Raw genomic sequence first — 144,179 nt, 5'->3', positions numbered from 1 at the left:
GGTGTTTTCTTAAGTTTTTAGGAGCTTGTTTAATGTGCTTTATTTAGGAGAGACATTATGGAGGATATATTATATTGTTTGAGAGTTAACAGGATTTAAATTATCACTTAATTTTGACTGTTTTCACATGGTTTAACCCTTCTGATGACCAGTGTCAGCTAGTTCAGAGTTCAGTTTTATCCATTAGGCTTAAATGAAATAACAATCCAAGCAGTTTAGCCTATATCCAAGGTGACAAAATGCTTGTATGTTAGATATACATGTAACTTAAATTTATGAGATGTATTATCTATAAATGTCATTGAGTTTGAGCACTTCACTGTGTGAACTTTGACAAGCAGAAGTCCAGTATTGGACAACAGGCAAGATATTATCCACATCTGGCTCATGCTTGGTTGAATCCCAAATACTAATTTTACTGTAGATGGGTTTTGGCTCAGCTGTAGGAAAAATTCTGTGGGCTACTGTGAACAGCACATCAGAAAACACACACTTGTGCTTGATGAAAACCAGGTAGAGCATTGCTGCCCAGTTTTATGAAAATATGCAACAGAAAGTTGCCATATGAACCCCTGTCCTGGCATTATTGTTTGTCTTTGTTAGGGAGGGTGACTGAGATTTTCTCAGAAAACCACAGAGCCTTTCTGTCTGTGACTTCAGTGATGCAATTTTACTGAAGTCAAAGTCAATGTAAAGCACCTCACTGCCTGGCTGAGGCAATAGATGACATTTTCCCTAATTTTTCCAGTCAGTGGGACTGAACTGATACAGGATCAGTATCAAGTAGCCCTAACATCTGCTACCCTTTGGCTCTTAATGTCTTAAAATTAGTGTGTGCTTAATTTAGCAAGAGTTCTTGTTCTCTGTGACAGATGGTTCAAATTATGAGGTTATGTAAACCAGAAAAAAGATGAATGCCATCTTTTCATGTGACATTGAGCAAGCTGGAGAGTTCAAGAACAGAAGGTGGAGGTAAATAGCCCAGGTTTGGTGATGGTTGAATCATTTCGGCCGTCATTTCTGTGTTTTCTTCCTTCCCAAATCCTCTGTTGTTTAGAATGTGAAATGGTTAAAAGTACAGGGAACTTTTGTTTGTGCTTTTTGAAGGAAATGAGGTCAATTAGATGTCTGAATAGAATTGTGGTTTTGAGACACTAAGCCTTGGAAGCTTTTTTGAATAGTTGTGGTTGTGATACCAGTTAGCTTTGGGAAACTTTTCCATAGGCGTGGCTGCTAAGAAAAAAGGCTGAAGCTTGTCCCACTAGATAGCACTTTTTCCTTTGCTGTGCATGGCCCTCTGGCAGTAACTATTCCTTCTCACGAAACTCATTATTTTTGATTGTTGAAATGCTTTTGTCTGACAACACTTGCCATCTGAACTTCTTGCACCTTCTGTTTGTTTTACAAGGATCCACCTTTTCATGTAGCCACTGTGGCCAGTGCTCATCAAAACCATCACAGAATCACCTGGATTGTTCTATAATCCATGCCACGAAAAATTCTATCAACACTGCTGAGCTCAAACAAAACTTGACCTTTGGGGGGAAAAAAATTGTGTCTTTATCCTCTGCCTCCAATCCCAACAGCAATCTGTATACAGCAGCTGGTTCTTGAACTCTTTTATTCTGTGTCTTTTTTTCTTAACTACAACCTTATAATTGTGTCTACAGCTTCTTTTTCTCTTTCCAGAAATGAAGTCTGGCAAATAGAGTTGTATCTTGGCAGCATCTCAAACAGAATACTTCAGTGTGGTTTAATGTTAAAAAAAAACAGAACCAAAGGCTTTGCAGGTCAACAGAAAAAAACCTGTGGGTCTGAAACAACTAAAACATTAATTGCATTTCAGGGACTTGCTTTCAGAGGCATTGAATGAAATTAATTAGGGTTCAGTGTCATTCTGCTCTGCTGCGAAGCAGAACTGTCTTGCTCTAATCCCATACTTGATATTGTGGCTGTGTTTGGGCATGAACCTTTTGCATCTTTGCCCAGATGAGGAGTAGATGTTTTTTGACCACTGACATGAGATCACAGTGAGATTGTTTCATACTTAGGATGATATTTAAATTATTTTTTTGCTTTAGCGATTTATCTTTTTTTGTTTGTTTTTCTAGTAAGTGGGACAAGGACTGTGAAATACTAATCCTTAAGGAATAGCAGCATTTGAGCAGAGTTCTGGAAAAATCTTTCCAATACTGGAATTTTAAGTTTTGTTTACCTAAAGCAAGATTGTTTAGTTCTATTTAGAGCTCTGCTTTGCTTAAATAAGAGCTGTAAGTTTTGGGAGGTGCTGTCTGAATACTGTTTCACTGTACATATACATAGAAGAAAAGACTAATAATAATAATAATAAAATATTATTAATAACAATTACTAGTCCTTTATAGACTTTGAGTAACCCCTGAAAAGGAGGAAGAGAATTTGTTTTTGTTGTCCAGGCAGACTGGCAGACAAAGGCACTACAGTGTGGCTGCTGAAGTGGAGTGACTACAGCCCAAATGTTCTTTAGCTGTTTCCAAGATTCATTGCTGTCATGCTATTTTAAAACTCCCAAAACACGAAAAGTATGATACATTGACTTCTTACAGGCTGAGTTATTTTATCTTTGCAGGAAGTTTGCTTTCAAAGTTGTCATAACTTTTGTCCTTCTCACGTGACTGTTGCTGGCTCTCGCTAATACTGGTTTCTCTTGGCAGAATTTAATGTCGGTCAGTATCGTCGAGATTTGGTGAAAAAGTATAAATCCTTTGAATTCTTCCTGCCTGACAATGAAGAAGGCTTGAAAATCAGGAAGTAAGTTTTGATTGTTGGTACACCATGCTAATAATATTAAAATGATATCCTGTGTAATTTGCTCTTAGAGATGGCTTGAAGTTGCATTTTTGTATGATCAAGAAGACCCTTAAGGGATACTACAGGAAAAGACATTCTAGAGACGGTGGAACAGTGATTTCTTTAGGTTGATTAAAGTCTGGGGCTCTTTTTTTCTTGATTGTTTCATCTCAAGCATCAAAAATGGAGAGAAGTCCTTCTTGATTCCTTTTCATTAGGATGTGACTACTGTTATTCCTGTAGATACTCTAGGACATTTTCACTCAAAAACTATTTTAACAGTTAGTTGGAACTTTTCCTACCTTTTTGTAAGGTATCAGCTAATAGATGTGACTTTCTACTGCATAATTCCTAAAATCCCATTTTAGAGCTTTTGTTTGCTTCATAAAGGAAAAAAAACATGTAAGTGCTTTTCTTTTTGATTTGCATAGTGAAATTGTTCATCTGGAGCACTTTGAATGTATTCATCATTATCTGCTTAAATGAGTGAGAATCAATGTGTTAATTTTCTCTCTGAAACTGTGTTTTTTGCCACCATGCAGGTGCCTCATTCAGTCCATCAATCCACAGCCTCAAAAATTGCCATGTTTTGCTAATGCTGTGAAAAGCAAAAAGAGAATGAGCTTGTGTTCAGATGAAGCATTTGAGTCTCTGCTTTTGCCTGGAAAGAGGCTGTGCTTTAATGTAGGGACAGACCTTGTGAAGAAAGGATAGATGGGGAGAAAGGTCAGAGCAAGAGGCAACTGTTTCTTTGAGAAGATCAAATGAAAAGACCTTTTGATTTTCTTCAACATTCACTGTACTTACTAGTGTGTTCAGGAAAGCACTTAGCACGTGCCATGTGAATTGAGAAGGAAATGAGAAATTTGAGATGGACTGAAATAATATTTATGTAGGCTACTTAGACTATGAGCTGTCTTGTTCTTAATTCAGCTTCCCCTTGCACATCAAAAATGTCTGGACTTTCTTTTGTGACTGTCCCTTGCATTGTCCCCTGTTTCTCTTCTCTTTTTTCCCCCTTAAGCCAAAAGACAGCAGCTTGCATAAGAGCCTCCCAATCCTTGGGGATAAAGAGGTGCATTAGCCTTGCAAGCCACTACCTTTTGCTTACAGGTAGAGCCAAACCTTTTAATGTGCCTCTGTGTCACCTATTAGGCTAAATGGTGAGGGATGTAGCATGAAACGGGGCTGAGTGAGATAATCTGCCTGGTTAGCAATGTGTTAAGAGGGTTTGTATTTATTCAGTGAAGACCTGGGTGATGAATCTCAGCTCCTGACATCTGTTGACTGTGCTAATGTGGAAATACTGTCAGGATCCAAAAGCCTTCATTTCTCTTTCAAAATAAGTCTGTGCTTGCAGAAGATGGTAAATAGAGGAGTTATGAATTTCAGTCTGGAAGTCAAAATTCAGGAGTACTGCAGGGAAGGGCTGTTGAAATGGGCAGGCTTTTATGTTGGTAGTGCAAAGAGGCTGTACTTACTGGGAATAAATGGGGCTTTGTTCTGCTAACAAGTAAATCGTGTACAATGTTGCCCTCCAGCATAAATGACGTGTTAGGAATTATAATGGACTTTGAAGATAATGCTAGTGCTGGGGACACAGTTGCATATTCATATGTTCTTGTCCAGATTTAAGGCAAGTGTAAAGTGTTAGGGTGGGGATTTTTGGTGTTTGTGTCCTCAGTTGTCTCCAGTACTTATTTACACTGGATTGGTGACTGCAGTGGGATGATATTTCACCTCAGTCACCAATACCTGATGTTACCTTTGTTCCGCTCTCTGCTTTAAAAAATTTTTCTTTACATGAGCAGTTTTTGCACAGTAGCTCAAAAGAGAGTGAGTAGATTACTGAAAAAGTTGTCTCTTCACTTCAACTTAGTGCCACAAGATAAACCCCTTAAATTGGTTTATCTTATTTTGTGAATCAAATTAAGAAGCAGTTATGTATGGATAGGTAATTGGGAAAAGCATATGGTTGCAGGGATGTTTCAGTGATGTTATTTTAGATCAGTGAAGTGCATCCTGATCAGCAAAGTTGATGGGCGTTCTGTGGATGTGTAGCTGTGTTAGAGAAGAGCAAGGTGACATGGCCACATTTCCTTAGTGTAGCTTGGCTGACCTCTGTCAGCTTTTCCTTGTGTTTGGAGGCAGGTCTGTGTTTTTGAGATAAATTATCTGATGTTTTCAGGGCACTTGGCTCACAAGTGCATTAACAAAATGCCTTTAACGAGCATTTGACTGTGATTCTTTCCTTCTGAAGACAGTGTGCCTTAGCAGCGCTGAATGACGTCCGGCAGTACCTCAGTGAAGAGAACGGGCACGTGGCTGTAAGTTTCTTGTTGAAGATGCCTTCTTGAGATGCCTCTGCACTGAACACTGTGTGTCTGCTGGATAATACACAGCCTGAGTGATTGCAATAGCTCTCCAGTATACTGGATTTCTTTTCTTTGGCAGTTAGATCTGCCTTGTCGCTGCACTGAACTGAGTGCTGAATTTCAGGGTGATGATGCCATATTGAGCATCATCAATCCTTTGATTGGAGGGGTTAGCTGAGAAGAGGATATAACAGCAAGAAAAAAAGTCCACCTTCTCTCCACATTACTATAGGACACTGGTCCACTATATACCATTAAACACATTTGCCATTTTGCTTGCATGCCTGTTTGATGGTTTAGCGGTCCAAGTGGAAGGTAAAGACTAGCTGAGCAAAAAGTGTCCTCTGTATTTCTTGGCACTTGTTACTGGCATGAAATGTCTGAAGAGAGCAGGAGAAACAGTAAGTTGCAGCATACCTGAGTATTTAATGATGGGATGCAAAACATCAGTGTTTTGATTTGCCATTGCATGTTGAGACTAATTTTTAATTTTTTTTCTTAAGACTACTGACAACAACTCTGGGGTTTTTATTAACTATTCAGGGAAAGCCATTAACTATAAGTTCTGCTGGATACACGAGGTAAATGGTATGCTTTGGCAAACTTCATACTTTAGTAAAAAAATGATGTGTTCAGAGCTAAACTGAGTTCCCAGAAAAATGGCTGTATTGATGGTGTTATTCATGGGCAGGACTTACAACTCTTGCAAGTTTTACACTTGCATTTTGAACAGCCCATTGGACCACAGCATCATTTTTTTGTAGTGTAAGTTCACTAAAAACTTGTGCATTAGTATTTAATACTGATAATGGGCAAGGAGGAAGATTCTCTCCTGTAGTGTGTGCTAGGCTTAAATTCTGATTTCCTTTTCCAAATCGAGAGTTCTGCTAGAATTGATTGCAAAATATTATGAAATTTTAGTATTTAGAAAATAATATGTGTAAAGTAGTAATGTCTTTGTTTTCTTGTTGAGCATGTTGAGATAGAGGGGAAGGGGAAGTGTTTCCATTGCTTTCCTGCACATCGGGGGACTTTAAATCCATATTTTTTTGTTACTAACACAGTGCTTTCCACAGGCTGTGCTGCTTTTTAAATTCCTTTTTCTCTCTCCTTTTAATTGTTCCTAGGTCTTTGATGCTACAAACACAACTCGAGAACGTAGAGAAACTATTTATAAGTTTGGGGAAGAAAATGGATATAAGGTGAGTCAAAGCAAAGCAGTTCTGAGCTATTGCATGGCCAAGTAAGGCAGTGGTAGTTTTGCCCTTATCTGTACTCTTCAGTGGACTAGTACAAGGCACATCCTTCTTGGATGTTTCATCAATAATGTGTTTTGTGTTCCTAAGCATTGTTTGTGATTAGTAGTCATTCAGCCCTCATTTTTGTCATCTTTAGTGTTTGTACTGTTTGGAGCTAAGCTATTTTGTGCTACAGTTTTGTCTTCCTGGACCTGTGGTGATGAGTGCAGTGTCAGAAAGCACATTTAAAGTATGGTTCTTCATGCAGTTCACATCTTTGCTTCAGGAACATGAAGGGGATTCTGTGTTAGTTCTGCACAAACCAAAAACTTTGTGGTTTTCTGCCTTCTGGTTTTACATTTAGCTGTTTTCCAGTCATCTTTTATTTCCTCTAAACTTAATCTTTGTAAGCTTTTGATACAGCAGAACACAAGCCTCTTTATAAGCAAGGTTGCTCCATTAGCTGGGAGGCTTCTAAAATGTTATTTCAGCAATGTTATTACTGCTTGTGGGGCTAACTTGCATCCTCTGCATTTGTTTCTTCCTCTTCCATCCTACGTCTTTTCTACTGTGAGAATTTTCCACTTGCAAACACTGTTGGGGAAAAGAGTACAGGGCATGATGTGTCATGGAATGGTGAGGCAGGAATTTCTGATGAGAGGGTCTGGAGAAGCTTTCTCAGTAAATGGAGGGAAAAAGGCGTTGGTGTGGAAGTGGGTGACATGCTGCTCGTGTATGTTAGTATCCAGAGGTGTTTTCATTCATCTTCCTTCTTCCTCCCTTCTGATCATGTTCATTTGGACTGAAGACTTTTTTTGTGGAGTCTGTGTGTGTCGATCCAGAGGTCATTGCTGCAAACATTGTGGTGAGTAAAGTTTGCTTTAACAGCTTGACATTGGGAGGTTTAAAGTAGCTCAGTAGTTTTAGAAGTACATGATAAGAACTTCCAATAGCAAAACCCCACATTAGCTCTCATTAATGGAAAAAAAAAGTGGGTTTTTTTTTCCCTGTCCATGTGAATGTTACTAGCACAGAAGTTTAATTCTCTGAAGAGTAGGTTGGTTTTTTTTTGCTTTATATGTATTTTAATGAAGTTTCAAAGCTTTTTGTTGTGTTTCCTCACTCCCTATTTCTTTAAACATCCAGGAAGAAGGGAAGGAAACTTAAATACTATTCTTTGGTTTTATTTTAAACAGCAAGTGAAGCTGGGTAGTCCTGACTATGTTGATTGTAGTAATGATGAAGCAACAGAAGACTTCATGAAAAGAATAGAGTGTTACAAGAACTCATATGAAACCTTAGATGAAACTCTGGACAAGTAAGTGATGGAACAGCACTGAGATTATAGCTCGTGATCACAATATTATTAAAAAGTTATTTTAAGCTTTGGGGCATCCTGTACTGGGGATTAGGGCTTTCAAGTCATTATTTTAGTGGCTTGATCTCTCTCTCTCTCTCCTTTGCCAAATTTAGAGAGTGTTGACTCTAGGGGTGTAGCATGGTGACTTCCTTGTTTGAGAAAATTGGCTAGTGAGTCTAGTCTGGGACAATATACTTTTTGATTTTCCCACTTGGAGAATGGTATTTATTCTTCTGGGCTAGAACTGGCATTTAGCAATTATTCCAGACTTTCTACAGTGGTTGGTACTTGTTTTGGTACTTAGAGGAGACATGAGTGATTTGTAAGCATAACTTAATTGGTTGGCATGGTTAAGGTTAATTATGAACACATCAGTCTTAAAATGTGACTTCTGAATTAATTTCTTTGTGCTTGCAAAATTATTCTGCAGATGCAGGGCCGTGAGAAACTGTCTTAGCTACATTATTTATCCTCACACCAAAGCATTCTTCTGGTTTTTATTAACTTTGAACTCTAGAAAATAAGGTAGGGATGAATCACGTGAGGAGGAGCCCCTTTATTCTTGCTGTAGCCCAGGATTTCAGAGTAGGATTTGGAGCTGCAGCCATCCCAGGGTGCTCCTGGTTTGTTCCAGGCCAGAGCTGCTGAGAAGGCTGAGCTGCATTTTAATGTAATTGAGCGTGAGCAGCGTGAAGCCAGTTCAATCGGCTCAGTCCATGCGTGTAATTCCCATGATGGACCTAATGGCTGTGCCTGGCTGGAATGGTAATGATTAACTCCAAGGAACACAGGCAGGAATGAGGGTGCTGATGCCTGTTTCTCACTACCTCAGGTTTTATTATCAGTTTTCTTGTTTTATTGCGGTGTGGTGTCTCAAACGCATCGCTAGAAACTGATAGTGGTTATTTGCAGCTTATGAGACATTTTTCCTTGTGTGAACGAGAGGCTGCTCTAGAATTATAGCTCAGATGATAAAGGATAAGCAGTGAAAATTGAAATTACAAGCTGTCTGATGCTAAGAAAAGGTAGTGGTGGAGTAGATTACAGTACTGTTAACAAAGGGCTGCTCACAGAGCAGTTGAGAAAATGTCTTGTTTCAAACTACTCCCTGGCTCTTCTGCTGCCCTACTTTCTCTGGAGGAATTAATTGAGATGTGTAATTAGTGGCCATTCCTTTTGGCCCCTGGGTGCTATCAGACAAAGACTTGGTGATGGAAAGTGTTTGTAACCTGGGGGAAAAAAACCAACCGGTATTGTAAAATAGATGTATATCTCACTCAACTGTGGAGCTTAAGTGACTCCACTGAATGTCCCTTACAGTGTGTGGGCTGTATTTTTCCAAGAGTAGGATCTAGATTTGGACGAAGTGCAAGTAAAGGAAGCTGAAAAGAAAGTGATGTGAGCAGCCCCACGTGAAGGGAATAGAGTTCATCCTGTGCCTTTGGAGTACTGTATTGTTCCTTAGGACTAATGCATATTCCATGGCTAATGGAGGATTTTTTCATTTCTTTGGCTTGTCGCCCCTTTGTTTTATAATGAGAGAGAGGGTGGAAAAATTGTAGGTACATGCTAATAGCAGCAACGTGGAACCTTACTTTTTTTTTCTAACTTGCTCATGAAAGGGATCTTTCTTACATTAAAATTATGGATGTCGGAAGGAGTTATCTCGTGAACAGAGTGATGGATCACATCCAGAGCCGGATTGTCTACTACCTCATGAATATCCATGTGACTCCTCGGTCAATCTACCTCTGCCGACACGGAGAGAGCGAGCTCAACCTGAAGGGGAGGATAGGAGGAGATCCTGGGCTGTCTGTCAGGGGGAAAGAAGTACGTACGTACCTCCAGCCAGGTGTGACTGTGTTCTGTGTGTTTGTGCTGGGCAGTTGCAGCTTTCCCCCTCTCCAGCCTTTTCCTCTTAACGAGTTTAAAGGACTTCTTTAGTTGTGTGTTTGGGTAGTGGAAACTGGATGGACACTTTGTGTGTTGTGGTTTGTAGTCTTTTATCTGTTTGTCTCTGTTGGCTGAAACTCCTTTTTGTCCTACAGCACAAAACAGTTGGCAAGAGGGCTTTATTTTTTAACTATATTTTTGTGAAGTCCTGACTAGTTGGGTAATTGGGAAAGTGTACACAACTTCAACAAATTTTCCTTTCAGCTTTAAGGAAAGCTACGAACTGCTGAAAACTTCTATTTTCCTTGTACTCCTTTTCTTTCTCCTGTCCCTCTTGGATAATGGAGTAGGTTGTATTTCTTAGCAAAAACTTTGACAGTCTTTTGGAAAAGCTACAGTGAGTTTACAGAGGCTGGAACCCGTGTATTCTCTACTGAACGCCGTGTGTTGGCTCTGAGCCTTCATCTAGTGTCTCTTGTTTTTTTTTCCAGTTTGCCAAAAGCTTGGCACAGTTTATTAATGAGCAAAATATCAAAGATCTGAAAGTTTGGACCAGCCAGATGAAAAGGACAATTCAGACTGCTGAAGCCTTGGGAGTGCCTTATGAGCAGTGGAAAGTTTTAAATGAGATAGATGCAGTAAGTTCTTCTCTTTTAAATGCCTAATAAGTAGCTTTGATTGCTGGGGGTGAAGAAAGTACTTAGTTTTTTAATAATATGTCTTTTGTAGGATAGAAAGTCATTGAAGCTGCTTCTAGAGGCTGGAAATGATTGTGATTCCCTGTAAACAAGGCTAAACGTTTTATTAGATTTTGCCATTGTTAATTTATTTTTCTTTTGTCTTTCCCAGTAAAACATTCCTCTGTAGAAGCATGATGGTACGAAGTTTTGGTTAGTTGGGCTTGGAAAGAATTTTGCTAGCTGGCAATTTCCAGCTCCAGCTGTAAGATATAATAGGAGGTGCAATAGATAAAACATGGCCTTGCTTTGTCCATGGATGTAACTTCACCTCTACAACCACCTCTGAGTCAAGCTGAGTGTCTAGTTTATCATCTGTGACGTTTTTAAGTGACAGAGTAGGAAAATAAACCTGTTAAAGGTTATTTGTATATAGTTTTATTTAAGAGTGATATCTGCTTTTTGCATTACTGGAAATAGATGTTTTTTTAATTGCTTTCGTTACCAACAGGGAGTGTGTGAAGAAATGACATATGAAGAAATACAGGAAAATTATCCGCTTGAATTTGCACTGAGAGACCAAGACAAATACAGATACAGATACCCTAAAGGGGAGGTATGCTATATTTAATTTCTCAGGTTGAAGGGCTTCCTTGTCTTCTTGCATACATGCATGCTGGCTTTAGGAAGGAAAAATATTTTTTTAAATTAATGGAAAGTTTGTTCCTTTCTTTGTGGAAAAGCACATAGGATCCTGCAAGGATTGAGCCCAGATCACTTCATTTGATTAAGGGCTTGAAAACTAAAACCATAAATATAGAAAAACAGTGGAGAGCTTGGATCTTGTGGGCATCATTCCCGTGCTGGTCCTGCAGTGATAAAGCAGGAGGAATTATTGCAGGGCTTCAACTGTTACAAACTTGCTGCTAAGATGCCCTGTTTCTGTTCATCCCTGCTCTTGGTGGTGGCTGTTTTGCAGGCAGCTCTGGTTGAAATGCTGGGGAAATGTCCAGCTATATTATTGAACTCCTTGCCTCCAGGAAAATAAACTTGCTGGTGGTTTTTCTCAAGCAGCCCTACAGTGCAGTGATGGCCAGATGGTCACAGGGCCATTGGTGGGGGCTGAGGGTCTGGGCAGCAGGGAGGAGGGATTGGCCCAGCTGCACCTGCTTGAGTTGTGAGGAAGCAGAGCTCTGCCTTCTTCCTTAGGAGCAATCACTGTGACAAGAGCACTGTCCCTGGTAGCGTGACCCTGGCCTGCTAATGAGGCAGTCATTAAGTTGCAAAGTTCTCCTCATGCATTTGGTCGACTGTGCCTTGTGGGGATGAGTTGGTTTCATTTATCCAAGGCAGTTTTCTGTCTGAGAACAGTGAGGGGTTTGTACAGCTCTCTGGGGCTGGGGGTTTTCTGTTGTCCAGGGCTCAGTCAGCAGTCCCCCCATCTGGGGACCAGGGTGAAGGTTTAGTGCTGTGCTCGGTCCCTGCCCCGCTGGGCAACGTGCTGAGCTCTCCACATGTGCAGTACATGACACATTCTGGACATAAGTGACGCATTTTGGAAGTACTTGGCACATTTTGGAAGCAGAGTCTTTACCCTGGATGTGAAATTCAATCCAGTTGTGCCTATGCAGGAGCCCTGCTGTTCACCTGCAGCAGCAATTCCCTGTGCATCACCAGGCAGGACAGGTCACCAGCAAGTCCTTGTGCTGATGCTTGGTGGGACGGTGGCTGCTGTCACCAGGCCAGTCCAACATGCCCACAGCTTCTTTTGAAAGGGCAGCCTGAACAAGTCAGGCTTTGTGAATTCTTTGCGTGCTGACTGTTGGCTGGGCTTCCTAGATTTGGGCTTGGAAGAGAGATGCTTTTGAAGATGAGCTATGGAAAATAACCTGTAAGACTCATATTTGCAGATGTGAATTAAATCCTAGGGATTTTGTGGAAATTCTTGATCAAAGTGGCTAATTTAATAAAGCTTTTCCATGAGGGAGACTTGTTTTGTTATATGTATAATAAAATGTGTTACATGTATGCTGAGGTCTGAACTGTGTTCTTAGTTTAATGAAAATTATTACTGCAGTATTTGTCTGTACACTAAATAACATTTAGAAGATGACTAATATGAAGTTAAGTTCCCCTCTATATACATAAACAGTTCAAAGAGTTTTCCCTTTTTAATGTGCTCTGTGTTTCTCCTCTCCACCCAGTCTTATGAAGATCTTGTTCAGAGGCTGGAGCCAGTAATTATGGAACTCGAAAGGCAGGAAAATGTGCTTGTCATTTGTCACCAAGCTGTCATGCGCTGTTTGCTCGCATATTTCCTTGACAAGCCCGCAGGTAAGTCTTCCTTGATATATTAGTCTTGTGTTTTTAATAATTTACTGCTTAAGGTTCCAAACAGTAAATTCTAACAGTTTGCTCTATCATCAGAGGCTGGTTTTGCTAGGCAGGTACCCAAGTGTATTTTTTTGTATTTGACCCCCACATGAAACCTGGAGGTTGCTGTTATTGAGCTGCTCCTCGCCTGAAATACTTTTGTTTTTTGCTCTGATTAGCATCTCTGTTGCATGCTAGGAAAACAGATACCTTGTTAGGTAAAAAGTCATTCAAGTAGTTGACCTGAAACATAAGAGAAAATTCTCTTGTAACCTGCATTTCATGTGGAATTTGTGATTTGATTTCTCAGAACAACTGCCCTACCTGAAGTGCCCACTGCATACTGTCTTAAAGCTAACCCCGGTGGCTTATGGTAAGTGCAATCATATATATTTAATATATATGTCTGGCTATACTGTCTCTGTCATCAGGAAAGGTGGTGAAGCATTTAAAACACACTTTATGTTGCTTTAAAATAGTTAGGTTTGACATCGCATGTATGCCTGCAGAGCTTTGCTGGAATAAATGAATCTTGTGGATTACCCTTGCTTTGCCTCGTGCCAGGAAACACATATGTGTTGCTGGAAGGCCTGAAACCACCAGTGGCTCAAACTGCTGGAGGGGACAGTTTTGTGCTCAGTTCATACTCTATTTCACTAATTCTTCTGGCAAACCCATGCATTTACACATATGCTACAGAAAGATATGAGTGTTTATTGATGTACTGAAGGGGTATTGCTTTTCGGAAGATGGGTAAATTTGCTTTTGTGTAGGTTTATCATCTTGCAAAATGTGTTCCCTTAGCTTTTAATAACTTTGTTCTCTTTTCCTGAAGTATTTTTTTTTCCCATGGACTATGAGAATACCCCATGAACTCACCTTGTTTGTTGATTTGGCATTTGTTTGTCAGCAACTGTTGCTGGTGCTTGGCTCAGCGGCTTTCCCTGGTCTCTTTGGGCAGTGTGTGGTGTGAGTTACTGCGTGCCCTGTATGAGCTTTAGGCTGATTGCTGAAGGAGTTTTGTGTGTGTTCCCACCTCAGCTAAATGTGTGCCTGCTGTTCATTTTCCTTAAGTAACAGCTGAATTGTATCTGCTGATATCCCACTTGAGAAGATCATCTCAGGCAGGGAATCATCTGCACAGCTTATTAGGAAAAACATATTGCCCAAAAATGTTGGTGAATTGTAAGCTGTCTTTGATTACCATCTCTGAAAAATAGCTGTCCAGATCTGTACTTCGTTAAGTTTCAAATGAAGTTGAAACAAAACATTATGAAACAAAGTAGCTGCTACACTGGGAAATATATCTAAAGAGATTTTTGTCTTTTGGTTGCAGTGTTGTCCTGCAGGAGGGACAGCCTGTGCTGTGGTGACATCTGGTGTTCCCAGCCTTGCATGACAAGCTGGGGTTTTGAAAATAAAGATTCGCTGCAGTTAAAACTTGGGCTTTTTAAAACGGGATTCTTCTGACCTGCTAGTCTCTGCCTGTTTTCCACAGCAAGGCTTTGTTTTGGGTTCTCTTTGGCTTTTTGGGAGGTTGGGTGACTGCTCATAAATTGTAGGAGGGTGTGGATGTTTGCAGTGTTTGCTCACGCATTAAGAGAGGAAGGAAACAAATTGGTACAGAACACTGTCCTTGCCCTTTTGACTTGAGGGAAAGAAATGCCATTGTCCTTTCTTACGGTGTTTGATATGTGTGTCTGATGAGCACATTTCAGCCAACCTACTTTTTGGAATTGAGCCATCTGAAAACACGAGGAGTGTGTAAATTATTTCTGCAGTACTGATCGATGGCAGTGCTCCAGGCTGATGTGTCACTTGGCTCCAGCCAGGCAGGATGTAGGATCAGACCTGGTGTGTTTGATACCTCCCAGCTAAGCCTGTTCTGGAGAAATGCCTCCCCTGGGGCTTTGCTCTTCCTGGTGTTGGAGAGAAGCATCATTCCCACCTTAAGAGTCTGGTCTGCAGTAGAGGAACATCTGTTACAGCCTGACAGCTGGATCAGGGTGGATGTGACCTTTACCCAGCAGTCCAGGGCAGTGGTGGTCTCTGGAAAGAGAAACTGCAGCTTGCTGTAGGTATGAACTTGCTCATCAGTAATTAAAAATGAGCTTGGAGTATGCATGTAGTAATTACTGTGAAGCAAGGCATGTCCCTTTAGTTGATGTTTGAAGCTTTCCAGATGATGCTCTCTGGATTTTAAACTCAGCTTGTGGCAAGGACTGAGATGTCTCTGAAGTGTCTGCTGTGTAACAGTTCTGGGTAACGGCCAGCAGCAGGGCTCAGACCTTGTCTTGGCTTTGTCTCATCGGTCACAGTGGATCTGTGGACAGAAGGATGAGTAAGGATCCTGCTCCAGTAAGAAATGTGTGCATTTTCTCCTTAAAATCTGTTTTATGTTTCACTGTTTCTCTGAGTTCTGGCCCTCCCACAGTGCTTGCTCACAGTCTTCCTGACAAATGGGCTTTATCAGGACAGGCTTCCGGTAGGGAAGGCAAATACTGGCCTTACTAATTTATTTTTATTTTTTTAAAGTGCAGTGGCTTTCTAAGGAAATCCCCTTTTTCTGTCACGTAGCAATTCGATGGAGTGTGTTACGACTTTAGGGAATAAATGAGGAGAAAAATCTGGAAACCTGCTTGTGATAGAAGATGGACTCTGGTTTGTCAGAGGAAGTGATTATTAATGGATGTTGTGTAGAGTAGTGGTAGCTTATAAAAGTCATGTTTGTGTGAGATAAGCCAGGGTTTAGCAATCAGAGATTGCTTGAAGTGCTGTGGCCATGGTATATCGAGTAATTAGATCATTCTCTAAGTGAATCACTTTATACTACCTGGAAAATAGTTGTTTCTTCTCACTGTTTAATTTTTCTTATGTCACTGGCATTTTGAATTTTTGAATGTAAAGCAGAAGTTCCTGTTCAGGAGTCAGCTTTGAAGTTGTGTTTAGCTTGAGGTTAAAACCGTTTTGCACATATAGAGGGATAGGGGTTGCTGACAACACACTTTACCTTCTTGTAGTTGTTTTTATGTTTAAGAAATGAGAGCAGCTTTTATCTTCTTAGAATTTTACTGTAATACAGAAGTCCAGGGTGTTTAAAACACAAAAAGTTACAAATAAAAGCTTTCTCACTGAACATTTGTGTATGTTTAAAAGAAATAAAGATATTTTTTCAAGGAAAATATTGAAAAAGCTAAGATGAGGAGATTGTTTATTAGACTGACAATAATATTCATCCAGGTGGAACAGAATAATTTCTGTAGCTTTAGCTCTTCAGAATTCAGGAAATTCTGGTATAAATCAGAAAGGGAAAGTGATTAACCTTCACCATGTCAAAATTAGGTTGCATCTTTAGTATAACTTCACTTTCAAAGCAGATGTATCTAAAAATGTGTTTTCTGTCAACAGGATGTAAAGTAGAATCTATATTTCTGAATGTCGAAGCTGTAAACACACACAGAGATAAACCTGAGGTAAGAGTATTTTTCAAATTGGAGAACTTAATGTAATGTACTGACTGAAATGATTTCCGTTGTCCTTGTGGCTAGAATTGATTTGATAACACAGCTTTTATTTTAGTGTATTTTATTTTATATAATAAGCATTGCTGCATAATAACCTTTGCTACTGGTTTACTGTGAGGGGGAGCAAATGATTTTATTGAATTTATCTTCTATGTGAGTTCTAGCTGGAATACTTTGAGAAATGAGGATGTGAAGCAGCGGTGTCAGGCTAAAAACTGTACTAAGTTCTGTCAGGCTTTGTCACTCAGCAGAAGTAGGTGTACACAGTTGTGTTATGAGTACCACGCTTATTCTGGGGAGAGAAATCATCAGCTTTTTCATCACTGTGGTCACTGCTGTACGAAAAAGAGGAATTGATGATGTCACCTGTGTTTTAAGCCAAAGCTGGAGAGGAAGACTAGATCTCAGGAAACAGCAGGACAACCGGGGGAAGGAAATTGAGCGTGTTTGTAAAATGTAAGTGCAGAGATGATGTCAGTCCATGGCAGCTCTGTGCCCTGCCTGCGTCAGGCTCTCTGTGCTCCTCAGTGTCCACCTGAGCTCAGGCTGATTCTGCTGCTTCTGCCAAGCTCTTCCTTTGCTTTATCATCAAAGTTGTGTGAAATGTGTCATGATTAAAGCCCTCTGGTTCCCTTGCAGATCCTCAGGCTCATGCCACCAGGCATGGCACTGATTCTGTGCTGGGGTTAGGAGCAGTGCCGACTGGTGAATTGGAAATCAGTTTGATAACACGAAAAAAAGGGCTGTGTTTGGTGGCTTTCAGAGCAACAGTTTATGGTGAAAAGGAATATAGTGAGAAATGAGGTTTTATGTGTGTATTCAGCAAGACACATGACATAAAGTGCCTTTTATAACTGAGGGCTCACTTTTGTGCAGAATTCATGCTGGAATTCTTTGCTGAATTCTTCTGCAAAGAAGTTTTATTTTAATGGTATTCTAAGTTCTGAAAATACTGCCTTTTGGATGTTTTCAACAGCTACATTGCATTATTTCTTCTCTCCTGCTTTTCCTGTTTTGTCATTCTGCTTTGCCATTTTGCATCTTAGTTTGATTTGACATGTTTAGGAAATCCAGTTTGTGTTTTTGCAGTACCTAAAGCTGGAGAAGCATAGTGAAAATCCCTGAGGGTGTCTTAGGTTATTTGTGTTAAATAATGTAGATAAACATCTTTAGTTTGGTAAAAATATAAGTGCTGAATTTACAGGTTGCTAAAATGTTGCTGAAAATGCCAGTCCTCTGTCTGAAGGGGTTTGTTTCAAGAGGGAAAGCTCTGCCTGAATTGCCAGGTGACTCTCCCCATGTCTAGCAAGTGATGTGGCCATGCTGGCACTGCTGAGAGGTGGCTCTATTCAGGTGCATGTAGAGGATCATGAAGAGACATCCATTGCAGTGAGCTCAAAGATAAAAGACTGATCTGAACAGAAATAAATTGAGTGAATGAATTTTATAAGGAGAAAGAAAAGGAGTAGTGGCATTTTCCTAAAAAAACCTCAAATTCTCTTCTCGCTTTGCCCCAAAGGAAACCCAGCCTGGTGAATATGGATGATTTTACACTGTTCAGGTAGTGGGTCTGAATGAAGGACTCAGTTGGTCCTGTCTGCATTTAATTGCTGCTCAGAGGACTGTGAAACTTTCAAAAGCTTTCATTTATATCACCTACAAAAATGTTAATTACTTCTGTAAAATTAAGTTTTCAAGTAGTCTATTGAAGTCAAAGCATTTAATTAAATACAGTCTCACATAGCAGCATTGTTAAACAATGAAACTATTGGATTGAGAATTGCCCAGTGTGCTGTTCTGTGACCCACCAGTCGCTTGTAGTCTGTGCTCCAGAACAGTGCCCTCCTTTTGGGCTCAGCTGAAAACGTCTCTTGTCACATGGCAGAAATGCAGGCACAGCTCTGGGGTGTTTGTTTGTGGCATGTGTGAACCTCAGAGTACCATGGGGATTTGTCTGGAGCAGATTGAAGCCTTGTGTTTGTCAGCATTGTAGTGGCTGAAGTTGTGACCTTTTCCAATGAAGGAGTCTATAGTCTTTTACAGAAAATAATTCAGGGGAGTTGCTTTAGCTGTTGTTGGGTCCCTTCTTTGGGCCAGAAAACAAGTGCTGGGGTGAAATATCTGCTTTGCTCATCTGGCTTAGTTGCTGAATGACAGAGAGGACATTACTCCTACTAGATCCCATTTTTGATTTTGTTGAGGGGACATGGGGGAGGGAGATGTTTTAGTGCAAGGTGAGCTGGCTTCCCACAGTGCAGAACAGGCAAGACTAATGAAACCCATCAGCGTGAAGTTCGAATAATTGGCAATGGCTTGGCCTAAAATGGATCTTGTAAGGAACTTCAGAGCAGTTTATCATGGTCTGCTCTCGTGGTAGGAGGGAGAATACCAATTGCACAGGATTTGGATTTGCAGGAGGTGGTGCTATAGCAGATGTGATCCCTGATGTGGTTGGCTGCACTGGGGTCTTGGTTTCATTTGGTTTTGAATTTAGTGCTGCATTGTTTTTCTGCAGCCTCTGCAAAAGGAGGTGAGATCTAGTTGGTGTGATCAGCCTTGAATGCTTAAGGTGTCTGAGAACATATTTTTTATTTTGTTAGAGGTGTTATGTTGCCTATGACAGGAACACATGTTAAAAGCCTTCTTCTGGCACAGAAGCATGTGGCATATTCAGCGAAACACTGAAAGTTTCTCAGTGAGATGATGTGTATGTGCTGAAGCACGTGAGAAAGTGGATTCCTGCTTGGGCCTGTAAAAGACTTCCCCCTCAATGTGACTGACTTGAGCTTTGGGTAGTGCTGTCAGCAAGGGAGTTGTATTTCATTGCTCCTCAGAGGACTGTGAAAATTTCAAAAGCTTTTTTTTTTTTTTTTTACTGTAAATACATTTTTGTGCTGTCTCGTTCTGGAACAGTGACTGGCTCTCAGTCTGCTGCATTGTTGGGGCGTGGGGGGCTGAAACCATCTCTGCTTCTCAATCAGCCCAGCTGTGTACTTGTGAAGGGACCTGATTAGTGGTTTTTGTTGGTCTTACTGCTGCATGATAAATATTCTCTGTATTTTTATTATTATACAGAATGTAGACATTTCCAGACCTACCGAGGACGCTCTTGTAACAGTCCCTGCTCATCAGTGAATTCCGTGTGCTGATCAACTGTTGAATTTGGGGTGCTGTTTTCGTCCTGCTACTTCAGAATAAATTGAAAAACTAATCATTCCAATCACTTTGAAATAATAATAAAAAAAAAATAGCCACACCCAAACCAAACTCATAACCCAGAGCAAATGTTTGTACAGCGCTTGACTTGAAAACATCTATCAAATTACAATAAAACTGTTGCACTGGCTAATTTATTGTGGATGAGTTATCAAACCTTGATCGGCTCTCACTGGAATGCTGGTTTTGTAAATTACTGTAATTTAAATATCCTGCAGCATTAAGCTTTACTATAACAGCCAGCAGTCATTTAGTGTTAGTTGCAGTGTATTTATGAAGGCCATGAAACACAACATCCTGTGTGAGATAAGAAAAGTCAAAATTTGTTTTGCTCAGCAGAGCCACCAGTATTATCTGTTTCAGGGCCCTTGGGAGTGATTGGACTGCCATGTAGTGTAAAATAACAACCCATAATTACTGTAAATCCCTAATCCCACTGATCCACAGCACTAGTGTGCTGCATGTGCTAATTAATGATGTGCTGTTGGAGCAGGGTAGCAAGTTTTCACTTAGTTCCAGAACAATTATTCAAAGAACAGCAATAAATGTTTCTAACAGACCACTTTTGTTAACAGCTGTTCTGCATTAACCAGGCCTTAGGATTTGCCTGTGGGCAGAAGGGATTTTAAATTCCCTCTTTTCCTGCTTCTGTGTGGATGTGGGTGATGGACCACTTAAAGCTCTGCCCCAGCTGCTGTGTACCCAGATTTTATGTGGACTCCAATAAGCAGTGCTGACCATTCCAGAACAGGAAATCAGAGTCAGCCAGAGGGGATTGTGTAGCTGGGTAGTGGCTCCAGTAGATGCAGATCTCAAGCCAGCAGGGCATGAATCCCAAACTTTATGATAGGAAAGCCTCTTGCAGGAGGGAGGAGACTGTGGGGTGTGGGAGATGTGGTGCCTTGGTGCCTTTCCCCTGGTGTTCTGTGGGCTCCACAAGGCTGTGGGAAGTACCTGTGCCATGGAGCAGGCAGCATTGAGGCAGGGAAAGGCAGAAAAACATAGAGCCTCAGAACTTGGGAAAGCCCCCAGCTTTCCAAGGGGGTCTTTTAGTAGTGAAAGTAAGCAGGACTGTAGGCTGTGGAAAGCTTTTATCTGTTAGGTTCTTAGGTGGTATGTTTTTCCCAAATCAGGATTTTGGAAGAAAAAAGGTTACAGATCTGCACTTCTAAAATTGTGCTGAAGTTTGCAGAAGTTTATAGCAACTGAGAATGTTTGCCATAACCAGATAACCTTCCATCCAGAGAGCCCCCTGCTGTGGTGCTTGGTGTTTAGTTAAACCACTGTCCCTGGGTGGAAATTGGGAGAACCTGGATCATTTTCCTGTTGTTATCATGACTGTGATGTAGGAGTGGTTGGCCACTTTTCCATGTTCAATTGCTCCAGGGTTTGGGAATGAGCTTTGCTGTGAAAGGGACCCGGGAGGAGCACCTGAACCTGATGTACCCCCTTGCACACAACAGTGAGTCCAGTTGCTCTTACTTGATGCTGAGGCAACATTCCTGAGGGATCACAGGGATGCTGGCCATAGTCAGGTACTGAGGAGCCACATGGAGACAGCTTGGAGTGCTGTCACCCCCACAGGCCACAGCTAAGGAAATACCATCCAAATGAAATGAAATACCTTGCATTTCTGATGGAGTCAAAATCTGTGCAGGTGTCTGCTGTGGAAAAACTGAGTTTTGCTGCTTGAAAAAGAATGGCTGGGGCTGTCAGAGAAACTTGAGGGGTGGGATGACAGGAGCAGGAGCTTGGCCAAGAGAGGAAAGCAAAGTTTGCCTGGCCTGTGGCTGGTGGAGGTTGCAGGGGGACCTGTTGTTTCCCAGCAGCAGGAGCACCCAGGGCCCTCCATTCCTGCCAGCTGCTGCCAGCCAGATTTCCTGGAGCTGTGTCTGCATGTTGTTCTCTGCTGAGCACAGCACTCACTGTGCTGATGTGTGCAAGAGTGAGTGGATATTTGAAAGCAGAATGCTCTAAGGGATCTCTTACAGCAGATTGCTCAACAGCCCTTGCTTTGCCAGTGGAAGGAAGGCCTGATGCTGGATGGGAGGCGTCAGTGGTTTGTGGCACAGCCTGCTGAGGGGAAGCTGCCTGGTAGAGTGCTGGATGTTTATGTTGTGCTATTTCTATGCTTATGCCTGTGCTGGTTCCTGTTTCCAGAGGTTCCTCCTTTTGCCTGTGGGAGCCTTTATGCACTATCTTCCTGTTCTGCTGTGAGGATCACGGGTAGCTGAGTCAAAGCAAAACTGAAAACAGGGTCCACAGCACTTTGCTGGGGGAGGCCCTGTCCTGTAGGAAAAAAATGTACAAAGGCCAGGGCATAATTAGAACAGCAGCAGTAGTATAGGAAGGTTTTTGAGTTATTCTGTGTACTTTGAATCTTTTCAGAGTGAGATGGATTCTGGTGCAAGGCATGGTCAGACTGCTCCTGCCTCAGGGAGCAGGCTCTGGAAGCAGCAAGCTGCTGCTGGGGCTGGCCAAGAAGAGGATGTATGGCTTGGTAGAAACGATATTTGGGAAAACTGTGTGGGTTTTATTCCTCCTTCTGTGTTTCCCAGGCTCTTCAGACCGTGTTGCTGCTGGTGTGGGGCTGTTCTCAGCATGGTTGTTTGTCCAGGGGTGCTTTGGTGCCAGGCAGTTGCAGGGACACCTTATGGTCCCAAAAGTAAGGCTCTGTCACCTTTCTGAGCAGCAGCACTGTCCTTGTTGCATGGCTTTTCCCTCCCAGTGCCCGTGGCTGTTCTGAAAGTGGGTACAGTCCCAGCTGCCATCATCTCATCTAATGGCATTCCTATGAGTAGGAATCCACTTCCAGTTAATGAAGATATTGGTCCCTTTCTAAGCCCCTGTTCATCTGGTCTCACTGCCGGCTGTTGTGTTTGTGCCGTAAAGCCCTTTGGGGTGCTCATCAGAGGTTATCCCAGTTTTTTCTTCTTTCAGTGTGACAGTTCAGCACATTTGGCTTCCACAGCCTCTTTGTGTTTGCTCAAATTCAAGCTTTTTTTGCTTTCAGCTTCCTTGCCTGCTTATCAATATTCCCTTTGGGTCTGTGTTAGTTGTCAGAATGCTGCTTTTATCCAATACCTCTCACTGACTGAAATAAGCTGTGTCTTCTGCCTTGCCTTAATCACCTCATTTCCTTTTAGCTTCATGTTTGAGCTGTCTAGCTCTTGCTGCTTGCGGACTAATTTCCAGTACCTCTGGATTCCTGCATTTTGATGTGCCATTTCATGCTCCATTTAATTTTCTTTGAATCAACATCAGATGTTCAGCTTAAAAGATTTCAGCCTGTATTCTGGGAGTGCCTGTGGAGACCTCTCTGCAGTCCCAGGGAAATTCTGGGTACGTTGCATCAGTTGCTAAGAAAAACACAAACACACCAAATGCCATCGTGTTCCATTGGTTTGTGTTGTTTTGGTTTTTTTCCCTATAACTATGCAGAATATGACTTGTTTTGCTAACTCCTCGTGTTCTTAGCAGATACTGATGCTTTCCCCTTGCTGCAGAAGAGATGTGTCTTTCAGAAAATTCTTTTTGAAACAGGGTTGTTGCTTTGCTTTCTTTCAAAGAGATGTGAGAGTGGGTCAGGCTGTGTGCTGGTGTGTGCAGAGATTTCCAGTACTTGGACAACTCTGTCCAGCAGCATTTTCTGTGTGTTCCCAGAAACCTTGGTGCTCATGGTGGAAAATGGGGATTTACCCAAGGGCTTGAAGGCTGATGCAAAGGAAAGGGCTGATGTGGATTTAAGAGAACTGATAAGGGCAGAGCAATGGTGGCAGAATCCAACCTCCAATGAGAATCTGGTGCTGCTTGTTTATATCCTGCTTTCATAAGAAATGGCTGAAAATCTAGAAATCGGGGTTGGGGAGGGGATTGAATTGCTTTTTGAGTTGATGAGTTTTGACTGATGGAGTTGTGTGTCTGCATGTGCTGAGAGGGCCCCTTGTGGGACTCTCCTTTCCCCAGAGTTGGACTGCAGAGACTTGTTTTGAATGTAAACTCTAATAAATGTGGTTATAAAACCACTGGAGCATTCCCTGATGTCAGTGTGACATCTGCCACATGCCATGTGTATCCCAAAGTGCATTTAAACTTTATGTTACCAGCTCTTCAGGGAACACTTGATGTTACCAGCTCTTCAGGGAGTTATTCAGTGTTCTTCCAGTAATTCCAGTAATCACAGATAGGATCAGGATTGGCTTTATGACTGTTGGTGTTAAGGAATTATTTCCTGGGGTGTGCTTGCAACAAGGAGAGGTGGGCTTCCCTCCCTCAAGATTTTATTGATTCCTGTGTGCTTTATGACCTTTACAGGGTTCTCATTTTCCTTCCACTACATGTATAAAGACTGGGAGAAACAGTAGGTTAGAAAAATGTGGTTTAAACAATGGTTAATGGAAAACAATAGTCTAAAAGCTGTTACACTGAGACCTGCATATAGTGTACGGGGATCAACTGTCCTGCCAGATCTGCTGTGATACAGGTCTGAGGGATGCGTTTCACTGGCAGCAGAGATCCTGCTTTTGGGTGTCTGGGGGGCTCTGTAAAGCTCCTGGCACTGGGACATGGTCCAAGCCTGGTTCTGACTCCTGCCCAGGGGCTGGGACCTTTCCTGCTGTTTTACAGAGCATTTTGAGGAAAGAAGCGTTACAACTTGCTCCCCTTTTGCGTCACGTAACAGCTGCGTGCTGAGCAAAAGCCATGGCTGCCTGTGAGACCTTTGCTTTAAAATGTTATTTTTATTTGTCTTTAAATTTTCAGAATGTAGGTGTGAATAGGTCGAGAGAAGAAGCTTTGAGGACAGTCCCCACCCACCTATAGCTGCAGCTTCTGGGGCGGCAGCCCTTCCTCCAGCAGCTCAGGGCCCGGCGGTGTTGGAGCGGGGCGGGACGGACGCGCCTCCCCTTCCCTTGGAGACATTTCGAATGTGATTCCACTTCTTTGGACAAAACCTGTGCTCGTGGATAACTCAAAAGGTATCAGTGAAAAGATTGTGGGAAGCAGAGCAGAGTTGGTTTTAGATTTTTCTTATGTAAATTTGTGCAGTTTTAGTGGGTTTTTACTGTTTGTCCGTGGATAATGCAAGGTGGTTAATTGCCCGTGTTGATTTTACTGTCAGATTTTAACTAGATTTTATTATCTTTTTTAAGTGTTTTTTCAGAGAGTGCTCTTATTTTTACTGTGAATGATTGCCTAGAATTACATGGAGTTTTTTTGATGGCATATCTAACCTGGGCAAAATTCTGCATTTTGAGCACTGGAGGCTTCATGTTGCAAAGCTGCTTTAAATGGGGAATCCCATCAGCTCTGATAATTGTCCTGTGTTTTAAATTGAACTTTGGTTTGCCAGCCACAACTTCAAATTTTACTGAAATACACAAGGGAGATGTTCCCTTTGTTAAAAATCAAAGCATTAAAGCTGGATTTGCTGCCTGGGAAATTCTGCTGTTTTAGCAAGATTTTAACACTTTCCAGAGAGCAGGTGTATTTTGGAGGGCAGTGGGAGACATGAGTGTGAGTGACAGCTGGGGAATGGATCAAGAGATGGAGAGAGTCACATCCTTTCTGCTGCAGTTATGGGAGGGGATGAGCAGCTTCTCTGAGTCTGGAAGGGAGGGGAAAAGGATTCAGCCTGTGAAGGGCTGGAAAAGCTGCTTGTCTTGCTAGTGTTGTCATATTTTTAGAGAACTTTTGGAATGAATTTCAACATAATAGTATATGTTTCTCTTTTATAGCCACATTTAATACCTACATCAGGAAACAGTACAGAAAGGTTAGGTGAGTTTAACCATTCTAACAGCTCATGCAACAAAAACACCAGGTAAATGCTGAAGTAATTTTTAACATGGCACACTTGCCTTGGGGTTTTTTGTTTTGTTTTTAAGCACCTTCCATCATCCCAATTCTTCGTTGCTCTTTTACACCTAGTGAAACTCCAGTGCTAAAAATGGAATTTTCTGTCTGTCAAGGTCACAACCTTTTAACTGTACTAAATCAAAGTGTATTTTGTCTGTGTGTTACCAGACAACTGAAGTGAGCTGCCAGCACTGCTGCTGGCTCTAGCTCTGAAATGAGGAGAAACTATTCTTTGGTAGCTGGACTGTTTTTTTCTAAAGATTCTCTCCAATTAATTGAGCTTTTACCATGTGAGTTGTTTGGGTTGTTTTGGGTTTTTTTTTTCTTTCCTGAATTCCTGTGTGAAATACCAGGCCCTGGTAACATAGTTTTGCAGGCAAGGGCTAAATTGTCTTTTGTTTGTGCAGGGTTTATACAATAATGTGCTGCTGTTGTGTTTTTTGTTGTTTGTTTTTTTTTAATAAGCTAAATTCAGCAATATATTCAGCTTTGGAAGTAAGCCATAGTGCATTGCTGGGTTCTGTTTCAGAGGAGGAATGTGGAGGGTGCAGAATGACCAGGAACACTTTGCTTCAAGCGCTGCTGTCTAAAGCTTTGTGTGTGTGTGTGTTATGGTAATGCCATTTCAGACCTTTATTAATTCAGCTGTGTCCATAGTTGTGGGGTGAGGAGAGAAGCCTGCCTGGCACTGCTCAGAGAAGTGCATTTATTGAGGTGTGGTTAACAAGGCCACCTTTGTAGCACCACTGAAGGAGCAATTTCCCCTCTCACTGTGGTGTGGGAAAGCAGGGCTGTGCCCCAGGCAGCCCTCGCTCCTCTGCTGGGACTGGAGCGGTGGTTAAACAGTTTTTACACTGAGAATGTCAGGATTTATCTGTAAAAATCCCAGGAGGCTGCATTAGAGAAGTGGATTTTACTGGCAGACTGTGAGCTCAGACCTGGCTGAAGAAATGTGGGCAGAAATGCTTCCCCCAGTGAAAGCTGAGCCCAGGGGCTGCTTCTCTTTGCTGACAAGCACGGCTTGAAGTGTTTCCTCTGCCCCTTTGTTTTACCTCTCTGACCTGTCAGAGGTGCTGTAACATCCTTGAGGCTACATGTTCTATGTACAGTAGGTATTTTTATAGCCTGCTTTCAAATATACTGTGATGAGTGTTTTACTGCAATGGGTGTTCAGTAAAAAGAGTTGTATACAAGTGTAAATAAACTACTGTGCTGATACTTGAAGAGGAAAAAAAAAAAAATAAAAAGTTGTTGGTTCTAGGGTAGGAAGGTACTAAATCAGTGACTGCATCTGATCCTGGCTGGAGAGAGCAGGTGTGGATGATGAATGTAGATTTGAGCTGAATGTAGATTTGGAGTGATGGGTTCTCCCAGGCTGTAATCCTAACTGCTGTTCTGGGAAGGCACAGTTAAGAATTGCCATTAATTGTCACTTTCTAAAAGTGTGTGTCCCCCACTCCTGTCAGAACAGTCACTGCCAGGGGAAGGGAAAACCCTTGTCCTGACCTTTGTGTTTGTACCATTTGACTGCCTGTGTTCTGTGTGTGCCTGGCTCAGATGCAGTCTCTCAAATGGGATTAAACCATCCTTTCTTACATTGTTGGCCTCTGTTGTGATCTTTCAGACAAATGTAATCATTTGACCTTTGATCCAAGTAATAAAGATCAAATGCTACAAGGTGCACTGATGTGTGTTTCTTTCCATGTCCATTTCCAGTGGCTGAAGTGCCAGGTGAGTGTTCCTGAGCCTCAGCAGGGCTCCACAGCTTCCACAAGCTGGGTTTAGGGAGTTTAGATATAAATGTAAGGGCTAAATTAATTCACCCTGTGGTTGCTTTACTGTGACAAATGATTCAAGTAGGAAACTCAATAATGGAGGAAGAAGTTGGAAGATTAAATAAATGCATACCAGGATTGCAGGTGGAGGAGAAAGGTAAGACTTTATTAGCTTTACCTGGTCACTGGGATTAAGATCTGCTCCACCCTCTCAGAACTACATTGTTCTTACATTTTCTTGAACATGCTGCTGGTGTTTGGAAAAGCTGAAAACCAACAGCCAAATGCTGCCTGTCAGTACAAGTTTGTATGCAGAGGGGAGGTGGAGGGCATTAAATTTGCAGGGGTACTTATCCTTCAGAATGACAAGGACAAAATTAATTACTGCTTTGTGCTTTTAGAATTATGTACTCACATTTTCATGTCTTGCTGATTGCAGCCCCTGAGGTGGTAACCACTTGTTTCTTCTCTGCTAGGTGAGGAGTGTTTTCATTATTTTTTAATTCTACTGTGTATTTCTGTTTGGGGAACAGGTAACTTCTTTGTTTGTTTTAGAGTTCTTAGGCTGCTTTCTGACCAAAATCCTGTAATAGCTGAAACTTCCTGTAGTATGAGGATGATCCAGAGCTGATGGGTGAGTGAGCCCAGGTGGTGCTCACAGGTGGCCCTGGGGTCCTAGCAGTCTATTTTGTTTAGAGTCTCTACAAAGTATTACAGCTTTCTGCTGCTCTTGCAGCAGGATTAACAGTCTGAAACTACCCAGAACCTCCAGGGTGCTCCTAAGAGTTCTGTAGCATTCCATAATTCTTGGGTGAACTGACACTTGTACATTTTTTCTGCCTCCTCAGTGTTGAGAAAATCAAATAATTTGTAATTTTTTGCAGAGTGTTACAAGATACAGAAAACCTTGCTTCAGCCTGAATTTTATGAGCTGACTGCAAGGTGAAGGTTTGGGAAGGAGCTTTGCAGCAATTACATTAGTTTTTCTTTATCACTAATGGCTAAAAATCAAAATTCAGAAGTAGGTGTTGCAAGAAAGCAAGATCAGGTTTTGTGTCCTAACAGCAATCAGGAGGAACACAGCTGCTGTGTTACAAACAAGCAAATAAAACTGGAAGGAGGATTTTGTGTTTGGCAGTTAAACAGAATAATTCCTCAGGAAGAGCAGACATGTAACTCTGCAGTCATGACCTGGGCTCTGTCCTGCTGTGATTGTTGTGGCTGTGAGCAGGAAGTGGCATTTAGTGGCAGAACCCCACATTCCCAGGCAGGATCAAGCTGCTCTGGGATGCTGAGGCCTCTTTGTCTCATGCTTGGACTGCCTTGGAATAAATACACAGCATTTTTTCAGCAAAAGCACCCCTGAGCAGTTTCCCACAGCAGCTGCTGTCACACAAGGAATCTCTGCTTTTGCCTGACACTTCCTTTTGTTTAATTCACAAAAACAACAAATATTTTAAGAAAGTGATCAGGGCTGACCAAGCATTATTTTTTACTGTAGTTTAAAGACAACTTGAGTTAAATTGTATATAGTTAAAAATCATAGAGCCATGAATGAAAGTTACATTAAATAAAAGAACCAAAGGGCTCAAATACATTTTAAAAAGACATCTTCTGTTCCCCAATGTCTTCTCTTGAGCAAAATATACAGCACACACACATATATATAACTACATTCAAGTACCAAACAGAATTTACATTTTCCCAAACAGAGAAAATAATGCACATGATTCACATACCTTAAACCCAACCATGCATAGAAACACTGCCAATAAATCAGGAGTTGAACACAATTCATCGCACTACCGTGTATAATTCTGAAGTATCGACGTTGTTGGGATGCATTAACGCTTGGGAGTCTGGGTTTGTAAAGTGTAACCCTTCATTAAAGTCCAGCTGGCCAGAGACTTATTTCTTCAAGATCTGTTCAAATTTGGGGTTAATAAAAGAAAATCCATCAAATGCAGACTGATCCATGGACTCAATCAGGTTTTTGTCGCTGTAAGACAGTTTTGGCTTCTCACTCAGAAATTCTCTGTCAAAGTTGTTGTAGTCACTTGCTGATTTCTGTGTTAGAGAGGGAAGCAGTTTGAGACAAACTTTGTCATTTTCTTTTAGAACAAATTACTTAAGTACAAAATGTTGGGAAGTTAGTCTTTTAGCTCCCTCCCTCCATCCCCTGCTTTAGAGAGAAAAAAAAAAAATCTCATTTCAACCTATTTTAAAAAGACTAAGATTATAACTGGGCACTTTCTTAGTGTTAGTTGGAAACCAACAGAAAAACCAAATGCAAGTTGCTTTGGAGAAGAACCAACTGGATTTGATATTACACTGGGTTACTCAAAGATCATCTCTTGACAAAAGCAATGCTGCATTAATTTACACATCAGACCAACATTTCTTGCTATATTAACCAAAATTTTTTAATTCCTGAGAACATTTTACAAGTAGCACTTGTTCAGAGAATAAAGCAATGCCCTATAGCAGCTGTTTTGTGTTTCATAAATATTCATGTAACTATAAACTGTTTTACACTCTGAACCACCAAAGATTTGTTTATAGGATCCTTTTGTTCCCAGATTTCTCACTTTTCTGAGAACAAGCAACACAAAACCTTGTGTGTTGGAAGGAGACAGCTCTCCTCCACAGAGTACATTTTAAAAAGACTCTTGCCTCCAGACCATTTCACCTGTTCTAGTAAGAGGCTGGAGAAACACTGGTTTGGATTTTTAACCAGGTGAGCTGAAGCAGCAGCATCCACTGTGATACAGACTGAGTTACAGTCTGTGGTGTAGGTGTTTTTTCAGGTAACATCAGGCATGTACATTAATTCCAAGTTCAGTGGCTTAGAGAATGCTGCTGCTTTCCCCCTTGGAGATGCCTGGGTGAGTCTGAAGCAGCAGAGATGTAATGCTTGCAGAGTCCCTGCAGTCAGGGAGCAGCCTGGAGCTACTGCTGCTCCCATGTGGCATTTCAGAAAAGCAAACTGCAAGGAACTGTGAACATTCTGACACAGAGGGGAATGGAGATTAAAGCTTTCTGTTGGTTTTCCTGAACATTCTATTCCTAAAGAAGCTCCTCGAGAGCACTGGGAAGACAGTCTTCACAGGAAGATCTCAGGGCAGTCAAAGGAGTACAGTGCACCTGTGCAGAAGTGAACCATCCAAGAACAGTGGGCTTACAGATAGACAACTTTCTCATGTGTAAAATGTGAGGAGAGAATGGCAGTAGGATCCTTTGTGCAGGCACAGAATTCACCCCTTACCCTGGGCTGCTGTTTGCTAAGAAGAAAGAGCATCCCACATACCACTTTTGGCCTGAAGGGAGGGTCCACCTCCCTCTTCTCTAGCGCTGTCCAGTTAATTGTTTTGAAGAAAGGATGGTCTCTGATATTCCCAGTGACCCCAAGTCGTTTTGCTGGATCCCTTTCAAAGAGCTGCAAGAGAAGACACCCAGCAGAGCGTTAGAAGTGCTCCAAAGGTGCACAGCTGTGGAAGAATTACAGGTTGATGCTAAAACTAAGGGTGCTGACAGCAAACAGAGCATTAGGAATCTGACCTGGCTTTCTCTTTGTAAGAGCAATCTGCTGCTAAACAGCTCCTTTATTAGGAGATTTGTCTCTCCCTGCACAGAGACACGACCCCAAGCTGATCATCAGCCCTACCTTTTCTAATATATCCTTTGATTCCTTGGTAATCCAGCGTGGGTAGTGAGGGGTGTCCACTCGGATCGACTCAAACAGTTCATCTTCATCATCCCCATGGAAAGGGGACTGGCCAATCAGCATTTCATACAGCAGCACCCCAAACGACCACCAGTCCACAGAGAACGTGTAGCGCAAACCCTGCAGGATCTTGGGCCGCACAGGAGGGAATACAGGTAAGAGGTCAGAAGCAGCAATGCATCCCAAAAAACAGGAGAGGTATGTGAAGAGAGAATCTTTAATGACTAGAGCACTTAGGGGAAAAGTAAAAATCCATCTCTCTGAGAAATTGTGGACAGTCAGGCAGAGCTGTGGTTTTACCCTAGGCTGCTGTTGGTGGGAATGTGGCCAGCTCCATGGACAGCTCTTTGCTCTCCTTCAGAAATTTTCTCCCTTAACTTTAAGTAATCATAGACTTAAAAAACATCCTCTCTAGTTTCTTTACAAGATGAAGGGACAAGCAAGTAGTTATGCAAAGTAGATTCATAAAAAAGCCTTTAACATAATTTATAGCTTTAAAATTCAAATACCATAGTATTTGAGCTGCTTTGCAAATGAGATTAAAAAAAAATATAACTGTAACACACAGAATTAAACTCTCTGAGATTCCACTTAAAAGCTCCTCTTGTTTTGAATTCTGGTTGGTTGCACAGGCACAAGTCTGTCCTCCATCTGCAGTGCACATACACAGATTCATTCTGCAGGAACCTCATGGGTGTGCTGGCTACACCTAACCCCTAGCTCTCAAAACACTGACCATTTTAACTTCCCAAACCCATTTCTTTAAACTTACAGAGCATTTTAAAATCTCAAGTACACTCTATAAAAAAGCACAATTTCTTTCTCTGATTTCTACCTCTAATTAGACTGGACTTTTCTGAACTATCAGTCTACAAAGAGGTGATTAATCACAGCAGCTCTTGTTCCATCAGGGCACTAAATCCCTGCCAGCAGTGTCTGTGTGTGCCATACTGACCTCGGGAGCGATGTAGTCGGGGGTCCCACAGAAGGTGCTCGCCTTGTTGTCACCAACAACGTTTTCTTTGCACATTCCAAAATCAGCTATTTTGATGTGGCCTTCTTTATCAAGCATCACATTGTCCAGTTTTAGGTCTCTGCAAGAAGTATTTTAAAAACGTGCTTTAAGTGGTTTTTGTAATTAGATGCACACAGTTTATTCACTGATAAACACCTCTCCAACTGCACATACAGAGGCTTTTCAAGGAAATAATCATCCATCAACACAATTCATCCAAAATGGTACTTTTTTGTGCTTTGAAAGCATGAGGGACAAGGGAAGAATTCTCTCCTGTGAAAGAAAATAAGAGGCTGAGGTGCACATATAGAATGTGACCTTATAATCCTCCACATTTGCTTTCAGATCCAGAAGCACAGCCAGAGCTTCTGTTGCTGCTGGAAGGCAGCGTGAGTTAGTGCCCCAGCAGCTGACACAGCAGTGCTGCACCAGCTCCAGGGCTCAAAAGAAGGATTGTGTTGGGTTCTGAGAGCCTTTGGCAGGAATTTGATTGTCTGAAACTTGCCCAGCTTTAACACTACCTGTGACTTGCTCCTGGTTACAGCCCAAGTTCATGTGGCACGGCCTGTGCGGGGTCCAGTTCATGTCTTTTCTCAGAACAACACTATTCAACCAAGAAAGAGCTTTTTTCCCAGCAGTTTCCAAAAGCTACATTCCCTCCCTTTGACCACACTGCATTTTTTGTCCATCTGGCTGCAAATGCACATACCAAGGAGGGCAGGCTGAAGAGAAACTGAACAGCCCTCTGCTTACCAAGGGCTGAAATAGAGCAGAGAATTTCACATAAGAGCAGGGCACTCCTTTCTCCTGGGCAACTGAAGTTCCCAGTACCAGCAGTGGACCAGGGTCTGGCCCTTGATGCTTCAGCCTGGTGAGGCAGAAGCATCAATGTGGTTTCATCAGAAGGCAAAAGCAGGGAACTTCCACCTTGGTGGTTTGCTCAAGGAGCCTCTCCCTGACCTCCACACTAAATAGGCTCGTGATTGGAAGGCAATGTTTGAAAATAACTGAAACAAGACTTCTTTTGTGTAGCACAAATCCCATTCCATCATTCCAGTTGCCAAGGAAAAAACTACACAAATAGAGATTTATCTCAGGCATGTTAATGGCCTTGGAACTACCTCAGATCTCTGACAGACAGCTTGTGCTTGTTAGATCAGTCAGGAATTCAAAGATGCATGAAGTGCTAAGACAATCCCCAGGTCCCAGCCTGGAGCTAGCTGGTACTCACCTATAAATAATGCCTTTGCTGTGAAGAAACTGAAGCCCACATAAAATTTCAGCTCCGTAAAACCTGAAAAGACCAAAACATCTTTTAATCTTTGCTCAGTTACAACAGTCAATGCAGGTAGCCAAAATAATGCTGTGGACATCCTTTCATGGAGTGAGAAGCACTGTACACATCTTTTAAATCCCATTATCTCTGTGTTTATGCAGCCAGCTGCTGTAACCTGCAAGTTAATCTCTTCACCACACATCGGCAGTGTCCAACAGCAAACAGCAGAGGGAACACGGCAGCAGCTGCTGTAAGGCTCAGCACCATCAGGGAACACCATCCCTTTCCTCCTCTTTACTAACAGTCTTGGTGTGGTTTTAGTGACAGGCACCTGCCTTTTGAAAGGGAGCTACTGGGAGCTCAGCCCTCCAACTCAATTGCTGCAGGAGGGACTGGGCACCAATGGCAAGGTTAGAATTGGGCCTCACCTGTCTCCCTCTGCACCTGCCTGGTCACAACAGACAGACTGAAAAATGCCATCACTTCAGGTGATAATCTAGGGGACATGAAGGAAAATCTGAAAGAATGCTTCCCTCTGCCCCAAAAAACTTTTATTTTTTTAATTGGAAAAATACGAAACTATTTCCATTTCTGTATGGCAGATGGATGTTGGTCCAAAACAAATTGGCACAGAATGTACCCAGAGAGGATGCCAGGTGCACAGATGTTTGCTGGGATGCAGGTAAGCTGGAGGGGCTTTATCCACATTTTTGCTGGGGAGAGTAGGAAGGGAGCTGACCTATACAACTTTCTTGTGATCCCATCCAGTCAACAATCCTTAGTGCACTGCCAGTAACAGAAGTAATTTTTCTGGGGCTTACAGATAGTAAGTAAAGCAGTACTCTGCACTGTTACTTTTCAAGGTTTACATGCCACCACTTTGATGATGCCATTAAAACACCCATGTATTTGGATGACAGAAGTAGAAACTGACCTCAAACTGAAAATGATAGCTAAAGTAACAATAATACAATAGTTTTGTATCCTTTAAAGATCACTGGAGCTGAAAACTTGAGTCACAGATGATTGACACAAGTGCACTTACTAAACAAAGTGCTTACCCATTTAATTAGCATCTCATGGAATGTACAGTTTTTTGTATTATCATGTCAATTTAGCAATAGCAGGAAGTGTTCAGCTTCCTCCCCCCATGCTGTTTTCCATCAGAATACTCTCCTAAAGTACACTGAAGCTGTGCCTTGTGCTTTTCAGTGCTGGCTCATGTTTCAGTTTATTTTGCACCTCTAGGAACAAGCATCCCATAAAGTACAACATCACACTGTTATGTTAATTAAGAAAGCCCAGCTCCACAGATCATTAAGTGAACTTCATTGTATTCAACCTAGAAACATCTTTTCAACCATCAGCCACTGAAACTTGACTGCAGGTAAGGAGGGGCACTGAACTAGAAGCCATAAACCCCGAGATAAAATCATTCCTGGAGGTGGGGAATGAGGGGTCGAGGACTCACGTTGCTCTGTAGAGGTCGAAACGCCCCTTGTCTTGGATGTGGAACATCAGGTCTCCCCCATTCAGGAACTCCATAACGAAGAACAAATGATCCTTTTGCAAGATAACCAGGGAATGAAACAATTACTGATGCTATCCAACCAGAAAAAGTAGCAATGGGCCTCCAGGGCACCAAGCTTCCTTTTCCCTCTTCTGAAGGATTTTTGGTTTCATGCACCACTACGTGGCTCCTACAGAATTGAGTTGCCTGGTCTTGTAAATATAAATATCTGATCTTGTATTCTGTGGGTTTCTAGACTTCACACACACTTAAGCAGACTTCCTGACTTCAATCTGTGACAGTCATCCTTTTCCCCTCACCAAGTGCAAAGCTCAGATCAAGGACTTAAACTCCTTCTTGTTCCAGGCTGCATAGATGTTTTTCTGATTTTATTTTGTCCTTATCAAGATATGTTTGGTCATACTCATACTTACTTTCCACAAGGCCCGTAAATTATTGCACAGAGCACAGGAAAAAGACATTTAATTCTTGCATCACAATTACTTTCACTTGACTGCTGCTATCAGCACCATTAAAAGGCTCAATCTGTTGTGTTGCTGTCACCACTGAAATTTTTCTTACCTTTGTCTGAAATGTGCAGTAAAGATGTGTGAGAAATGGATTTTCCCAGGCAAGAGCGAGAACCCTCTTTTCCACCATGGTACATTCCACGTCATCATCAATTAACACCACGTCCTTTTTCAGAGCTTTGATAGCAAAGAACTCATTCTTCCCTTTCAGCTCAGCAAGCAGAACCTACAAAAAATAAAAGATGAGAGTAGAGCATGTGTAGGAAAGAGTGGTGCTGATGTACCAGTGAGGGAAAGCCAAAGGTCTTCACAGCAGGTGCACTGACAATTACAAAACATTTAAATGAGAAAGATGAGGGAGGGTTGGGAAGGTGAAGCTGCTGGACACAGATGAGATGGGGTACCACAGGCACAGCAGTTTTTCTGTCCATGTCTTGTGTGAGAGTTTAAACAGCAGGCATGCAAAGCCTGGTCTGTCACAAGAGCTGCAGTTTCAGAGACAGCAGTGGACAGAGCCCGTGGGGGGCCCACTGCTCTCCCAAACATCCCCTGCCACTGCACTGGGGATGCTTCTGTGTGGAGAGAACAGAACTAGAATATCCATTTGCACTGGGTGCATTAAAGGGCAATTCCTCTGCCCCAATACTAAACACTGACAAACTGCTGTGCACGATGAATCATTTTTGGGTTTACATGAGATCCAGCTGATGAATTTCTAGTGCCTTTGACAAAGCTGTCTATGTACAATTCTGTTAGAAGATTACTGACCCAAGAAGCTGTGAGATCTTTCTGCTTATGGAAAGAGCCCATCACATTGCAGAGATCAAGTGAGGCAGACACCTTAGCTCTCAGTTTGTCACATACCTTGCCAAAGCTGCCTTTCCCCAGCACTTTGTGGAAGACAAAGCTGTCTATGTTGAATTTTCTCCTCGCAGCTCTCGGCACTGGCTTGGTTGTGTTTACCTCCCAGAGCTTATCGTACTCGCTGTTGTCTCCTGGTCAAAACAGGGAGGGGAAAGTTCAGTGGATGCAGAAACACTGCAGGACTCAGAGCCCTGGATAAGAATTAGGTACTGACAGGGCTTTTTCAGTGTATCTGCTGCTGGAATTACTGGTGAACATAAACATAAGGGACAAGTCTTGTGTAAGCATTTCGTGTGGCCAGGAGATGGTAAAGAGAAATACATCCTGACTTTTTTAGCAGCATTTATTTAATGAATTGTCTAACACAAGGCAAGAACGAATAACTTAAATTGTCTGGTAGGTAAGTGGCTGTATTGAAACATCATCTGCTTTCTCACCTGTTGTGTCTCCTCCTGGAGCTTTATGTTTCTTATCAAAATCTTGATAAATACCAACACTTTCTACAGATCCAGAATCAGACCTTCGTGTAGATTTCTGGGAAGAAGGGGAATATATGACATTATATTAGTGGTGTTACTTTAGTAATAGAGTATGAGCTTTAAATGTAATATGATGGCAGCTAAACTTTCAACTATTAACTCCCAGTAAATATCTTTTCTCAAGAAGTCTGGTTCATAGACTATTTAGTCACCTTTACAGCTTCACATCAGCCATTAGCTTTAATTCCTGCAAGAAAATAAGTCATGAAATTTCTGAACAGCCTATGTTGTATTGGTCATTGCAAAATTATTAAAGGTCTAATGGTTTGAATCCACAGTGGAAAGAATTTGAACTGTGGGAAAGCATCCCCTTGGATGTCTGTCCACATGAAAAAGGAGATGGGAATCGCTGTTTTACTGGACATGCTGAAGTCATATCTGAATGTGACATCTGTCCTTAGCACAGGGAAACAACTTTTACATATGGAAAATGCCTGAGATCAAATTTCAGTAATGAAAAAAATTGAGCTCCAGTGTCATAAAAGAGTGGCCACAACAGCTCACTGTTTTCAAAGTAAATATCCTGTGAAAGCTTAGGAATACACATCTCAGAGGAAGCAGTTGGCTTTTGTGATATATTTTCCTGTTTTATTTCAGAGCTTGTGTCTGAATCTTTATTTGCAGAAGCTGACCACAAAAGAATCATGCTGCAGCAGGAGATTAACAATGCAAGCTATAGGGCCAGCATTAATTTCAGAGGGGCTTTCTTTATGTATATATGTGTGTTTGTGTGTGTATATATATATATATATATGTATATATATATATATGTATATATATATATATTAGATGAATAAAAAATGGGACTATCTGGTATATTTCTCCTTATTCACTTAATTTTATCATTCAAGTGGAATTTTAAAGTTGAAGCATGTAAAAGCAGATTTCAGATGCCACTGTTTAATCCATTAAACAGAAAGGGACAGAATAATCTTAGCACCACAGAAGAACAAAATTTTATTTCAGCAAGCCACACACCTTTTTAAAAATTGTTTAAGTGGCAAACCCCCTTCTCTATTTCAGTTTCAGGCTGCTGATACAGAGACTAACAAAGGCATGTGTCAAATTAAAAAAGACAAAGCTGTTTGCATTTCCTCTTTTCCAAACACAGTTCCCCATAAAAGTGATGCAGAAAAGATGGAGTGAAATGCTCTGAAAACAAGTAATTACCTGAGAAATGGCAATAAAGCTTACCTGGCTAACTTGATTTAAAGCTTCAGCTAGCAACTTCTGGTTTATTCCACATAAGTTTGCCACCTTCTTCTGGCATTTATGATGCACATTCATCCCACATTCTAAGGGAAATGTAAGGATTGTTATAAAAGCATCAGGAAAATACTGATATTACAAGACACAGAGCTGTTCTGTGCAGTTCAGAAACCCCTTTTTTAAGGCCAGACTGGACACGGACCTGTCATTGCTACCAAAATTGCAGTTTTTGTCCTTTAACACAATGAAGGCCAAAAAAAGGTTTCAGAAGTAAAAAACCTCCAATCATCATTACTTTATTCTAAAATTATTGTGATTATTCTAGAATCCATGATAAGTGTGATCTTGCCTTTTTGTGGGAGAATAATAAAAACAATATTTACAGTAAATGCTTTGAACACACTTTGAGATGCTATGTTGAGTCAGTCACCAAATTCCCACTATTCCCAGAGCAGTAATTTTGATAATGCTAGAGATTACACCTCTGCAGTGTTTCCTGACTCCCTCAGTGGCTCACCTTGGCTGAGCTGTCCCATGAGCCCAGTGCCTCTGTCTCTCTTTTGTACAAAAGCCATCTTACCTGCTATGGACGAGATGAATCCCACCCTACACGATACTCACGGAAAGGCACAGTGTGCACCAATAGCAGTCTCCAGTGCAGGGAGCACTGGAAAAGCACAGAGAGCTGCCAGCTCCCTCCTCCTCCTCACCTTCACACTTGAGCCCTTGCTTGACCAGCCCCCAGAGCAGGCTGCCACAGTGGTCACAGAAGGTGGGGCTCATGTAGTTGTAGACTCGGAAGCGGTGGGGCATGTCGATGTTGAACCTCTCCTTCTGGAACTGAGCACAGCCACAACGATTTCATCTCAGCCTTGCCTCCCTCCCCCAGCAGGGAGATGCTGCCCCCCACACAGCACCCACCCCTCACAGAGCTTTCAGCTGCTTTTCTTACTTGAAAGCTTTGCCCACTGCGTGTTACAGAACTTTACACAACTTTAAACAAAGACACAACCTTGGGTTGTACAGCCAAGCATCTCCCAAAATGGAGTTGTCAGCTTCTGTACAAGGTTTTGTTAGTTCAGCAATGTTTCATTATGCAATTACACTCTAAATATATTGTTCCAGTTCTTACCATTGTATCCCTGCTGTTGGCTGCAGTACCAGTACACCTCCCGATGATTTTATCAATGCATTTCTTATGAATAGCAGCATTGCATTCTTCAAGACATGCACAAGGAAAAAAAAAAGATACCTTCAGATAATAAATACATGGGATAAGGTGTTTGCATTTAATGGCAGAATGTGAAAATCACACTCCTTTTGCATCATATTACATACACCAGAAGTTTATTTTCTATCAAGGTAATATTTTTTAAGCTGATTCCCCCACCCCTTTTCTTTTACCATAAACTTTATTTCTAAGCTGAATCAGCAATGCCCCTGGCATTTCATAACAGAAGGACAATATTATGCTTTTGAGTTTTACCCTTTGACAGCTCCTCCCTGCTTGGAGTAATGCACAGATCTATGCCAAGTCAAAAGTGATTTTCAATTCAGCTGTAAAACCCCTCAGCAGTTGTAATTCACTTTAGAAAAGGTTTCACAAAAACCAGCTGTCATAAATGAGTGCAACTTTTCAACAGCATTGCACACTTCTGAGAAGAATAGCTAAGTCTAAATCTTGATACTGAAATCCCAGGTAGGAATCAGAGTCAGATTCCTTTGGTTATTGTGCAAAGTTGATATTTAACATCTGCTACTACCCATAGTGATGATGCATTGTGCCATGCATATTTATATATTTTATTTCAAGAGTAACTATTAGTTCTCCAGATCCATGTGGAAAGCAGCATAAGTAAAAAAAAAAAAAAAAAATCAACTTACGTCTACATTTGTATCCCTGCTTGTTGAGTCCCCTGAAAAACAAATTATAAAAAAGGAAATCAATACATTTTCTGGAATTAAAGATGGCTGGTTTTTATTTTATTTTAATCATGTCAACCAACCAGTAAACTGGCCTAAATTCTGGTAATCAGAATCCTCTGTCTCAGGAAAGCAGAGTTTAGAAGACAAGGTCCTGTGTTTGTTAGACCAAATTAGGAGGAAAACCCAGAAACAAGGTTTCAATAACATGGGAAATCCTCCCAACCTAATTAGGACAGAACCAGCCTTACTATGAAAGGGATCCAACTTCTGGCTCTCTATGGGTCTCTTGTCTGCCATTAATCACTTCACATCTCAAAACCTGGGCATTATTTTCCCAGACCACTGCCCTCATTCCCCTGTGACAGAGCTGCTGATGATCATGGCCAGGTATCACTCGATGCTGATGGAATTTCTGCCTATTATTTCAGTGGCAAAAATGTTCAAGCTCTATTTCTCAATGTGAAAGACAACTATAGTTCTTATGTATAAAAATGCTCTTAGTGAGTATATAACTTCAATTTCCCAACACAAATTTATTTGTCATGTTTTGTCTGAATGTATATCCAAAGCAAATTTTGCAGTAATTTGGCCCTTGGAGCTGGGGGAGGCTTAGATTTTCTTTCTTACCATACAAAGTCTCTGCAGACAGAGCAAAATGTAGGTTGTCCAAAGAAGGTGGCGATAAATTCATGATTTTTGATGTAGTGGATTTTGGCTTGCTTGATAGCTCCTCTCCTGTTGATAGTTACTGTCCCCTCCTCTTCCTTCATCGACTGTCTGCAGTCTGAGGGGGACACAGCAAGACACACTGTTAATACTTCCAGGTATTACAAAGGTTAATATTTGCTTCTCCCAAATGTTCAGTTTGTTTTTCTGACTCGTGTTTCTGTTCATTTTACACCTGCATTGTGCAGACTTTCAGTCCAGCAGGGCAGGTACAGGTGCACACACTGCTTCCCAAGGTGTCCCTGTGCTCCTGTACAAGCCATTCCCACTCCTGCCCATGCAGAAAAAGCCTTCAGCTAATGAACTGAGAGCAAAAAGCAGGGATGGAGCATAGTTTTGACAGAGAAGTGATAACCACCCTTGTTTCTAGAAAAAAATAAATCTATGATTGCTGTTATGTGATTTATGTTTACTATGAGTAAGTATTTTATTGGAAGCAGGAGGGTCAGCAGAAGCCTTTCCATGCTGCTGCTCCACATGCCCTCCTGAACCAGGACTACAGCAGAAATTCAGATGAGCTGCTGCAGGACCTTCTGGGTGACCACAGCACCATCCTACGGGAAGATGACTTTCTTCCAGCCTCCAGGATCATTAAGCAGCAAGGACAAATGAGATTTTCAGTTAGACATTTCCATTTTGCTGTTTCATAACAATCATATTTTATCTTTCCACAAGTCTCAGTCTCCTTCCTTTCCCATCTATCCCCATGGAATATTTAGTATTATAATAATACTACCTGCTCCCATCTACTGTAGCATCTAATACTGGATCACATAGAAATCAAGTGTAGCATCAAGCCAAGAAATAAAACAAGAAACAAATTCTCAGGCTCCAAGTCCAACTGGCTCATACAGATCCTCATTAGAGGTTCTGATTATTTTCACTCATTTCCAAGGAAGCTTCTGAGTTTCTTTTACAAAAATGTGTGTTTGTGGCTGTAAGACTGAGACACAAACTCTGACTATTTAGTCTTAATTGGGCATTTTTAAAGTCATAGGGGTTTGTACCAGAGGTAACTCAGTGCAGGGGGTATCGAGAAACTGGTGATTTAACCCAAAAACACCTTTCTTGTCAACTGAAAGGGATTGCTGAAATCCCATCCAGCAGGAAAAGATAAAGGCTTGAGATGGCAAAGAGGAGCTGATCAACTGCTAACTCCATCAGCTCTGGCCAGCAGCTTGTGGGTGCCAGCCCGGAAGAAACCTGGACATGGTTCACATCTCCAAAGTGCTGAAAGGCTGAGTGCAACAGGATCTTGCTGTTTGCAGGCTGGGAATTTCCACAGGAGTAAGGAAAAAAGTCAGAAGAGCATTTTCCCCATTGTCAATATAATAGTTTTTTAAAATTTGCTCTGTTGCATTGCTGCCTTTTATCATGATCAGTGGGAGACTTGCTTTTAGCGCTGACAGAAGCAGATTTGTTTCCTTTGCCACTCACTGCAGTGTCTGAGCTTACTACAAAATTACTCAGGAGCTCAGGTTTTCTGGCTGCTAGATGCACTTGGTTCTTCTCTTTTTTTTCACCTGGCTGCCACCACTGCTATTCCAACAGACTGCTGAACCTGGAATACAATCTGTCGTGAGACACCATTCTGAGAGTCCTAAACTTATTTATCTGTCACAGCCAGCAGCAGCCACACTGTAGCAGCTGTGTGCTGTCTTAGAAAAGAAATGGCATCATTAGCTCAGAGATTAAGGAAAGATTAAGCATATTAGTGAAAAGAAAGTTTAAAAAATGTCTCCAGGTTTTGCCACTAGGTATTAATGTACTTTTCTGAGAAATTGACTACCTGGTTCAGCAAAAACCCATCCTGACAGTCCCTGAAAGGACCTTCCAGCGTGCACTGTGACAGTCCCTCAGTTACCCCTACCCCTCCAGGAACAGGATTTGTTTTCCTTGTTCAAACAGGCTGCTGAATTCACCCCACACAAACTCATCAGCTGCTGCACTTCAGCTTGTAGCAGTCTGCAAACTGTGCTATCTCTGCTTAATCGTGCTGAGCAAACACACAGACCTCACCCACTGCTCCCCAAATGCTTCAGGGAAACCACACTTGTGTGGTGCAAGGGAAGCAAAGTGCTTGAGAGGAAACAATATTTCATATTGTTTGCTGCTGTAAAGGATGTCTTTGTAAGCGAGATTTAATCAGTAACAGCAAAAAGCAGAGAAAGGCCTTTTATTTTATGGCAATATTCTGAGATCACCTGTGATGCAGCAAATTACCAGAGAAAAGCCTTTCTGAAGTCCGTAACACAAGCAAACCAAGTGTTTAGTGAGGAACAAACCTCACACTGAAATACTTGGAGCAATTTAGTATTGCTGATACTGCGTGCAGAAGTTTCTGACAGAACTTGAGCAATTTATGGGAAACACCAGCGTTTCCTCCCTCTCTGAAACCCTGGTATCAAACTTAAGAGAAATATGTGAGACTGACAATTATTTCCTTGAGACAGTAATTATATAAACTGATCACTTTGGGGTTTTTTCCGCTTTTTTTTTCACATTTTCCTTAAGTATACTTTAATGGGGAAGAATCCTTGAGCACAGCAAAACCTCAAAATCTGCATGTGAGGACACACACACTTAAGAACTCAGCTGTCTTGTTAGATGCCTTTGCCAAAACCAACCAATATAACAAAGAATAGCTGAAAACATTTTTGTCTGGTTCAGAAGCAGCTGAGAGGTTTGGAGAGCAGCTGTTAGTCAAGCTCATCTGGAGCTGAGGTAGCTCGGAAATTGTGGCATAATTTCAATTTACTATGGGCATGTTTAACAAGTTATCTTTAATGTGTAAATTGCCTTTAATGTGTATTGCTCCAAAAGTTTTAAGCAGCTCAGCCAATCATGGAATTAACTGGAGAATAAAGGCTTAATTTCAGAGATGCAGAGATAATCAACAATTGCAGGGAAGTAACTTTCACAATAACTGTATGGACGCAGGGTGGAGATGAGTGGGATGGAGAAACACAAAGGGAAAACTTTGCTTCCCCCTCCAAGCAAGTCAGGGTTCCCATAAATTAAATGCTTGTCATGAACCAGTACATGGTCAGAAAGAGCAAGCACAGAACAGCTGAATCAGCAACCAGGATCCAGGTGACCTCTGCAGCCAGGACTTGACATTAATCATTTTCGACGCAACACACACCATTAAACATAATCTATTTCCTCTGTTGAGAGCTGTGGTTAATATTTATCACTGACACATTCATGTATTTCAAGGTCTCTTCTCAAAACTTGCAGCTGATCTGACACAGACACCCAGAACTCTGTGCTGTACATTCATGAAGAATCCATGAAGCAGGGCTGTGAATTGACAGTGCAGCTCTCCAGACTGCTGTAAACACCCCCTGTATTCTCTGTTCAGCTGCAGTGCCCGTCCTGCTGAGCATTTCACTGTCCCCACAGACACACAACACCCAGCCCATTGCCTGGAAAACATTTACTAAAATAATATTGCTGGGGCTCTGCTGAGCTGTAATAAATGTCAAGGTGAGATGTCACATTTTCTCAACTGAACCTCAAAAGTCCAAGGACAGAAGAAAACAGGATAACCCTACTTTTTTTTTTTAAAAAAATAAAGAATTGAAAAAATATTTACCATCCTCAGAGCTCATTTTTAATTTTAACCTGCTCATTTCATGGTGCTGTTTGTGAAAAGGGAAGATAACAATGCTACTGTCAGAGACTGGGAACCAGAACTTCACTTCAAACAGGCAAAGGAAAGGAATTTTCTGAGCTGGTTGCACAGGCTGAGATTTGCCTGAAACTTTATAATAAATTACAAACGCCACTAACATTTCTGTTCAGTGTCTGTCTCCTTCTGCTGTTCTGCAGCCTTGCACTTGGCTTTGTTTGAAAGTTAAGTGCATCTTCAGGTCAAGAAAAATATTAATCTCTCAGAGGAATCATTAAAAGGATAAGCTTGTTCCTGACAAAGGAGATTTTCCCAGCATGAACTGTCTCAGAGGCAAACTGCTCTTCAACCTGGTCCTGGAGAATATTGTTTTAAAGATCACCTGTTAAAAAAAACCTAACCAAACCCAAAACCCCAAGAAACCATTTACAGAAGTTTCCCAAAAGCATTCAGTTCTGTGGCATGAACGTGCATTAAATCATTCTGGTCTGTGTGCTACCCCTCTAAAGAGGCTCACAGGTTTGGGTCAGAGCATTCAGTTCCAATGTTTGCCACAGGCAGGGGTAACTTCAGTAGACCAGGCTGCTCAGAGCCCCATCCAGCCTGGCCTTGAACTAAGTGTAAAACAAACACCAGCTTTAACAAGCCCTGCTTTTCAAACCAGGATTAAACCCCCCCCAAACCAAGCACATGGCAGACTTTGTAGTGTTTTTTACAGCTTGGCAAATGCTTCTTCAGAGACCTCTGGTATCTCATTTGTGGTGATAAAACCAGGAATAAACTGGAAAATAAGTATTTTTTTTTCTTTTTCAAATTAGACAGTAAAACCAACCTTTAAAGATACAGCATCTCAATCAAACTCCTACTGAAGGTACCAACTATATCAGATTTTCTGTGCTCCACACAACATATTAACTACCTGGGGAACCACAGACACACCAGCCTGGTATCTATGAAATCACATCTGCAACTGTCTGATTCTCCTAGAGAAAAATCAGAATATGAAGCCTTGTTAAATTTATGCAATCTCACTTCTGGTGCAGATTAAAGCAGACATGAGGTGCCACTGAACAACTTCCACATTAGCCAAATTTCTAGAAACAGCATTTTCTCAGTTAAATGATTAAATCATACCAACATCCCCATGTACAATTATAAGGTTCATTTCTGGCTCTTCAGCCCTCATCACTATTATTCATTAAAAATGTGACTATCCTGCCACAACACACCTCATCCACAGAGATACTTCCTTCAAATCTTACTTCAGGCCCATACAATATACACATTGAAATGGTAAATCTGTTGTTTACTGTATTATTTTTCACAGATAACTCAGAAAAATGTTGAAGTCTCTTGCTTCCCCAACATTCAACACACAGAGAGCAACATATTCAAAATATATTCAGTTCTCTGGTTCATGTCCCTCTCCCAGAAGTCAGACACTTGAGATAGCAAAAGTTCACATGCAGATTACTCACCTTCTGGTACTTCTAATGGCATTTTAAGGAAAAAATTCACTGTCCCTTTCTGCAGGAAGCTGTAGCCAGCAAAACAGCAATTCAGAATTCAAACCCAAGACACAAGCACACTCCCAAAGCTGCTAACACTGCACGACACACTCAGGAGAGTGAGGTTCTGCGTTTTCTTACTCAAGGAGGTCATTAACCATGTTCGAATAAACAAAGATCAAGCAAAGCATTAAACGTATTTCAATTCCCACCTATTAAAACTAAAGCTGCTTTACAGAATTGCAACCTAGTTTCAATACCAGAACGAAAGAAGAAGGGGTAGAAGGAAAACAATTTCAAAATGAAAATTGAGGTTAACACCATGTTCTCACATTTCACACACGAGGAGAAAAGCTTTTGAACTTCCAGCACAAGCTCATATTCAAATTACAGGACAGAAGACAAAAAAGTTCTTTGACAACTCTAAGGCAGGGCTCTGCAGTCCCCATTTTATAGGGTCTAGGAAGAAAAAAAACCTTTAAGACTGGTAAGACTTTTCATATGCAGCACTAAATTAATTGGTCAGGTCTCAAGCCTCAATCTGAAAAAGAATATTCAAATGAAAAGTCTCAGTGTAGTCTACCATGGAAGAACCATTAATACCAGCTTATTTTGTGATTTTTTTTTCCCTCTAAGGATATACCTGTTAATGGAGCAATAACATTCTGATTTTTCTGCTCTGCACCACTGCAGCAGAGGAAAGCAGTTTTCTCTAAAGGTAGCAGAATGTTTTTTACTTAAAAGAAAGGTTTGAAAAACAGCAGCCTCAGTTTTCAAAACAAGCCAAAGAAAGAATTAGTCTCTTTTGTGAAGTGCTTGGAGATTTTCAAACAAAAGGTAGCACCTATAACTCAAAGATACAAATGGCAAGGAATAAACCAGGGAACAACTGAAATACCAGTTTCAGAACAAGCCTTTTTTAGTATTTTAGAAACACAGCTACCAGAGAGTTCTGTGTGCAAAGGCAGGTCAGAGGGAGAACAAAATGACAAGTGCATAGGAAGGAATGTGAACTGTCTCTGAGCTTTCAGCTGTTAACTGAGGGTTTCAGCAGTGTGGGGAATGGATGTTACACAAACATCTTGCAGTGCACCAGCAAACCTCTCTGCTCTCACATTGGTAAGTGCTAATTTAACTGCAGAGAACATTTACAGCAGCACAATGATGAGCCAACAATCAGTGTTTGCCTATTTAGCAGCATTACACACTGACATAAGGGAGGTTTACAACCTTGAGGAGGAGTAGTTTTGTTAAAATGTATTGATATTTGCAGTGTTCACATTAAAATACCAGATTGAGTGACTTTCCTTCACAAAATGTAATGTATAAATGTCTTGAATGGCAATTTCTACCACCTCTGTGGTTTAGTTACCAAAAATGTATCAGTGACTAATTTCATATAAAACAGAAGGTAAATAGGAAGTCATTGCCAAGTAGAAGGTCAAGAAAGTGCATTAAGATGTGAATATTAACTTGCCAATTAGAATAAAAATACATGACTTAATGATCATTTGGTATTTAGGCTTCATCCAGCACCATCTGCAATCCCTAATAAAGGCAATGAAAAGAACTGCAAGAACATTGGATCTATTTTTAAGTTATTTTGATTACTGAGTAAAATTAATTTAGTACTTTCAGCACACAAGTATATTACCTTCCTACTAACAACTAATAATAAATTAAGAAAGGTTTTCACTTATGCTATCTGTACTTTTCCACATCTGTGTGGAGAGGAGAAAATATGCTTCAGCCTCATTAAATAAACAACTGAAAATACAGAAACTGGGTTTGCACAGATTTGCTTGAGAAACTTCTGGATGTCCAGGAGAAATGGATTTCTATATATCTCATTAAATATATATGACCATAGTACCATTTTCCCATGAAACAGCCTTGTGCAAGAAACTATTGCAAAGACCAAGAATAATATTTTGAAATATAATGGCTCACACCAGTTTAAGCACACCTGAGAAAAGCTCTCACAGCCTCTATTTCAAGTCACAGCAGTTTTTGAATTTTGCTTTAAAGTGTTGACTTTTCATAGACACCAAAGCAACAGGTATATAGGCTGGTTTTTTTGTCATCACAAAGATAAAACATCATTTCTGAAATGTAACCTATGCACATCACATTCTATCTTCTGCACAGATGGTACAAAAATGTATGGTACTTCCCAATGACCCTGTTCTAGAGAGCAGAACTGTGCTCCCTCTATAAATGTCTGGTGGAAAAAATCTAACCACCTAAAACTTCCAGCTTAGTCTTTTCAGTTATTTATGAACACATACTATTAAACCTTATAAGACTGGTAGGCCAGGTCTGTCAGAGCAGTTATATTATAATTACAATATTATTCCCAAGAAATAATGGTTTCATGACTTCTAGTATGGGAAAGTCTTAACTACAAGCTGAGCAAGTTGTGAGGTTTACAGCATTTCCTTTAGGAAAGGACTCCCCACATACACAAATCCATGCCAAAATTCTTGGTTTTATTATTGTGCTTGAAGCTTGCCTCCTAGCTCATTTCCAAAGAGCCTGTTAAGGTTTCTGACACAGACAGGCTGTTCACTTTTTAAACTGGTAGGTCAGATCATTGACTAGATTTGCATTTTAACACTAAACCATTCACTCATTGCTACAATCAGTTTCTGTAGTGTAGTGAATAGGATGTCTGAATCCCAGGAAACTCAGACCCACTTCTCCAATCCACAAAAAAAGTTTCCCACATAAGGTAGAGAAAGAGATTAAACTTGTTTGCACCTAAAAAGGAATAGATAATATTAGCATATTATATATTAATGATAGATTAATATAACATCAAGATATGAGAACAGACATAATAAAGATCCAAAAGTGCCTAAATGCAACAGTATTTAGAAATGAACAAATCCTGCCATGAGTCTGCATAATTAAAAAAAAAAACCAAACCCAAAAACCAGAAAGCAAATGAATAAAATTAATTTAGTAAGATTCTACTCAGCATACCAGGTGATATATTTTTTGTAAGCTACATGTAGTGTACTGTAAACAAACCTTTTTTCTCATAACTGAAAACAAACAGTTGACTTTACCTGCATCTTCCAAAAAATACTGCACAGCCATGAGCACCTTCCCCTGAGGCTGAAGGTCAAGCTGTGGAAAGAAAGATAGCAACAGTGAAACGTGTGGTTGACTGCATCTCTCAGGAATTTAAACAGATCTTTCTAGGCTATCAAAGTGTAGACTATTCAATAACTATTTGATTACAATCCTCTTCCATATCTCACTATTGCAGCTGAGTCAGGGGCTTTTATTCTCTTGCTTTTACTCGTGTGCTGCATTGCTTTGATGTGTCCCCAGGAGCTGAGCATGGTCAGAGTTCACATTGTTTGTTCACGTCCCTTTCCCGTGTCTACAAAGAAGTTTGCTGGCTTCTGTTTTTACTATTAGTAAACTCAATCTGCACAGGAACCCAGTTTTAAAAGAAGTCTATACAATCCTTTATATGTTTATTCAGAGTACAAACCATAGTGATATCAAATACTGTTGCTGGCAATGAAATAAAGTGGTATAATCAAAATTTATTTTCCTTTCATCCTCAAAACCATTACACATGGTTTCTGTGGCAAATTCTACAGACCAGCAAAAAAAAAAAGTGCCTTTTAAGCCAACAGCTGAGGTCAGTTCCTATACTCAGAAAGTAGCCACTAATTCTTAAACTGCTGCCTTCATAAAAGATAAGAAAATCTTAACCACGTAAGAGTGACTCAACCTTCACTTCAGCACAGAGCAAAGTACCACTGGGTTACACTAAATACAACTTGGGATGAAAAATCCAATCCCCAGACAAAACCAAACCACAGTTACATTAGATACACTCGTGAACATATCACCACAAATCCCATCATCCTACTGGGATAATGAGCGAGTTCAACTCTAAGGCAGCATCTGACACTCAGAACATTTGCCCAGCAAAGTTTACTGAAGGCCAAGACCTCAGTTACAGCTATGAATGCCAGGCTGTCTCTTCACACACAAAAATAACCTTACAGGCTATGCTAAGTGGTCTCTTTGCTGGCCATGATGCTCTGTCCAAGACATGTCAGGTTGTACAGAGTTTAACACTGATGATGTCAATGTGGTACCTGTTCTATGGATAACAAGCAGAGGATTTGAGACCACTGAACTGGCTAAAATTGATCACTATTAGCTTTTACTTTTCTCAATAATTTCACACCTTAGAAATCAAGGTGTGAAAAAAACCCCCAAGTGTAACAGGTGAATACAAACTAGAGAGATTCTACTGACCACGGAAAATCTGTAAGCCTAAAAGACACAAGGCATTCATTCAGCTTGAAAGAAACAAAACTAGGTCAGCAATTTGAGGAATTAATCTTTTTCCTTACCCAGAACTCTGCTTTGCCATTGCCTTTCTTGCACCGTTCTGCCAGCACAGACACCCCCACAGTCACTTCAGACAGTGGCTCCTCTGCTGCTTTCATCAGCACTATCTGGATCACCCGGCCCTCGTAAATGTGGGCATCAAAAGTCGATTTCCATTCAGGATACATGGTGGGTTTCTTCTGAACTAAAGTTTTTCCTCTCTCTGAAAGCCACAAAAGAAAAGAACCGAATCTGTAAAATGTATACAGATCTAATATTTAAACTCAACAAAATAAAAGAGGGAACACTTATACTGAAACTAAAAGCATATTTATTGCTTCTTTTACTGTTGTTGGAACAAGGTTTAAATGCTCAGTTCAAAAGTTCTTGACAGAGAACTTTTTTTTCTTGGCAAAGCCCACCCCAATGAACTTGGAAAGGCAGTGAAGGGGTTAACATGGAGCTGAAGAGCAGGAGGGACAAACCCTGATGTGGAATTCATAAGCTGGTTTAGTCAGTCACAACTTGACAGGGAATACTTGCATGGCTCCATTCTGGTATAAATCTCCATGAAGTGTCATCTGATCATGGTGAATACCTACTGCTATAAGATAAATTAAGATAAACCTCACACTGACCCAGTTTAAATTGAAACCAGTGTCTGAGAGATGAAAGGTTTCACATTTCATTAATCTACTTCCAAGTTATCCCAACATTTCACTTGTATTCATAAGTCACTCTCCTTGGCATTGTGCTCTACCATGACTGCTACTTTTTAAAAGGTATTTCAGGGCATTATCTGCCCTCTGTAGTACATGCAGACCTTGCGTAGTCAAGGTATAAAAAAAAGCTAAAATTACCTCAAAAAATGCCCTTTTTTTCCCCTTATTTTTTCTCTGGTTTCCTTTAAAAGCATCTCAGTTTTGTAAGGAGTTTTACAGTGCTGTACTATTCTTATTAGATGGATTTTTTTTCCTTTTTGCCAAGAAAAGCTGAATGATCCTTGAAGTCCCTTCCAGCCTAGTATTCTATGATTCTAATACACAGCTTCAGTTTCTCTTTCTACCCATTATACTTATTTCTTCCTGTCTACATCTTGGGCACAGAAAACACCCAGTGACTGCACAATCTGTGACAAGCTTTGGCATATTTCAACATCTGGGTCTCTAAGTCCCATCAACACATCCAAAGTGATGGTGCTTCCTAAGAAACCACATCCAGCTCTTCACTGTGACTCTGGCACACAGTGCCACTTCCCAGTTTTCTTCTGATTTGCTACCAAGCCAATTATTCTCCCTGTGCCCTGAATGCGATTTTCTACATTCTACACAATTTCTGCTATTTATTGAGATCTTTTTTTTTGCAACAGGAGTGATTCCTAAGTACCTCTCCAGCTCTGAATGATCCATTTTCTGTTATGATATCAAGGCAGGAGTAAAGCAGATTAAATAGTTGGACCCCTCCCCAGGAAGCTGCAGTGTGGTCTGTTAGATACTTAATATTTTAAAATCTTCCTGGAAATTCAAGGCAAAAAAATTCAGTGTTCATTCCTTAAGAGCTTGCTGGATGCACTCCTCTCAGCTGTGCTGCAGACAAGCACAGGGAATGATGTCCTTGCACTGCTTTATTAGGGAATGTCTGCCAGCAGCAGCACTGGGAGTTACAGCTTGGACACAGCCCTGAGCCACTTGCCAAAGGACATTCCAAAATGCTCAGAAATGGCCACCTGAGGGCCTCTCCATTCCAAAACTTGAGCATTCCGCCTCTACTCAGTCAAAAGCTTTTCTCTTGAATTTGGGGAACTGTGCAGAAGGCTCAAGCCCTTCACAGTGCAAACCTACTTGCAGAGCCCTGTTCAATGAAAAAAACTTGAAAATATTGTCATAGAATCACTGAATTGTTTAGGTTGAAAAAGACCTTTAAGATCAAGTCCAACCACTAACCCAGCACCACTAAGACCATCATTAAACCATGTCCCCAAGTTCCATACCTACACATTTACTAAGAGATTAGTAGGACAGACTATAAAGGTGAGGAGGGGGATAAAATGCAGGCTGGCTGCACAGCAAGGCTTTTACACTGGCCTGCATTTTGGATTGCTAAAGCCAGACCCCTTCATCAAAAAGTCACAGTTCAGGAGGCATCCTTGGCAATAGGAAAAATTGCATATTTTCTGAACCTTTTACTGTAATTTAGGGCTTGCAGAAACAGCAGCAGTTTGTAAAGAGTTGGTAATACTCTTTGTAAGATTCTTAGAAGGGGAAAGAATAATTCCAGTCTGTCCACAGGCCTCTCCCCTCCCTATTTCCATGTCCCAGTTCATATCTGCTTTGATCAATCAGCTCTATACATTTTTACCCTACATAAAAACAAAAAGAAGGTGTCTCAGTTACTGGAAACAGCCATGCTGTTTTTGTAATTAAAATCATTCTAATCAAGGATTGTCATGGATCACAATCCCTTGTCTGCAAATGAAAACTGAAGTGTCAGCAAAGAACAGCCTTCTAGAGCTGTTCCTGCCTCTGCTGTGCTCAGGCCTCCTTGGCTTCTCTGCTCGCACTCTTGACTTCAAAACGCATCACATGTTTGCAAACTGGCTCAATGCCTAATCATCAAGCTCTATGATTTTCTTCTTCCTATACAATAATTTTTTCCTTGATTCTGTTTTACCTTTCAAATCCAACAAAAAGCTGTTCCAGATCTTGTCAAACTCACAACAGGAGCATTAGATTATTTTCCTGATTACTCAAATCACTCACTTCTCCAATGAGTTCCATCTCCTCCGCCTTTTTCAGTACGTCAAAGACACGTGGAAACAAAGACTAGGAAATATTGGGACAATTTTACTTTTCAAAAGCAGACGGCTGGAAAACACCCAGTGGATTTATTTTGATTACTTTCATTTCTCCACATCTTCTGGCAGCTGCAACACCTCCAGCACCATTTCTTCAGAGGTTTCTCCCAGCAGATTAGGAAACTACTTCTTTGGAGCTAAGTGCATTTGCTGGATGACAAAGCATTCTGGAAACGTTACTTTGCCTTGTATTTCAAGTCTAAATGCAGCTTTTACCCTCAGCAATAAGGTAAAAGACCAATCATGCTGTGAGGAAGAAGAAACTTCATCCTTTTCTGCATTCTTTGATGTTTGTGCATTTCTAGAGCCATAGTGCAGGATTAGAGAGCTGCAGTCTAGCCTAATACAGCAATTCCTTCTCATCCTGTTTGGCTACAGTGGTGTAATCTAGCCAAATGTCACAAAATATTATAAACCTTTGGACCAGTTTCTGTTAAGAAGAGATCTTCTTTTAAGAAGAGATCTGGTGAGTCACTTGATCTATTCAGTTGGAGAAGACTGAGGGGAAACCTCATTGCAGTTATAACTTCTTTATGAAAGGAAGAAGAGGGGCAGGCACTGATCTCAGCTCTTTGGTGACAGTGACAGAACCTAAGGGAATGGCCTGAAGCTGTGTCAGGGCAGGTTCAGGTTGGATATTAGATAAAGGTTCCTCCCAGAGGCTGGTGGGGCACTGAAGGGACCAGGGAATGGTTACAGCCCTGAGGCTGACAGAGCTCCAGGAGCATTTGGACAGCTCTGTCAGGCACAGGGTGTGACTTTTGGGGATGGTCCCATGCAGGGCCAGGAGCTGGACTCAGTGATCTTTGAGGGTCCCTTCCAGCACAGCTCATTCTGTGTTTCTGTGCTAAGAGGACCTTCAGTGTGAGTCACTTCAAAAACAATTCACCCAAAATAACAAACTGCACCTCTCATCGTTACCCATCCTCCAAGCCAATGAAGAGCATTTGCTGCTCTGTGACAGCTCTCTCAAACTTGCTGCAGTCCAGCTCCCAGTTTCCCAATAAGGAAGCTTTGCTTTAAGGTGGGGGTAGAGAAAACAGTCATTATTATTTCTCCCATTCCAAAAGGAAGGCTCACATTGAAGTGCTTGGCATGACAGGAAGAGAAGAACTCACTGCCATTCACAGATTAAGGAGGATTACAGTATTTCTCAAAAATTAACTAATATTCAGAAAAGCATCCCCATTTGCAACCTCACCTGTAGTCAGAGCTTCCTTCATCTTGATAGCACAGAAAGGCTGTAGTTGCTCTCCTTGATTCTGCACAGGTCCCAGCTCAAACGAGTTGAAAGATATCCGTAAAAAGGGGGCCATTGCTCAGGATAATACACAACCTGTGGAAAGAAAGAAATAAAAATCTCAGCATAAAAAAACTGGTCTGAGATATGTAATAAAGTGACATATTTCTCAGCAGCCATCAGAGCTTCTATTGAAGCTACAATCAAATGGTTTCTATTCTTGTATTGCTTCCAGGTGGCAGTTCACAAATCCTAGGATGCATCCAGAGCTAGTGATCCTACCTGTGAGCCTCCAAACCTGCACACACCAGGCAGAGAGAAGAGGGACAGGTGGAAAAAGCTCCAGAGCTACTGTGTCACCTGTTTTAAAGTGTCAGGAATTACAAGAATTCAAAACACCCGTAATTTCTAAGTCAGCAAACAGGTGTTTTATTACAGTCTTCCCCCATACTTAAGAACTCTTGAATTTAGAGTAGATTTCAGTTTACAACTCACAGCACCTTCAGCAATAGAGTTTGTCCTGTATGTCACATTGTTTTCTGACAAAAAAAGGATTTATCCAAAGGCTAATAGAAAAGAGTCATCTGGGAGAAAAGCAATGCTAGTGCATTTGGAGAATGAGGGATGCAAGGAAGGAGGGATTAGGAGGAAAGAAATAACAAAATAACAGGAAGAGATGGTGGAAAAAAAATTAAGATTTGAAATTGGGCTGAACTGGCCTTATGACTATAGATTGCAAACCAGCTCAGTCAAGCAGCATTAGGAAGAACATTTCAAGCAATCTTGAACATGCTGGCATTTTTTAATGCAAAGACATTGACCTGAGAAACAATTAACATTTCTCTTCTATTTCTTAAGGCCCTTGCAGTCACTTAGATAAGAGACTGAACTCAAGTCTCTGCAGCAAGACAGCATATAGCTCCTGATAGCATCATTTGCACATCTCACACTCTCCTCATGTGGGGACCATTTTCAATAAATGGAAACATTTTATGACTTTTAGTGAGTTAGGCTTTTTTTAACTGTTTCCCCACTTTATTTCTGTTGAGTAAAACAAGAGTTAGAAAGCAAGTTTAGGATTACTTGGCACGACTGCTTATCCTCCTGAAGAACAGAAAGTCTCGACCATAATTCTCATTCACACAGACTCACAATGAAGCAATAACCCTCCCAAACTAATCCACTGCTTATTGCAGCTTGGGGCACTATTTGATGAGAGTGGAGATTGAGGTGACCTCACAAAGAAAGAAAAATAGACAGCTTTTTTAAAAATTAACAAATACCATCTGACTGCTCACTTTCATAAATGCAACTCAAGCACAATACTGATCAAAAGTTTTAATGAGGAACATATTTTAGCTGCTCAAGAGACCCTGTTGCTCATTCTGTTCAGAACTACACCCCAGAGCTCAGCTACAGGACTGGCCAACAGCAGATCACATATCATTACTACTCAACATGCATGTAAAAGAAACCAGATTTCAGGCTTGTTCAACGCTGGGAAACAGCTCTAAGACCCTCTGAGGCCATAGGTAGAAACAAACAGGGTAGGTCAACATGTAGCTGCCACTGGAAGGTTTATTTAACAGAATCACAGGAGAATTCTGCTGAAAGGGACAGCTTGCCCAGCAAGAAGTCTCAATTTCCAGTAAGCCTGTGACTATACGAACAAAAAATTGGAAAGCACTGACAAAGCTAAACTAACAACTGCACTGATTTCACTCATCCCAATTGACTCAAGCCAGTGTTAGTCCTGAGACCAAATACAAGGACTTACAATTTAGTTTTTTATCTCCAAGTTATCAGATACATTAAAACAGCTATGCATATACATTTTGAGTAACCCCACTATCTTTCTCATTTCCAATGGCCAAATACATTTGGATGCCATATTTTTACCTCTGCTTCATAGTTTTGAATATGGCTATTTGTTGTAGTTTCATTTGACTCAGCTTCAGTTCACCTCCAATGCTAACTTCTCACTCAGAATTGCTACACACAAGCAATTCAGCAGTTAGGAGAAAATACCAATATCCCAGAGTTTCTGATGATGTTCAAAGTCCAAGGTTACAGTGGAAACTAGAAGATAACTGTCTGCTTTTACATTTAACAACAGCTTATAAAGAGCCCAAACAAACTCAGCAGCTGCTTGGTCTTGCCAAGTTTCTCCACTCCTACACATTATGCTTTTCTCACAGGAGCAGACATCTTAAATGCCTGCATGCAAACTCTTCACTGTATATTGTAGACTATATTGTGACAGAGAGAACTTAAGTGAGAAAGGAGGGTTTGGATGTGCTCCTCAAATACACTTTCTGATCCTTTCCTATGCTAAGATGTACTGTGAGATAGTTGACAAGCATCAGTTGCACTGCTCTGAACAAAAACATACCGCACTAAAACTGGTTTTGGCAATGAAACTCAGTGAAATAGATTAATTTTAAATCAACAAAGTTTCTCAAAATCCCTGCTGCGTACACTCGTGAGAACACACTCATGTGAGAGCACATTTGAGAAGAAAAGAACTGAAAGCAGCACACAGGCTTTTCTTGTTGCATTTTAGACAAGGGTCCACCTCCAGTCTCTGTGACTATGACAGAAGTGACAGCACAAGTGCTGACTCTTGTTTTAAGGGCTGTATCTGTCAAAAACTGAAACTGCTGCAAAACACCAGCTTTGAATTGAGGGAGATTGTAAAATCTACTCATATAATCTGCACTGCTGCTATGAAGCATTAAAGCCAAACTGTTTTCCCTAAAGGCCTAGATTTTATCCAAACCAAATGGTGGAAAAACTGAGATGTCAGCTCCAAGAATACTCCAAGTCTAAATGACAGGCTCAATATCTCAGTTTCAAAGTCAAAGTATAATCTGAAAAAAACCAAACAAAACAACACTAAGGGAAAAACATTCCAGTAACATTACCCTGTATGGGGTATTACCTGGTGGTGGCCACAGTGGTTTAGAGCACACCATCAGATGCTGTCCTGCACAACATTCAGTTTGTCAAGGATCTCATATCTTCTCTAATCCAAACTAAACCCATGTTCTATGCTATCTGGGACAGATTCTTCAAAATCCACAGTACTTTCCATTGAGCTTTAAAATTGAGAGATTTTGACTATTTAGTGTGGAAAGAAACTCAGCAGTGTTATTATCAACTACAGAGAGAGAGGGAGAAAACTGGAAGCATCTTCACATCATCACTGTCAACACCTGCCAGATGAATAAATGTTCAATTTTCACATTGATGTGTTTGTAACATGTAGTTTTAAAGAAAGCAAATATGAAATATTTAATATATTAAATCCTAAATATTCCAAGGAGAATTTTATCAAGATTTGATGGCACAAAATTCAGATTAGATTAAAAACTTCTCCACAGCGACCAAAGGGACAAAGGGTAAATTCTGCAGCTTCTCTCCCTCCAACAGTGCTCAGCTCTCAGGGGCTGGCAGTGAAGGCAGCGCTTGCCAGGGTTCCTTTGTTGCTGTAATTCTGCCTCATTATAAACAGCGAGGACAAACCAGCCCTAGCACAGCCCAGAAACAAAGACATGGCTGTAACTTTTACACAAAGCAGGAAGGCACATCAAAGCAGTGGATGATGTGGAGGAAAAGCAGTGGATGATCTGGAGGAAACACTGACACTGGCTGACAACAGAGCACTGGAGACACTAGAAACCAATAGGCCCAAATAGAGCCAGGCTGTTCCATCACTGGTGAGGACCACATATTCATGAGAAATACAACTGAGAAACCCTGCTGGCTTGTGCCTCTGATTCCCCTGTATTAGTCTGTGAAACGTTAGGCAGATGGGTGTAAAGCTGCAACACATCACAGCTGCTCCATGCCATCTCACAGAACTGCTCTGGTACCATGAAATGCCTGATTGCTGCTTAGCTCCTTGCTGAGGCTGCTTCCAGGGCCACACAACTGCTCTGGGAATCACCAACAGCACCACACACAGAAGAACAATGCATTCTTCCCTGAGAAGATGAAGCAGTAACCTTTTCTTCTTTAAGATGCAAAAATATAGATTATATCTAACCTTTTTTATACAAGGGTTTCCTGTACTCCATTCTGAACAGAAGTAAGACAGCAACAAATTCCTGTCCAACTTACTGCCCCCACAGCACTTCCAAACACACAAATAAGGGTCTCTGTGGTCTTTGTGTAGAGCCTGCAGAGGTGATTATGGTGCTTGCTTGGCAATCACACAAGAAAGCCTGAAATAAAGCTGCTGGAAGAGTGATTAGCATCCTTCACCAGTGCAGACTGTGAGTTTTCATTGCTCCCATGTGTGACAACCTGCACTCCCTGCACTTGTATCCTTTCAGCTGATGATCCAAGAGAGAAAAACAGTATCTGTGCTGTAGGTCAATTCACTGAACCAAAGGAACATGGTGTTAACCACTATCTGCATTGTACACCTAGGATTAGTCTACAGAGACTTTTTGCAGGTTCTGTTGCAAGCCCTGGCCTTTATTTGATGCTCTGAAGGTAAAAGTCAATCTAAAAATGAAGTCAATTCACAAGAGGCTTATTATATTTGCTGTTATGAACCTTGTCAGAAAGATACATAGCAGCAGCCTTTATAAGCTGGGCTTCCCTAGGCACTACTGCTACCCAAATAAACCCTAAAAAACATATCCAACCTCAAATCACTTTACATTGTATGATGAACACTCACAGCCACCTGAGATAGCAAAAAAACCCATTATCCTTATGTGCTGCTCTGAAAGCTTAAAATCCACAGAGGGCTTAAAAAGTGCTCTCCACAAAACAGGGCTAAACTGATATGTTGCATGTAGGGCCCTGCAAAAAAACCAAAAGGAGAATTCTCCATAAATACTGCCACTGCATCAGCATCACTCGTGCTTTTATTGAGGTTTAGCCATTAAGGTACAGCTATCTCCTATGAATGGTTTAATTCAGAAATTAGAATTGTGGGACTATACTCATGAAAGTAAAATATATGCATCCAATGATATTTAAAAAGTGCAGTTATCTTCAGAAAGACAAGGATAAAAAGAGTACTTTTAAAACAGCCCAATCAAGTAGAATTTCTGCAGTAATAGTTCTAAAACAGTATATCTTTATAAAATGTTTTTAAATAATTACACAACTTTATGAAAAGCAACAAAAGACAACAAAAAATTAACTCACAATTCAATTTACTTCCTGTTAAACTTACTGAAATTTTTTTTTTCTGGTTCATAATATCAAAATGACAGTTCATACATTGAATTTCAGTATAAATGATGCAAGTTTTGGTTGTTTTGTTTTTTTGGGTTTCTTTTGGGTTTTTTTTTAAATAGTACAACTAGGATGGCTCAAGGTCCAAAGCCTAGCTTGGAAGAAGTGTAGCTACCATTTCCTGCCCTTCCTCCCCCAAGTATATTTTCTTTCAGATACTTCTGCTTTTGCTGGGTTAGACCAAGTCCAGAAACAGAAACAAATACATAAGAAAATCTGTCACTGTGTTGCAACAGTCTGGAGAGGAATACATCCCCATAAGCCATGTAGCAAGTGATGTTCCTTGGTTTCATCCCACTTGGCCAGAAGCACAGATATTTCCAAATTTCCACACTTTTTTGCATGCTCAGCAGTCCCCAAACTGCCCAAATTTGTGGCTGCTGTCTAAATTGCTGCTATTTCCCCAACACCATTCAAGGCAAAAATAATTACTGATATCTTCCCTTATCATTACAATGAGAAGCTTTTCAAAATACGAGCACCAGAAATATTTTTCTAAACAGGGAAACTTTTTCCATCTTGGCAGCACGAACTCCTGGAAGCTCAAGGGGATACAGATTGAGGGGGGATGCAGATTGGAGGCAAGGACAATGTAAAACAGACCAGATTTTGGGAGCCTTTAGGAAGACAACAGAGCCAAATTTACTTGAGCATAGGATGACACGATTAGCTCAGCAACAAGAGTTGACTGTTCTTAAAGTGGTTTCAAGTGCATTGAGGATGAAAAAACTCTGGATTTTACACTCAAAGATCAGAAAGTTGAGGAAATAGTGGACTCTGAAAGAGACAGCAGGCCAGGCTGTCACGCAGCATATGCTGCAAGATAAAAACAGCACTTTACACCAAACATCCTTTTTTTGGAAATGGAGAACACTTGAAGGAACAAAGTTGGCTTTTCCAATATTCCACAACCACTACTTGGTGGGGAGAAGGGGGAAGTGCTGTCAGCTGTTTTTTTCTTTAGAAGTGCATAAGAAACAGCCATTTAATTTTTTTATTTATTTTTTTTTTAGAGTCCCGAGTTCTCCTTCTCCTGTGAACACACAGGACTAAACATGAAAACACTACAGGCCAGTTTGTCACCATCACCAAAATCAAGCTTGAAACAAAAGTGCAAATGAATCCCCTTCATTAATTTCAAACCCAAACATCAGACATTAGAAACACACGATAAGTTAAAAGCTGCCTGAAGCCCAAAGACTTTGTTAATTATTTCTGATAGCACAAGCTGGTATCACTTGTTAAGTACAGCTGAAACAACATTTTGGAAGGATTAATACAATGGGGCTGGCTGGACAGACCCTTACAAGGCTCCAGGTGAATGAACAATTCATTAATATCAAATCACACTATGAAATGGGAGCATGCCCAATAATGTTTTTATAGAGGGCAAACCTTGGCTTTCCTCTATGCAATGCATAATTTAGGTCTAATTAGGAAGCTTCTTTTTTCCTTTGACATGGGGAATAAGTAGAGGCTGAGGTTTTTTTCCCTGCAATTAAGTAACACAATCCCTTCCACATGAGAGGAAAAAAACCTATACTGTGAAAGGGATGAAGTTACACTTCTCTATAATAATACAGCCTGTAGCCAAGTTCTACACCAGGTCTGGCTCTGTGTCATTAAAGAAAGCACTGGAGGATCTGTGCTCAGTCTGAGCCCCTGATCAGCTCCCACCTCCCACCTCCCCAGCTGGCAGAAATTGGGGCAGTTTTTAGTCAGCATGACTGAATTGCAAAACTACACTTGAATTTTATCATGTGAATACAAATTCTCCAAAGGAAGCATGCCATTCTGCAAAAAGCTTCATAGACTTTTTTATAACAACCAGAACGTGAGGACAGTTGAGCTGCTCACAGCTTTCAGAAGGACTAAACCAAAGGAAAAGAGCCAAAGAAAATCCAATGTACAGAAACTGTTTCGGTACCACAATAATCAAGTGGGCAGGATTTACATTCAGGCATATTCCAGTAGCATATTTCTCCTCTAAAAGAGGAGATATACACCAAGCCATCCTCCAGTTAATTCTGGATGAATACTTTTATCAAGGATCCATTATAACATCTAAGATTTTCTGGCCTTCCAGTGCCTAAAGGGGCTCCAAGAGAGTTGAAGAGAGACTTTGGACAAGAGCCTGGAAGAACAGGACAAGGGGGAATGGCTGCCCATTGCCAAAGGGCAGGGTTAGATGGGATATTAGGAAGGAATTCTTGGCTGTGAGGGTGGGGAGGCCCTGGCACAGGGTGCCCAGAGAAGCTGAGGCTGCCCCATCCCTGGGAGTGCCCAAGGTCAGGTTGGATGGGGCTTGGAGCAGCCTGGGACAGTGCAAGGGGTCCCTGCCCATGGCAGGGCGTGGAACTGGGTGAGCTTTAAGGTCCCTTCCAATCCAAACCCTTCCAGAATTCTGTGATTTTCTGCTCAATTATAAGCTTCCTGGAAACTGAGATGTATTTGCCAGAAAGAATAATAGATAATGCCAACAACGTATTTTCAAACCAAACAGAAAACACTGCCTCTCTCTTCAAAACACTGAAGAGGTTTTATGTTTAGGTAGTTTTTTTATATTGAATTCCCTTCACACTAAAAAAGCCAAATACCATAAAGATAGTAAGTCAATCACAGTTTAAGATAAAAATGAATTTTTAATTTTTCTTATTTTAAAATGTACTGAGTCTACGTGAACCATGAAGAGAGAAAAAATGGAAATAAAGAAACTGGACATTCAACAGATTTAGAAAAAAATCCTTCTGACACATTGCAGTAAGAAAACAATTTTAGTTTGCTCTTTTGAAAACAACAGCAGATCATGCAGTCTAAGTGCCTCTCAAAGAGCACAAGCCTCCAAGTCAGAAATTTATCCTGCTGCCAGCACTTATGACCTAACCCTCCAAGTATCTGGAAAACCAGAATATTCATTAGCTGAGAAAACTGTATCATCATTCATACATGCTGGAAAGCTGCTGCTCAGATAACCTCATCAGAGGGAGCACAATTCAGTCCATGGATATGATCAAGGCTTTTAAACTAAAAGGGTGCAGGAGTTATTAACCAAAAGTTTAGCTCATTAACTGTGTATGGAGTTGTAGCAATAGATCCAAGTCCACCCTCCTGACTGCACCTGGCATTACTGAGGTTGTTTGGTTTGTTTTTTTTTTGAGATGACCTTGAGGTCCCTTCCAACCCAAACTATTCCGAATCTGCCTTTCTGAGCATGATGCTCCTCTTGCTATTTCCTGGTACTCAGAGGCTGCTCAGGGCATGCTTTTATCCTGGTTGTTTCATTATTGGGAATGTGAAAGCCAAAAACCACAAGAGAAATGTAAATAACCAATCTTAGTCAACTTAATCAAGACCTTGTTCTATGGTTTATAAACTGAAAATAAACAGTGAAGCCTTACATGCATCACAACCTGTGATTGTGATTTCTCTTTTGCAATGAGGAGAGAAAATAAGCACAACTGTTCCACTGAAGATGTATGGGGTGATGCTAAATAGTGAATGGCCACAGGGGTTGATAAGGAGAAACTGGAAGCAAATATAACCAAAATTTATTTTTAATTAATACAACATTGCTCCTGCCGTAATTTCAAGGTTTAGCCTTCGACTTGCAAAAAGAGATAAGAAAATGGAACCACAAATGATTTTTAACTATTCCCTCCCCTCTGAATCACCTTCTGGAAGAAATGAGTGTATAAAGCTTTACTGCAGACCTGGCAGTCCCAAAAATATAGAGAACAGTCACAGCTCATTAACAGCAAGTTGAATTTAAGCACAGAGAGATCTTAAAAAAAATTTGGATTACTTAAAGGTAGCACAGAGTTTGCATAACAAGTTGTAAACTCAGAGTGAGATGTGCAGTTTAATACTATTTCAAATTTCTTCCCTTTTTTTTAATCCTCCTGATAAGTAGTTAACAGCAAACATTTTTTTTGCCTTTTTCTGAATTTTGTGGTTTAGACATATAAACTCCACACTCTGATGGAACTAAACACTTAGGATTCATGTCTGCTAATACTGAATGATTTCCAGTAAATGAATAAAAATATATCATTTTTGTACCCTTAAGCGGAAAGAAAACAAAACCTTTAAGAATTGAAATGTCTGGCACACAAGACAGTAAATGAGAAAGAAAAAGTTAAACAAAAATCGTTGGAGCTTCTGATAGGCCAGAACCTTGTTTGTAAAGCCAATCATGTCAGGACATGCTCAACTCTTTTAGGTTTTGAGAGCATAAATAGTTATGTGGACTCTGTGCTGTCAGGAACACCCTCTGGGCACCTTCCAGAAATGTTATTCCTACTGCCTGAAGGACTCACATTTCTGAACGGTGAAAATCAAATTATTAAATATGTATTGTTCACCATGGCTTTTTCCAGCTTCCACTCCAGTGCTCATCCTACTAAGACTGGAGAATCACTTAAAAACACACATTTTGCTTTTCATATGCAAAGCACTACACACATGAAGAAATACCAACCAAATACCCAGAACTTGGCAACACTGCAAGTCAGCACCTGTTTTGTTACTTTGTTGGGTCATTGCACTGGTGAATGTGTTGGTAAATAAGACTCAGACTTCACTACTCACCTAAAAAAGTACTTCCAGAAAGATACATGCAACTGACCTGCCAGGGCATCTACAGATTATCCAAAAAGTAACCGATGACAAAGTCTTTGATTACAGTTGTACTCTTGTGTCTCAGTTAATCCACAGAAGCAACAGTGTTCAGTGATTTTCCTACAGAGGAGCTTTCCTGGCTCATTGTGGCCTCACTTTCTCCATCATTAAATGGATAAATGAGTTAAAGTCTTGGTCACTTTCCCTGCACCTTCCAATTGTTTCTGACTTTTGCTGCCCATGTTTCTTCTGCCATAGAAGTGCTTCTTTATAATAACTGTCATAGCAACTTGTTTTGATAGAAATGACACATCCTAATGGTCTGCTTTCCAGCCACACTGGGGTACTGGAGGTGACAGCAGGCTGGGGGTTTTTCTGTGAGACCACTCAGTTAAAAGGGATGGGGCATGGCTGCTAGTGGCACACAAAAACCCAGGAGGAAAAGCAAAGAGCTGTAAAGTCCCACAGCTCCTGAGGCAGCAGCACACACTGTGGGCACAGTGCTCTTCCCAACACCCCCGGTGTTTTAAAGGGGACAGGGAGGTCACGGAGTGAAGCCCACAGGAACCAAAATGCTCCATGAACCATGTTCCTGCATGGAAAGATTGCTCGTCCCCAGGCAGCCGAGTGGGAAATTCTCTTTCCACATGGTGTCATTTGTTTGAGTAGATCTACCCTTAATGGTCTGCCCAACCCTGCCTCTAAATCTTTCCTCTGTGAATTAGTGCTATCCATGCTGCCTTGATTCTTTCCCTTCTCCAGTGCCAAGAGGTTTTTTCACGCTGTCTACTATGCAGCTTGCTTAATCACAGATTGCTTAATTATAATTGCCCTGGCATTTTGTGTATCTGAAGTACCTTCCACTTCCACAAAGCAGCAATGAGCAAGTAGTCAGTGCTGACCAGGAGGCTCCTGGTGTTTACAGCAAACCCAGCACAAATTAGCTCAGAAAGATTCCTTTCTGCCTCATGGTTTACAGCACTCAGCACTCCCCAGGCCACAGGATGCTGGCTTTTCCCCAGATCTGGATATTTGTTTCTAATACAGCACTAAATACATAAATCCTGGTCAAAATTATGTGTTTTTTTCCATATTAGCAATTACTGCAGAACCCACAGACACGTTTTGTGACCAGGACTGAGAAGCAACTCACACAATTAAGAAGAGGTAAATAGATGCTCATAACCCACTTCTTACAAGAAGTTAGTCCACATCCTGGATAATTTGAGAGTCCCCAGTACTGAGTAAACCAAAGTTAAATCAACTTGAGCCCAATGAATTACAGCTTTGTGGGAGAGAGCTGCAGACAGTTACATTTCCAGTCTTTAATAGACAACCCCATTCTGTCCCTGTGGGACCATCAAAAAATTAAATTATTTGCTCAGACTTGAAAAACAGCTATATTGAAAAATGTATTTTGCTTGTATTTTGAAAATGCTTAATTCAAAAGTGGTCTGGTAAATATAATTTTATGCTCCTATGATGTATCTCCTTGTCCCAGATGCAGTTTTCCAAGCAGAGCATTAACATTTCCTTAACTGCTCTAAAACTAAATCCACCTCTCCAAATGAATGTTATAAAACTTATTTCTGACAGAAAATCAGCACTAAAAATTCATCTGAGGAGATATCAAAGGAAAAAAGAACCTCACGATTCTCTTGCAGCTGTCAGCATTCCACCCTCATCTAAGACATGCACTGAGAAACTGCATCAGGTGGGATGTGCACGTCTGTATCACACAAAGATCGGATATCCTAAGGAAGGAGAATAATTTTCATAATTATCTCCTCTCATTAACATCTTGTTCCACTGAAGCTGTAGGGCTTTTTTAAATTTTAAAAAGTTATGAGGAAAATATTGCATAAAGCCCATCTTGATTTCCAACATATGTCAATTAAATATAGTAAAGTTTGACACAATCTTGACTACCAAACTTATAAAACTACTTAGAGCAGCTCCCTTGCCAAACGGCAAAATTGAACTTCCATATCTTGGGTAAGTGAAACTGAGGAAAGTTTCCAGTATGACTGGAAATAGTACATGTCATGCAGTGTTTCCTCAGTGGTAGAACTATTTCTCTTATTTTGTTAGGATTACAGATTATAGTTGAGTATAAAAAAATATGATATTTTAAGCAACAACATACACATCTCAACTAAATCATACAAAACTATTCAAGCTGCTCTCATTTTCTTTTCCAGAGAAAGAGTTGAAAAGAAAAATGGAGAATAAACTCTGTGTTCCTGACTTCCGACATTACCCACAAAAACTACAGAGACCTCCAGAACAAGGCCTGCATCTGCCCTACCATTACTTATAGAATAAAAGGGCACCTAAAATAAAATAAGGGTTTATCAAAGAAGAAATAGAAAAAAAACCTGGTGAAGATAGATATTTTCCTGTTATTGCAAGTAACATTTTTCTAGCAATAGCATTCATTTATAGTGGATGATGGACAGGTAGACGACACCCACCTGGCATAAGAAAATTAAATTGAAATTTTAATTCACAAATTGAAAATAGTTCCTTTAAAAAAAAAAACAAAAATGGTGCTACTCATATTCTTATCAACCCACCTTAATGCACAGAATTGATATCACAGCAAACTGGATTTGTACACTGACCTCTTTCAAAATGCTTAATGTTAGCTACAAGGCTCAGTGCAGTGTAGCTAAACATCAGAATGCTTTTAAATTGGTGCATTAGGAGTTACAAGAGTTTAAATCTCTAGTTATTCTGGACTCTGATAAAATCTCATGTTGCTACCTCTGAAAGATTCAGATATAACAAGTAACAACTACAGGTATTTAGTGCAGTTCTGGAGCAGTGATACATAGTGTAGGCACTACCCAAGAAATAGATGCTTCACCCTCCCCAAAAGTAGATCTGAGCAATTCTCTAGTTTTACTTTCAATCTCTGAACACAAAATCAAAATAGAAGCACTTTAACCATCAATCTGTTGCATAATCCAAAAGCAGTTTAGGAGACTTAAACAGTAGTAGAGTAGTAGAGTTATTTCCATTGTTTGTAACTAACTTCCAACACCATGTTAAATTTTAGGACAAGCAAGTACAATAAACTCTGCCTGCAGAAGAGAAAACACTGTTCAGTTTGGTTTTTCTTGTCAGTAAATATTTTGTTGCTCTTGCTTAATTCAGAATAAACTTTCAGTATGCTCTACAATGGAAACATCAATTTCTGTTCTCCAAACAGAGAATGGTTAGAACCTCTAAACAATTTTCATTAACAACTTTAAAAGCAAAGTTTGAACTCTTCCAGCATCTCCTAGTGAAGTTACATGAGCCATACAGAGAAAAAGCTACTCCAGGCAGTTAGTTCAGCGGAGCACAGTATTACATTTAAGATCTTGCATAAGGGAGTCAAAAGATCAAGGTTTGGGTTTGTGACCCATTTACTGTTGACCTCCCTTCCTCTGCTCCCTTTTGTCATCACCACCTACCTACTGGAAAGTGAAGCTGCACAAATGGTTATTGACAGGCGTGGCTACTTAGTAGCAGGCAATACCTCATCATAGATAAGGATTATCATCTAAAGTCTCAAACCATTTCTTTCAAACACACTCAACAGAGAATGTCAATATCATACTTTCAGCAAGGTGTCAGGATAGCCAGTTACAGGTTCCTAACAGCAACCCAACACATTTCTGAAGCAATGAGTGACTGAATTTATATTCAGAACCTTTTCTCCTGTCCCCTACAGCACAGAGAATCAAAAGCCTTTCTGTAATTTTGGAAAGATGCATTACGCACACAAGTTAATTAATTTGCTTCCGTGATTAGACAGGGATGAAGCTCTTAGGATTCCTCCTTGATATGAGTCATTCTTGTGGAAACTCCCAACTTCCGTGCTTACTCATAAACCAAGGAGCAGGAGTGCTGAGTAAGGACACAGCTCAGAACTGCACAGACAGGCAATGTACCATTACAAATCCTCATTAAAGCACTACACTTACTAAAGCTCCCTTTCGACAAATGTTTTTCAATTTGAAACAAATTTACCAAACTTAATATCCAAGGGGCATCTCAAAAAGTTTGTAGACTGTCTACCCACCCTTGAGAAATGTCTTTATAAAATTATAAGACTTTTTTTTTTCCTAAAGTTTTTCCTTTTAAGAGCCTCTGAACAAATGGGATGTTTGAATTAACCTCAAGGACAATCTGCTGAAGAGCTGAAGGGCAGATGAATGTAACTGCATTTTAGTTTGGGATAAGAAGACTACAAGCCAGGCTTGATATAGATGTCAGCAGCACCTTAAATGACAAGTTCTCAGTTGATATTTTACAGTGTTAAGCAAAACCTATTTTTTCTACAAAAGAGTTACCCTGAAAACCCTCAGGCTTCCCCTATAATAAATAATGATAAGTGAACGAAGCTGAACACAAGGAATGATGGAGAATGGAAATACCCAGGGAAATTAAAAAAGAGAACTTTTGAAAGACTATATTTATTCTATTCAATTCTCTTCCTGATTTTTTACCCATCATTAGCAACAGTTTCATGTTATCGACTCACCTACCTGTCAAGAGGGCATCCAAAGACAGACCAATGACAAGACCAGCCTTACAACATGTTAATTCTTTTATTCATTCCCTTACACACAAGTGAGGAATCATTTTGACAAAAGTTTCACAACACCTCAAAACAAAAAAATCCTTTACCTCGAGGAACACTACAGCCCAGGTTCTTTGTTTTTCCTCCTGGTGCCAAGGCCCAGCTCAACTCTGTTTCAGGTGGAGCTCTCAAGCAGGAAACAGCAGCATTCTTTCAGGTTTCAACATTCACTGGACTTGGCTATAAACAATGACTGAAACCTCATTTTCACATGCAAACGGGGAAAGATTAGATTGCAGAGAAGCAATTGGTGACTTCTGCTACTATAGGGAGTAGAAACCATAAAAGTAGACAAGGTCCCAAGTTGAACTGTACTGTTTTCCTTTGAATCTGATCTTGAATGCACTATGACCCTGAGAAACCTTTTAACTTCTCTGTTCCTTAGTTTGCTCTAATAAAACAATATATATACACTTGACAAAGTGCTTTAGTTGTGAAGTCTCACAATAGAAACTTTAATATTAAAAATTGGATTTGTTAACACCAGCTCTCAATTCAGTTTCAAACAAATGGCTCCAATTTACAGAGGAAATCAAAAGTACTTAGACTGAACCAATCCTCCAAACAACAAATACATGGAAGAGCCTATATTTGGAAATCAAGTCTGTCAATCACAGCTGTGTCTGCAGAACAGCTATCACAAGTCATCTAAGTGGTGAAGGAACGGCCGATAGGGAGCCGTAGTCTCTGGAGGCTTTGTGGCATTACCCAGCTGTCAAAATACAGTTCAGCTCCATGGGAACACACCAAACATTCCCAGACACTCTGCCTGTAAGTTTACAAACACTCCATAAATAATGCTTAAGCATCTAACAGGAGAGAGACTCACACATGGCATTGAGAGCCAACAGTACAAGCAATGAGAACTACAATTTCAGATGAACAAACAGAGACAACATGAGCTCCTAAAGAGGTCAAGATCGTTTCCCCTTAGGTATTTAGCAGGTGAAACAATTGTTCTGGACCACACAATGTGCAGAGAGAAGTCAATAAGAGCCAAAGAGCAAAAAGGAGAGATCTAGATCTGGAACAAGCGACTCAAACGTGTTTGAAATCCAAATTGTTAAGGGAGTTTACATCACTGCCTGTCAACCATATCTAGCATGGGATTAAAATTAGTTAAGAGGTGGGAAGGAAAGATGGAGAGGAACTTGAAAATTTTACTTTTGTTGCTGGCTTTCACTTGTGTCTTAATCATCCAGGGGACACACCTTGATGGCCTGGATTTTGGGATACACACAACATAAACAATTTTTCCTTCTTAAGCAAACTAACGGATTGCAGATACACAGTTCTGGATTATCAGAGTCTGCTTATGTTTTTTTTCAAGTGACAAACCCTAATTAAGTATATTCAGAAGAATTCTTTTCCTCTCATCATTCCTCAGTTAGCTCCTATAACTTCTGGAGAATTTTAATTCCTCTTTTTGGAATAGTTTACAGACAAACATTCCTGCTCAAACAAACTATGGGAGAGTACATGGGAACACAGAGTTAACTAAAAAACACAGGAAAGAACAAGAAGCATCAACGCCATGAGCACACTGATATGATACTGGAAATTCCTAGGTCTTGAAAATAGGAATTAAGTACTTTGGGGAAAAAAACCAGTTGTGCTGCAACTTGGGAATGAAGCACTCCACTATTTAAGGGAATAAATAGCTCATGTGTGAGTGTTTGGACCACACTCCTTTGAGTGGCAGTGTCCTTGTTGGGTTGCATTCCAGGGACCACAACTTCAGCTGAGCTCCTAAATCAGTACGTGTCTTCTTAGGAGGCATCTGCCAGGAAGAGACATGATGGATAAACCAGCCCTGACTGGGACCCAGCTCCTCAGCAGGCTCAGCAAAACTGAACTGTATCACCTCTAAGCTTGGGGACTGGAGTGTGGGCCATCCATACTGCATGGAGGGAGACGAAGGAGAGGGCTGGTCCTGAAATGCAGAGGCAGGGAGAATCCCCAAACCATTTTAAGACTTCGGTCAAGGCTCTTTTTTTTGTTTTTCTCTTCATCTTATTGTGAGGGCAGCTGCACACTTATTGATTTCAGAAGGAACAAAGCACCAAAAGGAGAAAACCAGCTATTTAAACTTTTTAAAAATCTTTCACCAGGTGCTGAGCCACAGAAAATCATTAGATGGATCACTGGATTATTTCCAAACAATAGTTCCTATTTTACCAGGAAGCTGAAGGATGGTGCCTTCCGAGAAAACACTGAGCAACTTTTCTGGTTGTTGACTGACAGTTAATTGTGTCTATTCCATGTGCATTATCTGAGGATCATATAAATATTTCAGTGTGGCATCAGAAAGATAAAGCTCTCTGAATACATGCAGTTTAACCTTTATAAGCACATACTTCTTTCAGATTGCTCTTCTCCCTTTGGAAATACATTTTTTGAATGATAGACAGTAAAAATATATTATAATGCAGAAGTTAACAGGTGGTTCCCATGCTCTGTGTATTTATGTACACATCTACAAATTAAATTATGACCTCTGTTACCCAAATGACTCACTCAAAATAGCAATAACAGCCTCTGACATGCATTACAGTCATGACTGCCAGCAAACTCCACTGAAGCTTCTTTAACCTCTCTGATTAGCAGATGTGGTTTTGGTTACTTACAAGTATGTCTAATTTTAATCATGACACTGAAGTTCCACAGACATTACAGGTTTTCTGCCTCAAAGGGACAGAGGAGTCTTTAAGTTTCATCCAAAAGAATTTAAGCTCTTTACTAGGACATGGCTATAAATCACCTGGAATGTACTCTGAAAACACAGATATAGCTGTGTCTCTCAAACATGAGATTAGTATCTCAAATAGATGAGAAACTTTTTCTTGTCCTATAACAATTCCCCTCTTTTAAAATGCAAGTAATTCCACCTCAATGACACTGTGAAATTACCCTGAAAAGAATTGACTTTAATCACAAACACAGTGAACAAGAAAATTACTGACACTATCTTCAGAGTAGTTTAAGCAAATAAACAAAACTCCCCCCAAAATAAGACTCTATTCATACTAAATTAAAGAGAACAAAAAAACCTCACCTTCCTCCTCACTTTACACATTTAAGGAAGGAACTACATTACTACAGACTGCCTCAGTTCTAGTTTGCATATCAGTCTCCATTTGGGCACTTTCCAACATTTCATAAACTCATTTTTCTGGCTGGCAGTGTACATGTGGCTGACATGGTACATGTACAACGTCTGAAACATGATTTAGGCCCCATGGGTCCTTCCAGCATGCAATGAAATAAAATGATCTGTTCTACCAAGGACAAAATCTCTGTTCCACAGTATTCCTTGTTCCCAGTGACCTTGTTAGGCAATTATCTTCTCTTTATTGTGGAAAGCTGGCAGCTTTCTTCAAATAGCTGCATAATAAATGAAACTGCCTGCCAAGAGTACTCGCCTGTCATACCTGTCTTTCATACTTGGCAAGGATTTCACTCTGCCTTCTAAACCTCTTGGATAGGGGCCGCAACCACGCTTAGGCAAGACAGAAACAGTCACATTGTTGGGGGAGTAGCTGGGATTTTTCCTTGAATACACAAGGCAGTCAATGAGTAATGCACTAACTCAAAAAGTCACCAAGTTTGTCTTTCTTAGGGAGCCCAGCACAACAGTCTGTGCTTCCTGCTTGTTTCTAGTACAGGCTAACCACAAAAACTTCAGTTTACAAAGTTAAACTCTATGAACTCAAATAATAAACAACAAAAGTAATATTTTGCAGACTCACCAGACTCATTGGTGAAGACACCAAAAGAGAAAAACCTCTTTTCCTGAATTTTCTTTGGTAGTATTTTCCTAGACAGATTGAGCTCTTTTCTAGGTAACCTATAACTTTTAAGACCCACGCTGTGGTAAATCTAAGCCACCGTGACCAAGTCCTTCAGGACCAAGTGTTTACACCTGGCAGGAAATTACAGCTGACCTCTGAAACTAAGAATCCACTTAAATGAGTCTTGTAGCCTGAAAACTTTTCCTGCTTTTCCAGATAAACTGGGAAGAGCCACAAGAGAGAAGCTTTCCACATTGTAAAAGGAGCAGCAGCCAAATGGAACTGCTTCCTCCTCACTCTCTTGGGCACTAACACTAAATCAAGAACAATTATTTGAAATACTACATGTGGCTCTGTACAAGGAGACAGAGCTTCTTGCAATTGCTATAGTTTATCACAACTAAATAACCTGAATTTAGACAATAACTCAAATATGAACGACAGAAACCAAGTCAAGGAACAACCAACAGAGGAACCCCCATGTTTCAGATGAAGCATCACCAGGAATCTTTCCCCTGTTCACAAAGAGACAGCTTGGAGTCAGAAAGTAAAAATATTAAAGCCATGCCCTCATAGAGAAGATTTAGGATTTAGCAAAAAACCACAACTCTGCGAGTGAAGTAAAGCACATGAATGCTTCGCTAATCTAACAAAGCCTTTTTTCAATATGATTCCGTAAAAAGTTATATTAGTCCCTGAAAATAATCAGGACTCTGAATGTTTCCACAGGCACCAGGGGGGGAAAAACCCAAACCAAACAAAAACACAAACCAGAAAACCAGGATCAAAGCACACAGTAAAGCGTCAGGCATCAAACTCTGGAGCTATAACAAAGGCTTTACAATCTAAAAAAGATTACATGGTTGCCATTTTAGAGTGTTTCTGTGAGTGAGAGATAAATGAGAACATGGTAAAGGTCCAAAATATACCAGCTGAATAAAACCTAATCTGTTAAATTTTCCAAGACAACACTCTGCTCCCTGAGCTTTACTAGAAGCAGCATGGTTAGTGCAGCCAAATCTTCCCTGAACAGGAAAACCTCAGACCTGTGTATCAATGGCAAGACGAGCCAAAGAGTGTAACAAAGACCCTTTCAGACATGGGAAAATCTAACTAGGAAGGACAAACCAGCTACTGTAAAAGAACCAAATGTTCTATGTCCTAATACATTTCCAAAGGTGGGGCTTTATAGGAATACATGACTTTATTTGTATAACTTCACACCAATGTCATATCAGCTCTTTCAAAGTATTTCACCAAATAAAACAAGCATGAACTGCAAGAAACTCAGAGTACACACTTGCAGAATTGTTTGATCACAGTAGAGTTGCTCTGATTATAGTTTTCACTCCTCTGGTGACTCTACAAAGTCTTCTGAAAGGGAAAAACATCCAGGTATGAGCAACTTCTGAATGCCAGCTCACTGTGCTACCCCCCTGCATTGCCTGCTACCCAACAAATCATTGGGAAGGTCAGTACCAAACTCCAGCAATTAAAAGGAAAAAAAAAAATCTTTTAAGTTGCTCCTATAAGAGCGTCACACAAGTTAATTACTGAGACAGATCTGATTGCAAACTGCTGAGGACTTGACAGCAGCACACACTGAATTTTGTTCAGAAGAAAAAAGTGGGGAAAAAAACCCCAAATACTCCCATTCTTTTATGATTGGGCAAATACATTTTACCACATCACATGTTCTTCTCTGGAGTTTTACCATCCATTTCTAAATAAACTAGATACTAACACTATACACATTTTCAGAGACCAAAAATTTGTTTTTTCTCCAAAACTGGGACACATGTAAAACCAGCAGTTTCCATGTAACAAATTAAGGACAGAGAAAGATGACTTAAGGACTGACCTCAGAAATTCATTAAATTGCAGTACCCTGCTTCCTGCTAGAATTACCTTTGGAATTGCTTATTTGTTTTAAAAATGGACTCGATTCAGTGTTTCCTAGGAGCACCAGGGCAACTGCTATTAGTCTCTGGAAGGATTAAACTAAGAGGGAGAATAAAAGTAACCCAGTAAAGTTTCTTGAAATCGTTTTTTGACTGTTTGCTACCTGTGTATCCTAAAATACAGGAACCAAAGGTCAAGGCAAAGAGCAAGCTGAGAAACAGAAAAAAAAAAAAAGCTTTTTGGAGTTTCATTATTTAAAAGGTTTCACTACAGAACTTCTTTGTATAAAAAGCCTTTTAGAAAAGAAAAAGTATTGAACTACATCTGTCTTTTTAGCAAAGCACACAAAAGGCAGTGAAAAGAAAGTAGAGCACAGGAACACAAAGCGGAAAGTGAAAGATGAGTTTCAATTCTGTAAAATATTTTCTACTAGGACTGATGTCACCAGAATGTCAAAATGTGTGTTAAAGTACAGCATTTGAGTTCTGAAATTGATTTCTCTCTTTTTTTAAGGCAATATTAATATTAACATCTTATTATTTTCCCACCTTATCAACAAAAGATGGGGGCTTTTTCTCAGTATTTGTTTTGGGGAGGAAACACATAGCCTACATCCCTTAATGAGTGCAATAGCATTGGTTAAAACAATTGCAGCAGAAAGAAAAAAAATATCAGCTTCATTAACATTTTAATTAAATGTGTTTTCTGGTTAAAATCAGGGAAATTCCATTCTTGAAGCACAATCTTGCAAGTGTGAAGCAGGAATGTAAGAATTTATTTATTTCTCTGTCAATGACAGTGCTACCAAGCCAGGGAAATCATGGCCATACTGAAATCTTTGTATAAACACAGCTACAGCAAAAGGAAAACTGGTTGTACTGCTTTCAATCTGGTTTTACTCAGACATTGTTCAAAGTCTGGCGAGCACAAGTAACTCCGGTCACTATCTAATTCCTTCCTGATATGATGGGCCGTGCAGTATTTGAGGACTGGCAAAAGTGCTTTGATAGGCAAAGCAAAGTCTAACAGCAACAGATGAACTTGGGTGTCTTTGCAGCAGGTAAGGGCTCTGGGCAGGGTGAAGCACAGGCTCTTGGTTGGGCTGTGAAGTAAATAAATCAGCATTTTGCTTTCCCTGCTGGGTTCCTGCAGCACTGCTAGCACTGCATGGAACTAACAGGATGACATTAACCTGCAGTCCCCTCTCAGGCCCCTGGGAATCCCCCACCAGTGGAGATCCCTCAAGTAGACCATGGCCACCTCCTGCTACCACTTCAGCCCTTTCTACTGCCCTACAAAGAACGCAGTGTTTTCATTCACACTGTTACAGCACACAACCAAACATCTAAAAACTGTTTTGAACGTTTTCTTTCTTAGTATTTAGTAACACCTGAAAACAAAGAGCACTTAATGTCGTTCTCCAAAAGGCCAATTCAGAACTTGGACAACTTGAACATGTAAATGATGTGGGAATGAGCTTAGAAATATGTTTATGAAATGCACAGTCAGAGACAATCAGGAGTCCCCTGGATTCCAGGATCCACATTAAAGGAACAGAAGCAAGCAGCCTACTCCCTCTTAATATGTTGCTTGCTAGGGATTACTTATTACTTGTTTGCATTATTACTTATTTGCAGATGTTATTACTGCTCAGCTGGACATTTTCATTATTGATGAATGCCACTACACATTTGAAAAGTAAAGAGCAATTGTAATGTTTGAGTTTTTGGGGAAATGCAACTAATGGAAAAACAGTGCCAAAGTCCTTCAGCCAATCCTCTCCACCTCCAGCTACCCAAGGCAAGCTGAACACAAACTACAAGAGTGCTAATTCTATATAGCATGGGAATATTGAGAAAAGTTGAACAAAAAATGCTGCAACAGTTGAAGTCATTGCATTGCATAAAGCTCAAGAGGCTTAAAGTACATCTCCCATTCTTTGATCTACAACCTGAGACTCCAGCCTGTGGCTGCATCAAACACACAACAGGGGCTTCCCATAGCTTCTGCCTTCCATTTCACCACACTGTGTCCAACAGGAAAGGATTCTGCTCACTGATGCTGCTACCCTGGTTTTGTGCAAGTGCATCCAGAGAGAAGCAGTCAGTATCAGAACAAGGCTCCAAGTGATACTGAGCAAGTCCACCTGGAATCTTTGGAAAAATTAAATGGACCAAAAAAGCTTTTCCAGCTTCTTTTCCCAGAGGACAAAACCCTCTCTGTTACTCCACTCATTTTATTAACTTATTAACACACCTGGATAGGCATAAAATATGTGAATTATACATGTAAAATCTAACTTTGAGGAAAAGAAATCTCTCAGAAACTTTATAATCATAAAGTCACAAGGAATGCACAGGAAAATTTCCAAGTCTGAAGAGTATTTGCTTTTCCCTAGGATGCTGCCAGAACATCTACCTCATCTTTGTTCCAGCTTTGATACAATACTGTACAGTGTCAGTTCCATGGAAATTTCTCCAGTTTGCAGCAGGGAAGGGCTCGGGCTGTGCGAGGACAGCAGTGGGTGTTGCTTTGCAGCGCACAGCTGAGCTCAGCGTGGTCAGTGCTACGCTGCAGGATGGGAGCTGTGGGCTGTGTCCCAGCTGGACAGCTCAGTGCTCAGCCTGTGAGAGATGGGGCAGGCAGCAAACCACAGGACACTGACAGAACTTCCTGGGGTGTCCCAACCAGGCACCCACTCTTGGGCTACTGCAATAGGAAAAACAAGCAAAAAAAAACCCTTTAAAAACCAAACCACCACAACCAAATACACAGACCCCCAAAACCAAAACCCTAAACTCAAGTTTCACTACCCATGTTCTGGGCATGCAGCAAGCAAACAATTACCCAAACTACTCAACTTATCAAGGGTCCAGCAGAAACAGAACAATTCTGCTCCCCAGTGTCACTGTCTTACCTCTCCAGAGTCCCACATCCAGCTCCAAACATTTCCCCCACCTGCCCCTGCTTCCCTCCATTGCCTCTCACCTTGAGCAAAGAGCAGATAGAGCTACACTGGGGTATTTATAATCAGGCTTTAAAAGGCCTACACAGCACAGACTCTGATGGACTGCAAAGTGGGGTTTTTTTGGTAACTTTCCTAACAAATAACTTTGGAAGATTGAATGGTTAAGCAATTAAAAAGTGGTATTAAGTGGACTTTGGAAAATAAGCCCCTGCTCAGAAGAACATTATGCATGCTGTTCTCCATTTACTGTGAATTCAGCCACTAGAACTCCAAATAAGAGCTAAAGGACCACAGGAGAGACATAAAGAGGCAAAGTTTTAAGTTACCTTTAACTCTTATTAGGCAGCAGGGTGCCCTTGCTAACCAAAGCAAAACTAAACACAGCAGAACAGGGATAGGTCCTTCCACCTTGGCCTGCCTGGGACACGTTGCCTACAGCAAACGTTTTCAATTACGTGAGTCTGGCATCCTTTTTTGTGCTTTTAAGAGGATAAAATGATAGATATAGCTGTCTTTCCTTTGAAGTATTTGAATGCTCAGTATCTGAGAAGCATTAAGTGGTCAGCCCAGCTTGGAGAGCTGTTAATTCGAAACAGAGCCACAAACCTGCATGGTTTGTTTAAAGCAAACAAAGAAAACATCCCTCTGTTTGAGACTTACTCTAAACTTTTTTAGTATTAGGATCAGCTTTATTCACTGGAAAACAGAATGAAATAGCAGCAAGAAAATCAGATTTATTAAAAAAAGATTAAAAGCAAAGAAAGAAAAACACCCAAACCGTAATACAAGTAGATGTTTTTTGCAATCTAGAGTAGGAATAATGCTAAAACCATTCCACAGCCCTCCAAACAAGATTTGCCAGCTGGATGAAGTCTTAAAGAAAGTACAAAACACTCCAGAATTCAAGCATGCCATCACATGTGATGTGTATATCAAAATAATTTAGAGACTTTTCCTCACCATCTATAGAAGCATCATTTTCCAGCAAATGCTATTCCAGTAATCGACAGATAAAGGAACTGAAAATAAATGAGGGCTTTTTTTCTACTGACTTGCATTAAAGTCATTATAGAAGTTATTATAGTCTTATAACAAAAAAAATAATAAAAAAAAAGGGAAGAAAAAGAACAAGTCATGACTTCCAAAGGAGTAATTTTCTGTTTGAGTGTGTCCCTTTGACAAAGCTGAGATAATGCTATGTCATGACTTTCAGAGTACATTTTACTGTAAAAAAAAAAATCCATTTTAGGTTATTATAGCCATAGAGTACTGCTGCTAAGTAAAATCTGTTTTGTTATCAACCAAAGCTCAACTTGTTGCTGCTCTGCTAATTAATTCCTTGTCATTTCACTTGACCAGAAGGGGAAGAAAGGTTTCTTCTTGGATATTTTTCCATTTAGAGCCCTAAATCAGTTTGCAAGTTTCATCCATCAACCACAGCAGCAGCAGAACTTGTACCCACACAAGCAGCAAATCAGTTTATAAACGTTTAGAATTACTGTGTTTGCACAAGCTTTTGTATTTAACTGCATCAATTTAAGAGCAGACTTAAAATGAACTGGCACATACACTTAGACAAGGCTTAGCTATGATAAACTGACTCATTCATTAAATACCTATATAAGAGCTCATTTTCTTCAGGGAAAAGATGGAGATTAATTGCCAATTTAGATAATTATACATTACAGAAGATGAATGACTAGTTCATCCCTAGCGGAAAAAAGTCCCTAAAATAAAAGTCTTCCCCTGCTTTTTATGTTACATTCAGTATTTATCCACAAAATAAAGCACCAGGAAATCCTGGAAGGGTCCTTTTAGTATTTTGGAAAAAAAAAAAAAGAAATTTGGTTCTTCTTAAATTTCATTAAATTCTGCTCCTTGCTTCAACAATAATTACCAACCTCACATTTGGTTTCAGCAGTGATATATCTTACAATTTTAGAAGAATGGATTTAACTTAAATCTCTACTGTACTTAGAACTGCAGTATTTTATACATTAAAATATATTTCTATTCCTATAAATGCATATTAATGTTTTACTCAGAACTGTTTACTAAATGCATTAATGTGCACTTTAGCTAGCACACTGGATTCCAAGTACTGCTTATTTTAATAACGTATGCTTGAACTCAGCTGTGAATATGACATGCACAAACTCCATACAAGAAATCTGCATGAAAGTAATTTCCAGTTAAAATTTGGCCCTGCAAGGATGCAGATATTAAAGTTAAAATACATATTAAATTTCAAATAATCAATATTAAAGACTCCTTGTCAAAATTTGCTTTTTAAAAGGAGAAAGAAATGCTATTTTATTTCACATTCAAAATCAAAATACAGTTCTGAGAAGGTGAAAACTTTGCTGCAAATAGTCAGCAGCTCCCAGCTTTAAAGTTCTGAAAGGAGGCTTATGCAATGCAGAGTTCTAGAGATGGAAAGATTGGGTTCACAGTTATTAACTGGTAAGAGAATAAGGAAATGAGTACAGAACAACACACAAGAAGTAGGAGATTGAAACTGAAAGCAGATTTTGCTCACAAGAGGTTTTTGTTCTTTTCTCCAGCTGCAAGACACAAGACAAAATGAACAGAATTCACCATAAGGAGAGACAATGAACAACTGGGCTATTTTGGCTTCTTCTCCTTAAATCCATATCTATATAAACTTTCAAGCAAATAAACATTTCTCTTTGCTTCAACTGCCACCCACTGGAAAAGGAAAGCAACATTAATTCCAAATTGCAAGACCCAAAATAGGTCAGAAAAATCAATCTGACAGGCAATGGTACAGATTACATTAAAACCATGGGGTTGCCTTGAAAAATCTTAGTGGCACTGCTAGAAATCAGCAAACCTGCAAATTAAACAAACAAAAACCAGGATACAGCAACAAACCAGAGCTCCACTTCGTCTCTCCACCCTGGCCCTAGTGAGAGCATTCGGGTTGTATTACAGAAGTTCTGGAGAGGAGATCCCAAGGATGGAGCAGAAGCAGGGCTGGTAGCACAGGGTGTGACGTGGATGAGCAGCATTGCAGAGCCTGGCATCTCTCATCACTCTGGGCTGCCCCTGCCACGCTCCAGCTCCATGTCTACACTCATGTTACTTCTTTCTCACCTGCTCTTGCCTTACAACAGAAATCAATCAACTTTCTTGCCCAAATGGCAGTTTCAGCATTCAGGTTTTCCCTTGTCAGCAACCCCCATGTTCCCTTCAGTGGACATGTGGGGTGTCTGTGGTACAGATCCTACAACTTCATCTTTTGGGAAATAGAGCCACATGGAAAGGCTTGCTGAGTAAAAACCCATATAGGCTGCAACAGAGCATTCTCACTTACTTTGGACAGAACTTGTTCTAATTTTCAATAAAATGAGCCCACATGTACCCCTACAGCGCTTCACTAGGTCAGCCACATGAGGTGTTTGCACACCAAGCCTGCAGTGCAGCTGCAGTGACAGCAGTTGAACAGCATGCAGCATACGTGCCACAAACACCGCCCTTCTCTGGAACTGGCTACCCTGCAGAGAGGTAGCCCTGGGGAACCTGTGCTCAGGCTGCCATGGCTCAGGCAGGGAAGATAAAATATCACAGCTGAAACTACTGAGGGAATGAGAGAGAGACACACCCTGAATTCCTGGAGAGAAAAACCAACCTCTGCTGAAACTAGACCAAATAAACGGGGAGAATTCCAGAGGACCTTCAATAGTTAACATGTTCTAAGGTGTATGTGCAACACAATAGATACTCCACAATTATAGATGGGCTGAGAGGTATAAATTAATTGCAGATTCCCTCACTGTAAGGGGGCAAGAAAACCAGAGAAAGGAAAGGAAGGTCTAAGAACCTCATACAGACATGGCAGGGATTAACAGAGACCTATAAATTCTTGGTCCGAATAACATGTTTCTTCAAATGACCTTTACTAAAAAAAAAAAAATCCACCAGGAAAAAATACCTGGCAACATTCCCTTGTGAAAATTCTATTCTGTTAATGTAGAGGTGAGGAATCCCCAGTGGAATGATGTTGTATGACAGGAGATGTTTCTTTCACCGGGCAGAGCTGGGGCCATGATACCTGCCAAAGTTGTAATACTGCTTTGAGCTGTATCTCCTGCTCTCTGGTTCCCCAACACGATTTTTTCTAGGCAAATGCTGTCTGCTGACCCCTGCTTTAACCTTTCCTTCCCTAACTTGTGCTAGGTTTGAAGGAATGTGGTAGCTGGGGATGTTGGCATCTTCTTTTCAGCCAAGAGAACAGGAGAAGACATGTTCCAGTGCCAATGGCTCACTACATTCAGTCTGTAGCAAACCTGGTTGAATTTTAGCTCTTATGTTACCTGGCAAAGTGAAGGTCCACCGGAAGAAGCTCTTGCTCCTGGGATGCTGCTTCTTAGGTAAACTTGTCAAACAGAAATCGCAGCTTTTGGCTCCTGTCAGCTGCTGAGGAATGTAAGCAAATGTAACCTGAGAGGGCTCACAACTCCCTGACACACTAATCTGCTCTGGATATTTGGCAATCAGCACCCCCAAGTCATTAGTGAGACTGAGTTCAGCAAAGGCCACAGTCATCAGACACTTAAGGAAACAGCTGAACCCTTGTTGAGCAATTCACAGCTCAGCATGAGCACAGCATTACAGACCAGCACACTGGATGGGAAGAAATGTAATCATCATTGATCAGCCAGTGCAGGAGCCAGACTATTTAAAAAATTCTTTACAAAAACCCAAATCCAACGATACTGAAAGCATCTATAGTCAAATCTACTCCTTCACCTGCAGAGATACTTGTTTGACTAAGGGTTTCGGATCTAGTTAAACAGAGTTCGTTATCAAAATTATAGAATCTGACTGCACCTGCTTGATGTAAGACAGCCATCAGTGCTCATTCTTACAGATACAGATTAGATAATAGGCAAGAATAAATCTTACTTTCACAATACTTTTTCAGTAAAATATTAAGACACATAACGGTGTTCCTTAGCAAGTGAAACAGTTTCTAAACAGGCCGTAATGAAATCAGTGAGGTACAAAATACCCAATTTGGATACAAAGTCACCAGCAAAATGCAGTTTTGCAAGAGACATTCCAAAACATATCATAAACATCTTGAGATAAAACATCCAGGGCAGTCAGTGTCATATTTCAAACATGACAGTCTTTCAACGTTATTGCACTATGTCTATTAATCTTACTTTTCCATGAGAACACAAGTTAAAAGCATATGATGAGCAGTGCTTGTTACTGGTAGGACCATAAATTACTACCAAACTTCTGCACACAGGACTTTTTGAAAAGGAGGGACTGCTACTTTTAAGGAAGAAATACAAGATCCCCCTTTTGTTCAAGCAAGAATCAAATACAGTCTCCTAGAAAAGCATAGTTCAAACATCAAACAATGTCTTAGCAATTGCTTAGCTACCTTTGTACTCAAAATTTACCACACAAAGGCATACTTCAGAATCCAAGCTTAACCTTGAGTTTGGCTCTTAAGACAGTTTTGATCTTTTCACATATCTATCCACGTGTTCAAGCATCTAAATCTTGAAAAAAAAATAAAAGCTTTACTATCAGAAAGAAAAATCTGGTATTACAACCAAAAATCCTTCTTCCTTAGGCCGTTCCTCATACTGCACATTGATACATTCAGTACACTGAAATAAGTTAAGTATCTGTGAAATGATGATGAACAAAGTGAAAAGCACTCAGATTTCAAAAGTTCGTTCAGCAGGAAAGCCATGGCAAAGCTTAAACTGCATTTTCTCAAGAAACCAGAGAACACAGTAAGAATCAAGTATACATACAAGGATTTTATTAGATCTCTATTAAATAAATAGGTGTTGATGGGGATAGGAGTAGATAAAATCAAACACTCAGAGAGTAGCTCAACACTTGAGTGCTAAACAGCCATACAGTTTTCTCTATGTCATCTCATCAATACACATTCATCACAAAATAAACAACAAGGCTAAACCAACTCAGGTCTGGGCTTCCAGCTCTAGATCAGTAGCATGAATTACTTCATAGCTCAGGGGTGTGGGAAAATAAGCTGAAGTTCAGATTTAATGCATTCAAGATGCACTGTGTCAATAAAGGCAGCCAGGATTAAAACAAGTCCATAAATACCTAAATCATTTATGAGAACTGCAAAGGACTAAGCAAAATGCAAATCAAAGCCACTAATGCACAAATGTACATTTTAGAGATTTTTCAGCCATCCACGAGGTGAGAAACAAGACAGTAATTCACATAACTCCTCTGAGTCCTGTGGGGTGGAAAGGACGCCAGCTCATGTGCACCTCTTCAGAAAAAGGGACACCCTTACGGAGAGGTCTGGGAATGCCTGTTTTAGGAGGGTCTCTTTGCCACAGACAGTGTCCAGAGCAATGATACCCTGCCCTGTTATTCAGTCTCCAAGGAGCTCTCCTGACTCCACTCCCAGTGGGTAAAAGTAAAACCACTTGGTTACATCTCAATCAAGTAAGACCATACCCTGCCCACAGCTCTAAGCAAAAGTACATGAAATAGCAGGATATATATACACATTACACATCTGCTTGGTTCTCAAAAACAGGTAGTATCTTCAAATTCAGAATAACCTCTGAGGCATAGAGAGGTACTGCTGCTTATTTTTTTTTAAGTTTGATAGTTGCTGATTAAATGAGAGGAGATGGCAAGCACACACCCTCCTCCCTTGGCAGTCAGGCAAGTATCATCCAAAGTCAAAAGCTTAATATGGATTAGTTCCACGAAGTTATCTGTGATAGTCATTCCCAGACTTTAAGGATGGTGATTATTATCATATGAATACCAACTATGCTTAAGTATCCTTAAATAAACTTTTCCAAATAGAGCACTGCACTCAATGGCAAAGCAATTACCAGAAAACACATTAATTTCAGTAAAAGGATACCATAAAAAGTATTCTGTGGTTTTATGCACTTTCTTGGCTTGAGTAGTATTTGCAAAGAGTTTACTTTATGGCCTGCCTCTTGGATTTGTAGCTATTGATATAAATCTGTGCTGCATCACTTCCATCTTTTAGTCAGAAACTGTCATCTCTGTTGTCAATCAGAAAAAAAGCAACAGGTTCAAAACATAATTTCATGGATGTCAGGGCACCTTGCTGTCACTGAAAGGCAGACATAATATTCCACTTGCATAAATTTTAATCAAAAGAAAAAAGTGCCAACAGAAAATTATTTAAGCACACAGATATACACCTCACATTTCTATCCTCTGTAGCAATGTTACGTGTAATAACAGAGCCTAGTCTAGAGCAGACCAGAAATAAATCCTGCACGACTCTTGCCAAGGTCAGATTTGTGCAGTTCCCAGTACTCCTGTGTGCCAGAACCCTCATTTCTCTAACTTTCCTGTTGTCTCTGGTACAGGAACAGCACCCCACTGCACCTTCCAGGCAAAAAGGCAGTATGGATAACGTAGATGGTCCTGCAGAGTTAAAGGCAATACATTGCTTCATATGGAGCAGATTTCTGCTAAAGTACTCAAATACCATAAAAACCTGTTGGGTAGCTTTGGCTTGAAGAGGCAGTGCCTCTTTAAGAAAGTGTAAAAACTCTTTCGGGTAGAAACAACTGCCTTTGAAATGAGAACACAACACAGGGCACTTCAGCATTATTTTACCAAGGCTGTAAAGAGCTCTCCCAGGCTCATTCCTGTTAATTGTATCTTTGCAAAGTGCAGCCAAGCGGATGCAGAATGATTACTGTTAATGTGCTACCCAAATGGCCCTGAATGGATGCAGCTTTCCCTCTTTCCTTATTCCTCCTCCTTGTCCTTTGGCTCAGAATGGAGCTCTAAAGAAATTCTGCACTGGGATTATGCAGATAAAGGCAGACTCAGAGAAAGACTAGTTCTGCCACAGAGCAGCAGTTAAAAAACTACTGGAACACAAACTGTTTTGGTGCTTTTTAGGCAGCTCCATTCAATGCAAGGATAACCCCAGAGTAAAAAGTCACATAATCTTTCTCATCAGATGATTAACAGAGGAATTTGGCTCCTAATGAAGTCAGCTAGCCCCCAAACTCCACTGGTAAATCCCTTCTTGTCATCTTTCACATTCAGCTCTGACTCATTTACAACAAACAGTTCGATCCCCAGCCTATTTATTTTTTCCACCATTCTTTCTGCAGCAGTTCAAGTACATACTTTGCAAATGCAGTGAAAGGGACGGTGGACTACAGGCACACAATGCACTGGGACTGCATCAGGAAGAGACACACCTGAGTTAGCTTTGGGGAACTGAAATACCTGTGTCAATGAACACATCCAGGCACATACCTCAGCGCTGGCCAACACCTGTAGTGTATTTACACTGCACAGGCTACGCTGGGGCTTGGGCCACTGCAGCTCCCTGGAAATCAGCTGCCCTGAGTGAACTTGGCACATCCACACCTGCCACAGTCCCACCTCCAGGCACAGCTGGGGAGTGGGAGCTGAGGAAGGGGCTCCTCTGTGTGGGAACAGCTGCCAGAGCTGAGTTCCAGCTATGGAGGGGCAGAGTGCAGATTTGTGCTGCTGCAAAGAGGCAGGGTGACAGCAAAGCCCTTCCAATGGGAAAAAGGATGGATGGTTAGTTTAAACTGCTAGGGCCTGAAGTATTCACCAGAATCACAGGCTGGTTAGGGTTGGAAGGGACCTTAAAGATAATCCAGTCCCATCTCCCTGCCACGGACAGGGACTCCTTCCACTAAAGCAGCTTGCTCCGAGTCCTGTTCAGCCTGGCTTTCAACACTTCCAGGAATGGGACTTAATCTGAATGGACGTTAATTGTAATGACTGTGGCTTTTAGACATCAAAATAAACTCAGAGGCCTGAAAGCTTCTGTGCTTTTCCCAGGAAATCAGTAATTAATAATAGATAGCATCTTTCCAAGATTTATTGTTACTTCCTAGATCTATGTAGCATCAATTAGCAAAGTTCTCTTTGAGACATTCTTCTAAAGATTTCTTTTTAAGAAATGTATCTAGAAAATTATTTAAATTTTTTAGTTTAGAAATAGTTTCTGAATAATTCCTTCAGTACAGAGTATCTTTTCATCTATGCTGTGTGATCAAAAAGTAAAAATTATTATGCTATTTCACTGTTCCATTCAATAAAAAAATATGACCCTACTGGATGATTATGTCTAATTAAAAGGTGGGTTATAATTAACGAAGCACAAAACGGCAAAAAAATTAACAATGAGCTCTTTTCTGGTGAGAACAATACAAGCATCTTCCTGATCAATTATGTCACAGATACTGCCTGAGCAGAATCACCTTATGATTCTCTCATTACCCACACAGACATCACCATCTGTGTAACTGAATATATTTTTCTGTATGTTTGTATCAGCCACTGAGTGGCAGCAATTCCTTCATACCTAAATCTGAATTATGAGATGTAGGACTGAAATCTCATAGGATTCCCAAATCTTAATTCTTTTGGGCTCCCCCTACGTTCTTTTGTGTTTAGCAGAACAGGCAATAATATATTATAGGCAATATTTCACTATAACTAGTGAAATACCTTGTTGCACTTTTCAGCTTTTTTAGCTGTCCAAGTTCCAAAAGTAATACACTTCATTCTGAAAATCATACACCCTTAGAAATGGGATGTATTCAATTTCACAAAACATAGTAAAACTATGTGGGTCAAAGAAACTGAAAACACTAGCATTTAATAATTTCTTAAATTAAAGCACACCCCTGCATTTTATTATGAAATCCAAGGTGAGGATGAGAAACGTCAAAATAGTCAGTTCTCCCCTTGTACGTATCAAGGGATGGGATACAGGACAATTTCATCCTTGCACATAAACTGCCTGCAAGAGCTCCTAGGTCCTGATCTACGCTCTGCTCTGTGCTACTTGGACAACCCAGAAGTGAAGTGGTGCAACAGACAGGGCCCGCAAGTAAAGAGATGTCAGACGTAACCACAGAATGCTGTAATCCAATTATTTTAATATTTCATGCCCTAATGCAAACAGGGAATTCTCTAGCGATGAACTGAAAACTGTTTTCTAATAGATGCACGCCTGGCATGTACATACACAAAAGCATCAGGCATTCCTGCTCCTTCATTTCTTACTGTCTGTCGCCATTCAGCTGGAAACCCGACCATTTAAAAGACTGTGCATTTCATCTGCTCAAACTCACTGTGGCACGGAGACCGAAACAGAGAGTCGGGGCGGCTGGCTAGGAAAAAAGTTGGTGGTATCAAAGCTGACATTTCTGCCGAGAGAAAACTCCACGTTTCTGTCCGGGACCGACCCCGGGGATCTCGCCGCCTTCTCGCACGGGGCACAGCGCTCTCCCTCCCGCAGCCCCCGCGGCTTTCCCCACTCCGAAGCGGCCGGTCCCGTCCGCAGCACCCGGGGGGAGCTCGGGCGGGCCGGGGCCGCAGCCCCCTCCCCGCAGCCCAACATGGAGGCTCCGGAGGAGGCAGCCCGGGCCGGGGGCACAGCCCCGCCGCCTGCCGCCCCACCCCAGCGCCGAGGCGCTGCCCGGGACACACAGGGGACTGCGGCTGAGCTCCGGGGACCTTCAGTCTCCCTCCCCGTCGCTCTGCCCGCCGGGCGCCCCACGGAAGCCGGGCGGGCCGGAGGGAGCCGGAGCCCGTCTCGCTTCCTCCTTCACCCCAGGCGGGGCAGGAACTGCCGGGCGGCGGCAGCGCCGCGCCGGGGGCAGGTACGGGTACTCACCGCGTCCGAGGAGCCGTCGGGAGCCGCGGCCCCCACCGAGTTTCGGGCACTGTCCCGGGATACGGAGAGCGAGAGCGAAGGAGTGCGGGCGGAGGGATGGGAGGGAGCAGTGTGTGCCCGGCACGGCTCGACCCGGCGCTCCCCGCCCCGCCCCGCGCTCCGCTCCGCCCCGGCCCAGCTGCGGCCGCCCTCACCTGCCTGCTGCCTCTGCTGCTCCTCCTGCCGCTGCCCCTCCCCGGAGGTGCCGCTGTGGCTGTCCCTGCTCGCGCTCTCCCCGGCTCCGTCCCCTCCCCGCTGTCCCCCTTCCCCTCTCCCGCGGCGGCGGCCGCGTGTGGGAACGCCCGAGCCCTCAGCGGGAGCCCCGCGCTGGGCCCCGCCCGAGGCTCCGCTCCGCACCTGGGCTCGGTGCCGTGCTGAGGGAGGGGCTGCGGCAGAGCTCCTGTGGTGGTTGGGCTTTGGGAGCCTTTCGTCCGCTGCTTACCCGGACACGGGGAGGCACCGGGGTTTGAGGCGCCAGAGCTCGGAGTGAGCACCTGCCCGGCGGGGAGCTGCGCTCAGGTGTCCTCAGCCTTTACTGAGCTTTTGGTTAAAACATTTTTTACTGGCTTAGAAACCACGGATGTTGTTTTACAACGGGGCCGAACGCCGTAGCTCTGTGGTCACTGCCGCGGCCTCAGTGAGCTCACCTCAGAGGTCTCAGCCTTGGCTGGCTGCCCGAGACTGGAGGCCTTCACCGGCTCCTTCTGGGTGCCAGCCGGGGCTCCCCTTGTCCCTGCTCTGCTCTGGGTGATGGGGCTCGGCTTTTATTCAAGTGCTGTGCTTGTGTTAAAATGAGATATTTTAGGGATAGGCTGCAGCACAGGAATGTGTGATGTGTAGGAACCGAGAAAACCCCTCCATACTTCAAGGCAGACCTTTGTCATCACTTTTTAACCCACACAGGTCATATATAATTGCTCTCATGTTTTCATCTTAAATGACCTCATTCAGTTCTAGCTGAAAGCAGTGATGAAATTCCCGGTGTTTTTGTGGTGCTGTGGTAACCGGGTGTTTCTCTGGGCAGGTGTCAGACCCTGGTGAGCAGCAGGGGTGGCAGCATTGCAGGAGCTGTGACCCAACTCTTACATTGCTGCATTCTGAAAAGCCAGATTCCACCCATTTGATGTCCAGCTTCTTTCCAGAACATTTCACTTGATAGTCGTAATGTCAAAGTTCCTCACTTGTTCTATCTGACATCATCTTGGAAAGGCTATAATATGTATATAAATCAGTCAATAGTTAATTTATAGTTGGAGAGTCTAATTTGAAGAAATTTATTTCAAAATTGAGAGCTCTAGAAGATATATTGCTAATCACAGTTTGGGTGAAAGCAAAGGAACAGAGTCATCTAAAGTAATTTCCTTTTTACTTCTGTTGCAAATTAAACTATGTAGTATTTTGCACAGCTACATGTTCTTATGCATGATTAAATGTGGGGTTGTTTTTTTTTTTTTTTTTTGGATGGAACATCTAAATAATATTTTCCTGGTTTGGGACAGAATGTCATCTGATTAGCTCTTATGCTGTAATAAATTGTTTGAGGTACTTCATTTAAAATTGTGTAGATTGCTGTTATGCTGAAACCTGGAGGAGTTTTATATGCATAAGCAGTTCATGAATATCATATTATAAAAGCAAAACTAAAACTATTTTGAATGAGAGGAGAAAAAGCAGAAGCTAATTGTGGGAAGGAGGTTTCCTCATTTCAATACTTCCAGTGTTGGAAATAGTGCTTAAAAATATATTTTATTTAATTTCATGCTCTTTTGGTATTTAATGGCATATAAATGGTCTGAGAGTCTATTTTCATATGTGACCTTATCATATAATATTGCAGCAAACCATTAGTTAACTACAGCTGCATTTCAATTATTTAGAGCATCACTTTTGTCAAAGTCTGTGTGAAACAAAGAGTCATTTCTCATGTGGACTGTAGAAGATTTTGCAAGACCTGAAGAGCTTTGCCTCTCATGTCTTTGTTCAGTCAATGGGTTCAAGCTGAATTAGGACTGAGTAAAAATTTGATCCATAGGAAATGAAATGGAGAGTCTTCTCAGCTATTAATGTGACTTTAGAAATTTGAAGTGTTTCCTGGTACAGAGACTTTCTTGCTGCCAAATTTCTGTAATTTTTCCTATACAACTCAGCTGTGGTACATGCATGGAAATGCTCCTACAGCAGGAGTCTTTCCTCAGAATAGATTCTCATGCAGCTCAGAAGGCTTTATTAACCCATTTTAAGTTCAGTGGATTTGAGAGGGGGATGAAAATCAATTCTTAGTGAACATCCTTTAGATGTCATCATCTCTTTCAGCTTCTAAGTAAATAGTAAGAAATTCTGGATTTCATAGTGATTACAGGGTAACTATTGGAAAGGAAAAGGGCATTACTGTCTCTGATCAATTTTTCTGAAATGTGCCTTTGGATATTTTGTAAAAAGAAGACAGTCTCAAGCTGAGTTTAGAACATCTCATCTCTTTGGTAGCTGGATAGACATCCCAATAATTCCCAGTGCCATGGTAAATCACTGCTTTGTTCCAGGAGATCTCTGGGGAGAAGATGAACTACCAGGGCCTCCCACAGCTGGATTTTGTCTTGTATTTTCACATATAAATAACCTACTTTACCTGGGGCCACTTAATTTTTGCCATGTGACAGGATGACGGTAAAGGGTGATGTGACTTTGAACATGCACATTAGAAACACAAGTTAGAGATAAAATTTTCTGCAGCAAATACAAGCAAAAATTTTCTAGTGGAAGTTAAGAACTAGTTCTCTGGAGATTTCTGAGACTGGTGCAAAATTGCTTTCAACAAGTGTGTAACAACCTATTGTGAGCTGAAGGACCATATCTATAGTACCTGTTATCTTCAGCAAACCTGATTTTAATCCTGATGGCAGATACCTCATTTATGCAAAGTTGACAACTTTTACAAACATGTAATTTCAGAACAGAAAACAGCCATGGCTGTTGCTGCCATTTTTTTTGTCACAGCCCCACTTTATAGCAGGACTTCATTGGTCTCAGTCCCAAGCCTAACCACCAAATGCCTGCTCTCATTTCCTCTTTTCTGGTAGTAGTGGGAGGTGTGAGGAGTCTGGTGGTGATGGGAGTTTCCACCCATTAGCTTCTACACAGGTCTGTGGTCTATTGTGTAGCTTTACTTTTTGAGGTGTTTTGAGCATTGTTCATTGTCTTCATTGTCTTCAACCTTGAGGTTGAGTGGGAGGTTTGTGTTCTGTCAGGCTTTTCCTCCAGGTTTCCATGATTTTCTTTGTGAAGGACATGAGCTCTTTATGGATTAACAGTGACATAGATACTGAATTTGGTCATGTGTAGGTCTAGCTGCTGTAAGCATTTGAAACAGGAATTAGGCTGTCTTTCCTGCAGTCTTGTAACTTTAGAGATTCTTTTGATAGCGACACGCATTAATTTCTACTGCCAATCTTCGCAGTTTTTTTATACTGATTAAGAAAGGGTTTCTTCTTTGTGTTGGTCTGCCTGCCATTTTTTTCAAACTTGGAGCTAAGTTGTGTTTTTCCTGCTTTGTCAGGCTGCTTCTGCGGATGTTGTATGTGCCTGTGCGGAGCTGTAATTGAGTCAGGAGCATTATCTGCAGGGGAGAGACTGTGGGTAGGCACTACACCTATGTGGAATTATCATCTCTGTGCTTCATTTACTGTGTTTTAGAACTTGAAGATGAGTAATGTTCCGTGCCTAGCAGAGTTTAAGTGGAATGATGGGTTTATTTTCTTTTTCCTGGAGGATGAGATGTAGAAGTTAGTTGGCTGTGCCGGGGAAGATCCTGGTGTCAGATGCGATCATGTGAATTTCTACATGTTTGTATGACTAAGTTACTTCAGAGGCTTTTTTGTTATCAGATAAGAGTCTTAAGAATTTGAGATTAAAATGAGTTATGTTTATGTCCCAACCACTCCACAGTTCTGCTCATTTGAAGGAATTTTTATATATGATTCATTTATAAACCAGACAAGTAAATAGTTACAGGTTTGTTGAGATGCCTGCTTAAAGCATTGTCAGTTCTTGTGATGTTTGGTGCTTTTAAAGCCTTACTTCCTTGAGGAAGTAATTGCATTAAAATCTTAGGCTTTTTTTCATCTTTCTTAAATAAAACATATTTTTCATGTTGGTATAGAAGGCACATGCACATGTCATCTTGGAGTTCCTGAAAGGCTGAAAATCTGGGCTACATGTAAGAGGAACCCAAAATCTCTCCAAGTTTTACAAGTATCCCCATGCTGCCTTCTACTGTTGAGGGTAGCAAACCGATCCCTGCATTTTGAACATTTGAGACTGTAGTTAGTTTTTAAGAAGAATTGAAATTAAAAAAAATGTTTTTATGGTGTTTACTGCCTACACCCCCTTACATTTGGTTTCAACATGCCAGCTGCCAGTGTTGATTCTGAGCAATGTAAGTGTTCTACTTCCCCTTATGACAGCTTTTCTTTGCAGTTAATATAGATGGGAGAACAAGGAAGTGTATGTATTGATGCAATTTTCTTGCTCACCACAGTACTATTCATAGTTGGCTTTTATATTCCTCTGAGTACTGGAGAAAACCGTGCTGTGAAAGAACACAAGCAATGTTTTCTGATTCCTTCGTTGGTTTTTCAGCTCTTTTGAAAAAAAAAATAAATTATTTTTGGTGTTAATTTAAGGTTCAGGAAATTAAGATTCTGTTAGTGCAAAGAATAGAGGCAGCATAGAGGGGGCGCAATTCACACTGTGGCGTTCTCAGGCAGGCAGGGAGGGATTTTAATTTTTTTCTCCAAATCCGTTTTGATTTGCAGCTGTAATCTCTCTCATTAATCAACAAGAACAAGCTGGAGACCATCAAGTCAATGACTTTAGACCATCACATGACATCAGCTTGTAGTACTTTATGCTTTTGCTGCTTGCCTGGGAGGACTGAAGAACCTCTGCAGCTACTGTGGAATCACCTGAGGCAACACAGGTGGCTCCTGCTTTAAGAGTGATGTCTCAAGGGTGTCAGGTATCAAGAGCTACAACCCCAAGAAATTCTGTCAGATTCTGTTATCTGATGAGATAGTAAGATGTTAAGATAAGGCACACAGGCCTTGTTTTGGTTTTAACCCTGTCTCATTTGTGGATATTTTCAGGGACTGCAGTTGCTGTGTTCCTTTAAGGAATGGAAAGAGGAGGTTAAGGGCCACTGGTCAGGCTGCTGCTCTGCTGAGTGTGGCTGTTCTCCACTCTCTGCCCCTGACATGATTTATCCCCATCTCAGCAGGGAGAGGCAGCTCTGTCTCGCTGTCCCCTCAGTGAAGGAACAGGACATGCCAGGCCCAGCAGCAGGAGCTGTGGAACGTGCACCACCCACCTCATCCCTGGGACAAAAGGCTAGTGTTATTTTTACAGATTATTGTCAGATGGTCAGAAGATTTTCCTTTTATTAGTGTAAATGGTTATCAAAAAATGCAAACTGCAATGGCATTGGTGCATGGTGCTGAGGGTTTTTTTTGTCTTAAAATGCTTCAGCAATACTATGAAACAATAACATGGGTCAATCCCACACTGTGACTGGAACAAGGCTTTCTTGCAGAAGGAAAAATATGTCCTGTTGTGACCTCGTGTGAGGATAGGGGAGTACTTGAATCCTAATGTAATTAGTCAGTTGTGTCATTTTAAAGTACAACTTGGCCACTGCAAATGAACAACTTTTGGCAGTTAGTACCACTAACATTTAATTCTCAAATATTATTTTCTGCTCGGACCACAAGCTTGGGTATTTTCCCTTGTTCAGGTAATGATTAATAATGCTGTATTCATGTCTTTCAAGCTGTCCATCTTAATCAATCTTCTTGCCCGTAATGGGGCATATATTATTTAGACCATTATTATGTTATGGTAGTAATTTAGTAGGATTTGTTTTTGTTGCTACAGCCATTGCTGCTATCAAAAGCCAAACACAGTATCAGTGAAACAAGATAGTGTGCAAAATCAATCCTAGTAAACCTTTAAAATGAAAGTAAACATCAATAATGAAACTGCAGACTGTGTGTGTTTGCACAGGAGCAGGGTGGAGGACTGAGGTCACCTGCCCCAGGCATGCCACAGTTTTGGTGAACTGTAAGGGGAGAGTTTGGTGAAGTTGATGTTTGGAGTCATGGCACAGATGTTGAGTCAGGAGACTTCAGAGAGAGATGTCAACACAGCTCCCCTCCCCACACTGCATGTGGGTGAGAGAAAGTGTTTGGGGGAAATAGCTCTGCCATGGGCTTGCCAAATAATGGGTGAGCCAAACTCCTAGTTCTTGTGCACGTTTGCTGCTTTTGGTAGCAGGCTGAAGGAAGGATTTGATATTGCTGTTAAAATCTGGTAAAATAATAAAGACACTGAGAATATTTACTGTACTTTTTAGTAATAGGCTAAAATTAATTATTTCCCTGATGACTTAGCTGTATAAACATAAATTGAAGCTGCTGTCTATAGAGTTGACATGTGCATGCAGAGCCATTTTGCAAATGTGTCTGAGGGCAGGTTATGTTGTTAGAGGTAGTAGAGCCAGTATTCCAGGCATATTTCATGAGTCAATTTAGCTATTTTTACCTCTTTGCAACTGGGACATAAATTTTACTCAGCAATCTGTTATGTCTGTTGTCAAAAAAAGTTAATTTTAAGGGTGTTAAAATTCTGTTCAAAAGCAGCTGTGGAATTGCTGGGTCTTGATGCCAGTATGGTGTCTTGTATCTGCTGAATTCCAGTGCATGGCCTTGCTTTGCCACACTTGGGAGCTGTTTATGGGGTCAAACCCAGATTTATATGTCTTTGAACCACTTTTAAATACATGCAGTTCAAGTCAGTTATTCTGTGATCCCTTTTATTTTTGTAAGCTGATTATTTTATCATTATAATGATATTTTATCACTAAATCTCCTGGAATTTACATATCATTATATGTAATTGAATAGTTAATGATTTACTTATTTTATGTTCCATAACATACCTGAATATATATGATCATTCAAGCTTGGATGATCTACAAATCATGCATAGGAAGTTTTAGTAGGCTTAGTGTCCTAGATGACTACAGAATTTTTCAGGCTGATATTAAATATGATTCACTGCACGTCATTCTCACGGTTATAAAAGGTGCCTGTCATTTTTTTTTTTGTGACAGAAAAGTGGAAGAGCAATTCAGATGTTCAAATATTAACTAACTGCCTTTTCATGCTGTCAGTACAGTAAATTTTACTGGTAAGGACAAATAGGTGTTGTTTTTCTTTATTAGTCACATTCTTCCAATGGTTTTGACTTGCTTGAAGATTAGAACAAAACTTTTAGAGGGACAGGTTTGCCATGTTTCCAACTACTTTTACTTCAGCAGAAATTTTTAGACTGTGTTTGGAGGCAATTTCTTTTAACATTTCTTCACTTTTGTCTATAGGAAAGAGTGTTCTACGTGCAGGTTTAGAACTGTGAGGAAGCCTTTATGAGCTGGTTATGCAGAGGATGGCAGTGACATAAATCAGCTGGAGGAGGAAGAGACGAGAGAAGAGGTAATAGTTCCCTTATGGTTACCCAAACTGTTTCTAGGTAGGCCCAGAGTAGAGGAGGGGAAGTTATTCCTCGTCTCATTAAATAAGTTTTTTACCTGCTTAAGCTTTTAGGAAAAAGTATAAGTTCAAAAAAAAACTTCACAGCAATTTAGGACTTCAGAACAATTGTTTGTTCTCTGTTAATGATTTTATATCCTCCTTCTCAGAACGTATCGGGACAGGATTTAACAGGAGCTGTATCTTCTCCTTTATAGCAGTAGGGCAAACTCAGGTTGAGTGAAGGCTTTATAGACTTTGTTTAAATGTAGATGAATGCACTCTATAGAAGGAGTAGTTAGTATCAGTAGTGGTGAAAAAGAAAAAAAATAAATTAGGGTTGTGTCTGTGTCAAATCTATGTATTTACAACTGTCCCTTAGGGATGAAAATCTTCATGAAGTGTTTTAGTTTTTATGTATCTGGGAAAAAAACCCACTGGATTGCAAAGACCTAATGCAATTTTGCAATTTCCTTTTCAGAATTTGTGGGATCACACTTCATAAACATGCAGGTATTTTAAATGATTCTTTCCTAGGCTTCTTCAGAAAGCAAGGTTCTTCTACCAGCAATTCAGACCCAGATTCCTGTTCTGAGTTGCCCTATGGAGGATGGTTTTGTTTTGCATTAGTTATAGGAAAAGTTTGTTGCTTAAAGCAAGGGCTTAGAATGTCTCCTTAAGTCTCATGTGGAAAAAATCCCCTCTATTTTATTCCTCTAACTACAACATTGACTTGAATAGTTTGATGACGAATATGTATAACACCAGTTTCATTCAACTTCTTTAAGACTAGACAGAAAGTCTGAGCAGAGCTTTTTCTGTGTGCACACCTCCTGCACGGCAGAGCTCAGAGGTGAAGGTGAGGCGATTCTTATCTTGTGTAGGTGCTGTTTTCTGTTGTGGTTACTTTACCATCTTAAGTCTGACTTAATTACTTGGCTTTGAAGCAAAAGGAAAAACTTCTAACTATCTGCCCACTATCTGCATGGTTCTTAGCACGGGGGACAGACTGAGCAGCTCACAGCTGCTGAAACAGGGAGTCATATCACCCCCATCTCCTCGTTCCTCTCTTCCTGCCTACATGTTCTCACTGAGCACCTTGTGCCAGCTTTGATGATTGCTGGAATGCTTCAGGCTTTGATTTAACTCTTGAAATATCAGCAAGGTATTCCAGGGGAAAAAAGCCAAACCAACACATCCAAACCTAAACAAACATTGTACATTTTCTGCCTCTTTATTGAACAGCATTGTCTTAATAGTGGGTTTCTGTGTTGAGAAATGTGGGATAAATGGAGAACACAAAAGGAGGGCAGCAAAAGTTGTTCTTTTTGGCAGCTGGAGCTGTTACAATGGTTCTGGCACGTAGGAAAGAGCCTAACTTACGGTTTCAATCGCACGTGCAGCTCAGTGGTTTCAGTTAAACTGGGTTTCAGTCGCATGTGCAGCTCAAAGGGTTAAATTACATTTGGCCCATTACTTTTTGATCACCTACAACTCACACCACGTGAGTTTTTAAGTCTGATGTTTGTGAGTGCTAAAGTAGAGCCATGCATGTGCTCACATACCCTGCAATGCTTTCTTTGAAGTTAAATGCACTCGTGTGTGCGTCTCTGTGTGCTCAAAGGGCTGACTGCTGCATTTCATTCATCCGACTGTAAACACCAAACTTGCCTTAGATAGTAAATGTTTCCAGGATCCAGCTTGTGTTTCTCGTGAACTGGGTTCTGACTCCAGGTGGATGGAGACAAGAAGAAAGGATTTTGATGTGCTCTTCCCTATCAGAAACATTTAAGTCTTGAATTAAGAAAAAAAAATAAAAATAAAATCATGATCGTATCCACCTTATATCTCATATCAAAAAGACTTTATTCCTTGAATCCTAATTCTTGTGTTGGGTGTAACAAGAATTCACTTTTTAAACTGAGGACTTCTTTGATGGGATTGTGATATTGCAGTGAATTATGGAATTATAGTAGCACAGTAAAAAACTTCATTGTCATCCTAATCTGAATTGAAACCTATTTTGTTTCCTGGAGAAAATAAACAAATGGAGACTCAAGCCCTGAGGTCTGCTCGGAGGCAGGGTCATGTGCTTTCAGCTGGCTGTGTTTGCATGTGGGTCCAAATGTTCCGGCTTGGATTAATCTCTTCTTTACTTTCTCATTTTCTCCTCTGAGACTTTTCCTGCTGGTTTTGTCTTCTTGGGAATATCCTTCTGTTGGGCATTCCTGCTGCTGTTATTGTTTGGATGCTTCTGTGTTCCTCTTCCCATTTTTCCTTGTCTTTTACTCTTCTTGCTTTCTCCCTTTTTGCAGGTATTTCTTGATATATAAAATACCTTTAGCTTTAGCCCAGCTTTTGGTGGACAAATAGTCACAAGGGAAATGTGCAAATGGCTTAAACAGATGTTCCTGTCAAAGTCAAAATATTTAACTCCTGAATTCCTGCTAGGCAGTGCCTCTGATGAATACTGCCAGAATGGTGGCCGGGGACTTGTGTGGCTCCTTTTCACTTTGCATTACTTTAACATCCACCGATAAGTTTTCAGGAGAAATGAAGGCTGCTGAGAAAAGCTTTTATTATTTTCATTGCCATGTTAGTCTGGAAGTCAGTTAGTAAAGATCTGTGCTCATGCCAAAATGGGAGAACTGTTTTGAACTGGATGAAGGAATCCATCCTGAGTTCTCTCTAGCAAGGCCTGGGTGAGTTTAATTTTAATCAACATATGCAGATTGTCACTGTTGGTTTTTGGGTTTGTTTCTGGAGTTTTTGTTTTTGGGTTTTTTTTTTAAGTTGGGCTTTTTTTCCTCTGTGCCAAAACTGAAGATGAAATGTCAAGATATTCAGAGAAGAAATTGTGTGTTCTCTAGGGAATATTATTTGAATATAAATATATCCTTCATGCAAGTTGTTTTTCATATTTTCCAATACTGTGATATTTTAATCAAGTTATTTTTCATAAAGTTGTGATTTGGATTATCAGTCCTTTATTTAATCAGGGAAGATGTACAAATAATTAGTAACTGACAAAATATCCTAATAAAAATAGAAGCACATGAGTACAGTCATCGTGAGCTGAAAGTGCAAGAATATAACTGATTTTTATCAAGTGAGTTCCTTGTGAGTGCCTTCCAAGTATTGGAAAATGTACAATTTCAGAGTTCAGATGCTTTAATAAGAAACAAGTTAAATACTTGAGTGAACTAATCCGTAGGCTCAACAGGAACTTGATGGTATAGTAGGTGGTAAGATTCATTTATGATAAGTTATAATGGAATTTCCCTGGAATGATATATTCCACCTACTTGAATTCACATTAATTCAAAAGACTGGCAATATGCAGCAAATGCCAAGACATAAAAAAATTGGCAGGTTATTGTAAAACATGGGACTAAGCATATGCCTAAACCACTGCCTGTAGCTCTTGGGAGTTCTCGTGTACCTTGTGGTCTTCTTATATTGAACTTGTGGTTCACATTTAAACATTTGTGTTTGTCCAGAACACTGTGTGTGTGTGTTTTAATTCAGAGCATGGGGTCTGCACAGAGCAGGAAGTGCTGTGTATCCTTCTGAGATGAAGTCACATTTGTTGTATCCAATAACTGTGGTGATGTGTTAGAGATTTTCAGAATTCCTTTTTTTTTCTGTTTATTTTGCAATTCTAGATAGGTGGAAATTCTGGAAACACGCCAAGTTACTGCCTTATTAAAGGGACAGTGTTGGTTTTAATGAGTAACAGTTGGTCTGGGACACTTTGAACAAATTTCCTATTATTAATGAAATTTTTTGTGCAGTGTCATTCTACTCAGGACAATCTGACTGACAGCTCTTTCAGTTTTTAAATGTCTCTGCAGATTGAGGGACACTTATTTGGGTGTCGGGAATAATTATCATGTTAATCCCCTTTTTAATATTAATAATTCTAGTTTTGACAAAATGAGTCATGTGGATTTTGGTTCAAGCTATTAAAAGAACCTCAGTAAATTGAGACCTTCCAGGTCGTGATTTGTTGCCTGGAAATGTGCTCTTCTTTCTTCTTTATAACTTCGTTAAAAGACAGTTCTAAAAATACTTAATTGAAGATAGTTCAGGAAAATAAAAACATTTAAAAATTAAAAAAAACCCAAAACCCCAAAAGAAACTCTGGGATAAAACTATTTTTTCACTTGACAATGTACAATTACAATTTTGAGTCTTAACTTGTCTTGTGAGTGTTGAAGAGTCATTCCAGATCATTCTGCATTTTTTGTGAGTACAAAGCTGTTCTGATCTTGGAAATATCACACGGGCTATAAGTCTTTCCTCAAATTTCAGTAGCAGGTACATTCTTCTGAGAAACTGGATGAATCAGTGATATTGGAATATGTGATGTAAATGTTAATACAGCTGATAGACTTAGGTGACATCTACAATATAGTATTATCGTGAAGAGAAACTAATGTAGACAGAGAAATCTACTTTTCAGAGTCTTTGAATTGTTATTTTTAAGAACTTATTATCCTACAGCACAGAGGCAGCCTAATATTATGGAGATTTCTATTGAAAATCTGCCTTATATCCAGATACATGTGAATGAGCACGAATGATGGTTATGACTGTCAGGTGTGGGTGTTTAAAACTGTCCATCATTTCCCCAGTTTCAAGTTTCACTCTGCAAGGTGCTGAAACGTTTTCTGATCCAGAGAAGCAGGAAAGCTGCCTGCCTGAGGCCAGTGCAGCTCTGAACTGGGCACCACTTTGCTTGATGATTCTGATGGATGTGCGAGGCTGCTGTCCAGAGCAGTTTAATTGTCATCTTCCTGGCATAAAGTGGTAGAAAGCATTTTCTTAGTTGTCACAGGGAGTAGATTGAAAAGGTTGTGCTCATCTTTTCTTGATCCTCCAGCTCAATGTGCCGTTACCACAGTAATGAGGAAGTGATTCCGTTTGGTGAAGGCGGTGGGAGTTTTTATCTGAGCATTTATTGGTGAGGGGGGGGTGGGATTGTAGGGAGAGTGTCACATCAGTGACAGAATAATGGTGCAGCTCAAATGTTGAGAGGAATTGTTTGTACTGTTACCCCCAGGGACTGGTTGTACCTAATACACCCGCATCCAACCACAACCCTCTCTGTAAAAGTATTTCCCTCAGAGTGTAAAACCAATAGATCTAAATATGTGTTTCCTACCACTCTGACTTTGGTAGGATCATTAAGACTGTTAATTAACTTGACTAAAGTAGCAGTTTAACTGGTATTCTTGTGTTGGTTTCTTACCAGCTGGTCTTCAAATCACATTTCTGTCATATTCTGTAGAAATTTTTGGTACTTCAGAACATGCTTGAGAGAAGCAGCACGTTGTTCTTGGAGACTCCAATTCACGTTTGTTTAACACTGCAGATGAGGAAGGTGCTGGTTTGCACCACTATTGTGCCTGATTTGGGAGAAATTATCTCCTGTGATCCCAGTAAAATGGAATGTGCTCTAAAGGATGAGGTGTTTGGAGACCAGAAGGGCTGCTATGTGACCACTTGCTTTTGCTGTAAAATGAAAATAATACAGCTACCTATTGTTTCATGTGCATTGCTGTCTCCAGAGGAAATCTTTCCTTAGTGTTATATATTAATAGGCTAAGTTCAGCTGCAGGGCAAGCAGAATGAACTGCAAAAAGAAAAGAACCACACCCAGGTCTGTGGTGGCTGAAATTGTTCCAGTTTGGGTCTGCTGCTGCTGGGAAATGTTCATCCATTGAGCCCAGGCTTGCAGGATGTGCTGTGTCTGGTTTCCAATAAACTTTCTTTTCAGAATAGCTACATATGGATGATCTTTGCATATAAAACATAAAATAATTTAACATTTTCTGGTTATACTTTCATTAAAGGGATTACATGTATTTAGATGTTAAATCTGCTTTTATTAGTGAAATCTGTTAAGTGCTGTAGAGTGCAAGAATGGGGAAGGCGCTCGGTTCTGCACTCCACTGGCTTTGTCCTCAGGTTATTACTGATAAATGATCTGTCACTTATAACTTCGGTAATTTCAAACTATGTCCTGGATTGCTTACTGACCCAAGAAGAGTTCTGATGAAATTCAGTCGGTGTTAGGTGGGGTCCTGTAATACAAGGGTTCCCAGGCTTGTAATCCAGCAGCTACAGGATAGAGGAGAGCTGAGAAATCACACCTTTAAGGAAGGGATGCTACTACTATCTCAGTGTTTAAACCCCATTTTTGACAACACTGCAGAGTAGTGACTCAGGTGAGGAGCTGAAAGTCAGTGCTCAGGTTTAGCTTTCAGGGTAATCATTCCTCAGTGAGGAACAAAACCCTTCTACATTGAAGAAAACCAGGATAAAGAGCAGCAGTGCACTCCATCACTGTCCAGTTCAGTTGCAAACCTCACTCCCAGGTGTTGGAATCTAGAGTAATTTACCAAGCTTTGCTGTTTTGTTACCTCAGACTTAGATGAAGTACAGGTAAGGAACTTCAGATGCAAAATCATTCATGCAGAGAGTCCCCAGGGGATTTGAAGGAATTAAGCTTTTGGCAAGGACAAAAACTGTCTTTAGACCAAAGGTCAGGTGTTAGTGACCTCCTTTTGTTGCTTATTTGCATTAGAAGTGCAACATCTAAAAAGAGATGCTTTGTAGAAAATTATCTAAACCAGCAGTGCTCAGGCATGTATTGCAATCCATTTGGTGCTTTTATCCACAAGGAAGTTGGATAGCAAATGGGAACAGTGCAGAGTTCAGTCCCATGGCTGCGGAAGTTTGTTTACTCTGTCAGGAGCTGGTGCTTGTCCAGGGTGTCAGGTTTCATCACTTGGCTTGTAGCTTTACAAATCAGAAATTGCAAAATCAGAATCATGAAGCAGAAGATGCTTATCTTTGTCTCACGGACTGATTTAGGCTTAAAATTCTGCTGTTTTCTGAGAAGGGAAAACTGCTTTATGTTGGTTGAAAATGTAACTGCAGAGGGGAAAAACCCCCAAATAACAAAACGCCAAACCCCAAACAACCAAACCAGCCACAAAGGTTGTCTTTGGCAAGCAGAAATGTAGTAGAAGGAGTTGTATTTATGTCCCATTTAAGGAACATCAAAGCAGTTGCGATAACTTGTCCTTGTGAGATGGAATTGTTAATGATTCATGAAGCTGAATCTCATTTAAATGTGAAAATCCTTTTGCTTCCATATTATTGTGCTTTCTTTAATTGTCCTGTGTTCTTTACCAAACTTTTGGTGATTCTGCTACTGGTTTTTTTCCTTAGTTATTGACTGAAGTTTTGGAAAATAGGATAAAATATTTTCCTTTAGTGAGTTTGCAAAAGTTATTGGAATATAAATCTCTTCTTAGAGTAGAGCACAGAAGAGATGAAAGGAATGAATTGCTCCTTCTTGTGCTCAGGGCATGTTTTATGTGCCCTTGTACCTCATGCCTTCCACTTGTGATCAGCTGCTGCTGTCTAAGACGCTTTCCTGAATAGATCAAGTAACCCCAAACCTCATAAACAGTCCCCTTGCTCCCTATTTAACAAGAAATGCTACTGTTTTCCTAATCCTATTATGTTCTTTGCAGAGTACACTTTGTTTCCCAACCACTCATGTGGACCCTTTGATTTTCTGTTTGTGCCTTACTGTAAGCAAAAGAAATACATTTGAAATAGCAAAGGACAAAAAATCAGAATGTTTAATGATGTTACATTCAAACTTAGTGAGCTTTAACAGATGTGTGGTAGGTCATATTTTTATTGTGTGATTGCTCCCTGTGGCATTTGGCTCTTGCCAAATGACTGAAAGTTCTGATTGAAACAGGCATCACATCACAGATGATAATTTTACTGTTCAAATTATTAGAAACCAGGACCAAAACAAAACAAAAAAACCCCAAAAACAAACAAACAAAAATAAAAGTATGAAAAGCAGGGAGTTCTTTATTTTCTGAATCTTTGGAGTGTGTTTGGCTCAACTTTTATCCTGCAGATGTGTTTGCTAGAAAGTTTTTGTGACATTCTCTTGTGATCATTTGAATTTTACACCTAAGTTTTTGAGAGTAAAAAATCTGTGGCTGTTTTTGGTCTTTCCTGTAGCTGTGCCTGAAAGGAACCCTTTTAACCCAATCCTGCGTAAATTGAAATCCTGTGACTTGCAAAGATGTGACAACTGTAAGGGGGCAGGAAAGTAGAATGTGTGGCTGAGTAACGGAGATAATGAACAGCACGGAGTGGGCATGTTAATATTGCCGCTGCTGGAATTGGAGATGAAAATCTCTTTAGAAGAGACTCACACAAATAAAAAGGGAAGGATGCCCTTTGATAAGAGAACAGATGGTTGACCACAATGGGTAAGGGAGAAAAGTGAGAAGTAAAGTTTGCATCAATATCTTCATAATGGTGTAGAGAGAGATTTGGGATAAATCTATAGACCAGGGCAGAGAAAATCCAGCTCAAGTGAGTAGTACCTTTATGACCCTGATAGTACTTTTATGACCCTTCTTTAGTGAATTTTCCTGGCTGGATATTTGAAATGCTTCTTCCAGGCAAGGAAGTAATTTCTTTCAGGGGATAAAATTTTAAATCTCAGAATATTCTTCAATAACATCAAAGGCTTGGACATCACTAATGCAAATCATTGGGTCTTTTACATGGAAAGGCTTTCAAAAGGGTATAAGATTCCTTTTTTTCTTTTCATTATCTGTGATCTGTCCATGGGCTTACTTTAGACTCCTTAGTACTGGAAGTGCAGCTATGGATTCTTCAAGAATAAATTGAGTGTGAATGATGGGTATTTCTCATACTTCCATTTAAAACATAAAGGTTTGGAATAACAAAAGCTTTCTTTTTCTGAAGTGTTGCCTAGACAAAATTTACTTAATATTACACAAATATCTAGTGAGTCACGAAAAATCTCATTTCTTCTCATGCATACACTTTTCAGAGAAGACTAAAATATTCTTTTATAGTCCTTCACTTGCTACAGAGTCTGCCAGAAATGTTTGATTAGCCCACTGATTATAAAAAGCAATGTTTTCATCTGGTTTCTATATCCTATTGAAGCAGAAGTCAGTAGGGAAATTATTTATTCTTTCCCTTCAGTGATGAGGGTTGGCAGGAATGCTCTGTGAACTTCAGTCAGATTAAAATTAATAACTATATTTTCTGAATTCCATCTGGCTAAATTGCCATGAAAGCTTTGTAGTTTCTTCTGTTCCTGTGCATGGACACCCTTGTTCAAGAGGGATTAATGCATTTAATTTGAAATATTTAATTTTAATGAAAATAACTCAGTGGCATTGAAAGTGACTTTTAATTATTGTCACAAAAACTTAGTAGCAAGATGTCATGGCCAAATGGAAGTTTCTTAATGTAGGAAAGTAGAGGTAGAGCTCTGTACAGTGCAGTGGACCAGAGACGAAAATGTAGATTAAATGTGGTGAAGGAGTTCTAGTGATGTTATGACAGTTCCATCCTTTAATTTCAACAATGCAGAGGAACTGCTTTTAAAAACCATTATGGCTGTGAAGAGGTCAAGTGCTGAACCAAAGGGATGAACTGTTGAGTGAAGGAAAAACTACGTATTTTAGTCTATTATGTAGAGGATAAGCATAAACATCAACTAAAGCAAAGACACAGTTATAGCAGTTGGGATTAGAGTCCTCTGATGGTTTCACAGTAAATAGGATAAAAATAATGCAAGTTATGTACAAGCATTCCTCACAGATAACCGAGCAATGTTACTGTCCTGATTCTCCTTTCTTGTGGTTTCACTGGGGCCAATCCTTTTGTTGCCAGCTTCAATATTTCTACAACAATATTTTTTCTGCTACAAGGGCCATGTACTGTTCTCTACACCAGCAGTGAAATAGACCCTCCTGTCTTCCTCAAAGTGCATTGAAAACCTTTTAAGGAGCAAGTCAATATACCTTGAGCAGTTAAATTTATATTACCTGGATGTAAGTTTTCTTTATCAGCAGAATAAATTTTTGTTGTAATTTCCAAAAACCTGAGAGTGCATTAATGTGAACACACAAATAATATTATAATGTGCATACTGGGCAAACTGTACTAGCCATGTATGTTCATAAATGTATTGTTATGTATCAAATACATAATTGTGAAATTAATTTATCACTCTGTGTATCAACAGTCAAGAGACTGGATTTATAGGACATTGTCATTTAATGCTATTAATATAATACTTAATTTTGAGGAATATTTGATTTCACATCATTGTTCCTGTAATCAGCTTCTGCAACAAAAACTGATTTAAAATATCTCAAGTTTTATGGATGAGGAAGTTCCCAAAGAAAATAACTGTCAGAGAGAGTTTCCTAACTTCCTTGTTTGTCTGACAGTGATTCAGTCTGGTTAATGCTGACTCAGGAGTAAATACTGGGGATTTTTCTTTTTAATATTCCTGGTTTCATGTGGATACTCCCGTTGACCTGATTCTTCTGGTGAGGGCTTTTCATACTGTGACTCAGGAGCAATACAAGCCATGTGACAACTACAGGAAAACACCTGGTAGTATCAGGTAAGTTGGTATTTACAATTTCTTTATTCCTACAGCTGAGAAATTTGGAAAAATTGCCAAATGTTAAGCCTTCCTCTCACCTGAAAAACAATCATGCCACATTTAATGGAGCACATTCTGAAATGAGGAATATTCCAAGCCCTGCCCTGAGGTGAGGAACAAACTGCAGGTGAATGCTCACACTGGGCAGCAGCTTCATACCTGCGGCCTTTCTGCTGCTTGCTGTGTCCAGCCTGCTCTGGCCATGCACGCTGCAGCCATGTCCTTGTGCCTGAACAAAAGCTGGCACAGCCCCAACAACTTTGTAATTCAGACTTCTTGGGGCACTGTGAGGCTGCTTTATGCCTGTGCTTCCATTGAACTGTACAAGAAAATGTCTTTTCTTGGCATTGATGCTGGCTGATTCAGGCTGCTGTTGTTACCCCAGTGGTGCTACAGTGACCCTCACTAGTGGCCAGCAGAGTGACACCAGTGCCATCATTCAGACAGAAGAGATTTTTCCCACATCAGGTTAAAAGTCTCACTTGGTATTTCATCAAAGAACTCCTGACCAGCTCAGCTGTGTACCTTGTTTTCTCTTCAAATCTTCATGTTTTTCCTCATTAAATGAATTGCACTGCTTAAATCAACATCAGGATAACCCAGCAGTAGAGCCACAGAGTCATGGTTCTGTCCTGTGCTGTATATTCTTGTTGTTTGCATCAGCCTCAGTAAAATGGACTGAATACCAATGTTCTGGACTGGTTTCAGTGGAAGGCAGCTCCAAGTCTTGTTCCTGTAGTCAAGTTCACAGACAACCTGGAGCTCTTTAAGGTAAAATAATTAAAGGAGGAAGATGTTGTTATATATTCAGATGGGTCAAAAATCCCTCCTCTTACTTGCAGACCTCTTTAAGCAATTGGCTTCCAAAATAATCTTGCTGTAGGCCAAATGTTAATACACATTATTGATAAACAAGGGAATCAAGGTATATTTTGGCCTTACCTGACTCTAACTCCTCAGCAATTTCTTTATTATTGGAACTGCCAGGTACTAGAAGGAGTCCCCATTTGTGCACTAAATCAATTGCTTTTTTTTTTTTGCAATTAATTGATTTTTCCCTTGTACACCAGGCAAAGCTTCACCCCTCTAGGTTACATCTTTCTTCTTTTCTCTCTGCCCTGAGTCCCTGTAGGAGAGGAGTGTCAGGCTGTGTCCTGGCAGGGGACGGTGCCAGGACGTTGTGCAGCTCAGGGCAGCCTGTGTGACATCGCTGTCCTGGAGCTGTGTCAAACACACCACGGACACTTTGTAATTTGAAGGCTAAAACTGAGATCTGCCCAAGCATTCTCGAGCTAGAGCCAAGAGGTAGAAACTCAGAAAGGAAAACCAAACCAGCCTTTTAGGCAGTGTCAGGAGGTTTCTGTAAAATTTACCACAGGCAAAATCCGACTTGTTCATTTTACAAGATGTTTGACTCTTCTGTGAAGTCACGTTTTGGAGCTCTAAGCCTTTGATTTTCTTTGGAAACATTTGTGGAGACTTTATATATGATATAAAGATGGTCATGATGGTTTCAGAAGGTTAAGAACTGAGCATTCCAGTGCCCTGCATAAACCTGGCATTGAAAATATGTTTGTACAGCTGTCACCTTTGTCCCTTAAGCTATTCTCTTCTGTGGTCACTGGGTGTTTTTCATGTGTCTGTCAGATGACAGCCCGGGAAGGGACACACCTTGTGGGAAAAGATTCTTTAAGTCTGTGCCCTTCTGACACTGTTCTGAGGAGCAATGGCCAGAAAACCTTTCTGGACATTGTGAGTTCAAAGAGAGTTCATTGCTGAATAAAAATACAGTTTTCTGGGATGGCAACTAGAATTGAAATGTGTGTATCAGAATTAAGTAGCAAAAAGACACTTGGTTAAAAATTAATCAATTTTCATAGAATGCAGTTTGGTGTGTGCAGGCTAGAAAGGGATTCAAAATTAAATATTGTCTGGATCTTTCTGCACAGTTACAAATTCAGTGCAACAACCTTCTGGCTAAGTAATTTATGAAAATAAATACCTAAAAGTGGATTCTTAAGCCTTCCTTGTTAGTGATGTCAACTTCATCTGTCAGCAGTAAAAATACAAATTCATGTAGTTAAGCAGTTTAACCATTTCAAAATAAAATCAGAACTAATCTCCAGAAGGTAAAGGGCTTTTCCCATTTATATTCTTACTCTGTTTCTCTTTCCATTTGAGGCAAGTTGCCAGAAAATGTATTTAGCGTAAAAATATGTACTTTTCTGGTGTTGTATCACCCTATCCTACATCTTTGTCTTGGGGACTTCTGATACTCTTGAAGAAAGCAGCGCTTAGGAAAGTACTCAAGAGGTTTTGGGGCAACCCTTATGTACTTATGTATGAAAAGTTACGTCCTTTTCCATTCTACTGTCCTAGTTTAAAGCTGTTCTGCAGTACCACTGTGTAGAAGTAGTGGCTGGTAAAGAGATGCTTAGAAATAAGGGTTTTTTGCTAATACAGCTGCTGCAAATTACATGCTGCTTTCTTTAGTTCTACTTTAATCTTTTTCTACAGCATGAGAAACAAAAGAAAAATGAGAATATTCTAGGGATGACTCTGTTTTCTTATTTGTAATTTGTTCTGGATTTTTCTTGTTTTTCCCCTTGCTGCTCTTCAGTGTTCTTTATCCATGAGCACAGTAACAGAAGCAGGTGAGGCAATCAAAACAGGATGTGGAGCACTTATCCTCAAGATGATTTTGGGCAGTGGAAATCACACTTAATTGCAGCTAAGCAGTGGCATTTCTGATACCATCACTTTTAGGCATGATGTATACAATATTACAGAAGCTGAGATCTGTGTTTTTCACTAACAAAGAGGGCAATAGATATCATGCAGGGGGTTAAAAGGAATCTTTCTCTTTGTATGTGCTTTGACTGTTCATTTTGAACATACCAACTGTGATTTCTTGGAAATCTTATCTTGGTGTACCCTTTCAAAGAACAGTGAAAAGCTCAGATGGATGCAGTCTGTGCTAGCAACAAGCTGAGAAGCCCCACATGGGTTTTATGGAAAAGCTTAAAAATGGGTTGAGGGATTCCACCAGCTGGGATTTTTGGTTTGTGGCGATTTTATTTTTTTAAGCCTTTTGATTCTGCTAAATCCTGGTTTGGTAAATGATTCCATATAAAACTCAGGCTTTATTACCATTTGAAGTTTGATTTTGGTACATTTTGCCAGGTATGTCACCTACTATAATTTATTTAAAACAAAGATCACTTGCTTGTTTCACTTTTCGAAGAAAGCAAAGGTATTTTCTGCTGTTTTGGCTGGATGAATATAGATACACTTGGAACTAAGTGATACAAAGGGCTCAAATGACCTTGTCCTACTGCCTCTTAAGAATTTACTTTGTGTGACTCGCTGTGTGTTGGAGGGCCTGGGAAAACAGTTTTGTCAACTGCTCTTGTCAAGAGTTGTTTCAAGTCAAGGGTTATGCAGATTAATCATATAATCATTAGCTCTGCTCCAGGCATGTCATTAAGGAGGGTTCAGATATCCCTGGGTAAATAACTGCAGGGAAACCTGAATAAAATGTGGAGAGTACATCACTCACCAGATCCGGGTCAGGAGTCCTGAACGGCTTTTCACTTTTAGCCCTTGAGGGGTGTGTCCATCGTCACACTGCTGACTAAAGCCTTTGGAGTGCTCTGTGGGGCTATAAATACTGTGTGCTCTATTTTGGTTGCAGTACCTGTGAGGGACACTGAGGGAAGTTCTCTGCCTCAGGAGCAGTATTCCTGCCCAGCACCTGTGCTGGGATTGCCAGCACATCCCATGCACTGTGCTGCAGCCACATCCACCTGCAGGTCAATGCTGCAGAGGCAAACAAGGCTGTTCTGATTTTAAAGTTTTTGCTTCTGAGGCAGGTGTTAGGCAGTGAGAGTTTCTAAAAGACTTCAGCGTGATCTGCAGGCTGGGTGCTTCCAACTGTTTTTTATTTCCAACAGAACAGACCTGTGATGAAGAACATTATTGTTCTTTGTATGGTATTATTGTGTGTGATCTTAACTGCTGAAAAATACACATGTACTTTTCACAAACCTATATGCAGTGTTGGTCAGCACAGTAAACAATCTTTTTTAGATGTTTGTAACAGGTGTGTTTTAGGCAGGCATTAGAGATTAGCCCTACTTAACTTCATGTACAGGGGTAGCAGGTATTTGTTCACAGTACTTTAATTTTTGGAGTAGCTATGAGAGGAAAGAACTGAACTAGAGATGTCTCACTTGCTGTCATCTTGTAATACTCCTACTCCCACCCTTACATTTTACCCACTGTATTCCTTTCCTTAACCTTTTACTGGATTTGATTGCTTATGTGGGCAGAGTCACATATCAGAGAGATATGTGGGTATCTCTCCCAAAGACATGGGAGAGATACCTGGTCTGGGGGGCTGTTTTGTCTTACTGCTCTCTTTAATCTTTCATTCTTCTGGGGTGAGCACTGCCAGGCTGTTCTGTGAGCACTGACAGGATAAACATGCTAACTTGCCAAGGAGAACAAAGAAAAGTGTTCTCAGGTGCTGAGCCTTGTTCTGATGCTCTGGGCTTTGTGAAAGAACTTCTAAAAGCCCCCAACACAAATCCAGGTGGGCAACTTCTAAATTAAAGGCATGTGTGCCCAATTGCTGCTTTGAACGCATTGTGTGTGCCCTTGGCATCTTCTGGGTCCTGAAAAAGAAAGGAAAAAAGCCCAGAAAAAGTCTTGTTTTTGGCTTGGTCACTGTGCTGTGTTGGGTTTTTTTGGCAGTGTTATATAGAAGGAGCTGTACCAACTGCAAAATGGGAAAATCATTTGAAGTCTTTTAAGACAGGGATTATGTCTCTGTGTCCTGGGGACTAATATAAGGATTTGACAGTTACCCTTGAAGGAATCTGAACTATGGGACAACTTGAGGAAAGAGCCAAGAGACTGGTGGGAACAGCATTCTGGCAAATGCAGCTGCAAAAACATGAAGCTGTTTCTCCCTAAAGATTTGGAGGAAAATACCGGTGTTTCCTTTCACAGCAAATCTTGGGATGTGTAAATGGAAACGAGGAAGACAAGGGAACTTTTACTCTGCCTAACAGTATTTCTGAAGTGAGTTTGTTAAAACTTGTCATATGATGTTATCACAGAGCATTTTTCTCTTTGATTTCTTCTCTTCATTTGCATTCTGACAGTTTAAGCCTGGGTGAGAGGATTTGTCTCTAGCGCTTACCTTTCCTTTTGTTCCAAAGTAGCTGCAATAAAACATTTGAAACTTTTCATGTTCTTAATAGGTGAGAGGGAGACTTCTCCTGTCATGTCTGCTGAAGGCCTATACTTCAGGATTCCTAGTTCAGACATTTCTTTGCCATCATTATCTTTTGGATGCATGGTGGCCCCTTCTCTAACCTATATCTCTTTGGAGAGACACTTTTGTGATAATGCAGCCGCTTGCTATCAAAATATGAGCAGAGCAAGACTGAAAACTCCTAAAACAGTAAGAAGGGATAGAAATTAGCCCACCTTGGGGACACACACACACAAGCATAGAACCAAACCCAACTTTCAGAGAAATTAATGTATTTACTCAAGTGTCATAAGCTCTCCTTTGGCCCTAACCTTTCTGAGTAACAAAAGGAAAGCAGTTTTCAGTTCTGCCCACCACAGAAATCCATCCCTAGAAGAGGGAAGAACATGAAAAGCACAACTGTGCTTTTAAATTACAGTTTTCTGAGATAAAGTGCCACTGTCAGTAACCACATTCACCAACACTATTAGCTGGAGACATGGAGGTAAAAGCAAAACCAAGGGGGAAGCATTATGTCTTTTGGCCCTCAGACCACAGAATTAGTGAAATGGTTAGCTGGGGCATTTTGAAGCTAGAAATTATGAAATTACTGGAGTGTTTGTAACTTTCCAGAATACCAAATGCACAGGGGCTGCTTTGTTGGTGATTAAGATGGAGTCTGTCATTTTCAGAGGCCTAGTGAGAGTGTGAAGATGAGCTGGTGCTTTTTATCCCACTCTGCAGAGAATATTGACCTTCACAAAATCAAAAGTGATATACCAAGGTCTTTACTTTCTGATCAGATGAGGCTGTGGATTTGGGCAGCAGAGGTCATGAGATGCACTATAAAATGATGTATATTTTGCGCTGTGCTTGTTCTTCTTACCCCCTTAAATCAGATTTCTACGCAATGCAAATGATGTGCAGGTGAAATCAGAAAGTCTCAGCTAGAAAGGGGTTTTACCTGTTAAAAAGAGTAAAAACCCCCTTACTTTCTCTCTTTTGTATGACCTAGGACATCTCATTCCTCCAGAGCCCATTCCAGTTCCCAGTTCTCTATGAACTAAAAGGAGAGACTTATACTCCCTATTATAGCTGAGGAGATGTTGAATGAGACAACATTTCATGTCCATCATTTTGAACGTTGTTATCTAGTTTATGCCTTTCATGTAACAATACCAGCCTTGCTGAGAAGAGTAGTTTCATGAGCTACTGGCTCAGTTGGCAGAGCTGCTCTGAGCTTGCTTGTCCTCCCTTCAGTTCAGCAGCCATTCCTGTGTTCTTTGTGTTGTGTTGGTCTGAAACCACCAAAAAACTCTGTGAGTTTCTTTAAAAAAAACCCCAAACAAAACCAAAAAGCAAACAAACACTTGATCTTTTTACTGAACTGCTTTACAGCACAGCTGGAGGTGTTCTGGTATTAGTTTTTTGTAGTTATTGCCACACACAGACACAACAGGTGACCCAGCTCAGACTGACTTTGCTGCTATGCTAATGTGTCATGAAACTTTACTGAGGATTCATGGTATTGTTTCAGTTTCCATTTTTCACAGAAGACTCTCACTGTATTTTCATGCAGTGACTGGAACACATTCTCCAGAGCTGTTGGAGAATCTAAGTTTTGCTCCTTCAATATTGGATAAATATTTACAGTAATTAAGTCACCCAGCAGAGTGGATTCTGAGAAAAGCTCAACTGCTTGTTGTGAGTACCATTTTATTTCTTGTATTGCTGGATAAGTTGTAGCTGTATTTTATTGTCAGACAGGCACAGTTTTTGTTGTGGAAGGTGGTTTATTGTGATGGAGTAAGAGCTAATTGAGGCCAGATGAACCCCTCTTATGGAGGGTCCTTGCCAAGGCCACTTTGGAAATACTAATAAAGCCTTAACTCCTTATTCTCTGCAGAGTAATCTTTCCAAGATCCTTCTATAGGAAATGGTGCCTTTTGGGGATTTCAGAGTAACTCAACATGCCACAATTTATTTCACTATGGTGTTTTTGATACACAGATATTTTTTACTGGCTGTGCCTTCCAGCTGACCTGTCCCTGCTGGCCTGACAATGCAGATCCATAAAATCAAAGTATTAGCAAAAGTTCCAGTTTGAGAACATGGATTGAGTTATTCCCCTTCAAAGGTGTGAACTTAGGAGTACCTGGGCTGAAGCTGTTGCAGTGTTGAGCCAGACACTGAGTGAAGAACCTGGGCTGCAGTTTCTGCTTAATATCATACTTTGGTTTCCTATTGAGTTGGATGATGAATACTCTTAATGCTGTGATCCTATTGTATCAAAGCATTTGTGTAGGCAGTTTTTGATGAGAAGCTGATAGGGAGGTAGAACAGCAAATAGCTCTAGGTGCACAAGCAAAAGATACCTTTTGTTTTCAGAGTATCTAAAAGCTATGTCTTGTCTTGGTGACTGAATTTTCTATTTCAAGAGCATGTGAAGAGGCTTAATGTCTTTCTGCAAGATCTCTGTTGTGCACTCATGCAGTTGCTCTCTTCCTGTCTTTTCCCTTAGTATTATAGAACAGCCTCTTGCTGTTTGTGGAGGCTGATCAGTGGGTTAGGTTAGCACAGCATTTCTTTATACATAGTGAGAACATGTCATGATGTGTGTTGTTTTACCAGAGAGAGCATCACAGAGCGAATATCTGCTTCAAATGCAATTAAGGGCTACAAAGCCTGAAAGATCAACTGCCTGGGGAAACAAAGTTTACTTTGAAAAGGAGCAGAGAGAACTTGGTGTGTTCAAAGTGCTTCTTTGTAAACAAGGCAACAAACTTCAGTACAGTTGAACACCTGCCTAGCAGAAGAACAGTTCTCAAACATTTGGAACTTTATCAGCCCCTCTTGAAGTATTGTCTTAGGTCTCCAGTACTTCAGGAGAGTTTAGCTTCTGATTTAGGCCAGCATGTGAGTTGATACTGGTACTCGACAAGCCATAGCTTAACCTTTGAAAGGATCACTATGGAGCAGAATTTACGACCCTTCATTTTGTTCTGTTTACATTTTTAATGGAATAAACCTCACCATTCTCATCCACTCTCTCTCTCTCCTTCTCTTTCCTGCCCTGAAGCAAACTGCTTGCTTGTACTTTATGGTACTGACACCCTCTTCCTTCCACAGCGGTTTTTTTTTTTTCCCTGAACAGACTTTGTGTACTTAATGATGGTAATAAGCAATAACGGAGCAAAAACATGTGCCTTGTGACTCTCAGAGACTATCAGCCATTTTTCTTGAAGGTTATGGGAATGGAAAATCCAATTCTGTTTTCTGGATTCTGCCCTGTGTTACTGCTGACAATGCCTTGATTATGAGCACATAACATATATATATAACATGTCAGGAAGCATGAACTTACTAGAAACTAAATACTCTCTCCTCAGTTCTGAATATTTTTTGGTCATATTATAGTTGTGTTTAATAAGAGAGCTGGGAAAAAGCTTGTAATCTAATTTTTTGACTAAAATCTATTCCAGTGATCTCTGCACAGATACAAAATTAAGTTTATGGAACTCTTTTCTGCCTCTTCACAGTTCTTTTTTTCCAGCTGACATTTTTTTAGGTCCTTTTAACTTCCTTCATAAATTGCCTTTCTGCTCGATTCATTTTCTCAAGATAGCTGTGTACTTTGTTACTGTATTTTCTTTGTAGACTCACACATTTTACTATGCTATTTTTATTTGTTCAGGGAAGCACACAATAAAGAAAGATGAAAATACTAAAAATAAAAGAATTCTGGACAGCTTTTACCTTTGGTTTAATGCATTAACTTATATCTATTTGTTCCATATATTTGATGGCTTGATATGCAATTATATTTACTTTCAGCTGCCAACACCTTCAATTTTTCAAGGTTTGAAGAAATAGAATAGCAAAGAAAGAAAAAAATAAAGTTATAATCATGGATGAATAAAAATATGTGTTATTGGAAGCTCATTAATTTATTTGAAACAAGAATCATCTCTAGGTACATTTAAATTGCTCCTCATTACTTATTTCTGTTGCTTCATTATTTTTTCCTATTGCTTTAGAAAGCATCTTGACTTAGTTATGAAACCTGTTCTTTAAGAAAAGTCTTTGTACTTAGCTGTCAGCTCTCTGTGAGTGTTTCTAGGAACTATGCTGATGGTTAGGCTGAATTAAACTCCTTAGAAGTTCCCTTCCCTTGGAGCAGCTCAGGCTCTGCGACATTGAACAGTCCCTGGTGCTGTGGCGCAGGCCATGGCAAGGCCATGTTTTTTAACTGCAGAGCAACTGGAGGAAACAAGCCTTTAGAGCAGAGCTGAGAGCACAGGATTAATGAGCTGGAAGGTTTGCCAAGGCCGAGCTGTGCCAGGAGCCCTTCTCCTCCTCCTCCTCCCTTGCACGGTGACGTTTCCATCCGCTCCGCGTTATTGGCACACACAAAACACCTAAACATGGCCCATCACACCCCTCCTGCTAGCCCAGGATTGTTTCCACCACAAATTACAGGCTCAGCACTGACCAAGAAGGGCAGGGCTTGGTCTCTTGTACCTTTTTATGGCATGGCAAATAGCTATGCAATCATCCTGCAGTAACAGTGCAAGAAATCAAATTACAGGCCAACCCAGACTGCTGGTGTCTCAAGGCAATTGGTTGTTTGTGTCAACTTCACTCTCTGTTCATCTTTTCACAAAAGACAGATGGACACAAAGGGAATGTCCAAGGCCCAAAGAGATTCTTTGCAGGAGTAAGGTGTATTTAGTAGGTACTGGTGAAGTTACTGGTGAAATAAACTGCTTGAGAATAAACAATTGGTAATGCATTGTTATACAGTTGTTCAAAGATTGCAGAAAGCTCCTTCTCAAATTTCAGCTGCAGACAACTATGGGGAAGTAGGCAGTAATTAATGGAAGTGAAATTGAGTCAGGGGAGTTATCCATGTCCAGAAAATGCCAGAAAATCTGTGTCTCTGCTTTCTGATCCAGTAGGCAGCTGCCAGAGCATCACTTTAGTTAGGGTCTGTTAGTAGTTACTGCAGACCTGGGAAGGAGAGGATCACAGATCCATGGGGGAAAGCATTGAGATCTGTTTGGTAATGGTAAAACATTAAAGATGCCCAAGTCTGACTTGAAGAACTAGGTACGATACCAACATTAAAGGTAACTGCTCAGGTGCTATTAGTTATCATGGTCTTTCAATATATGGTGTAATAACAACTATACATCTCTAGATAATCATTAACAGCACACATTGTGTAGGAAGGACGAATTTCACTTTCTTGCCCTAAGGCTACTTGGAACGAGGAGATGTTTTCCTCTGTCACCCAAGGGGAAAAGAGAAGGCCTGACTTTAATCCAAGGCCTTGTGAAAATCAGCCTGTGTAATGGTGAAGTAAAGTCACCAGCAGCAGTGATCCCCCAGTGAATGCTGGAAGATTCCAACCCAAGGTACTGGTGGGGATGACACTCACTTTGAAGCCTGAAGCATCACAACTCAAAGAATTGCTTAAAAAAAAGTGTTGGTTTGGAACAAAAGAAAAGTATTTCAAATGACTCTGCTTTGAATCTCCTGGTGAGTTCCATCTTCTCTCATAAGAATACAAGCTGTTACAAAATGTACTATTTATTTTTAGGATTACCACAGCACGAAAGTTTAAAGCATTAGAACTTTCTTTTATGGGCTTATCTTCTGGGGAGAAAAACAAAATCTCTCCTCCAGTTGGTGAATAAGACTGGGATTTCAAGAACAGATGAGCAAAGAGCAATATTTGGAAAGTGGGCATTGAGTGTGGGGTTACTTCTAGTTTTATTTAGCAATGTATTAGAGATACACATTGTCCTTTCAGTTGCACATTCTAATCTTCCTGTACTGTAATGGACTTGAGCTACAAAACAATGGCATCTTGCCCATTTCTCATGTAAAGCCTTGGAAGTCAGAAAGCATGAGTCTTATGCTGTGAAGTATCAGTGTGTGAACTATATACAAAACAATTGTAATTAGAAGCTACTATCTCAACCCTATATTTAAAGTCTCTGAGGATTGGAAAGCAATGAAGATTTATAGATAATAAAAATTCAATTGAGAAAGATAAAGTCATTTTACTGCTAGCATTTTGTAAAAATGTTTAAGTCTTGTGTCTGTTTCTTCTCAAAGGTATAAAAATAAATCCATTAACTTATAAGCTGTGCATATAGGAATGATTTAGATCAGAATCTTTCCTGAAGCTTCTGTTGTCTTTTGTCTCTGTCTCCTTCTGGCAGGGGGTGTGGCGATTGTGTGGAGAAAGCTGTTAGTGTTGTTTAGAAGCACATTTAATTTTTCTCTATGCCTTCTTTCTTGCTTGCTTATGTAGCAACTTTCTAAAAACCTCATTTTCATGAACCTTTTTGTACAGAGCCAGCATCAGCTTGGGGAGACTTGTGAGGGGATCTGCAACCTGCTTTGAGCTTTCAGCTTGGTTACAATCACACCTGATTTTGACATGGACTCTGCTGCAGCATTGCGTGAGCATTCCAATTTGTGGGAAATTACACAAATATATTAATTCATGATTCTGGTGCTTCCAACAGTAAATATTTCATTTGTTTGACTGGGGAGCGAGGGGAGGATAGGGAACAAAAAATCCCTACAGAAATATAGCCAAGCAGAGAGAAGGTTGAGAGGTGCAATGATTTATAAGAGCAAAGTTGTGTGAGACTACATACATTTAATGCTATGAGCAGTAGTGGCTTGATTGGGACATCAGCAAATTTTACATATATTGTCAATAGTTCTTAGTCCATTCTGGTTAGACTTTGGAACACTGGAACATTTAAGCACGATTTCATGAATTTCTACCATAGAAAATAATCTGCTTTAGCCCCTAGCTATTACTTCTGAGAACAACCATTCTTCCTTAAAACACAGGTTTTACATGTTGCTACTATTCTCAGATAATGGTTGTTGTAGAAATCCTTGTGAGGCTGTAAAAATGCTGGTTGAAACACACAGTGACTTCTTTATTTATTCATAGCTAAAGATTTGTGGCAAGACCAGTTTTTTTTTAGGAACAAGTGTGCATCTTTCCTTAAAATCATCTATTTGGCTGCTGTGTGAGCACTGAGCTGGCCCAGCCTGATCTGGGTGAGGTGTGGCCTCTGCAAATGTCCTGTGTTTGATCACTTCTTTCCAGCTTATTTGGATGTTTATAGTTATTTAATATTTTAATATAACTGTGTTTCTATTGCCTGTCTCTGCCTTCATAATAGTCTGTGTGCACACATGACTTTTCAGGACTGAAAAGTGGTCTAGTCTGACCTTAACTGCACCATGGAGAGGTGAAAATCTGAAGGAAATAGCTGATCTCATAAAGTGTCTGGTTCTCTTCTAGCACTGCTATGATCTTATGTCAGTTGTTTCATCTACTCACTTCCAGCTTTTCCCCCTTGAGGGAGGCTGTCTTGTTATGACAAGATTGCTGAGATTTTTAAAAGTGTGACAAAGAAAGCAATAAAGACCTCTGTCTCAAAAATACTTCCGTTCCAATAATTAAAATAAGCAATAATTAAACAAGCATGTTTGTGTGGAGCTTACTGTTGTAAGAGTCTACAAGTACTGCACATGAATAACTGTAAAGGAAGAAACACAATGACTTGTTGGTTTCATTGCCTTCAAATTATCACTATATGCTGAACCACGAATACACTTAATTACCACTATATAACAATATATGGCAGCTTCAGAGGCTTGAATAGTATTGATGATATAGAATAAGGGAAGAATGCCTTATCAGGCATTAATCTTTTTAAGACTTGATTCTGCTAAAAGTGAGTTTCTACTGTTCTGTAGGAAGTGGTTTTTTAGCCAAAATATCAGTGAAATGTATCTCTATGAAGGAATGCATGAAACAGTTGAGATAATGAAGGAAACTGGTACTGTTCTTCAAACTGAGGTCACTGATCTCTGCAGTTTCAGTTCCAGCAGGAGATCCACATGTGGGACAGTGTCTGGATTCCAGAGACGGTTTACATACAGTGTTAAACTCAGGAAGTTTGGGTCCAAATGACTTAATAGGCTCAAATAAGCAGTTAGATGAGTGATTGCAGTCATAACCATGACAGATAACCAAACAGTTACCAAATTTGTCTTGTTCCCTTTGAGAAAAGAGGAAGAAAAAAGATCTGGTGTGTTACACTGCATATCTGAACTCGGATGTTCTCAAGCCCCACAAATGGAACATGACTGTAAATGCAAATTCAAACTTTTTCAATGAGTTCAATTCCCCAGGAGAAACAGGAAGGCTTTGTGGATCATTTATGCTTCATCCATCACTGGTATCATTGCTGTCTCTCCCTATTTGTTTTAGAAAGAAATCTGCTCAAGAGAGTAAGCTGGAAAAGGAATTTGGAGGAATGATTGGCACCAAGGCGGGAAATCTTTACAAAAGGAGGCCCACTTGTCCCTCTCTCCTTCTTTGAGTCCTTACTTCAAAAACAACGATCCTTGTGCTACTTTTAGACTACAAAATATGTGATGTAGCCTGTGCTGGGCTTACCATCACACTCAGGATGAGTGCATTGCTATTCTTGCAACAGCCATGCCGCAAGAAACTTCAGAGAGAGATGTTTTCTTACCTATCATAAAATCCAGCAATTTAAAATAGCTTTCAAAACTCTTAATCCTTCATGGAGCAGTTAGGCAAGGACTGTGGTTTCCTTTTAAGAAAAAAAGGAAAAAAAGCAGTTTGCCCCAAAGTAATGCAGCAACATTTTCAGCAGTAGAATACAACCACCAATAGTATTTTCTTTCTAGGCCATATACAGGTTTGGGTGTTTTGTTTTGCTTCAGCATCTTTTTAAGTCAGTAAAATGTAAAGCAGTACCAGCTTGACTTGGCATACTTGTATTTTTTATGTAAGTCAGATCTTTTTGCCTTCCTCTCTCGAAGGCTATGGGATTGTTTCCAAACAGGCTGATGCTTCTAAGGGTCAGGCGCCTTACAAAGAACAAACAAGGGACTAAATTTTGCTTTTGCTTACGCTGGGTTCGTGCCAGAGTAACTCAACTGATGTTACTTGAGTTATTTACCCTTGTGCAAATTCAGAGTAAAAGAATAAACTGAACTGTCCTTTCTCTTGCTGTGAGGAGGAAAAAAAGACAAGAAATGTATTTCTGTGAGGTATTTCTTCTGATAATTTAGGCAACAGTGAAAAACTGCTCTTACTTGCTGGCTTTGCTTTGTCTTTAGCTCTAGTTGTCCTTCTGAATTTGTGTTGGAGTTCCTTGTGAATATCAAGATCTCAGAGTTAAGGAAAGACTATAAAAGAGGGTTGACATGGCTGAGATTCTTCAACATTGTGGGAAAACACCCTTAATGAACAAAATGGATAAATTTGTTCAATCACATTACCTGTGGCAGTCCCCTGCTCTCTGTTTGCTCACATCCATTTCTTTGACAGCCCGATCCTGAGCAGAGGAAGCTTTTTCTCAGCAAGTCTATCTTCATTCTGAAACATGGTCTAGAATTTAAACAGCAGTTTAAATCATGATACTTCCAGCTTGGACTGGTGTGTAGGCTGACATTCCCTATTTTATGACCCCTGGAAGCAGGATCCCAGTTGACTGCTGACTACAATTGCTATGGCATAATGTGCCACTGTGGCTTCTGCTCTCACCCCATTTCTACAGTACAATCTGGGTATGAACAAATTAAATTGTGGAGTCATGGAGCAAAGAATTCCTTGCTGTGAGAAAGGTGCTTTAGTCATGGGAATCCTTTCTTACCCTGCAGTTTCCAGCCATTTTGGAGCGCACTGAGAAGGGGATTAGAATAGGAATAATTAACTTGGTAGGGAGATCAAGTCCAACCTCCCAGCTGAAGTAGGGTCAGCCTCAAGTATCTAGGATGTGAGGAAAAATCCATTTCCCATTCCTGAGTTTGTGTGGGAAGCACATATAAACTTGGATGTTTTGTTAGAACAATGACATCAGCTTTATCCTGTTTTCCCCCTGATGCATTTCATCTCCTGTTTAAACTCTGTTATTTTTCTTGACAAAGAACATCAAACAAGATTTTTAATTACAACTGTCCAGATTGCTGTAACTTTTTCATTTCAGCAGTAATAGGAAGTGTTAGTGAGAGGGACTATTGGACTGGACTTCTATGTACTTTATTTTTTTTTTACAGTGTTCTAAAACCACACTTCAGGAAGCATCAATTTTAATTATTATGTAAATAATAAAAGAAGCAGCATTAAAAAAAACCAGCTCACATATAATTACATAGATAGCAGAAGTTGTAGGAAACTTTGATGTCCTGTACACTTTAACAACACCATTTGGCATTCTTCCAGTTCCAGGCTGACTGTGAAATTCAGTCAACATAGTTTAGAAAGTACATACTACATTTTCAATACCCATAAGGAATCCAAGCTGGCAATATACATTTGCATAGGTCAATAATACTTAAAAATAATTTCAGTACAGTGGTTCTGAAATTAACTTTCTAATAATTGTACCACTGCCTGGGCAACTGGAAAAATTGACTGATATGTTTAGACTCAGTGGAATATGTCTAAGAAGTAGAGCTACAGAAACAAATTTTGTCATTTCAAAGTTTTAGTTGGATCATGGACAGATTTAGAAGTCCAGGCCTGTTTAATGTCAGAGTTACCCCAGGAGAGAAACCCTCCAGCCCTCCCAAAGACATCAAACAGCATCAGTAACAACAAGAAACCCAAAAATTTTTGCTGAAGGTGCTACATGGTGTTGGAATAATCACTAAAGCTCACGTGAGAGTTCTCTTTGCAGTAATGAATGTGTCTACTACCACAGGCTGAGCTTGTTTATTTATTAAAGCTGGATGTGAAAGTACACCCAAAGAGACCTCACCATCACACAAAGAAAGTTCCTTAACTTCATCCATACTCAACCTGAGTAATCAGAGCTGTCATTAACCTTGCTGCCCTTCTTCCCTAGGATGATTTCTATCTAAAGATGAAACACATCGGTAGGCAGCAGTATCAGGGCAGGAGCAGGTTTGTGGGTGTTGAAAACAGATGCAGCCTGCAAAAATATTTTAATAATATGTTTTTAATTTTGCATGGGAGCTGGCTATGGATTTGAGCTGGATCTTGGGAGTGAGGAGGAGAGCCTCAGGCTCCCACCCACACTTGTTTATCACAAAGCCCTTTGACATTCTCCCCAGGGGAGGAAAAAAAAGAATATTTTCTGTGAAGCAGAGGCAGAACTTTAAGCATTATCTCAAAGCAGTGATGCAGGTGAGGGGCCTTGCTAAGCCTCAAAGAGAAGTTTTTTGTCAGATCTCCAGTGTGGCTGTATCTGTACAGATCATAAACAGTAATAAGGGACAGAAAGTAAAGATGTTTTCACAATCTCCAAGAACTCCTTTACACAGTAAATATAAGATTTCAATGCATTTTCATGGATACCAAAACAGCTCTAAGAGGAGCTGAGGAATGTAGGCTGAAGGGATTTTTCATGGCTCAAACCTCAGGTCAAATCCAGATGGCAGCAGCATCCTTGGGGCCAGGCAAGCAGAGATGTGGTTTTGTGTGTCATTTCCTTAGCCTGCACAGATTGTAATTGTTTCTGGATAGGTAATAGGGATTTTAAACCTCATGACACTGCTGGAAGTATCTAAACACCAAGGATTTTTTGTGTGGATTCCAATCCACAGTTCTTGCCATCTCTTTGATTCTGATGTACTAATTTAATGGGTTTTATGGGATGCCATCAAATAAAGGATGTCAAAAAACATTTAAAAATGTGCTATAGTGCTGATGCTATTTCATAGCACTTTAAAGATTTTTCTACCTTGGTCTCAATAAGAATGTATTAGAATTTCACTTATATCTCAAAACTGTCAGATGTGTATGTCCTGTCTTTGATTTTTTACTTGAAATTTTTTATTTAAAAATCTAAACAGAAGGAAAGGGTTGTTTTCTCCCAGAAGTAGTCTTGGAAAAATTAATAACAAATGTGCTTTTAGCTGGAAGCAGAAGCTTTATGGGATAGGATGAGTAACTCTAGAGCATTCTGATATAATCAGCTGTGCTGAGCATTTAGATTTCCTCTGTGTGGATCAGATGCAGCCCAATGCTGTCCAGTCCAGTGGCCTGTACATAGGCTGCCAGTCAAGACTGAAAAGAGATTATATCTCTGCTCCTAAACAGGATTAAGGTTAATCCCAGGTTTGATGGGTGTGTTTATGACACCAGGAAAGCACTTGGATAGAGAGTGCTCCACAAATGGTACAGTTTACTGGCACTTTGCCATTTGAGAAACTTCAGAGTAATGAAGCCTCCTGTGTGCCTGGAGGTAATTTTGTGTATTTTGATTTGTGCTTTGATTATGAACTAAGCTCTCAGGTGCTATATTGATAGTCCAAGCTGACAAGGCAAATCAGCCACCAGTGTTGGGGTCATTTTACAACACCACAACTTCTGCTTAGGATTTATATTCTATCCTTAGGATAAAAGAAGTCACACTCTGACTTAGAGCTGTACAGCTGTACAGTCAATTCCACGCCCCTCAAGTGTTTGCAGTGACTGGAACTAACACGTTGGAATATCAGCTGAAGTTTTGGATAAAAAAGGAGCTTTATGGATCACAAGCTTGGGTTGAAAGATTAGAGGTGTTTAAAGGTTTTTGTCTGGGATCCCTAAATTCATGGCAAATAAAAATAGAAATGTCTCCAAGACTTAATGAATTTTAAATAAGAAACTTGGCTCATTTGTTAAATGTAAGTGCTCCTGGGTGCTGATACTCAAGCTAATGCTACAAAATAAATGTTACAAGTGTGCAGTAAAACTATGAATATTATTTATAAGCCATTTCTACTGGGGGAGAAAGTGTAGCCAAAGAAAGATGGGAAGGCTAAGATTTTATAATGGTGTGAGTTGAAAAGTTGGGAAGCTGTGAACAACTTAACAAAAATAAAGAGCTGTTCTGGAGTGAAACTTGGTTCTCAGAGCCATGACCAACGCTGTTCTGGGAGCTTAGAGACTGGCAGGGAGTCAAATATTTCTTCCTTCTGCAGCCCCAGTAGTCCTAACATTGCTCTTTGGGGAAGAAGTGCTTTTTCACTTTGAACATATGGCATTATCTTGAGCTAACTGACTGCTTGATGAATATTTCAAAAGAGGACAAGTCTTATTTCGAAGAAGGCCAAGAATGCAACTTCATTTCCTCCTCAATCTAACAAAAATATTGGCTTTTATTTGTACAGATTTAATTTGGAACACATATGTATGACATATGTAACATCACCAAATGTACCTGATGTTTATCAAAACAATTGGAACAAAATAAACCAAAGCAATAACTCAATGTATGTATGGGTCAGGTACTGACTGGTATGAATTTGTATCCAGAGTTTGTTGGATTCAGTTTTGTAAGGGTAGCATTAAGAGAAGCAGCAGAGTAAAAGCCTAGATTTTAAGAATATTCCTATCACTGTTATGTACAGTGTATAATATCAGCATTTGAAACCTTAAAATACAGCTGTGTGTATTTTAAATAATCTTTCAAACCAGCAAGTTTTCCTGTATCGCACATCCCATTCCCAACAAGCACACAGCAGTCTCTGCTTTCTCATCTGGTAAATGGTAACCCCCAATTCTGATGAAGTGATATTCGTGCTGTTGTGGGGATGCCTTGAAAATGTCACTTGCTGTAAACACAGCAGCACCTCAAGTAGCTGGCATTTGCATACTACAAATGGCATATGGTAAGTAGGTGGATTTGAGAGTTCAGCATTTAATGTGGAAAGTTTTGTGTAAACAGTAAGTAGTCAGCATGCTCTGTGGTACTGAAGGAAGAGACAATAGGACAGCTCTGCAAGTAAGAATTCTGCCCCTAAATACCAATTTCAGATCTGTTATTGATCTGTTTATTTCACAGAGTGCTCAACTGTGCACACCGTGTCAACTTTAAATAGCTTGGGGCTGATTTTACTTGAAAATGAGGTATAATTTTATTGATGTCTGTGGAGTTAACAGCATAAACAAACCAGTTTCTGGTCCCGTCATTTGGGTAGTACTTTTTTTTTAAGTTTGTTTGTTTGTTTGGGTTTTTTGGCATTTATGGTGGTTAAATGCAATTTAAGAACAACAGATTGCGAAGATTATGACAGCAAGGTTAAAATTAGTTTATTGTGGACCTACTGCTCATTATCCAAGGGTTCAGAGAATAGAGCTCTGGTAAATGGACTTGTTTAACCCTTGGTAACTAAGCTCTGCTCCTCACCATGTACTGACCAACCCATTGAAAACTTTAGGTGAAAACAAACCCATTTCTGTTTGTGTACCAGGCTTTGCACAGCAGGTGGGGGTCCGGGTTTGCTGCTTTGATTGTAACCTCTGGCAAAGGGCTGGTGTGAATGTCTTGGGACAGTTCTTTTTCCAATCACATAAGGAAAATCCATGTGAGAAAGGTGATTTAGGGAACAAACTTGCTGGATTCCTCCCATCATAGCAAAGTCATAGCAATTAGTCCTGCATTCAAGACTTCTGTAAAATTCACTGTATTTACTTGGTATCTTTCATTTTATTTAAAACTATATAAAGGAAAAAACCCTGTCCTTTCTTTTTGCAGTGAATCTTTTTAGTACCAGCCATTTTCACAATGTTATGAGCACTTTGTTGGGTTGTTTTTTTTAAAATGTAATTATAAGTCAAAGTAAGGCTTAAGGAATCACAGGTCCAGATATCTAAAATACAATCATCCATCAAAAACCCTCAGTGGGACAATTACAGCCCCCACGTCCTCCCACAGCGAACCACGACTGTAGGAGAAGAATTTTTGAGGGCTGCAGCTGAGATTAGACAATGTGAAGTACTCTTGCTTCAGCCTTCATGAAATCACCTGCTGTGAGTCTTAGTGATTATTGGAATGTGTTTTTTTACATTAGTACCAGCTTCACATAATTTACAATTTATTTTAGCATCTGTCTCTATGATGTCTGTTTAAATGAGATGTGAATTTGTCTCTAAAGTAATTTTCATGTTCTTTATAGTGCAAAACAGTTTTAAATATTCCTTCAAAATAAAGTACAGTGCATATCCAATACTTCCTCTTCACCATTGAGTGCCCTCAGCATTGTTTTTCTACCCAACTTCTGTTTTTATTCCTTCCCAATATCCTCCTTGCTTCCTGAAAACCAAGAAGACCCCCACTGGCATCATTCCTTCCCAATGCTTTCCAGTGTTCTCCCTCTTCTGTCTCAACAACTCACTCTAGAATCTGATTTTCAGGAGATACACATCTGATTGTCACTTAGATGGATGTAAAGGCTTACTTTGTCTTATTGTCACATTAAAAATAAAACAAAGCAGTCATAAAACTGTGGTAAATGAGGTCCAAGATGTTCCTCTGGCTTGAACAAAGAGTGTTGTGACCTGCACAGACTGCAGAGCCCTGAGGTGCCGGAAAGGATCCTCAGCAAGGAGTGGTCAGGTCCAGAATCTAGCTGTGCCATACACAGAGCAGTCAGACCAGTGATGCTTCTGTGAGTGTCCCTTACAGGAAATGGTTCATGGACACCCTGAGCTCTGAGTCAGATTTTGCTTGTCATTTAGAAATTAATTTGCAAAGATTTATATAAGAAGGTAACAGTTATTGTTTGGGGACAATAATATCGCTAATAATGACAGACTCCAGCAGGCACATCAGTGAGAAAATGCTTGTGTTTATTCCTTTGTGTCTTCAAGTACATCAGATGAAAATCTGAGCTATTGATGTATCCCATGGAAAACCATATGGCAGCATCTATGCTTGGACAGGCTTTTGACTTGACTGAATTAATTTCTCAGCAAGCTTGTCCTTGTTGACTGCAGGATTTTGGGATTATAACAGGAATGGGGACAAGGCTGTCATGTCCTTCAGGATTTTTAGCATGATGTAAGTATGAGCACAGGTGGGCAGTGAGACATTCTGGGCTTCCTTCCTCACCAGGTGTCCGTCATTTCATTCCCACGTTTAGAAACAAACATCAGAGATGGAGCAGCCTCCCCTATGGCCCATTTGTCAAATGGAGGCACAGCTACACCTGAGAATGGGGATCTTTTTCTCTTTGTAAGGGATGCTTTGGCACTTTTTCCTGTCCCCAAAGCAGTGTCTAATCCTCAGCTGCGGACAGGTTCTCCCTCAGAGCTGCACTGCTGCATCTCTGATGTGGACAGGACTTTAGTTGCTGCTGCTATTGTTTTGGAGAAACTAAAGGATAGAGAATAACATGTTGTTGAAAGTGGATGGCTGACTGAACAGAGAAGTCTCTGCAGAGGGTAGTGATATGCAGCAAACATGCTGAATAATATCCTTATTTTTAAATTTTTTTTTAAGGAGAATATGGATGCTGGTTTAGCTCTTTTTTATTATTATTGTAAAGTACTGTTTATAATAGAATCACTCATATCCTGTATGTTTTGAGCCCAAGTTTTCATTTATAAAGCATGACTGTATGAAATTATTTAAGAATAATTTAAACTGTACAGCACAGATAATTCCCATATAATGCTATAAAAAATAAAGTGAATTCCCAGTTTGCTTGTGACTCTGGTGTGAAGTCTCCAGACTGACTTTTGAGCATGCTCCAATTTGGCTGCAAGAAGATAGCTTTTTACTTTTTAATCTATCATTCTCTAATTTTCATAAAGTAACTTGTAACATGGCTTTGGGAATTAAGAACAAAGATATCCTCTCCTGAAAGGCTCATTCTTCAAGCTTGGTATTACCCAATACTGCTTAGCTCTTGTCTGGCAAGGTTCAGTGGGTGGAGGAAGGGAGCAGGTCTTATTTTGAGATTTTAAGAGGAGCTGAATTTTATATTTGCTTCACAGTTTATTTGTTTTTATTCCTGTCCAATAAAAAGCTGTTTTTCCATGGGAGCCTGAGGAGGACTCACTCAAGATGAAAGGAAGTGAAATGTGTCTGAGAGAGTGGCCAAATGTTGATGGCTTTTTTTTTGCTGATGGTATGAGCAGTTAAATCTTTCTAAAAGGCAGTGTTGCTTTCCTCTTACATTGTCCAACTCTTTCCCATCTTTTGTGAATATACCATACTTGATCATCTGATGAAACCTGCTTGTTTAATTAACCTCTTTTAATTTAACCTCTACAAAGTTTGAACAATTGTGTGCAGCTTTGGCATTCCCCTGGAATTTTAAGTTGGTTTTGGTCATCACCTCAGCACATTGGATTAGATTTTCTTTCTGTGCTGCTCAGTGACACAAAGGAGATGCAGCAGCATTGGATTCATGCTTCATTACAAATATAAGCATTTAACACTGCTGAATTGCTTGGTGGACCCACGGTGGTGTTTTTCCCATTAAAATCATCACTTGGCTCCTTGTGCTCGAGGCACATTGTGTCCCTGGTTTATTTTATTTTCTAAAATAGGACCCATGGTATACAGGGTGTTTCACATTTGTTTCAGTGATCTAAAATGTGAAACATGGTGAGGTCCAGGCATTAGCAGAATCCAGCTCAGGGTGATGGAAGTTACAAAACTGAGAGCATTGGGCTTCTGAACACATTTCTAATGAATGTATGATGTGTGATCTGCTCACACTGGTAATATTTCTGACCCATTAACATCTCCTGGCCCATGCTGAGCCTTGGAGTGCTGCAGCTGACCAGCTCTGGTGCCTGATCTCAATGGCTCACATGAAAAAGCTCCTTTCAGTGAAACCCTGGAATTTCTCGGCTCTGAATCCCCTCACTGATAACTCAGGCTGTGGCAAAGGAACATGGAGAAGAATGTTAACTTAAGATCATTCCCCATTATGTCAGTCTGTCTCCAGCAGACAATGCCACATTATAAATGAAGTGTGTTAGTTGCCATTCCAACCTCATGAGGTATGAACAGAATGATTATTGTCATCTTTGTAGCAATTAAATTTGAAACACTTCTTGAGCGAGGGCTGTGGGGAAGGAGTATGCACTTTGTGTGAAGATAAAAACTGTTCAGTAATTTGATCACTTGATCAATTTTTGTGTTTAAAGGCACAAACCATGCCAGGAATTAACAGAAATCTTACAGCAGTATGGGAGGTGTTCATACTGTTTCGTAGGTTTTCTTCTTTCATTTCACACTTGTGCACATTTCACATAGTTGAGCTTCTCCTATGTTTTAATTGTCCATTGTTACTTGACTTGAATAAGAAAGCAGAGCAGTGCAGCTGCAAAGAGATGTTTATTATTATTTATCACTGAATGGACTGATAACTGAAACCATCTACACAGTGGTTACTCCTAGGTTTTCCAAGAGCCCCTGTGGCAGGAAGCACTGATTCCTGTATCTCCTGCAGTTGTCAGTGGAATGCTACTTGATTTTGACCAAGGAAGCACTGGAGTACACCCAAACTCCGGTGCTATCAATTATGTTTATTGATTAGGGTAGCTCAGGCAATGCCCATTGCCCATGATCAGCTAATTGAAGCTTCTTGGAGTTATTGGCAGAACCCACCCAGAAGGATCTGCCCTCACTTGGGTCACCTGGGTATTGCCTGCTCCAGCCAATTTCCATCTGCCTGCTGCCCATCCAGCTGAAGCTGAGGAAGGCTGCAGGGATGATTAACCCCTGCCCTGGCTCTCAGCTCTTACCATTGGCCATTTTATATGAGCATACAATCTTTACTATCAGTAAAATGACATGACAAAAATATTCTCTGGTTCATCCTGTAGGTGATCAATGTCATTGTTGGCACCCCTGGCATCAGTTAGCTCAGAGGAAGTGGGAAAACCAACAGACAGCTCTTTTGTTACTTTTTACCTTTCCTTCTCATGGTTGTTTTAATGTCTTTTCCCTCTCTTGTTTTGTTTCCCAGAAATGTATTTTCTTTTGCACTTTGCAGGTATCACTTCTCAATAAGGCTTTTTCCTGCTTTAGCTCCATTGACAGGACAGCAAAACAGCTGAATGTGTCTTTTGTTAAAACTCAAAATTGTGTTTATGGAGATGGTAAGTTCTGGTAGTTAACACACAGTATTGGGTAGGAGTTTGCCTCAGTACAGTGGACAATTATCATTTCAGAAGCTCTCTCTGCTTTGCTTTAAATCACTACCTACAATTTCAAAAACTACTTTGTGAAATACAGTCTACAGAACATTCTTCTCAGAAGAGAACGAGCTAAACAGTTTCAACAGTGTTGGAAAACAGGTTTCAGTTTTTAAATAGAAAATGCTACATCTGCTTTAGTTTATTTCTTTCTTTTTTCCAGCATAAAAACTAAGTTTTGCCAGAAAGCTCCTTGCTGTTTATTCTTCACATTTCTAATTCTTCAGATGTTGCAGACTAAAAGGACAAGACCATTCTTTCCTTCGCTTTTTGTCATCATTTGTTCCAAGATTTTTTTTTAGTCACATTTCACTTTTCCCCCCCAGAAAAAATTTACCATCAGAGTTCTTACTATCAGATCTGTCTGCTAACATTCAGCCTGGCTAATCTGAGACCCCCAAAACTCACTAGTTGTTCACCAGCTGCCTTTTCTGTAAAGTGATCACAGTTGCCTGTCTAACGGGAAGCTGTAAAATAAATGGGAAGGTGTGAAAAAACCCCAGTCTAGTTAACTGATTTTCATCCTTCTCACTTTATGTCAAGCAAGATATTTCTTGTTGGAGTACTGATTTTTAGCTATGTATATAAATTCTTTCAGACTGTGCTGTCATTTCATATGCTTATAACCATAATCTACTGCCCCCAAGCTTTAATTAGTCTCCTTGCCTTCCTTTCTTTCAACATTTTGAGTATGTCATGACTTATTATATTTTGCTTCATATTATTTGTGAGGAATAATTTCATATCTTGTTTATATTTTGACCATTCTCCAACTTGCTTTTCACACAAATGGATGTTAATGGTTCCCTCTGTTTTATATTATCAGCTGTAATTGTTAATTACTTAAATGTCTCTGTAAAATCCAACCCATCACATAATTACACTTAATATCTCACTTTGCTTTTGCAGTGGATTCAGGAAGTGTATGAGCAGTGGTTCAGGTTTTCATTATTTTACTCTTATGGTAACAACAAATTGTCTCCATCAGAAATCATCATCATGAAGTGGTTGCAAAGGTAAAAACAGAATTAATTTCTGTTCACATAATTGCATGTTCAGGAGCATTTCACAGTTCACAGTTTGAAAAGTTCATATGCAGCAAAGTCTGGGGCTGTTAGTAATTTTTCAGCTTCCTGGTAGATTTATTTCAGTGATTTCATCATCTTTGCCAAAGAGAAAATATATTTTATTTGTATAGAGGAGAGCATTACTATCTTTGCTGTATCAATAGAAGTCATTTAAATTCTAGATGGCAAAAGAATCTTAACTGGACCCCATGTGGTAAGGTCAACTTGCCTGTCAGAGTCCTGTGTAGCTTGAGGGAATTATTCTCTCCAATACTTCCATTTGTCTTTCATTGCAGTTGTGTGATTCCAAGTGGCAAGGATGAGCAGTCATGCAGAAAATCTATGACAGAATTCTTTGACTGCTTCTAAAGCCTTGCACGCTGAAGATCTATAAATGTTACTAAATTAATGAGTAAAGGCAATTTCATGGAGTATTAATGATAACAAAATGACATTATCATTCTTTTATGTTTTTATGCAAGGCAGTTATGCAGAGTGAATGAGAATATGTAATGGGCAGATGTAATTGATTCAACCCTCTGTGCAGTAAGTGGGAACTTTAGTTTGAGCTATTAAATACTGAACTCTTGATTGCTGTTCAACAAAATCAATACAGAGCAGAAGTCAGCAGTGAATCTTCTGCCTGCAGAAGTAATGCAGTTTGACAATAAAAATCAATGCCCAGCCCCAAAACTGAGCAGTTAATAGTATTTGTGGTTTATGTCTTTTATAGATCCTTAGGTCCTTAAGGCCATCTGTGAATTTACTGCCTGTATCTGGATCTGTGGAGATCACTGACTTAGAGAAATAGGGTTATTTTTGCTTGTTTAGTATGGTGTATCAGTTTCTGCCACTAAAATCTGTATCTTTTGCATGTGGAATTGTTGCTCAAGGTATTAATCTGTGCACATCTCTAGATAAAACACCACCATCTATGTAGTGAATAGGTAGGAGGGATCCTTTCACAAAACCAAGCACAAGTTCCAATGGTTTGTTCTTTAAAAATCAGCCTCATGACAATGACAAGTTAGGGGAGTTTATTAAGTCTATAATAGATTCTTTATTAAAATACCTTCTTCAAAGAACTAACTTAATGTAGCAAATTTTTACATATCTTGTAGAAATAACAGGACTGGAGTTTGGTTGCAGATAGATTGTATGTTATCCTAGAGTAAACTATCCAACAGCAATATGTGAAATAAATGAGAATTTAACTAATTCATAGTTTAGTAATTAGGCATTTTATACCTTTTCTGGAAAGAAATTGTATCTGTCTTCATCCATCAGAGAAGATTTAGGAGCTCTGTGCCCTGAGCTTTCATTTCATTTTCAATTTTTCCCTATTCCAGTACAACTCCATGCATATTTATGAATGTTTTATAGAATAGAAATGAAACCCAGTTCTTAGTATTTCACAATATTTCTCAGAAGTTTTTATTATTAACAAGTTTACTTTTGTATGTATGCTGCATGTTTTATCCTGTACTGTGTTATCTTAGTGAAGTATTTTGTGTACAACAGAAAATAAGGCACATAAAATGCACGAGTGCTTGAAGTCAGGTCTCAGACCCTACTGGGAAATTGAGCCTGGTGTCTTGACTTTCAGCCCTTTGACCAGTAAATAATATTACTTTTTGAACAGTGACCTATCAAACCCCAACTGAAATAACTGATCATTTTAAAACGTAGAACACAGTTCATTTTTCCAAGTTGCATCAGAAGTCCTAAACTCATCTGGTAAGCTGCAGAGCATGCTCCAAAAAAAAGGGGGAGAAGTTTCTGTGTCCATACATGGTAAAGAATTTATGAGAATTGTTTTGGAATTACTGCTGAATCACTCCTAAAATACTCAGTAGAGACTTCTGAAAAATGTGCAGTGGTGTGAAGCAAATTAGCTTCCTGCCACCAAAAGTATGTCTTTTTTAAAGACAATTTATGCATGTAATTTTCCCACTATAAATTTTGCAAAGTGGTTGTGATTTTTATTGTGAGACTGAAGTGTAGAATATTAGTCTAGACGTTTACCTATGGTTTATTTAATTGTAAAAGTGACAAAAGCAGTGTCTGGCAGTGTGATAGTGTGAGCGGGTCTCAGAATTACCAGTAGACCAGATTGGAAGGGACCACTGAGGGTCATCTGGTCCAACCACACTGGTCAAACAGGGTCACCCATGGCACAGGATTGCATCCAGGTGGCTCTTCCCAGTGAGGAACATTCCAGACCCTCTCTGGGAAGCCTGTTCCAGTGCTGTCACCTGCACACCAAAGTTCTTCCTCATGTTCAGGTGGAAATTCCCGGACATCAGTCCCTGCCCAGGACTTGTTCCATTGCTGGTCACCAGGAGCAGAGCCTGGTCCCCTCCCTGCAGACCTCAGGGATTAAGTCCTTTCTCAGTCATTTCTTCTTCAGGCTGAAGAGCCCCAGCTCCCTCAGCCTTTCCTGATGAGAGATGCTCCAGTCCCTTAATTATGGGATCACATCCTTTGGCTGCTTTTGTTTTACCCTTAAGCAATGGCACTAGAGTTATGGCTTGTAAAAGTTATACACACAGCCGCCCCAACACAAACACAGCTTATTTTGTGTATTTACAGTAGGAAAAAAAATAATTTCCTGATGATGTGGCTTATTTGGGTTATTCTAGTGCTGACAGAAGGACAGCATTAGAAAATGGGGCTTGTTTGTATTTTCACTAGGCCAGCTTGTTTCTCTGTGTTAATCTAAGAGCGAGTAAATCTGTCTTAAATTTCTGCCTTGCTTGTTTACCTATAAACCTAAACAGCAAGGAAACACTCTTATCTATATCATCTCTCTCTTCAGAATTTGTGTAGTCTGTTCCAGCAAAGCCTGTGACAGAAGCCTGCATTGATGCAGCTATGGCAAGTGGCAGCTAATTCTCTCTGTATCTCTTAATCTAATCAAGTGGTACACAGTAATTCCCAAAGCACAACTGGATTATCAGCACAGTGAAGCCTCTATCCAGTCACAGTTTAAAATGAACCACCTTACAAGACCATGGGAAAGGCACCTGATAGAGTAGGGACAGTTAAAGCACCTAATTATGCAGTTTGATTAATCAGGACATCTTTGAAATCACTGATGATGTTCTGATGGCTGCAGACTGAGATTTATCATGTGCAGATATCATCTACTTCTTCCAGCCTCAAGGCACAGCTGTTTGCTTCCTGAAAGGAGATTTTTGTTCCTCACAGTGTTTAGAAGTAATAGCTTTTCACTGAGGGATGGATACAAGTAGTTTTTTCCTCAGTGATTTTCTGTATGTGGGGTTTGTTCAGTTTTATTTTATTTGGGTTTGTGGCTTTTTTACATTATGTGGTCATATAAAGAAAGCCTACAAAGCTAAGGTACTGTTGAATAGTCTGTAGCCTGGACAAAACTCTGAAGTTCATAGTGTCTCATGTTCCAACAAACTCTTTCACTTGCCTTTTTTTCAGCTCTGTTATTAGTGTTGAAGGATTAATATTTTGCTGTTGACTGGCTTCTGTTTAGAAAATAATTATGAATTTCATAATTTTCAGCAGCTCCATAGTAGCAGCAGTGTAATGCAAATGCAGTTTTGGAAGAAAATAACAATATTACAGGTGTTAGGGCTGGACTTTGATCTGGACTATGAGTGAGAGGTCATTGAAGAGGAAAATGAGTTTAACTTGTACCTACTGACATTTTCAGAGTGCTGATTTGACTCCCACCTAATATGTGAAGTTCAGAGAGGAGTTACCTCAGCTGTAAGCATTTGCTCCAGAACAGACCATGTATACACTGGCCTGCAGTGCTGAGCTTCAGCAGAGGTCAGTGCAGCCTCCAGGCTGCTTTGGCTGCAGTAGTACAGACACTCAGAACACAGTGCACATCTTCCTGTAGAAGAAAAATGTAATCTTGTAATAGTCAGAACTGGTAGTTCAGTTTTACAAAAAGTATTTTACAGACATTCAAAGCTTCTGCAGGTACTGAAAAATCAGCTTAGTAACTGTATAATAGAAAAGTTGTGATACCTACTGATCTAGTACTGTTAATGAAAGCTTCCTGAAGCTGTTCCAGGGAATGCATCCAAGTACTAAGTGCCTTCAGCTCTTAAGACCTGCTCTATCCATAACACTTAGCTCTTACAGAATACCGGGTATTGTTGGCTTTGTCAGCGTGTCAAAATTGACATTAAAAACCAACTTGGAGAGTTTTGGTGAAGATTTCAAGTAGCATTAGCCTAATTGTGCTCTCACCAAAGTCAACATATTATGTCACCAGATGAGAATCAGTTTAATGCTTTTAAAGTTGAAGTCCATAATTGTAATAGGGTAGATGTGATTATTTGGGTGACTGGACGGAACTGGAGACAGTATGTGGGGCTGCAGTTTTAAATTTTTAAAAAACTTCTTATCTTTGTTAATTATACAAGTTACTGGAATGTGTTCAAGTCCATTTATACTACAGCTTCTTAAAAAGCCCTACAGACATGCTAATGTTCAACTCCCATTTTAGAAATGTAGTTTTAATTGTGAACTGATCTCTTTGCTAAACAGAGAGTCTTCATTAACTTGGATTCACTATTTCCAGAGCCTGGGCAAGCTGCAAGTGATAATGAGATGCAGATCCTGGCTGATGAAACACTTGTGGAAAGTTTGTTTTTCCAGACATGACTGATTTTGTGTCTGTATGAGCAACATCACTGGTGTCAATATCTGATCAGAAGCCTACACTGAATGATTTTCTCTCACAAAGGCTCAGATAACTTCTGTTCCATTATGAGCAGTGACAGGAGACTTTCCTGCAGCTCCTGGGGTGAGAAGGCCCCAGGGAAGAGTCCACCTGTTCTGACAAATGAGTGTAAAAACTGAAACCAGGTGGATTCCACCTCTGAAATGTGTAGTGACTCGTGGAATTGCCCTGTGACCATGGAATGGATCTTAGTGTCCTGATGACTGTCTCCTTGCCCTCCTGGCAGGTGTGAAGAGGTTTTTTTGTGTAGAACAGCCAGCCTCTCTGGTGTGCTGTAAGGGGGAACCATCTGTTCCGAGCACACCTCAGTATGACTTGGCTCGTGGCAGAGGCTACTGGTGCCCCATTGCTAATGAAAACACATCACTATTAACAGAGATATCAAAGAAGTGCAGGAACAAAGTGCAGAAAACTCCTGTCTGCATGCAAAAAATGCTTTTTAATCAACTGCCATCACTAGAGGCAGAAAGCCAGTCAGATAAAAATCAGCAGTTCCTTGGTGCTGTTCTGTTATAGTTGTCTGTCTTTCGCCACACATTATTATTGAGTGCTTAATCACTATTAAATCTAATTCTGGAATGACATATGATAAATTATTTTACAGCATTAGCAGCTGGAAGAATGTCTGGCCTGTTAATTATTTACATTATCTGTCTCTCAGAATAACAGCTGGCAGTTTAAATACTCTAGAATGAAACCCAGTACCCAGATAAATGCCATATTTATGCAGGTGTAGGAGCATACTGTGTAATCTCTCAAAGCCAGTGCCTTCAGAAGGTGATGCAGGAACTCATTTGGGGTACATGCTGTACTGATATGTCTTAGGGAAATGGGAGATACTTTTCTCTGTGCACACATACACAAGATATCTAATGCTTGCAGTTTTATAATGCACCTAGGAAAGAGCTATAGAGTCACTGCAAGGGTAGCTAGTCTAAAAATCAGTCAGTCAGCTGTCATTTCTGAAATGAAACTTTCCTGGCTGATTTTGAGGAGAATCAAGGTATTAGTTGTGAACTCTGTTGGGATTCTGGCATGTGCAGGTTTGCTCCCCATTTCTCCAGCAGTGTGTGAGCCCAGATTGTATTGCTGTGCTAAACCACCCTCATTCCAGGTAGTGGGAGTGGGACTGACGACCAGAACTGCTTTCATTTCTGGATAAGATGTGAATGCTGTGCTGCTGAGAAGGCAAACAGGTGAATTAAATCCATACATTTTGCCCTTTCAGAGTCCAAGTCTTTGCAATCTCTTTCCTAGGGCACCAGGTTTTGGTCTGTTCCCAGCTGATTCATTTGACTCCTTCAGTATGAATCTTCCCATGGGAGTGTTGTGAGGAGTTCTGCATGTCCCCATTCCTTGCCTGAGGATGAAGCAGTGGTGGGGCCTGTGAGGTCTTGATCCATAATGAGTCCTTTGACCCCTCTCATATTTTGTCTTGGAGAAGGGACAGACATCCTTTTAAGGAGCCACGTGCTCCAGGGTGATGAAAAGGAAGACAGAAAACAAGCTGTGGCTCTAAACACTTCATGTAGATTTTGCACTCAATCTACCTTATTTAAGAGGTGGACACTTGCTCTTAAGGTCTCTGCACTGTTTCAGTCTGTAAATGTAACTTTCAGGTTCACTTGGTTAAATATTCCTTTTCTTCTCTCCTGCCAAATTGTCGTGCTTGATCAGCAGAATGCTGGGCTTTCCCTCGAGGCAAATACAATCCTGTGAAGGACAAAGTATTTGGGAAACACTGGGATGAACAGGAAATTTAGAAATTGCATGGCACAATTTACAAATAAAAATCCCAAGATGTTTTTCAATCTTACAAAAGCATGGTCTGCTCCTTCTCCCTCCTCCAACCCCATGATTCATTTACCTTTGTACTTCTGTAAATATGTACTGTATTGTAATGCTTGTTGAGAACATGCAGCTTGAGTTATACTATTCAGCCTGAAAATGCTGGGGAAAAGCAGTGATCGGATAATACATGATCTGTGTGAATAGAGGGCCGTTTGTAGCATCTGGCTGTCAGATTTCTGTTTGCTTGTCTCATTTTAGCATTCTGACAATTAATCAAAATTGAAATGCTGCTCTGGATGTGCAAAGGATTGGAGTAAGTGCCAACCTGACCATATGCCTTTTGGCCAAACTGCTGTTTGGCTTCGTTAAGTTTTATGAATTTTCACTAGTATAATCTTTTCTCAAAAAAGAAGAAACTAATAATGAAGTAATTTTTTCCAGGGCTGTGAGCAAGACCACTTTTGCAATTCTTGGCATACACATTCAAAAGAAAACAGTAACAATGCATGTCCAGGCCATTCATTTTTATTTGTGTTGACAATATAGTCACAGATTTTCTACTGTTGGCAGTAAAATTTTGGCTAATGTGCACTACTTATTGACTGAAAATCCTCCCATGCACTTCCAAGACTTCCAAGGGAAGTCTTGCTCTCCCATCTACTCTCTATTCATCTCAAAAATTCCTTTTTATTCACAAACCAGCCAAAAATGGGCAGTAATATTGCAGACTGTCCCAAAATTGCCCAGCTAATCCTGGTGCTGTCAGCATCATTCCAGAACTGAAGGTTTTTGAATCCTGCCAATCAAATTTACTTTAGATGTAGTTGCAGATGAAAGTTGTATTAAACTTCTGTGCCCACCACCAGTGCTGTGGGGTGAACTTAAAAAAGGCAGCAATTCTTGGCCCCATACTGCCTTTGCAATCCCATCCAATTTTGCCTTTAATGTTTTCCACATATGGTGCTGAAATCCAGTATCTGACTTATTTTCTAAATATAGAATCATAATTATTTTTAAAATTATCAATGTAATGAGTCTTACTTGTTTTCAAGATGTTTTTTCTCCTCTTGCAGGATAACAAAGTATTGCTAGTTCTTGTGTTGCCCATTTCCCATAGGTATTTTTGAAGATGTTTTATTCCTTTTTCTTTATGTTTTACTGCATATTGGGAAATATCTCCTTTCCAGTTTTGAAGCAGAAAGCAGAGTAGCAAAGAGCACATTCCTCTGCCATGGAAGAGTGGCCAGGTGTGAGCAGGCTGTGCCCCACTGTCAGCACAGAGCTTTTCACACAGCTGTACTTGGTTCCTTGGTAGCAGTGGTAGAACAAAACCAGTGGTGGTAGTAGCAAAGCACAGGCTCAGTGGTTCTTAGCTGAATTTTGAGTGTCTCTTACATTGCACTACCCAGCTGTAAAATCCTTGTGTACTTCTGTGTTATTGGAGTGACCAAATGGAATTAACTTCACATGAATAGCTTTGAATTTGCTCTTCCATTATGCAGGATTTTGTCTCAGAGGTGAAAAGTGGCTGAATGTAAGCTTAGATTGTGAAAAAACAAGTAGAGTGAATGAGTTTTATTTCAATATCATTTATCGTCTCCCTGCAAATATTTGTGTTTTTTATCTAAGAAGCAGGAAGCAGCTTGTGATTTTAGTAACATGCTTAGAACAAATTCTGGGGTTTTGTACAGCTTTCCCTGCTTTGGCAGTGCTTTCCATTGTCAAATTCACAATGACTTATAACAGATCTATTCAGAAGAAATCCTACCAGTGCAGATTTCAGTTTTAGTGGCCTGTTACATTCCAAACCACTCCACTTCTCTTGACAAAGAAAATCATATACAGTGTTATATCGGGGAAAAACTGGTAAGTGGCACCTGAAAGCAAACAGTTTTATTCATAAAGAGAAAAAATGATACCACTGTTCAAGTGGAGTCACAACTGATAATGGTCTTTAACAAGAAGACAGTTCTTCTCAGGTAGTGGGTGGAGATACAAAAATATGAAGTTATTTTAAAATCACCTGGTATTTTTAAGTTGGAATCAACAGGTTCCATCCTGCTAATGTAAATGTTCTTAGGAATAACTAAAAGCATGTTTGAAAAAACAATATGTAAGGAAAGAGGCAGTTTTAGTAAGACTGGTGAAACGTTCAGAATGACATAAAGTATAATTGACTTTCTTACGGATTACCTCAAATTTTGGGCTTGTATTGTTGCAAATTATGTATTCTGTACCTGAATATTTGAATTAATTTCAGTCATGGCAAGAAGATCTCTGGAGTTTTTTGTGAATAATCACATGCAACCAATGACATAAAGATCTGGAAGACTGCCAGAATTGCAGTAACAAAATGAAGCTAATTTCTTACATAATTTCCTGACTAGCACTTTCCCAGACTACAGTAACCCTGCATATAACATTTGAAAACATTACCAACAGCGTTACAGAATGAAGCCCAGTACAATTTAATATCTGAGAGAGGATGAAGGGATTAAAGTCTAAAGATACAATGTCAGAGGAATAGTCAGAAATTACTTGTATTCCCAAATTTTCTATAGAAAAGTTACAATGTTCTCTGTGTGTCTAGGGCTGAAACGATTTCAAGATTTGCCACTCTATGCCACTAACCATTTCTTGCTTTTTATGTTGGACTCTGAGTGAGACTGATAACAGTAGTGAGCTTTGCAGATGGAAAGGAACTGGTTTTGTAACAGATTGAGTTTTGGGAGAAGGGTGTGGGTAGAAGAAGATATGCATTGCTGGTTTAGTCTCAGACATGTGGTCAGATCCTTTTGTTTGAACCTCCCCACATTCTTCAGGATGTGAGTGGGAGTATTCTCCCATACATGAAAACCTTAAACGACTCCTATGACTTCTCTTACAGTGAACCTCTGATACTGCCAGTTTCTAAGAAAATAATTTTAAATTTATGTTGAGGTAGGACAGGCATGGAGGTCTAAAGACACATGGTGAAATACACAGTGCTTCTGAAATCTGCTGATGAATGAAGGGTGGTGTGAACCATGACTTGCAAGCTGCAGAATGGTGAGTAAAGGTAATAGCAATAGACTGATGCTTCAAATTAATAGGAGTTGTATGGTGCACCTTTAGCTTTCTAACATAATAGTTATGAAGTCAGGAAGATGAAACATTTAGTGGCATTTCTCGTCTGATGGAAGTGGTGGTCACAGATGCAACAGCAGAATGCAAGAGCCAGGGTGTGCCTTTCTTTCCTCACCTCTGTGTGCACTCCTGTATTTGTGAGAGGAATAGCCAGCCCCTTTGACTGGCTATGAGCAGCTCTGTCCACTGCTCATTCAGAGTTTCTCGCCTCTGCTAAGGACAATAAATTTTCTCAAGAATTTTCTTCTGTGGACTTGGAAAAGCCTACTTTTTTCATTCTTTCTTTTTATTTTAAGTTGGGTTACTTTTGCTCCATTATGGCCTATGGAGTTGAGTGTGTTTGCTTTCACCTCTCTTCCACTGGGCAAAAAGCCAAACCATGACTCTTGGTGTAGGGATGCAGACTTTCTGGTAAAATGAAATATCTGGTAGGATGTACAGCTCTGTCCACAGCATAAATGCTTAGGAACATGGGATGTATAGTGAATATAGACATGCAAGCACTAAGGTGCCCATGCAGCCCTCATGCAATTTTCAGGGAATGAAACACAGCCCATGGGATGTGTCTAGAATACCTTTCCAATCATTTTAAAGCTAGACTTCCTGTATTTCAGTGTAAACTACCTAATAATTTATGCCCAAGTGTCTTCACAGTACTACAAAGGAATCTTTTCACCAGGATTTAGTTGTGGTCAGGAATACGTTAATGGATGAGAACATCTTCTGTTGTAATAGACAAAGTTTTCTCTCTGCAACTAAACCATGAACCCACAAAGGGAGACAAGAAGCAAAAGCACATAGCCCAGCTGAGGAAACAGTTTGCAGCTATTATTTTTAGGGGGTTTATGGCTAATTTAGGCTAATTTGGGAATTTAGCCTAATATAACTGATCCTTAAAAAAAGGCCAAACAATCACCTCCTCAAACAGTATTAGTAGTGAGAGTGGATATATTGGGGTTTTTTTCCAAGTTACACACAAACTGTTGACACAGCATGGTTCAGTTGTAATACACTTATTAACTTGGCTGAACAAAGAAAAGTATTTTTTTCTACATGACTGCTAAGCACACAAACTCAAGGTGATTGGCAAAGCTGAAAACAAAATGTGTTTAAGAGAAAATAAAACAAAGCAGTTTATTTAGTAGGGAAAGGAGAGGGGAAGTTTTTTTATTGCAATCTCCTTAAGGGACAAAGTGGGGAAATCCCCTAATGTTGTTAGTATGACACAAAATCTCGTCTTCGAAGACTTGTAGAAGTGTGTCTCATGTGATGACTAATCTCATTTGTCTTTTCTATTTTTCTGTCACCATAACTGTGATGTTTGAGGACAGCTGCTGTCCTCAGAGCTCAGCCATCCTGTGTTTGTTTGTTCCATATAAGTCTAGAGACTGTGCCAGCGAGGGTGGCAGTGCAGCTAAACTTGGAGTGTGGAGCCTTGTTCCTAATGCCCTGACAACAGGACTTGCATGATGAGTTGTATGACCTTGGGCCTCCTTGGGCTTGGGGAGAATAATTTTGTCTGAACAGAGACATCCAATAAAGTCATGTTCTTGATCCAGATGGAGGCAATGAAGCTGCGGGACTTGACTCTATGCACATCTGGATTAAAGGCAGAGATGATTTTAGTGTTCAATATTGTTCCCCTATATCGAAGGGATATGTTTAGATAATCTCACACTAGAAGGTGAAAGAGGAGGTTTCCTTTTCCCTTATTTTTAATTGAGAAAGCTCTGCTGGGCACAGTATTCTGCTCCCCATATTTCTAGTGAGGTTTCTTTTTCCCCAGTATTTTAGGGTTTTGTACTGAAAGTGAATTTTAAATGTTGAAGGATAATGTGGGAGTTTCTGAAGCTGAATAGGTAAACATATGCTGGGATTGTCTTATTTAAGACATTCCTTGTTTGCCACTAAGGAATAAGAGGAATCCAAAAAATGTATTGCACTTAGCTGTAGCTGTCATGAAAGCTAGAGGAGGTCCTATAAAGAGGCTGAAGGTATTTTATTCTATCCATTTGTCAGACTAATCACTGTCTTGTGAGAGGGGTTATTTCAGTAAAGAATGAGAGTCAGCTCTCAAGTGAGAAGGAAGTGAATGATGTGGAGACACCTGACTCATAATTAACTCTGTTTGACAGGTGAGCGTGCACAGCTTTATATAATATTGTATGAACGTAGTTTGAAGGCAGTGTATGGTGAGTCACAAATTCTGCATTATCAAACTTTATAAGGCATTGCATGAAGTGATTCTTCTCCTCCTAGATACTGAATTACCGTGAGTAACAAAACCACTTTTTTGTGTTATATCCTCCTGGTTGTCAAGTACAACTCCTGCATGTCTCTGTCTCCTTCAAAAGGCTCCAGGTGACTAAAAAAAAAAAGAAAAAAGAAAAAAGGAATGAGAAACTGGAATATTTTTCAAGAGTACCTTGCATTCAGTTCATTTTCAGAATCCAAATTCCTCTCATATGTACTTCAGAAGTTCTTGCCTGTTGTGTTCTTCCACAGTGTATATTTTACTGTGTTCATTGAGTTATTGTAACTGTTGATTTTAAGTCTTAAGGTTATTTCATGGACAAATAAATCATGCTGAGGTCCAAGCAAGTTTAATAATACTTCTTGTTGAATTCTAAAATGTAAGAGGATCATTCTGCTTGAATACTTGGCAGCTGTGAAGTGTTTCAATGATCAGAGCCTTATTTCTACATCACTATTAAAGCAAATAGTGTTGGTAAATATACGTTTGTACAGCAAGCAGAAATTTCTTGTACAGAATTTTTGCACTTCTCTTTCTTTTGACTACATTTTTTCTCAAGGGATGCAGCCTGGAATCATGTAATGATTTTGTAGTGCAAAGATGCCAAGCACTAGTTAGTAAAGAATTTTCAAGTGCAAGTGCTCACAGCTGTAAAATGTGTTCCTGTACCTTTACTCTGGCTGTTCTAACCAGAAAACTCTTCTGTCTGTTCACCACCAATGCACTGGCACCATACCTGCAGCAGCGAGTGTTACCCCGGGGTTCATCTTACAGAATGCATAGGAAGGAGGAAAAATGTACATTTTGCCTCAGCACTTGCTCATCACCACCTTTATAATTCAGGTTTGCAGGGTAGGA

At 40.2% G+C, this 144,179-nt stretch overlaps 2 protein-coding genes and 2 long non-coding RNA genes across 40 annotated transcripts in view; 2 read left to right on the top strand and 2 right to left on the bottom strand.

Moving 5' to 3' along the window:
- LOC111935184 (6-phosphofructo-2-kinase/fructose-2,6-bisphosphatase 4) overlaps positions 1 to 27,022 on the top strand; it is a 49,697-nt gene extending 22,675 nt beyond the window's left edge. For 6 of the 24 annotated variants that reach the window (XM_086845622.1, XM_086845626.1, XM_086845621.1 and 3 more), the window contains 12 exons: positions 2,694 to 2,790; positions 5,090 to 5,156; positions 6,332 to 6,406; positions 7,251 to 7,307; positions 7,639 to 7,760; positions 9,425 to 9,632; positions 10,187 to 10,333; positions 10,884 to 10,988; positions 12,577 to 12,706; positions 13,056 to 13,118; positions 16,154 to 16,218; positions 24,247 to 27,022. In XM_086845622.1, the coding sequence (XP_086701748.1) occupies positions 2,694 to 2,790; positions 5,090 to 5,156; positions 6,332 to 6,406; positions 7,251 to 7,307; positions 7,639 to 7,760; positions 9,425 to 9,632; positions 10,187 to 10,333; positions 10,884 to 10,988; positions 12,577 to 12,706; positions 13,056 to 13,118; positions 16,154 to 16,218; positions 24,247 to 24,306 (1,196 nt within the window). In that variant the 3' untranslated portion in view covers positions 24,307 to 27,022. Of the gene's footprint in view, positions 1 to 2,693; positions 2,791 to 5,089; positions 5,157 to 6,331; positions 6,407 to 7,250; positions 7,308 to 7,638; positions 7,761 to 9,424; positions 9,633 to 10,186; positions 10,334 to 10,883; positions 10,989 to 12,576; positions 12,707 to 13,055; positions 13,119 to 16,153; positions 16,219 to 16,647; positions 16,726 to 19,344; positions 19,619 to 24,246 lie in introns of those variants that run through there. The other 18 variants (XM_086845620.1, XM_023935525.2, XM_086845615.1 and 15 more) reach the window with 6 other exon arrangements.
- A 1,562-nt stretch (positions 27,023 to 28,584) lies between these two features.
- PRKCD (protein kinase C delta) lies at positions 28,585 to 88,646 on the bottom strand. 14 transcript variants are annotated; one of them, XM_086845608.1, is made up of 19 exons: positions 85,370 to 85,441; positions 81,538 to 81,640; positions 53,995 to 54,129; positions 49,963 to 50,162; positions 48,649 to 48,709; positions 40,337 to 40,493; positions 39,668 to 39,699; positions 38,916 to 39,001; positions 38,494 to 38,623; positions 37,769 to 37,869; positions 36,473 to 36,569; positions 36,036 to 36,166; positions 35,224 to 35,397; positions 34,603 to 34,694; positions 33,087 to 33,149; positions 31,796 to 31,934; positions 30,781 to 30,969; positions 30,424 to 30,552; positions 28,585 to 29,183 (listed from the first exon to the last, which is right to left on the bottom strand). In XM_086845608.1, exons 3-19 carry the CDS (start codon positions 54,107 to 54,109, stop codon positions 29,025 to 29,027), a joined length of 2,055 nt encoding a protein of 684 aa, XP_086701734.1. In that variant the 5' UTR covers positions 54,110 to 54,129; positions 81,538 to 81,640; positions 85,370 to 85,441; the 3' UTR covers positions 28,585 to 29,024. The 14 variants fall into 14 exon arrangements, with proteins under 14 accessions (XP_086701734.1, XP_086701738.1, XP_086701732.1 ...); XM_086845612.1 differs by lacking the exons at positions 81,538 to 81,640; positions 85,370 to 85,441 and adding an exon at positions 88,387 to 88,646 and having other exon boundaries at positions 36,036 to 36,163; XM_086845606.1 differs by lacking the exons at positions 81,538 to 81,640; positions 85,370 to 85,441 and adding an exon at positions 88,387 to 88,627.
- Positions 88,647 to 91,497: 2,851 nt separating this feature from the next.
- On the top strand, positions 91,498 to 101,311 carry LOC147651028 (uncharacterized). The gene is made up of 5 exons (XR_015274868.1): positions 91,498 to 91,577; positions 92,756 to 92,958; positions 93,086 to 93,325; positions 95,374 to 95,485; positions 100,779 to 101,311. It is a non-coding gene; the product is annotated as an uncharacterized LOC147651028 (long non-coding RNA).
- Positions 101,312 to 142,064: 40,753 nt separating this feature from the next.
- Positions 142,065 to 144,179, bottom strand: part of LOC147651027 (uncharacterized) — a 6,306-nt gene continuing 4,191 nt past the window's right edge. The window contains exon 2 of the long non-coding RNA XR_015274869.1: positions 142,065 to 143,432. This is a non-coding gene — a long non-coding RNA (uncharacterized LOC147651027). The remainder of the gene's footprint in view (positions 143,433 to 144,179) is intronic.

Source organism: Cyanistes caeruleus, chromosome 11 (genome assembly GCF_971803275.1).
Source record: "Cyanistes caeruleus chromosome 11, bCyaCae1.hap1.1, whole genome shotgun sequence".
NCBI classification, from domain to species: Eukaryota; Metazoa; Chordata; class Aves; order Passeriformes; family Paridae; genus Cyanistes; species Cyanistes caeruleus.
The sequence above is the reverse complement of the archived record's forward strand: the minus strand, read 5'-3'. Positions and strand labels throughout refer to the sequence as shown.

What these genes read in the sequence shown, in the direction of transcription:
- PRKCD (XM_086845606.1), bottom strand. Translation starts at nt 54,109, where the DNA reads ATGGCCCCCTTTTTACGGATATCTTTCAACTCGTTTGAGCTGGGACCT. An exon ending in GAAGGAAGCTCTGACTACAG is followed by an intron (nt 50,163 to 53,994) that starts GTGAGGTTGCAA and finishes TGTGGCTTTCAG; the next exon opens with AGAGAGGAAAAACTTTAGTT. An exon ending in ATGGCAAAGCAGAGTTCTGG is followed by an intron (nt 48,710 to 49,962) that starts GTAAGGAAAAAG and finishes TTCTTTCCACAG; the next exon opens with CTTGACCTTCAGCCTCAGGG.